This window comes from Giraffa tippelskirchi, chromosome 8 (assembly GCF_054371585.1).
Source record: "Giraffa tippelskirchi isolate mGirTip1 chromosome 8, T2T-mGirTip1v1.2.pri, whole genome shotgun sequence".
Classification (NCBI taxonomy): domain Eukaryota; kingdom Metazoa; phylum Chordata; class Mammalia; order Artiodactyla; family Giraffidae; genus Giraffa; species Giraffa tippelskirchi.
The window spans coordinates 137,983,146-138,094,642 of record NC_137282.1 but is presented as its reverse complement, the minus strand read 5'-3'; the positions used below and the strand labels follow the sequence as shown (position 1 = coordinate 138,094,642).

The 111,497-nt window shown below is 37.9% G+C and overlaps 3 protein-coding genes across 12 annotated transcripts; 1 reads left to right on the top strand and 2 right to left on the bottom strand.

Annotated features, from left to right (window-relative positions):
• Window positions 1-13,331: 13,331 nt before the first annotated feature.
• On the bottom strand, window positions 13,332-32,594 carry GLYATL3 (glycine-N-acyltransferase like 3). Of its 4 annotated transcripts, XR_014062275.1 has the most exons (7): window positions 32,524-32,594; window positions 27,237-27,349; window positions 24,022-24,129; window positions 23,436-23,562; window positions 19,428-19,551; window positions 14,515-15,221; window positions 13,332-14,370 (listed from the first exon to the last, which is right to left on the bottom strand). XR_014062275.1 is itself a non-coding variant. In XM_081520811.1 (6 exons), the coding sequence occupies exons 2-6, from the start codon at window positions 27,312-27,314 to the stop codon at window positions 14,795-14,797; spliced, it is 864 nt and encodes a 287-aa protein (XP_081376937.1). In that variant the 5' UTR covers window positions 27,315-27,349; window positions 32,524-32,594; the 3' UTR covers window positions 13,332-14,794. The 4 variants fall into 4 exon arrangements, 2 of the variants coding, with proteins under 2 accessions (XP_081376937.1, XP_081376938.1); XR_014062276.1 differs by lacking the exon at window positions 27,237-27,349; XM_081520811.1 differs by having other exon boundaries at window positions 13,332-15,221.
• A 2,593-nt stretch (window positions 32,595-35,187) lies between these two features.
• CENPQ (centromere protein Q) lies at window positions 35,188-56,012 on the bottom strand. 6 transcript variants are annotated; one of them, XM_081520806.1, is made up of 10 exons: window positions 55,924-56,012; window positions 55,531-55,647; window positions 51,131-51,270; window positions 49,732-49,786; window positions 48,560-48,686; window positions 47,884-47,952; window positions 43,619-43,748; window positions 40,801-40,920; window positions 40,488-40,562; window positions 35,188-39,422 (listed from the first exon to the last, which is right to left on the bottom strand). In XM_081520806.1, exons 3-10 carry the CDS (start codon window positions 51,230-51,232, stop codon window positions 39,291-39,293), a joined length of 810 nt encoding a protein of 269 aa, XP_081376932.1. In that variant the 5' UTR covers window positions 51,233-51,270; window positions 55,531-55,647; window positions 55,924-56,012; the 3' UTR covers window positions 35,188-39,290. The 6 variants fall into 6 exon arrangements, with proteins under 6 accessions (XP_081376932.1, XP_081376936.1, XP_081376933.1 ...); XM_081520810.1 differs by having other exon boundaries at window positions 48,560-48,651; XM_081520807.1 differs by lacking the exon at window positions 55,531-55,647 and having other exon boundaries at window positions 48,560-48,713.
• Window positions 56,013-56,163: 151 nt separating this feature from the next.
• Window positions 56,164-96,325, top strand: MMUT (methylmalonyl-CoA mutase). 2 transcript variants are annotated; one of them, XM_081520802.1, is made up of 13 exons: window positions 56,164-56,257; window positions 62,934-63,358; window positions 64,196-64,563; window positions 69,218-69,375; window positions 69,872-70,043; window positions 71,279-71,527; window positions 81,425-81,536; window positions 82,207-82,322; window positions 84,133-84,248; window positions 86,815-86,946; window positions 88,326-88,473; window positions 90,706-90,873; window positions 95,850-96,325. In XM_081520802.1, exons 2-13 carry the CDS (start codon window positions 62,974-62,976, stop codon window positions 95,976-95,978), a joined length of 2,253 nt encoding a protein of 750 aa, XP_081376928.1. In that variant the 5' UTR covers window positions 56,164-56,257; window positions 62,934-62,973; the 3' UTR covers window positions 95,979-96,325. The 2 variants fall into 2 exon arrangements, with proteins under 2 accessions (XP_081376928.1, XP_081376929.1); XM_081520803.1 differs by having other exon boundaries at window positions 56,164-56,261.
• Window positions 96,326-111,497: the final 15,172 nt, after the last annotated feature.

Genomic DNA, 111,497 nt, shown 5'->3' with positions numbered 1-111,497 from the left:
TCAAAGTTTTCGTGACTCCGAACACACCCCACCAAGCGTATCGAATGTAGCTAGCAATGTGGAACCCTTTGAGAAATGGCTTTTGGCCATATTTGTTGTTCTTCCATTGGAATGCGGGAATCAGTAGGACAGTGGTCACACTGGTCTTCATTTTGGTTATGATCTTGCTTGTTCCAGGAAGGGGCGTTAGTGTCTTTGATCAAATGGAAATAAATAAAACCAAACCGCTAAAAGAACTTCAGGATTTAAAATTTTGTGTTCCTTTTTAAAGTTTCACATTTCACTACTCCCCTACTTCCCCCCGCCCACAACCCCACAACCCCCAACACCACCCCAAACCCCCCGGTCCGCAACACACACACACTTCTCTTTAACCCCCAAAATTAAAATACATGTATATGAATCTCTGGGTAGACTTTCAGGATCTACTTATTACCAGGCCCTCTGTATTGTGATGCTGGAGAAGACTCTTGACAGTCTCTTGGACGGCAAGGAGATCAAACCAGACAATCCTAAAGGAAATCAAGCCTGAATATTCATTAGAAGGACTGATGCTGAAGCTCCAACACTTGCCACCTAATGTGAAGAGTGGACTCATTGGAAAAGACCCTGATGCTGGGAAAGATTGAAGGCAGGAGGAGGGGGCAGCAGAGAATGAGATGGTTAGATAGCATCACTGATTCAATGGACATGAATCTGAGCAAACTGAGGGATAGTCAGGGACAGGGGAGCCTGGCTTGGTGCAATCCATGGGGACGCAAAGAGTCTGACATGACTTAGCCACTGAACAACCACAGCAAGGTCCTCTGACATGCTTAGCTTTGCTAGAGGCTAATGGGGAGAGCTAGCTAACAGAAGAAAAAAACTTAGTTTCTGATTTCCAGTTCAAACTTTGTTTCCAGGTCCTTGCTGTATGAGAAAGTGTCAACTGTTTTCCTGTCTGCTTTAGAAAAATGACTGCAATGGTGGAAATTCCTACCTGTATTTGAAGGACCAAATAGTATGATCAAAGAGATATTTTGGAAAGAGAGGACCTTCTGAGATCTGCCAAATCAATTAAAAAAAAAATGTACAAGGAGTAAGAAAACCTGGGCCATACATGGCTGATTTGATGCCTTACCTGGGACCAGTTACTGCTAAATTACAATTAACTAAAGTTTTTGAGTATTTTAGACACTCTATATATTTAAACTCATTTGTTCTTCACAACAAACTAAGGAAGTCACACTATCCCCAAAGTTTCCTTGAGAACTTTGAAGAACAAAGAGATTAAAAATCAAGCACCAATAAACAGTAGAGTCAGGATCCTCACAAGTTTAAAGGCTTGATCCCATTTTATTAATAAATTACTTTACAGTTTTAAACCTGTGACATCATGTTCTTTTTTGTTCATTTCCTTAATCAGCAATCACTGAGCTTATACTAAATGTCAGCCACTGTTCTAGGTGATGGGGACATGGAGGAAACAATTGCTTGCCCTTTTGGAGTTTTTATTCTTTACATGAGTTACATACATTGAATCCTCTGTCCAAAAATAGGAGATATTTATTAAGTTAACTTTAAGGTGTATGAAAATCAACTGTAGGTTAATGCTGTCTCTACTCTCAAGGATTCTATTTGGGGAAGGACTTAGAATGTGGATTCTTACCAAGACCCTCAGCAAGCCTCATGCTAGTGGTCCATGAACATTATGAGAAACATTACCAAAGATAATACTCTAGACCAGAGATAAACTCTAGGACTTTTTTTAATTTTCTGCTTTCAAGTGGCAATAAGAACACTGTGTTTTCCTTCCTTGAAGAAGTACTGGGAGAATTCGAAGAAGGTGTCTGTATTCTGAGGGAAGTATAATGTAAACCACAAGATTTAAAGATTTCAAAGTTTCTTGACGATGAGGATTGATGAGGGATTACAGTGGGGATGGGGAACAGAGAAAATCTATTTGCTGAGGACTGAAGCTGACTCACCCACCACATAATACCTGAATTTCTAGATGTCAAGAAGTTGTGTATTAATGCATAAAAGAATATTAAGAGGAAATGTCAAGTAAATTAAGCCTCAGTGAGAGAATGTCTAAAAAGAATATAGAACAAAGAAATAGCCTGCTTGCCTTCAGGAGAGTGGTGTCTGCTGTGCTTTAATATCTCAAAGTGCATAAAAGCCTAATAAGAGGTGCTGACAAACTGAACCCATTTACTTCCCTTCTGAATGGCCACCAGACGCAAAGAGCCAACTCATTTGAAAAGTCCCTGGTGCTGGGAAAGATTGAGGGCCGGGAGAGAAGGGGTGACAGAGGATGAGATGGTCAGATGGCATCATTGACACTATGAACATGAGTTTGGAGATAGTGAAGGACTGGGAAGCCTGGCGTGCCACAGTCCAAGGGGTTGCAAAGAGTCAGACATGACTTAGCAACTAAACAACAACAAACTCTAATTTAAGGAAAATAGACTTTGTCCTAAAGATATTAGGAGCTGACAAATTTGTTGGGAAAGTGAGAATACCAGACTTTAAAATGGGTAGAGATCAAAATTGTTGCCGAGGGAATAGGGAGTTGGTACAATAGGGACAGATTTCTTTGCTGGACTGTATGAACTTCAACTCTCACACTTGCCCCTATGGCACTTACTGAGGAGTCAACTTCCCACTCAGAAATATCCACCTGGCTGAGTTTATGCAGCCTGCCTATCCCATGACAATATGGAACCGTAAAAGAAAAGATGCAAAGAAGTCCTTGGCTTCTGTAATGGAAAAGCAAGCAACTGGATTTACCATGTAACAAAACTGTACCATGGAGATAGTCAGCATTCCAGAAAAGAAGACAGGGTGTTGTTAAGAAGTTTATAAAAATTTCACTAATTATAACTATAGTTAGCTATTGTAACTATATATTTTTACATAATTATAACTATATAACATATAAATTATAACTATAATTTATAACTAACTGCTATAAACAGAATTTGGATATGGGAATGACAGATAGGGAGGGTATTCTGAATAAAACAACATTATGAGCAATGGTGCTATGGTAAATATGGAGGCAAATGTAGAGAATAGTTTTGTCTTTGACATTTCTCTTCTCTCAAGTCTAAAATACTTTCCATGATTTCATCCATTCTCATGGCTTCAGTTGCAACCTGTACACTGAAGATTTGCCAATTTATATCTCTATTATAGACCATGATGCTTACTTATTTCCAGACTTGAAGTAATAGATTGTATTATTGTCTCAAATTATTTACTTCCTCATCTTGAAAGAGAGTCATACCCGCCGGCTTGTGTACCATGTGACTTGCAATACTCCTTATGAGAATAGACTCCTCTACCCCACCCAATGTTGATGTTACTTTGGCCATGTGACTTGTTTAGCTTGAACAGGTGTGACATTGGAGGCATCTGAGCAGAAAGGAAGAGTCACTGCAAGATTGACCCAGGGCATTTCCACATCATAGCTGCCATCTTGGCTGTGATCTGGGAATGAACAAAGTACATGGCACATATCTGAGTAGTCTCAAACAGAACTGCAGCAGCTGATACATATTCTAAGCAAGAAACAAACTTTTGTTATAGTAAACCAATAAAATTTGGGGGTTGTTTCTTATCACAGCCTAACCTAGTGAAAAATTATTCTCATCTATTTTTTTTGTTTGACACTTTTCATTGTCACTTGACAACTAAAATATTGCTTGCCATATCAGTTAACAAAGGATATTGCAGCCATCAAACCATCACATTAGAGCCACGTGGATGGTAAGCCCTAGGGGACTTCAGAATAGATACAAAGGAGCTGCCCATTGCCAAGGTCATCTAGCAGTCAGCTGCTACAGCCACACCAGATTGTGCACCTGAGAAAACTCAGGATGAGAAAATACAGGATACTGGCCCTGGATAGCTGAGGAGCATATCAAAGGAATGACTGAATTGAGCCCTGACTCTTACATCTTCCCAAACATAGAAAAACACTAAATTCCTTAACTTGAGATCTTCAGTTTTCTTTTATTAACAGTAATCTTTTGATTTTTGACTACCTGGTTATGTTGCAAAAAACTCCTATATGTCCTGGCTTCCCCCTTCCTCTTCAGGGCAGTCTTTCAATGTATTTGAGATGCTATCTCCCAGACTTGAAGTTCTAAGAATGTCCACTGAATAAAACATGACTGTCATCTTTTAGGTTCTGCTTTTTTTTTTCAACCAACTCACTCTAAACCCCAAATGTCTAAACTCGAACTCATCATTTATTCTCTTAAATCAGTCCCCTCTTTCAAGTGTTCCTTATCTCAAGGGTTATCTTGACTGACAATTCTAATATCTTCCCTTTCCTTAAGAGGTTACACCCACTGCACATGTCTAATATTTAACAAAGTGTTTTTATATGTGTATGTGTCTGTCCCTCCATCTCCAATCCTCACAGCCTTAAAAACAGTCAGACTCTTAGGCATGACATAAAATATCTTCATAATCTTACTCCAGCCTGTCACTGTTTACAGTTGAATGAATAAATAAAAGAAGAAACAAGCCACCTAAATGAACACAGAGTGAGATTTGAGACCAAGGTGAGGTTATTGTGTATAAATAAAACCCAGTCTGATTATGGATGGACCTTGAAAACTACGAGCCTTTTAGAAGAGATTCTAACCATATTTCCTTTGACAACTAATATTTTCGTGACTTGGACAACTCAGACTGTGCAAAGAAAATCTATCCTGGACTGTCAGGAGACTTCAATGGGACATGTTATCTTTAGCAAGTCTCCCAATGTTGCCAAGCCTATGTTCTCATCTGCAAGATGTTAATTATACCTGTCCTGTGTGCTTCCCAGGGTTGTGGTGGAGAACAGATGAGACCATTCTTCTAGGAGCACTTGGAAAACTATGACACTTGCAAAATATTTTAAATTTATTTTTAAAAAGTAATTATTGACTTTTTTAGAACTGGGAACCCAACACATGCTTTTGTTTTCATTTGTTTGTTTATTTGTCTATTTTGCTATTTTTGATCATTCTGTGTGACTTACAGGATCTCATTTCCCTGACCAGGGGTTGAACCCAGGCCCTTGGCAGTGAAAGTGTTGAATACTAATCACTCAGCCACCAGGGAACTCTTCAAACTGTTTTTTTATTGAAGTCTTAAAGGAAAGATGCAGAAGTCTAGACCCAGAGAATAAGTACCAGACTTAAAATTTTAGAATAAAGGAGCTAATGTTACAACTGTAAACTGAAGGGAAAAAGAGGAAGAGAGGGAACATGGCAATTTTGGGGATATCAAGCAGCTTTGCCCAGAGGTCTGAAATAAAATAGAAACTGAAGGCAATTAAAAAAAAAAAAAAAGCAATCTTGGTTTTTTTTATATTTTGTATTACCAAAAATTGTGTTCCTAGGAGAAAAGAGACTTAGTTTATACCTAACATGTGGCCCTGAGACTAACTTGCTATATATGCATGATGTGTTTTGAACGAAACATTTAAGCACATTGTCTTTTTACTCCATAGAGAGGAGAAAGAAAGTGAAAGTCGCTCAGTCATGTCCAACTCTTTGCGACCCCGTAGACTATACAGTCCATGGAATTCTCTAGGCCAGGATACTGGAAGTGGGTAGCTGTTCCCTTCTCCAAGGGATCTTCTCAACCCAGGGATCGAACCAGGTCTCCCACATTGCAGGCGGATTCTTTACCAGCTGAGTTATCAGGGAAGCCCAATAGAGAGGTGGTGACCCTGAAAAGATGTCTGCCTGGCACTTTGAAAAGACAAAGAATGCTAGGTGTGCCAGTTAGCTGCAGGAGATGATGCATGTAGCACTCTGAGTAGTAGTTGCTTAAAGGGAATTTTTAAACTGTAATTCACAGTCAGCTGCCTACATTATCCAAAGTTTCAAAGCATATTCATCATCGTCCTCTCCTGTCAGAGATTAGGATTTAAGACCAAGCTCTATCACTGAGTGTGAATAAGCTACTTATTAAACAGGAAATTATGTCATTAGTAATTGAATTCGCATTTTATGATGATATTAAAGAACCAGTGTTCTATACCCTATTTCATCTTGAGCGTAAACAAAATTTGACCTGTTCAACAGTGCATGCATGCTCAGTTGCTAATTGTGTCTGCCTCTTTGCAATCCCATGGACTGTAACCCACCAGAGTCCTCTGTCCATGGGATTCTCCAGGCAAGAATACTGGAGTGGGTTGCCATTTCCTCCTCCAGGTGATTTTCCTGGCCCCAAGGATCTCTTGTGTCTCCTGAACTGGTAGGTGGATTCTTTACTACCAAGCCACCTATGGTAGCCTGTAGTATTTTTCCAGAGATAATTCAATTCTGACTCAATGTGAGTGAATTAATATTTATGAAATATTTCAAATAAAATAATTACTTAGATTAGTAAAATAAAGATCATGATTTAATGTATCCCGTCATGACTCATTTATAATTGAACATTTTTAATGGGGCAAGGCAGTTGTTATTTTATTAACCAATGCGCATGTAATCAGGTAAGGGAAATAACAGTTGTAGAAATCCTCAGTGATATTTTACACCTGAAGAGATTTCATTCCCCAAATATCTATCTGTTATAATGTGCTACGTTATATCAAGAATGGGTAGAAAACACTGAGTCTCTCATTACCAAGTCTGAAACAAATTGACCTGGAATGTCCAGGAACTCAAAGAAACTGTTAGTAATAATCCCTCATTATCTCTTATTCATACTTTGTAATTCACCCTTCCAGGGCAAGGCTTGGGTAGAATGGTATAGCAAGTTGAACTGATCAACTCAACTCAAATTCAATTTTTGACTCAATATGGGTGAATTAATGAATTTCTTTTCTCTACTACCCTTCTTTCTCAACTCTTTTATTAAGGACAATCATGTCATTTTCAATGCCAGAAATTCATTAAGAAAGGCATAGGATTCAGCCCTCCTTCAGTTTAAAACTTCTGATAGGTATCCTTTCCTGCTTTCCTCTGACCATGCTTTGTGTCTCTTTTACCTCTCCTCTGCCCTTTCTCCTCCTATTTTTTTTTTTTTTGTTTTTGTTTTTGTCTTTTAAGCAGTTCCTTCCTTCCTTTCTATTGTGATACAGTGCAGAATTTGAGAGAGACTGATGGAGCTAAACTCCCTGGATATAATTCCTATCCCTGCCATCTATTAGCTGCATAAATTAGTCTTGAGAATTTGATTTTTTCTTGCTCAAGGTATTCTTTCTTTTCCTAATTTCCTTTTTCCTGTTTTTCAGTTTTTTCTCTAAGAGTTCTAGTCTCCCTGAAAGATATTTACAAAGATCCGACAATCAGGGATGATCATTGAGTATGGTTACTTGTTGGCCTTTCAGTCAACAGAATCAAAAAAAAATTGTATATTTAATCTCAGTTTTATGGGGGCTTTCCTGGTGACTCAGATGGTAAAAAATCTGCCTGCAATACAGGAGGCCCGGCGTTCAATCCCTGCTTTGGGAAGATCTCCCGGAGAAGGGAATGACAACTCACTCCAGTATTCTTGCCTGGAGAATTCCATGGACAGAGGAACCTGGTGAGCTGCAGTGTATGGGATTGAAAAGAGTTGGACACAACTGTGCAACTAACACACACATATCCAGTTTCATACATTGTTCAAAAGTCAAAACAACATGAAAGGGATATATTCGGGAAGTCTTATTCCCATCCTTAACTCCACTACTTGTGTTCAGTCAGGCAGTACTGTTTGAGTCTGCAATGCCTTACTCCACTGTTTACAAGTCATTTAAAAATTAGTTTCTGATTTAATTTTCATGTATTTTTGTTAGCAAAAGTAAGAAGAATTAGCAGAGATCTATTAGATATACACTAATTTTCTTATTCTTTCTTATAGACTTTTGTACACGTAGTTTTCTTTTTCCATTTAAAAACATATCATGGAAATTACCTCAGGTTATATCACAGAGAACTTCCTTATGATTACAAACACTTCATTGTGTAGATGTCTCATAATTCATTCAAATTGACTTTGAAGGATGGAAATTTAGGTTGTCTCTAAAAGCTTGATATTACAAAGAATAATATGGGAGTGACTAACCCAGTGCAAACATTGGCTTTAGATTTGTGGAGGAATCCTCAGTCTAAATTCCTGGAAGTTGAATTGTGGAAATACACATGTGTTTTATTAGATGTTACTGAATTCCCCTCAGTGGAGTTATAGCTTCCTTACTCCTACTATCAGTTTATGAATATGCCTCTTTTTTATAACTTCAAATTTGTGTTCTCAATATTTTTTATTTTTGCCAATCTGATAGGTAGGAAAAGATATCACAGGATAGTTTAATTGCATTTTTCATTTATGTGAAGTTAAGCATCTTTTTCGTATAGTCAAGGCTATGGTTTTTCCAGTAGTTGTGTATGGATGTGAGAACTGGACCATAAAGAAAGCTGAGCACTGAAGAATTGATGCTTTTGAACTGTGGTGCTGGAGAAGACTCTTGAGAGTCCCCTGGACAGCAAGGAGATCAAACCAGTTAATCCTAAAAGAAATCAAGCCTGAATATTCATTGGAAGGACTGGTGCTAAAGCTGAAGCTCCAATTCTTTGGCTGCCTGATGCGAAGAGCCAACTCATTGGAAAAGACCCTGTTGCTGTGGGCATGAGGAGAAGGGAGCGACAGAGGATGAGATGGTTGGATGGCATCATCGACTCAATGGCCATGAGTTTAAGCAAATTCTGGGAGATGGTGAAGGACAGGGAAGCCTGGTGTGCTGCAGTTCATGGAGTCACAAAGAGTCGGACATGACTGAGCAACTGAAAAACAAAGCATTAGGACTGTTTTGTTTCTCTGTGAATTAATCATGCGTTTTGCTCATTTTTCTATTGGGTTTGAGTACTTTTTCCTCTCACTGTTAAGGGCTATTTATATTTTACTGAAAATAATTTTCTATTTGTAATATAAGTTGCAAATAGTTTCTTCTAGTTTGTAATTTGTATTTTGACACTAGATTTGGTCTTTTGCCATTGAGGAATCACACACATGCACACATACATATGCATTTTATTTATCCAACTTAATAGTTTTGTCACTTCTGAATTTGGAAAGATTTTTCTTTTATGTGGATGATAAAGGAACCAACCAATGTTTTCTTCTAGTATTTGTATGACTTCTTTATTTATTTAATTGTATCTTGGATCAATTTGGAATTTATTCTTGTATAGATATGAAGAATGAGTACAACTTTATTTTACTTTTTTTCAGATTGCTATCCATTTGTTTCACTGCCACTTATTTAAAATTCTATCTTTATTCGAGTGACTTGAGATGTCACTTTGATCTTATTTTAAGCCTTTCTATGTACTTGTTATTTCTGGGCATTCCCCTTCCCACCCTAACTCATTGTTGTGCATAATCATGTACCATTACTACACTTTACATGAGTTTTATAGTATGTTTCAATATTAGTGGGGTAATCTCCCCTTTTAACCTATTTTTTTCAAAATTTGTATTGTTATTTTTGCATATTTATTTTCTATGTTCCTAGTCTCAGGAATCTGCTGAAAGGAAATAGTCCAAAATGTAAAAAAATTCTAATGAAACAAATAGAAACAAGTGCTAGCTCTTGAGAAATAATCTAGAGCTAAAATCTGACATCTAGTGTTCAGTGCAGTAACTGCATGGTACCAACGTCTGACAGTCCTATTGCATTGTAAATTAATGCTTTATAACAGTTTTCAATTGAGTACTGTATACTCAAGCAGCCTTGGAAATGCATAGATCCGTTAGAGGGAGAGAGAACTCCACATCAATTAGTAAGAAGGGTAACTCAATGTTAGCTATTCTTGTTTGTAACTTTTAAAATCACAAGAGCCTGAATAAGGGGGAGTGAGCAAAAGTCCACTCAAGAAGTGAACAAGCTTGGAACAAGACTGGGAACATACATGCCGCCAGCACTGCTGAGGTTGGAGGGGCTAAAGAAGAAAAGGAGAGGCTGGGAGTGGCTTCCATCCCCTTTTCCTCTCATTGCCAGGTAGAGTAAGACCAGAAAAAGCAAAGTGCTGTCAGCAATTGGGTTTTATAGTTGGAGCCAATATTTCTACCAGAGATTGAAAAACATGGGTGATTAGAAAACTGGGGAAAGGTAACTAGGCTGTTAATGCTGCTGCTGCTGCTAAGTCGCTTCAGTCGTGTCCGACTCTGTGCGACCCCAGAGACGGCAGCCCACCAGCCTCCGCCGTCCCTGGGATTCTCCAGGCAAGAATACTGGAGTGCTAGCTAGACTGTATTTTTTTTTTTTTTTTTTAGGGCTTCCCTGGTGGTTCTGTTGGAAAAGAATCCTGCACTGCAGGGGACCTGGGCTTGATCCCTGGGTTGGGAAGATGCCCTAGGGAAGGGAATGGCTACCCACTCCAGTATTCTTGCCTGGAGAATCCCCATGGACAGAGGAGCCTGGCAGGCTGCAGTCCATGGGGTCGTGAAGAGTCGGACAAGACTAAGCACAGCAAAGCACAAAATAATTCTAATGCTAACATCCCAGCTAGAAGGGAGAAATCATCTTTGAAGGTAGTGGGTGTGATTCCATCAGTTGTGTTTCACTTTCAGTTTTAATTTTTCCCTGCTCCTAGTGAGACCAAACAAACTGACATGTGGGAATCTGTAGGAGAGAAATGCTTACTGCAGGGCCATGCAAGGTGGTTCTTACCTTAAAAAGGTCCCAGCTCCCTGAAGTGTTTCAGTAAAGCGCTTTGAAAAGCCAGGTGAAGTGGGGTGGGTTGCAGGGTCAGCTCGTGCACAATTCTCTGATTGGCTGATGGTGAGGGAACAAGATTGCCGGGAGAAATATCAATAACCTCAGATATGCAGATGACACCACCCTTATGGCAGAAAGTGAAGAAGAACTAAAGAGCCTCTTGAGGAAAGTGAAAGAGGAGAGTGAAAAAGTTGGCTTAAAGCTCAACATTCAGAAAACTAAGATCATGGCATCCGGTCCCATCACTTCATGGCAGATAGATGGGGAAACAGTGGAAACAGTGGCTGACTTTATTTTTCTGGGCTCCAAAATCACTGCAGATGGTGAATGCAGCCATGAAATTAAAAGACACTTGCTCCTTGGAAGGAAAGTTATGACCAACCTAGAGAGCATATTAAAAAGCAAAGAGATTACTTTGCCAACAAAGGTCTGTCTAGTCAAGGCTATAGTTTTTCCAGTGGTCATGTATGGATGTGAGAGTTGGACTATAAAGAAAGCTGAGCACCTAAGAATTGATGCTTTTGAACTGTGGTGTTGGAGAAGACTCTTGAGAATCCCTTGGACTACAAGGAGATCCAACCAGTCCATCCTAAAGGAGATCAGTCCTGGGTGTTCATTGGAAGGACTGATGTTGAAGCTGAAACTCCAATACTTTGGCCACCTCATGTGAAGAGTTGACTCATTTGAAGATCCTGATGCTGGGAAAGATTGAGGCAGGAGGAGAAGGGGACGACAGAGGATGAGATGGTTGGATGGCATCACCGACACAATGGACATAGGTTTGGGTGGATTCCAGGACTTGGTGATAGACAGGGAAGCCTGGCGTGCTGCAGTTCATGGGGTCGCAAAGAGTCAGACACGACTGAGCGACTGAATTGAACTGAACTGAACTGAACTGAGGGAACAGGGTAGTGTCACATGGGTTAACATCAGTCCTTAGGCTCCAGAAGGCCTGGAGCTGTGTGCTCACGGTTGTCTAGTAGTTAACATCTTCCATTTGTTGAAGGAGGGGAGTGGTTTCATACCTGCAAAACAACTCAAGAAATGTACAGCAAATACTATTATCTAGGTTCTTTAGAAAGGAGCTAAAGTAGAGGATGTGGGGAAAGGCCTGTTCTCCTCCCACCAAAGGCCCCATGGGGTCCTGCTCGGTTACACTAGAGTTTACTGCAATAAGGGAAAAGTAGGTATTATCACAGACAATTGAAAGACAGGTAATTTATAGTTCTTTCATGTTCTTGTCAAAATTTAAATCACCAAACAAAAATTCGTGACAGAATTGCAGTGAGTAGAAACAAAGCTTGTGTTGTAGGATGAGATTCTGTTCTAGAGGATGTGTAAATGTCCTCCGAACTGCCCTGTCTTATCCTGCTCCCAAAGTCTGAGCAGACTGAATTCTCCGTTCCTCCTCTGTATTTCTTCTCAGTGGGTCTGATGCAGAGAGAACACATATCCTCACTCAATGCAAAGACAATTGCAAAACCCAGTCAGCACCCGCCCTGAGCAGACAAGCACACATCTCACGGTAGCTGAGCATGCTGTCTCTACTGAGTCCTCAAAGAATTCCAAGCTGCTCGAGAGGCCAATAATAATTGAAAGTACAGGCTTCATGGGACTTCCCTGGTGGTCCAATGGTTAAGACTCCGTGCTTCCAAAGCAGGGGGCATGGGTTCAATCCCTGGTCAGGAAACTAGATCTAACATGCTGCCACTAAAACCTGTTATGGCCACAAAAAAAGGAAGTACAGGCTTCAGAATCTGACAAACCAGGCTCTGATCATGACTTAAAATTTGCATAACTCTTGATGAGTCATTAAACCCCTGAGCCAGACTCCCCATAATAAAATAAACACACACATATATTTATTACACATAAGTATATACAAAATTTGGCACAATTATCAGCATGCAGTTGAGTGTTAAGTAAATAATAGGCACGTTATCATTAAGAAGAAATAAGGCACAAGGCTATAATAATGAGACTGTGTACAGGTGGGAGTAACCCTCTGTTCATCAGTGCTTTGGATACTGCATGTCCCTGGGGCAGATTCTCCTGAGAGATTTATGGACTCCAGTTCCTTAGAGCTTTTCCCTCTGGCCCCACGGATAAGTCTCTAGGTAACCACTGGCTCAGGAAGACCTAAGCATATATTTACTCCCAAGGAATCATTTTCATTGTAACTGAAGCTCTCCTTCAGCCAGTTTACTTTTCTCAGAAAAGTGAAAGTGAAGTCGCTCAGTCGTGTCTGACTCTTTGCGACCCCATGGACAGTAGCCTACCAGGCTCCTCCGTCCATGGGATTTTCCAGGCAAGAGTACTGGAGTGGGCTGCCATTTCCTTCTCCATTACTTTTCTCAGAATAAACATCTAAAATTTAGATTTCCTCTTATCTTTGTAGTTGAGATTTTTTGTGACGTCCACACAATAAGAAACCCTATAAGCCATGTATTTTCTATATGGCTAAGTCAACTTTATCCAGACTAGACAAAGCCAACCATTGTTTGTGTCGGCTTTTGTTGCAGATAGAAGAGCACAGCTTGTGATGTTTATCTCTTCCTTTACTGTCCTTGAAAGATACGCAGACACAAGCAATTGGAACCCAAATTAAAAAAAAAATACTGACAAGAATAAAAGATGAAGGAGATGTGGATTTTATTACTTAATCATTTAAATTTCTTTTACATTTCCTAAAAAGATACATGGTCTAGTGAAAAGAAAACAGTTTGAAATCAACATAACACCATTCTGGCTCAACCTCTAGCACTGGTTATCTATATAATCTTGAAGAAGTCATTTATTTTCTTTGGCCCACAAATATTCATATGTAATGAGAATAAACTGAAGTTTGTTATCTTACCACAATTCTCTGAGTATGTACGTATGCATACAGAAGTAAGAAAGAAGTGAAAATACATGTATATGTATGTTTATATTTGCATACCAAATACACACCTACATAAATAGGCCTCTTAGGTCTCCATGAGAAATGATTGTGAGCAAAGGAGCTGAAATAGGTGATAGGCAGTGTCCAGTCTTATGCTGATAGCATCTGCTTCTAGCTTTTAAAATGCTCATGTGTTCATTCCTCCATCCAAGGCAACTGAGATATGGAAACTTTTAGAAGTACAAATTTTCAGGCACGACCTTAGACCCATCCGCAAACTTACTGAATCAGGGGCTGTGGGGAGAGACTCAGCTATCTTTGTTGCAACCTGCCCTCCAGGTGATTCTGAAGTGCACTAAAATGTGAGAACCACTACATTCAAACATTCCCAGGGAAGAACTATAGGCTAGAGGAGAGACAGGAATTAAAGGGGGGAGGGAGGAAGGCAGGATAGTCTACAGAGAACCTGAGTCACGGGTGGTAGGAAGAGATTTGGGGAGACAGAGCAGTGGCAGGCACATGAGAGTGTTATTTACGGTTGTAGGACGCCAGTGTGGTTGTAGAAAAGCAGGCATAAGCCCAAGGGCAATAATAATGCAGATCCAGGTACTCCCACGTTAGTCATTTGTTCTCACACAGTCATTTCTGCTCCTGTGTTAAGATTGATGGCTTTAGAACCTTCTTCCTGCTGCTGCTGCTAAGTCACTTCAGTTGTGTCTGACTCTGTGTGACCCCATAGACAGCAGCCCACCAGGCTCCCCTCGTCCCTGGGATTCTCCAGGCAAGAACACTGGAGTGGGTTGCCATTTCCTTCTCCAATGCAGGAAAGTGAAAAGTGACAGTGAAGTCACTCAGTCATGTCCAACCCCTAGCGACCCCACGGACTGCAGCCCACCAGGCTCCTCTGTCCATGGGATTCTCCAGGCAAGAGTACTGGAGTGGGTTGCCATTGCCTTCTCCCTTCTTCCTGCAGTGGATCCTAAAGGAAGATAGTTATCCTGTTTCTAGTCACAGCTCTTTCTGACCCCTATCGTCACACCGTAGAAATTTGAGACAGGGAGAGTTAGGGCTTCCGAGCCTAAGCCTGTTTGTCTTCTGGTCTTTTTCAACAATTAAAAGTCTCCCTGATTCTAGTTTTAATTTTTCCCTCATTGGCAGCTAAGGAGCGTGTGTATATTCAGAAAAAGGAAGAGAACTCCTGGAGTTCCAATGGGCTAGGGGTGAACTTGCCCAGAGAAAGCTGGAGGAGTGAGAATAAGCCTATGGAACCGACAAGGCAAGAAGTCAGAGTGGATGCTCTTCGCGAGGTTAATGGATTTCGTGTTGTCATCCACGATGTTGCCTTGACAGGGGAATCCCTGGCTTTGCAACTTGCTGGCCAACATGAGGATCACCAGCCGATTATAACCTTTCCTGCGATGCTCAGGCATGGTGTAGCCATGGCACATGGTGGCAAACTGGTCCATCATAGACCAAGACATGGGGTTCCCCTTGTCATCACGGACACACACACTGGGGAAGCAGGAGATGAGGTTGGTGATGTACCGCCGACACTGTTCATTGCCGCCCCGAGACCAAGTCTGGTTGAGTAAGTCAACATCAGCAACACTCAGGTAGGTTAGTCGTAGGGAAGAATTCATTCTTGAAGAAAATGACATGGGAAGAAATATGAACTTGGGATCACATGACCACAAACAAGTATTTCTCTCTTTTTTATTCACTTCAAACTTTGGGGGATCCTAGTTCTCCCACCAGGGATCAAACCTGGCCCCAGCAGTGAAAGCATCCTGTCCCAACCACCAGACCTCCGCGGAATTCCCCAACTACTTCTCCTTTTACATTGATTCAAACTGAGAAAGCATCCTGGAGATAGTGCTTAGCAAATACTAGAATATTTTCAATAAATAAGAATCCATCACTTACCACTTACAAACATCTTTTAGGATTTCATTTCTAATAGGATGAAACACTCATTATATTGAGTCTAAGTCTTTCCTTCAAATTTTACGCCCACCTGTTATTGTCCTCAGAGTAGATGAAGGCAAGGATTTCATTTTTCTGGAAAACAAACCTCAAACTTGTTCTTATTAAGTCCTGAGTCTGCTGATACCCTCTCTGAGGCCTTGAACAAGTCCAGATACTTGGGCCTCTAATATTTTTCTTGATGATAATAAATGTTTTAGGATAGGACTCCTACCTTTAGGCAACCATGTCCACGAAAGAAATATAAACTGCTTAATGTTCTAGGCATTTGTAGGTGCTTGAGAAATGCTAGCTCTTTCAGATCTTTCCCTAAACATTATGGAAAAAAATTTCAAAATCCATGGGCATTAAGATAAAAACAAAAACAAAAAAGACAGAAATTGTTGCAGTTGCTAAGAACTGAGACAGGTTACTTAGTTGCAAGTCTCTGGGGGCTGGTTGTGTTTGGAATTATCTTTCATGCTTGAAGTTATCAATATCCTAAGACCATTCCCAGTTAAGAGGCCACTGATGTCATTCTCACTATGTCCTTTTTTAAAATATCTGTTTGACTGTTCCAGGTCTTAGTTTCAGCATTTTGGATCTTTTAGTTGCAGCAGGTGAGATCTAGTTCCCAAGCAGGAATTGAACCCGGGCACCCTGAACTGGGAGCATGAAGTCTTAGCCACTGGACCACCAGGGAGGTCCTGTACTATGTCCTTCTTTATGAAGTACAAGTTTGTGTTTTCTTTTATTAGTGGTTATACAGTGTTAGCTCACATTCCAGGTATTCTCTGAGACCTGGAACTGGGCCATTCGCCTAATCACTAAGCAGGGGGAAAGAATATAAATAAATGCAAGCAATAACTGGCTTAATAGGATTTTTTCATTTAATTCTCGAAAATAAACTTTCGAACAAAGTCAAAGAAGCTTCAGGTAGCGATGTCACTACAAATAAAAACACTAAACCACGTGTTTCAGGAGGGACATTCGAGACAATGACCTTGCATGTGAAGGGCAGGTATCCAAAATAAAGTGTACAAATTTGTATAATGATTCAGATTTTAAAGACAAATTGTCTAACTTCCTATGCAGAAAGGAGCAATTCAAGTAAAAATTTGATTTAAAAAAGATCAATTTTAAGATTTGATTTTAAAAGATTTAAAATCTCACGGGGGATTGAGGAAAATTTTAAATAACATCTCAGGGATATGACAGCAAACAGACTTGTTGTTCAGTAGCTCAGTTGTAAGTGGCTCTTTGCAACCCCATGGGCTGCAGCATATCAGGCCTCCTTGTCCTTCACTATTTCCTGGAATTTGCTTAAACTCATGTCTATTGAATTGGACAGACCGTGGGAAACTCTAAAGGACAAATAGCCTGATTTTTTTTTCAACCAAAAGTAACATAAGAAATAAAAAATGATGAAAAGGATACCTGTCTGTCAAAAGAAACTTAAGAGAGACATTAACCAGTTCCATATAATAAACAAGTGCTTATTAAAAACAAATAAAGTGCTAAAAGTTTTATGATAATTGGGAAAATGTGACTACTAACAGGTCATTTTATATTTAGGAAATAGCGTTCACAAAATTTTAAGGAAAGAGCTAACAAAGCAGGCTGGAGGCCACTGTTTTTAGAGAATCTGCTTGCCAGGTTGGCCTTTGGCTAGGTGTCTGGTAATTTGGATTTCTGGAGGAGTCCTGCCATTCCCAGAACTGGTAAGAGTGGTTAGTTTGGCCTGTTTATACAACCGATATAATTTATGCTGAACACTTGTTTTCCTCCTGGGAGTCTAGGAAATTGGTGCATGCTTAGCAGAAGGTACCTCCAGTAAAAAAATCTTAGCTGTGTTGTCACAACTCATTGCTGGGAAGCGAACGCATACTGCGTGACTCTGCTCAGGGAGGCCTCTGGGAAGCTTGTGTCTGGTTTCCTCTGGACTTTGCCAAAGCATCTTTTTCCCCTGTGCTGATTTTGGTTTGTATCTTTTCAGTATAATAAGTTATAGCCACAACTAAATATGTTGAGTCCTGTGAGTCCTCTTAGCCAATCACTGAACTTGTGGGTGGTCTGGGGGGACCCCTGACACAGAGGTGATGTTACTATAGCACTTTAATAAAAAAAATTCTTGGGAATTCCCTGAGTGAATTCAGTGTGTTCACTTTTGGGGCTAGGGTTCGCTGCCTGAAGGGGAGCTATTAGTAAGATCCCACAAGCCATGCTGTGCTGCGCTGAGTCACTCAGTCGTGTCCTATTCTTTGCGACCCCATGGACTGTAGCCCGCCAGGCTCCTCTGTCCATGGGGATTCTCCAGGCAAAAATACTGGAGTGGGTTGCCATGCACCCCTCCAGGGGATCTTCCCAACTCAGGGATCAAACCCAGATCTCCCACATTGCAGGCAGATCCTTTACTGTCTGAACCACCAGGGATTAATAAGATCCCACAAGCTGTGAGGCCTGGCCAAAATAATAATAATAATAATTCTTTTGGAGATATAATATTTAAGTATAATGGAATAATATCTAAGATATTTCCTTTAGAATAAATCAGGGTATGGGAAAGATAGAGGTCTGTATAAAAGATTCCTAACATAATAAATCTTGTACTTTTTGTATATTTTTAAAATATACATGTATATTTAATGAGCACAGGCTTGGTTATATTTTTTTAATTCAATTAATAGGAAAATGTATTGTTGAAAAGGTTACAGCTGGAATTTAACAAAGAACAAACAAAATTGCAAACTGCCATTATTTTGTGATTGAAAGAGGCAGGTGTTTAAGATTTTTTTTAAAGTATATTGGTTTTGGAGGTTAATTACACTAGTTTCTCAACTCTTGTGTTTGAAAATTTTCATAACTGAAAAAGGAACAATAAAATCCTGTTGCTTTATGTGACTTGAAGTGTCCCTTCTTTTCTAGGTTTAATCTTGTTGTGCTCAATAATTACTTCAACATACACCACAGAAGTGAAGAAAAGTAACATTCACCGAAGTGGTTACTTTTCAGGTATCAAGTTTCATTTGCTTACATGAAACATGCAAAGAAGGTAGTATACATTAGTTTTTACAAAGAATTGATTGAGTCTCAGAAAGGTAACCTGGAGAAGAAACTGGCAGCTCTCTCCACTACTCTTGCCTGGAGAATCCCATGGACAGAGGAGGCTAGAGTCCATACGGTAGCAAAGAGTCAGACACACTGAGCAACTAACACACAGACACTCACAGAAACGTAAGGCAAAACTCAAAGCAACTAGTAAATGACAGATCAGGGACCACAAAGTAAAAGAATGCAGATATAAACTAACACATGTTCTGAAGGGCTGGATTCTGGAATTAGACTTCTTTTGATTGTTTCTGGCTCTACAGTTTGCTACTGTGTGTTATTTCAATTCTGTTCAAAAAGGGAATAATAATGGTACTGCTTTATAGGGTTGCAGAAAGGATTCAAGAGGCGATGTATTTAAAACTTTAAAATATTTAGTGCCTTGCATAAAAGACACGTAAGTCAGTTAAATACCTTCGTCCCTGAAACAACAAAAAACAATTTTAACCACCTTGGGTGCAGACAGCAGAAGTTATTTAGAATTATTTGGAGGAGGAGGATGCCCAAGAAATGATTTTCCTGTATATTCTGTGAAAAAAACTGTCCATAGTTAATTACTATGGACAGAGACACAGATTTGATTTTGCAGGAAATTATGAGCAGTCAAGCGCAGCAAAAAGGGAAAGAGTAAACACATACACACACACACGTTTAGATTCAGTCGCCTAAATCCAACAGCCCAGAATATTCCTTAATGGTATTAAGTACTCCTGGTACTGTAGTTTGTACTTCCATAGCATAAGTTCTCCCCCAGAAGGAGAAGCTTGCTTTACATACAAGAAACTGATGTCTGCAGTTGAAATTGGAGACAAGCAAGCGGCCTTGAAGGAAGCTTGCTTTACATCCACCTGCTTTGAGTCGGCAACAGCTTTGGAAACATCATATAATTCACTCTGCAGCCCTGTATGTGGAAACACACAATGAAAAAAAAATGTGGACGCTTTATCTGAAAATGCCGAAAGGAAATTTGTTATAGTATTTCTATACTTGCTATCATCAATACCACCAGTCTCCCATCTTGTATTATCCTAACCACTTTGTATTCATATATGTATTATCAGAGCTACTCCTTTGTCTGATTTTCAAATCTGGTATGAGATTTTCAAATATCCATGTTGATCATGATCTTCCATGGGAATTTCTGACGGGACTATCCCTTAAGAATTTGTAATGTCTTATGGGAACTTTTATTTTTCTGACTTCTCAGATTGATCTTATGCCCCTGAGGGTAAGGGATATTTTCTAGCTCTAGAAGTATGAAAGAGCTTCAATTTATTTGGCAGAGCAATCTCACTTTAAAGACCGTCTTTCAGTCTCCTGCCTAAATGCCCATCACAGCAATGTCAATATATAAACTTAGACTGGTGAGGTTTATTCCGAACTTAACTCACCCAGCACTCACTCATTGTCATAGCTGTACTGTATTCTCTATAAGCCCTTATTCAGCCCTTGTTGCATGTAAAGCACTGCGTTGGGCACAGCTTCAGAGTGGGACACAAGAATGGCATGGTCTCTGTTCTGATAGTAATTACAGTATGGCAAGGGGCTTGTTTACTTAGAACTGACTGTCTGCTTCTCCAAATCCTGATCTGCTCTGTCCTTTCCATTCTGGCTGCTGACTGCTTGAATCCTCTGAAAATTGACTTTCCCACTTGCTTTCATATCTAATTGCTTGTTTCCTTCTCCTAGGAAATCACTTCCTCTTGGAGAAAACATGAGTGGCAGGTCACGGTAAACACAGACTGTGCCCTGAGCCTTGGCTTCTCCATCAAGGAGGTAAGTCTAAGAAAAGACAAGCAAGTCTTCAAGTTAATGCTATTAAAATCATAGATGCTGGGGCTAGCACTCCATATTATAACACCGAATTACACCTAAGTGGTAGTGAGCCGTCCTGACTCAAGGTGTTGATGGTAGTTTCAACAGAATTTTTTTCTCCTAAGTTAGACTGAGTCAATTCTTTCTAAAAATCATTCTAACATTAAAACAAAACCTTTTAGACGTATAAGATGTAACAGGTAACAAAAACTGCATAAAAGGGATAGCTTAATTAGTAATAATTACATACATTTTGACTACTTCTAAAGCCACAGAATAGAATTTGATGGGCTCCCTTCTATGTATCACACTCCCAATCTTTTATCACAATTCCTTTTCTCACCTCCAAAAATAATCATGATAATAATTTTTAAGATAACCATTTTCTTGTTTTCTTTACAGTTTTATTATCCAAGCATGCATCCTTAAACACTGTAGTTTGATTTTGCCCACTTTTTGTCCTGTGAGTCTTTTCATCAACAGATCTTTCGATGCCCACTAAACTCCTCTCTCCCCACTTTAAAAATTTCTTTTGTCGGAGAATCCTGGTGGTTAGGGCCCTCTAATCACCAAACAACAGGATTTGTTGTTTAGATTTTGCCAATCATCTTTCCAGGGTGCTGTGGATCATGTCCTTCTATCTGGTGACAGGGTATCATTTTTTTTTTTTTTTTTTGCTGTGGCATGTGGGATCTTTTTTTTATATATAAATTTATTTATTTTAGTTGGGGGCTAATTACTTTACAATATTGTAATAGTTTTTGCCATACATTGACATGAATCAGCCATGGGTTTACATGTGTTCCCCTTCCTGGACCCCCCACCCACCTCCCTCCCCATCCCATCCCTCTGAGTCATCCCATTGCCCTGGCCCTGAGCCTTTGTCTCATGCATCAAACATGGAATGGTGTTCTGTTTCACATATGATAATATACATGTTTCAATGCTATTCTCCAGCAGGGTATCATTTTTAACAAATGATTTTCTCCTTTCTCAAGGAGAAAGGAACCTCCACTTCTCTTTCTGCTATTGCCCACTCCACCTCCTTAGAAGGGGAAGGGTTGCTAACTGAGTAAGCCAGGACTCGGGATATTTTTTTGGTTCATAGTTACCAGTGAGCAGGTCTTTGAAACTTTCAGGCTGGTGCTCGTGGAGACAAGCTCTCTCATCCATGAAACTACCAGGGAGCAGTGAGCAGGGAGAAGGGCCTGTCTGGGCAACTGTGCATGTTTTTGTTTGCTGCCCTTGGGTACGGCAAACACAAGGAGTTTGGCTCCTCTGAGTCCATTAGAGGATTAACCCTGATTTAACATTGTTTATGGATGGTTCTTAGATTAAAAATGAAAAAGGCATTCCCATGCCGGGTGTGTTCTTGCTCTAAACACCCAGTACTGAAGCAGCTGCACTACCTAAATCCTGATCTACCCACCAGCCCAACTAGTAGTTCTGACCTAGCCTGCCCTTCGGCAGAAAGTAAAAGGCTGTTTATGTCTAGCTGATAGGCTTTTAGGGAGGCTCATGATTTAGAGATGTTATAGAAATGGCACCTTTTTAGGTTCTCTGAATAAGGATAGTAAAGATCCTAATGACTTCTTAGAAGTTATTCAGTGTCCTAAAGAGATTACAGTTTTTACCACAGAAACCTAAAGTTGAGACCACATCAGAAGTCAAGAGCCTCTACGCTCTACATGGTAAATAAGGGGTTTTATCATTCCAGCTATACTAGGTGCTATAATTCACATCTCTCCCTACCAAACCCTCAGGAAAGACGACTATCAATTAAAATGAGTATAACTCACAACTAATAGCTCAGCCTTCTGAAAAAAATTATTGGCAATTAGAGGGATGGTCTCTCATTCATAATGATGAATTCAGGGGATTTGAGGATATTAACCAATAATACCAAAATCCATCCAGTTACTGCCATGACTTTTCACATCAAGGAGGAGATATACTCATTTCCACATTAAAGTAACCCTGGTGAGATTTTTCTGAATTGTTAATTAGGTAAGCAAGTGGTGGAATTATGCCTCACTTCTAACCAGCATAACAGGAGTAAATCTGTAAATGTGTGAGAGAGTTTAGAACTGCCTCTATAAAGTCTTTTTGAGCATTTGCAAGGGGATTTTTTTTTTAATATACAACATCCCAAGTTTTTAGGTTATGAATTTACATAAATTGTTATAGGTGGACAGAAACTTTTCTTGTAGAGGGCTTCAGCTATTTCTGGCTGATAAAAATTACCAGAATTTACATATCTAACATGGGGGTTCCTACCTTCTTGTCAAATGATCAAGGAACTCATTTCACTGGAAGAGCTACACACAGTAACTTCGTTGCCTATATCGACTCCCAATCATTAGAAAAAGTTGAGAGAGCAAGTGATACACTAAAGCCAAAGCTATCCATCCAAATAATCAAAACTCTTAATCTGTTTTGGCCTTGGCCTAAAGTTCTTCCAGAAGCATTGATGGCTATGCAGTTATCTCCTTGGAGCCCACATATACTCTTTCCTTATAAAATCATTTCAGTTTATCCTATGCAGACCAGTTGATTATCTTTTTCAAGAATCATTTACTTTAGAAAGAAGAAAGGCTTACATATTGGCTTAGACTTAAATTAGATTTACTTTAAAAGATTATGATAGGAAAGGGTTAGAAGTAATAAGGAGAAATATCCTGTGATATTCACTAATACCATTTTTGGAAAAAAAAAAAAATCGCTTAAAAACAGCCTCATTTAAATGGCCTCTGCCAACCCCAAAGGCCGTACCTCATTAGCAATAAAAAAAAAAAAAAAAGTATTGCTACAAGACTGTAATACATAAGCTGTTAATATATAAAATGTATGTAAGTGTATTTGTACATATGTGTGCTTATATGTGTGAAAAGTGTGTCATATTTATATATCTAATAGATATGACAAAAAGGAGAAAAAAAATGCCTGTCTAGTGTCTTGTACTTGACCCACCCTGTATTTGAAAAATTTGGTCCCAGTTGATAACACCATGTTCTTCCAACAGCTGTCTGTATGCATTGACATCTTTGTAGAACACAGCATAGGCATTAGTATAATGGTCCAGGTTGTCTGTCTCAGCCTAGGACAGAAGACATAATCACAAACACATAAAACACATCCTCTAGATATAGAACTCCAATACTTTCCTAATGTGGTCAGGACACCACCTTTGATCACGTGAGCCTCTCCTTTGTCTCAGAGGCAGAATGGGGAGGATGCTGTCTTTTTCAATCTTCTTTCATATTTATCCATATGACCAAAGTCAATGATCATAAGGAATCATCAACCCAGTGGGAAAACTAGTGTGTACAAGCACATCTGCTTCATGCTTCTAGGAATTATCAAACACTAGAGAAAGCATCTTAGTGAACACATTTAGACTGGAGGTTTCCATACGTCTGATACTCCAAAGCCAGTCAAATTAAAAGCTAATGGTGAGGTGTATAGCTTGTTAAGCTATGATGGTTACAATTTCCCCTTTACTTTATCTTTTCATTCCTGTTGGTACCAATCCTTTTTTGGCCTTTTAAAAGTGTACCTCTTTCTGCCGCCGTGTGATGATGGCTTTGAAGTCAGGCCATGAATCCAACACCACTTCCTTTTGAAAGGGATTCCCACGATTTATGTTCATCACTGCTCCGTAAACCTGAGGCAAAGAACCCAGAGGAATGGCTAGTCATATTATTAACCATTTTAGATGCTTATTACTCTTCATTTCTTGTACTACTGCAAAGCCATGGCCATGAGGGAAAATTATAAATATATACACATATATTCACAACCCACACACATATAGACTTCTCCCTTGTTATTTCATCAGTGCACATGAAAACTGTTAAAGTGTCTATGACAGTCTATGAAAATGCTCCCAAAACTTAGTGCTTTTTTTAGCACAATGGTGAGAGGTACCACCAAATCAATGGGCTTACCAGACAGGGACTTGGAACATAGGTCAGTAACACTTAATGAATCAGTGTCTGATATCTAGATTTAGAGTTCATGTATCTTTTAAAATTTCTACGGATAATTTTGATGTACAACTGCTTTTGAAGTTTACTACACTATTTGAAAATCATATGTGAAGTACAACTACTCTTTCAACCCTGAATTACAATTAAATATCACTTGAGACTGAGATACTATCTCCCAGAATAAAAGGCAAAAACATACTCTGTATTTCAGATGTTATAGAGCAGGTCTGTATAAGCATTCCCTGCGGGTTGTAACTATGTTTAATTCACTCTCCTATCTATGGAGTCTGACAGAGCTGACCAAATGCTTATTGACTAAACAATACTGAAGTATCATTAGAATTCTGTTCTGTGACTTTTCACATTTTTTTTCTCCACTAAGAATCAAAGATATCTGTCCCACAAAGCAACTTTCATATGTTATCTCTGTGCTTCTAGAGAAGACAGAGTTGTGGTGGTAAGGAAGAGAGCTAAGCTATAGGCCAGTGTTCACAGCAGCATTTTTATAATACTGTAGACAAAAACTGGAAACAATATCCAGCAACAGTGGAACAAATAAATAAATTGTGGCATATTCCTACTCTGGATTACAAAAGAGCAACATGGTATCGAACCTGTCCAGCCAAAGAAGCTAAGTTCAAAAAGGTACTTACTGTGTGATCCAATTTATATTACATTCAAAGACAGGCAGAATTAAATGATGACTTTAGAAGTCGATAGTGGTTACTATGGGGAAGCAGGGAAAGATATTGACAGAAAAAGAGTATGGAGTGGGGGAAGAATGGTGTTTGATATACTGTTCTTTCTTGAATGGAGTAGAAGTTACATAGATACTCACTTTGAGAAAATTCACCAAGCTGTATCATTATGTTTTGTGCACTTTCTAGTGTTATGTGGGTGTGTGCCAAGTTGCTTCAGTCCTATCTGACTCTCGGTGACTGTCGGGAGCCGCGTTAGGCATTACTGACAAAATGGAGGCACGGCCCCAACCCCCTCTCCTCATCCCACAGGCACGGTCCCGGGATGGAGGAGTTAGGTCTTGTGATTCTGACTTGTCCTTTCCTTCCTTCAGTTGAGTTGGCTGGAAAGTATGTTAAGGTGCTTATTGTTCTTGCATGAGAAAGCACAAACTAAAGTAACCTGGAAGGGTCATGCTTATTCTCTTCATGATTAAATTCTGGAACTGATGATCTTACCTATACAGAATAATACATTTATTAGAATGGTTTCACATGAGGAAAGCATAATCCTTGTTCAAGAATGGAACTTAAACATGATTGAAATGTTCACAAGGTTAGAAGAAAAAGAAAACTCTTTACAATATTCAGATTCTGAAAAAATAACTAGTTTGTAAAAGATCAGAACCAACTGAAAGCTTTGGCATTGGTTGAAACCACAGGGGGAAGGAGAGGGTAGGATAAATCGAGAAAGTAGCATTGACATATATATGTTATCATGTGTAAAGCAGACAACTAGTGGGAAGCTGCAGTGTAACACAGGGAGCCCAGACTGGTGCTCTGTGACAACCTAGAGGGGTGGGATGGGATGGGGGAGGAAGGCTTTACAGGGAGGGCCTCTAAAGAATCAGTCTATATAATATAGAATCAGTCTATATTATGACTGGTTCATGTTGTTGTATGGCAGACACCAACACAACATTGTAAAGCAATTGCCCTCCAATAAGAAAACAAACAAATCCTTTCAATAATTTATTTATCCAAAAAGTAAGTGTTGAGAAGAGATGCAAAGTGGCTAGCAGGGAGTCAAGATGCTAGAGAAATGAGCAGGTAGAGCTTGTGAAGGAAATCTGGAAGGATATTTAAACATTTAAGCCTAAAGTGAGATTATAAAATACGCAGCTATAAATTCCAGTGGATGGAGGAAGAGGAAACAACTCAGGCTATCTTTTATCTTTTTTATTCACTAAAGGACTTAGTATTTACTGAAAGGGTATTTTGAAACAATGGTCAAAGAACAAAGCCAGGCATTATATAACAATGAAATCATTAAAGGAGGATAAAGAGATTTAGAGATAAAAAGACTCAGGGTAGGAGAAATGAGAAATTAGGAGCAAAAAGCTAAGCAGCTATGAAAGAGGAGATTTCTCAGAAAGACATCTATCTGCCTATTTCCTGTGTTCATTTCCTTAATTCTTACTTCAGATGGGGCTGAGAGAGGCAAGCGTTTCCAAAGAACACTTAATTTGAAACATGATAATCTGTATTTAAATCTAAATTCTAGCACCTGAAAAGGGGGAAGTTATTTATTTAGTAATATCTGCAAAATTATAATATAAATATCTGCCTATTCAGAAGTTTTAATATTACAGAGGAATTAATTTTAGAGAGGGATTGATCAGGTGTTTTTGAAGCTCCAATGAGATAATGTGAAAAATATTTTTTAAAAAATTATACATACCATTCAGATCAAGTCAACTAATCTGAATTTAGAAGTCTTTAAAAATTAAAAACTTAACAAGTAAGAAATTACCCTTCTGCCATTTAATAAAATGTAGAACTCAAATTTACTTCATAAATAGTCCAGTCCAGCACAGCCTGAATTTTCCTAGAAGGTATCTAGCAAGACTGTCAAAAATATAAACAACTGCATTGTATCCCCAATCCATTGAATCAGTCTCTAGCAGGAGGGGACTGGGAAACTGTATGTTTACCAAGTACTCCCAGAGTCTCACCATCAGGAAAATCTGGGAAACAGCTGTAAGTCTGATGTTGTTTCACAGATTAATAAAATGGAGAAGATAGAACTATTCAGTGTATCATACCTTGAGTGATTCAGGAAAGTGACTCTTCAGCATTTTTTCCAGGATCAGTAATTTGGTAGAACAGTTAAGAACTGGCATCTTCTCTGGAGAGTGGAGAGCTAGTAATTCCACCTCTAATTAAAAATGTGAAAGGGTATATTTAATTTTTGTCTGTTAATATTTAAATCTACCCAGAAAGATCCTTGAAACTTTTTGTTTGTCTTGTGATTCTTTTTTTTTGTTTGTTTTTAACTGGGCTTCATTCACTTTTTCTCATATAAAATGATATGGTGGCTACAACTGGAGCTGGAGTCTTCTGCAGAGAAACTCTGGTGTGGGTCTTAAGATGGTCGGTGAATTCCTAATATGAAGACTTGGTGAATACCATCTCTTTCAGGAGTGAGCTAGCTGTAGGTCTTGGAAATGGCATCAAAAGTTATTTAGTGGTTAGAACTCCCTGCTTTCACTGCCAAGGACATGGGTTTAATCTTCGGTCAGGTCAATATGACTCAGCAAGTGCATCCAAAAAAAAAAAAAAATGGCCTTGGGAAAGTTGCCCACGGAGGCAGTACAGCCCCTGGCAGAGGTACAGAAAGTCACCAGTTGAAGCTATTGTCAGTATCTTCTTAGACACAGGGGCTGGAATGATACTAGTGCCCCTGGGGACAAGGATGTGGTACTCCGGGACAAAGCCACAGCAGCCAGCCACCTTGCAAGGGTTGGTATGGGGCTTGTCAGTCTCCCCAGTAGCCTCACTGCATAGGGATGAGGGTGTCATTCTTTTTCTTTTAAATTGGAGTGTAGTTGCTTTACAATGTTGTGTTAGTTTCTGCCATATAATGATGTGAATCAGCTATGAAAGTGAAGTCGCTCAGTCGCGTCCAACTCTTTGTGACCCCATGGACTGTAGCCCACCAGGCTCCTCCATCCATAGAATTTTCTAGGCAAGAGTAGTGGAGTGGGTTGCCATTTCCTTCTGCAGGGGATCTTCCTGACCTGGGGATCGAACCCAGGTCTCCCGGACTGTAGGCAGACACTTTACCGTCTAAGCCACCAGGGAATCCCTAAATCAGCTATATGTATATATTATCCCCCCACTCTTGGACCTCCCTCCCACATGTATACCTTATCCCCTCCCTCTTGGACCTCCCTCCCACACCCTCAATCTCACCCATTTAGGTGGTCACACAGCACCGAGCTGAGCTCCCTGTACTACACCGCAGGTCTTAAGTAGCCTCGAGCTGCATGAAGAAAGATCCATGTCTGCTCTGTGCTCCACTGTATCCCCAGCACTTACCACAGGGCCTGGCACACAGGAAGGGTGGCTGAAAGTAGTTGTTGAATGCATGATATGAAGCTCAGAGGAAGAGTCTTAGGTTAAGTAGGGAAACTTCTTTTCACAATGTGGGGCAAAGACCAGAGAAAAACTTGAGTGGGCCAGGTGGTTAAGGGGAGAGAAATACCTAGCTTAACGACGAATCAGACGTGAGCAAAGGCTGAGGCACATTTTAGTCCGATAAAATGAAGGGAGGTAAAGGGCCTAAATGTAATGTACACAACTCCAAGTATTCTTATATAATTGCATTTTGTAGATTTTGGGGGCCCTGTCCCATGGCTTTTTGTTTCCAAGAAAACTGTTTTTCCCCCATATTTCCAATCAGGTCTTGACTGAATTAGAGAAAAAAAAATTTTTTTTTTCTCTATTTAATGTGATAGAGCTGATCCAACTTACTCTTGTTCCCCACCCCGAGCAGCCAGGCACTTGGATGCAAAGATAACTAAACGCTGAGAACCTGGGCTTCTGCTGGATTGTTTCTTTACAATACATTTTCCAGACAGAGAAAGCTACTCAACTTCTCTATGTGGCATCTCTGTGTGGCTATGAGATACTCAGAATATATGCCTGTAGATTTATTTGAAATCCATCGTCATAAAACTCTGTCATATAGTTTATGTGAGTCTGAACTTCTAAGAAGCATGTTTCTTATGATCAAGTCCCCTGGGCTCCAGTCCGCTGAGTGGTATGTCTGAGGTGTTTGCATTCCCAGCCTGAGTCGGAAGAGATATGAAGGACTGAGGCAGTCAGCAAATCAGGCTTCTGGGCCTTAATACTTGAAGTCTGAGCCAATATTAGAAACTGAAGAGAGGAAGTTTTCAGAGTTGAGGTTGAACAGAGAAAGAAGTATAGCCACTGTCTCCTCATCCTTGTATCTGCTTGACTTTTTACTCACTCACCTCATCTCTAAATGCAATCTTAACTTCTTAGTAAATCCTTAGGTTAAACACATTCACTAATTCTAATTCAACGTCTTTTGAGCGAAAATGAAATGAAATGATTTTAAAGGAAGTTGATCATGTTTCTCTTACTAGGTTTGATGTTCAGAGATTTTTTTGTATACAAATATGTAGTAAGGTCGCTAGTGCAAAAAAAGAGGAATTCTAAATACTTGTAGCTGATTTGCTTATTAATTGCTTGGTTTGTTCCCCAAAGGATTCAAAACCACTTATACACACAGGAAAAATACATAAAAAATTAAATTAAAATAAAAATTCAGGCTACCGGAAACACAAAGATACACAAGAAATACGGAGTTACGAGCGAAGTAGGCAGGCAAGGCACACAGAGTACAATCTTGCATGTAGGGTTGATCCTCTTTATTCATGGATTTCATATTTGTGAATTCACCTACTTGTTAAAATTTATTTGTAACTTCAAATCAGTACTGACAGTGATCCTGAAGTCATTTGTGGACATGGACAGGGCAGTGAAAAATGGGAGCCTCCCAATGCCCACATTTTCAGTTAGTTGAAGTTGAAGAAGCTGACTTCTTGTTCAAGCTCTCCTACTGCAGACAAGTCCTTTACATGTCTAGTTAGTGCCGTGGTTTGTTTTTTTTTTTTTGGTTCGTCTTAGTTGGGATTTAGTTCCCACACCAGTGATGGAACCTGCAACCTCCTGCATTGGAAGCATGGAATCTTAACCACTGGACGACCAGCGAAGTCCCAGTGCCGTGTTCTTTTGCATTTTTTGCTTTTTGTTGGCTATTTCACTGTTTAAAACGGCCATAGTGCTTAAGTGCAGTTTAGTGTTCCTAAGTGCAAAAAGGCTGTCATGTGTATGCCAAAATACACATATTGGATAAGTTTCTTTTAGGCTTGGGTTATAATGCTCTTGACTATAAGTTCAGTGATAATCAACAAGATACATTAAGTAATGTGTCTTTAAATGAAAATACACATATAACAAGGTTATGTATTGATCTGCCGATAAAAACCTTGTGACCAGAGGCTTGCAGAAACCTAATCTCGAATTTTCTTTAGGAGCAATGGTTCAAAAATAATTAAGACAGTGTTCACAGGTGACTTTTTGAAGCTTGCCACGAACAATGAAAATCAACTATACTTACAGGTAAGGGTCTGTATTTCACTCTAAGCTTTCTAGCAGCTAACATAAAGACAAATAAACATGATTCAGACTGCCCATAAAATTATCTTTATACTTTTTACCAAAGCATTTGCTCAAATTTCACTTATTCATTTCTAAATTAAGTCCAGTTCTCTAACTTCTATATAATCAAAACCTACCTTGCTCTGGCTTCAGTTTATCTTTCTAGGCTAAGCAGCTGTTTTGACTCACAAATTTTGCAGGGTCACAGATTGGCGACATTAAAATCAGAGGGACAGTTCTCCCATGGGTTCACACAAAGAGGACACTGTAATTAATATACAACACTAGACAATATCCTTTAGTGAAAACAGTGATAAATTTCATAAGGATCTTTCTTTTATTAAAGACGAAGATAAATTTTAAAGCTCACAAAGAAGAAAACAGAAATTCTCAGAGAATAAGAATGAAAAATAGTCTCATAAAATATTTTTTAACATTTGGAATCCCACTAGAAAGTCATAATGACAACTATTAACTCTGAAAAGTGAAAGATCAGAATGTTATATCCTCATGACTCAATTATAAATTCCCTATAATAAGCCAATGTTCTTTAAAAAACTATTTTATTGAAGTATAGTTGATTTATAACATGCTAAATTCTGCTGTACAGCAAAGTGATTCGTTATACATATATGTACATTATTTTTCACTATGGTTTATCACAGGATATTGAAGATAGTTCCCTGTGCTATACAGCAGGACCTTTGTTTATCGTTCTATATACGATAGCTTGCATACACTAATCCCCAACTCCCAATCTATCCCTCCCCACCGCCACCTCTCGGAAATCATAAGTCTGTTATCTATGTTTGTGAGTTTGTTTCTGAATAAACACCTGTTCTTGAATAGGAACGTAAAGGTTTGTACCTCCTTTAGCCAAAATTTTATCACTAGCAGAGTCACTGTCTGAAGGAAAATAATTATACTCACATAAATTTTAGGAACTGAGGTTTCTTGAGGCACTTGGATGCCCATCAGGACACAGCAAACAGCTACAGTATGTTACTAATATTAATCAGTCAAGGAAGGCATGACATGCTCCTAGAATTCATTCTTATAAATAAATAAAACATAAGGTCTCTGTTTTTATGATGTAATATGCCATTTATGGGCTTCCCTGGTGGCTCAGACGGTAAAGAATCCGCCTGCAATGCGGGAGACTGGGTTCGATCCCTGGGTTGGGAAGATCTCCTGGAGAAGGGAATAGCAACCCATTCCAGTATTCTTGCCTGGAGAATCCTATGGACAGAGACTCCTGGGATGCTACAGTCCATGGGGTCACAAAGAGTCGGACATGACTGAGCGGCTACTGCAGCACACACCATTTATAATACAATAGTGAATGTTTGTTAAGGAGGAAATAAAGAACTTTTTGGAGAAGGCAATGGCAACCCACTCCAGTACTCTTGCCTGGAAAAATCCCATGGACGGGGGAGCCTGGTGGGCTGCCGTCTATGGGGTCGCACAGAGTCGAACACGACTGAAGCGACTTAGCAGCAGCAGCAGCAGCAAAGAACTTTTTACAGTACTTGTAATCCAATAATACTGATCATTTTTCAGATGATAGGTTTTCTGTTTAGAGAGATTCTTGTCTGTTTCTATAGTGTGCCCGTGTCACAATGCAAATAATTTTCTTTTGTAAGGCTTATTTTCTCCATATCAAAACTTTAGAGAGCAAAGAAACAAAAGCACCCCCAAACCCCAAAACAACAGCAAGAAATTATCTTTTCCTCTAAACCTAAATATAGTTTGTTCTTCCTATACAATGTTGTATTTCATCTCTCTTTCTATGTTTCCCATTTCTGCTTGTAATTATAACCAATGACTTGATACTTGTAATTTTAATGAATAAATGCTTACCTAATGTTGAGAGTTCAGTCTGGAACTGAGGTCTTAAACTGTGTCGCAGTGCAGTGTCTCTTTTTTTGTCCAAGGCTGGTTAATTTTTCAACCCTATCTTCCCTAATTACTTCTACGTAGAAAGAGGAGGGCCAAAGAAAGACAGGGTATCCACAACAGCAGGAAGGGAGGAGTTTATGACGTCAGGTGAAAAAAATCACCATGAATATTTTCATTCCTCCTCTCTCTACCACATTTAGTTTTATGGTGTAAAAGGCACTGAATACGTATCTTGATTTAGAGATGGACGTTTTCTAGACACAAAACCTATCTTTCTGACAGGATACAATGGAAAAGAATAAAAAGGAATGGGACCCAGGCAAATAGGATACAATAGGAAGACAGTACTGACTGCTTATATATTTTTATCTATTCTGAAGAAAATGATTTTGCTGTTCTGAAGTTCCAAGTCTGAAAGAGAGTGATCTCTAAGGAGGCCCCTCAAGGAACAGAGTATTTTTTGAGAATTTTAATTCCTTTACCTTGGTCTTTCAAATGAAAATTCATTCAGAATTTACTTGGCTCCGCTGGCTGCAATTGCAAGCACCATGGGCATCTCAGCACACAATACCTGAGCCTTAGAGTAATAAACAGTACGAATGTCTCAGCGGCATAGAGAGAGAACTTCAATTTGAATGTGGTCACTTGGGAGGATACTGTTTACCATGTTTAAGTCTGACTAAGTCAAGATCAAACCTAGAGATGTTAGGGCATTCTTTATTTGAAGATATTGGTTTAAGTAATACAATGGGTAGTTGGTAGTTGAAAGTGACTGGAGGAAGTTGTTTTAGAGAACAATTACTGGATAAGTAAGTGCATTTTTGATCCTGTAAGAGCATTTTTGATCCTGGTATACTGATAACTTTTTAAAAATGATGTTACCCAGGGCACCCTATACCCATGCATGATCCGAAGGGGCCTATATAAATCTAATCTTTCCTGTACATTATTTAAGGAAAATGGATTTTGAAAAATGAACAGAAGCTGCTATTTATAGAACAGAAACTATTTTAGGTATGAAGTATAGTATCAGAGAAAACCTTAAAAAGTCAGGGGCCAAGTTATTTATGGACTTGGAGGAACATATACACATCTTCCCAGGTTTAGAGTACATGTTACAGAACAGAAACTTCTATTCTTTTTACAAAGTTCTTTGCTCTCTATTAAACATCTGAACTAACTAGAATAGTAGCTTTTTGCCATAGGAGAAATAGCTAAAAAGGAAAAATATATGTTTTCCAGGAAAACTGCATTGGATGAAGACAATTAAACTTGAAATAGATTCATCAAGTTAACCTAAACTTTTTTTTTTTACTTTATTTCTGTACAGTCATTAGCAAGTAGAACATTAAAGACAAATTTTAATGCAGGTTATGTGAAGCAGAAACTAAGTGATGAAATCAGAAAGAAGAATGGGTAGAACAAGACGAAAAAAAATCAAAATGAAACATTGATCATAAAATCCCACAAAATGTGAGAATTTGGGTAAATATATATGTTTATATATATATATATATATATTTGGGTGTAAAGAAAATTTTTTTCAAATTCTACAGTGGAATGATAGGTTACCAAATATCCATTGCCAAATGAAAATTTTTTTAATTACTTTAATTGGAGGATAATTACTTTACAATATTGTAATGGTTTTTGCCAAACATTGACATTAATCAGTCATGGGTGCACATGTGTCCCCCCATCCTGAAACCCCGACCCGCCCCTTTCCCCACCCTAACCTAAACTTTTGACTCTTGAAATTAAAAGGAAAAAAGGAAAAAAAGGGAGAAAGAAGGTTTCTAATGTTAGATAAATTTAAGATTTTCTTCTAGAAATCCAACTGAACAAATTCATAATACATATTATCAAATAGTTGTGCATTGTTCTATTAGGATTCACTCATTAGCTTCAGAACTACCTTCTATTTGTAGCTTATCAGCAAATTCCTAACAAGTCAAAATTATAATTTTTTTTCATGTTCTAGCTCTATCACTTACTATTTGAGTGATCTGATACTTAGCTTCCTCTGCCTCAGATTATGTAGGATGTGAATAATACTGATTACTATGGGGTTTGATCCCCATAATTAGGATTAAATATTGGTATAAATGCATGTATACATGTAATGGGCTTACAACAGTGCCTGGCATGTAGCACAGATCAATAAATATTAGCCACTTTATCACTGTTATTTTCGTTATTATATAGCTTTCATTCTATTTGAAAATCTACCTTAATTTTAAGGAACTCCTTAGGGGTAGAAATGATTAAAACTGATTTTAAGGCACATTTGTTTCTATTAATTAAGAAAAAATTCATTTAAAAAAAAGTATAATAGTTTTTGTTTTTTTTTTGGCCTCGCCATGCAGCTTGTGGTAGCTTAAACCCCTGAGACCTGGGATGGAATCTGGGCCCCTGGCTGTGAAAGCACTAAGTCATAACAACTGGACTACCAAAGGAATTCCCACTTTGTTGCATTTGGAAAATGTCCCTCCTTTATCTTCCTCTTTGTCCAGTTTTAACAAATATGACCAGTGTTTGGATATGGTTTCTACAAGCAGCGGCCACTTTAATGAAAGTGGTGGTGTGGCAGTGAATGGCAAGAAATACATTCAAGGACAGCTAATCTTTTTGATGTTTTTAATTAACTTTTATTGGGGTATAGTTGCTTTGCAATGTTGTGTTAGTTTTTCCTGTAGGATAAACTGAATCAATCAGCTATATGTATACATATATTCCCTCTCTTTTGCATTTCCTTCCCATTTCGGTCACCACAGAGTACACCCCGAAGTTCGCTGCATTACTATTTACAATAGCCAGAACATGCAAGCAACCTAAACATTCATCAACAGAAGAATGGGTAAAGATGTCATACATATATACAAGGAATATCACTCAGCCACGAAAAAGAACGAAATTGGGTCATTTGTAAAGACGTGGATGGACCCAGAGACTGTCCTATAGAGTGAAGTTAGTCAGAAAGAAAAGGCAGCAACTCTTAACAAGAAAACTAATTAGGACAGAAAAATACATCAGTCACTTTAGAAAGAATAAAGTGCACATGGGAAACATGAATTTCTGTTTTTGCTTTCCTTCTTTCTTCCTTAAAGCTGAATATTTCTTGACAGTGAATGAAATCTGAGAGGATTTAGGAGACTTCTGTTTGGAAACTACACCAATCTAAATGACTCAAATATTAATTTTGACGGGTGCACCTGCATTTATTTTCAGAAAACAATGCCAAGATATTCTATCCAACGAAATAAAAGAAACTAAATCCTTTAATTTTGGGTCACTGAGCAGGTGTCTCATATTTAGGCAAAACCTGTTTGTTAAACATATGCCCAACTGAGAGTTGTGAGAATGGAAGAATTAAAGTAATGACTTTAAATGACTGCCAGTAAACTGTGTTTCTGTTAACGTATCTGTACAGGTTGCACTCCCCCTGCCCCCCGCCAAATGACACCATTTGCCCTCCTTCCTTCAGCAGCATTACTGGGTACCCATTTTCCTGTATGTTCAACAACTTTCCCTTTCCATCTTTTTCAATCTTTTCCAATCCAATAGTTGAAAAAGTTTTGTCTTCATTTGCATTTACACGATTTTTAAGGTTGAAAATCTTTCAAGTATTGATACTTATTGACTACTTATTTCCTTTGAGAATTGCCCATTTTCCTATTGGTATTTAACCTGTTACTGGATTTTAGAGCTTTATGAATAAAAATATTATGTTTTATATATGTTGCAGATATTTTTCAGTCGTGCTGTGCCTTTGGCTTGTTTTTTTAAAAATTTTATCTTAAAAAGTTCAAAGTTTTATGTAGTGATCTACTGATTTTTTTTCCTTTATGGTTTTATCTTTGTTTATATGCATAATACAGGCATACTTCATAGATTCTGCAGGCTCAGTTCCAGATCACAATAAAGCAAATCTCACCACAAAGTCACATCGATTTTTTTACTTTATGGTGAATATAAAAATTCCATTTATATTATACTATAAGTCTATTAACTGTACAACAGTATTATATCTTAAAAAACAATGTAGACACCTTAATTAAAAAATAACAGTGTTCAGAAAATGGCATCAATATTGCATATTGCTCGATACAGGATGGCCATAAATGTTTGTAAAAAATGCAGTATCTGCGAAATGCAACAAAGTACTACAAGAGGAGTATGTATGTAGGGGTTTAGACACTAACATCAGTAATTCATTCATAAATCCTTTTTAGTTTCTATCTTTTATTTAATTTTATTTATTTTGCATCTATTCTGTCATAAAGTAGGAATATTTACCACCACCACCCCTCCACCCCCTGGGCTTTCCAGGTGGTGCTAGTGGTAAAGAATCCCTGGCCCCCCCGTCAATGCAGAAGATGTAAACACACATGGGTTCGATCCCTGGGTTGAGAAGATCCCCTGAAGGAGGGCATGACAACCACTCTGGTATTCTTGCCTGAAGAATCCTTCGACAGGGGAGTCTGATGGGCTATAGTCCGTATGTTGCTCAGTCAGGCACAACTGAAGTGACTTAGTACGTATGCACCCATGCTCCAGCTCTCTCCCCAGTGGAGTTAGCTAGTTTCTTCAAGATCATTTACTGAATAATATATTTTCTCTACATTTTATTTGATATGCTATCTTTATCACAGGCTACATTTTTATACCATATATCCTTTGTTCCAAAATATTTTATCTTTTAGAATTTAAAGATTCTGCCATTGGTACTTATCAGTCACTGAAGAGAACGTGTATCATAGTTGGCATGGCCTTTGTATATAAGAATTTAGACAAGAATATTTCAAGAGGATGACCATCTGCATTACTGCGACCTTGTGTAGTTGAATTTCAATTTTATTTGGGTTTGTTATTACCTCTTAAATTCTTCACAAAGAGTACACCAAAATTCAGCCTTTGAAGAAAATGTTGTATATTTTGCCTACCTGCCAGAAGATACTGTAGATATCTAAAAATTAGATCATGCACTTTTTTAAGCTATGCATGCATGCATGCATGCTAAGTCACTTCAGTCATGTCTGACCCTGTGTAACCCCACAGACAGCAGCCCACCAGGCTCCTCTGTCCCTGAGATTCTCCAGGCAAGAATACTGGAGTGGATTGCCATTTCCTCCTCCAATGCATGCTAAGTCGCTTCAGTCGTGTCCGACTCTGTGCGACCCTATGGACAGCACCCCACCAGGCTCGTCTGTCCACAGGATTCTCTAGGCAAGAATACTGGAGTGAGTTGCCATTTCCTTCTCCATTTCTAAGCTATAAGAGGGTAGTATGACCAGTTTATGTGTGATAAAGAACTACCCCTTAGCAATAATGGTGAACTGAAATTCCTGTTGACTTTCAATCACCTGTTAAACAGATGTTCTGACAGAACAGTAGACTTAGTTCCTTCATCCCACCAAAAACTATTATAAACATCATAACTAATGACAAAAATCAGTGAGTTTGGGGCTCTCCTAGCATTCTAAGAAACATAAGACTATAAATTTCCAAGTGACGGCTTTTTAAGTTTTAAGACATTTTATAAAATCTTTTTTTTAGTTGCTTTTCCTAGCACATAGTAGACAGTCCAAAGCATATACAATCGTGTTTTCTTTAAATGCTGCACTACAGGTTTCCTTTCTCGAAGATCTTCCTCCCCTTAAAATCTGCTAATGTCCTTCTTGACCATTATTTCCTAAGAGGATATTGCTTCTGACCCTTTTGCTGAGCTGCCCAAGGTTCCGAATGACTACAGTGAGCACTCAACCTGACTTGTTTAACCCAAGCTGTCTTCCTGGTGGTCTCAGCCTGGAGGGCATTACCAGAATTATTGTATCTTCTAAATAAACTGACTAAACATCCTAGGTTAGACAGAAAAGTAATTAAATTAGTTATTTTATTTTACAAATACTTAAAAGCAACCCAGACGATATCCTGGGATTGGTCAAAAATGATTTTTAATATATTTAAGTGATAATTTCTTCACTTGTATATGCTTATTATCATTATAAGGAAAGGTTTAGAAAAAAGGGATTTTTTTTTTTTTTTCTTTTTTGGTTTGGCATTTGTTTTAAGGGAGTAAATGAGCTTGGGTTTCTTTTTAACAATTTTATGAAATAAAGGTATGCTCTGATGAGGGTAGAAAATAAACAACATCTATTCACCAACCTAAACAAAGAAACAAAACGTTCATGCTGCCTTTAAAGTTAAAGACACCTGGCAGATCTTAATGATGCCACAAAAAGTCTAGGGTGTTGTGTGAAAGAGCAAAGGCATTTGGGGATGTTGCGAGTTCCACGTGACCAGACAGACAATGCAAGTCATCAGCTAAAGAACAATAAGGAGAGCAAATGCTTATGTTCTTACATGCTAGGCACTGTAAACAATTTACATATATTAAATCATAGTATCACACTTGCTTTGCATTAAACAATAAACAAGCTCTATCCAGCCATTATAAACCATCAGACTGTGGCTATTCTCACTTTATGGTTATGGGCACATAACTGGAGATACAGTAACATAAATGTGAGTTCCTAGACTTGTGAACTGATAAACACAGTCTTTAAGGCCTACATTAGATGCTAACGGTAGATCTATAGAGGTTAATTTTAAAGTGCATATCTGAAGAAGCCTCAGCCTCTGCAATATCACATAGATTAACATTTTTACAAATTCAAAAACATTAAATTAATATGGGACAATATACAAAAAAAAACCACCCCAATTCTTTAAGAGGCATCCAGTCTTTTATAGACTTCTTCAATGAAGGTGAACATGTGTTTCATCTGGGATGAATTACGGAGAACTTCCAAGTCCTTCAGAAGACTGTTCTGATTTGGAATTAGCGTCAGAATTTCTTTCTGTGGGCATGATAGAATAATTCATTTTTAAAAATTTATTTTTCATTGATATATAATTGACATGGACATTATATTAGATTCAGGCATACAACATAATGATTTGATATTTGTATACACTGCAAAATGATCACCACAGTAAGTCTAGTTAACATCTATCACCAAACATGTTACAAATGTTTTTTTTCCTTGTGATGAGAACTTTCAGATCTACTTTCTTAGCAACTTCCAAATATACAATACAGTATTAACGCTAGTCACCAGCTTATACATTACATCCCCATGACTTATTTATAAGTAACTGGAAGTGTGTACCTTTTGACTTTACCCATGTAATTAGTTTTTAACCTTTCACTATGAAAAATGTTATATGTATTGATATGTTATTTAGAGAATGATATAATAATAATCTTATACAATCACTCAACTGCAATTATCTATCAACTAATTGCCATTCTTCTTTTAAATCTATATTATTCTGTTTCTTCTCTGCCCATTCCCATTCCTCACACCCTACGTAGATTTTAGATATGAAAATTGTTACTTTTTGAGAAAACATACAGACTTTCTACCAGGGTAAACAGTGACACTACAGTATCTATTGGGGACCTTTGAAAAAAGATAAGTAACCAGTGTGCAGCCTACTACAAATAGGACATAGTATATTATTTTAGGAAGAGTTACATGCCATTATTAGAAGCATAAACAAAGCAACTGTCAGAATTTACTTTCAGAAATCTATCCTACAGCCACGACTATACAAATGTGTAATAATGCGTATACAAAGGTGAACATAGCATTACCTGTACTAGAAAAATTATTTATTTCCAAAATCTCCACAAATTATATTATGGCACATCCATATAATGGAATGTTATACAGCGACTTGACAAGCATGACATGTTCAAACTATACCATCACATGAGAAAAATAATTTTCCCTTACAGTTTATATCATAGATTTCATTTGTTTAAAAGAAGAAGAAGTAGCATATAAGCATACAATGTTTTTACATATATGAAATTTAAACTGGTGATTCAGTTAATACGGTAAATTGTAAGTACTAACCTGAAGCATGGGTGCTCTGAGACTCTTTTGAGAAAGTTCAGGAAGAGAGAGTACCCCATTATCTACTTGAAACATCTGAAGTAGAAAAAGAAAGCTACAGATTATTTTGTAAAGCTAGATTGTTTCAAAAAGTTGATTTCTCTTATTATTATTATTTTATTTTTAATAAATTTATTTATTTTCGTTGGGGGCCAATTACTTTACAATATTGTAGTGGTTTTTGCCATACATTAAAAGCTGTCTGGGTAAAATCTAATAATGAAAAATTATATCCAGGTTCTAGTAATAACTTTTTTGTTTTTGGAACAATTACCTGTTTTATCTTCTTTTCTTCTTCTTCCACCTCACTTGTCAGAACATAAACTTTGTTCTTTAGGCTGTGAATATCCCCAGTCATTGTCTCTATAGTTGCTACCATTTTATCTGTTTCTTCCTGCATCAGAAAGAGAAAGCTAATGTTTTAAATTAAATATACTATTAAGTGAAAACCAAACATTTTTAAAAACATCTTATATATTGAAACACTTCTGGAAGAAACTGATAATTTTCATTTTTCTTTCAAAAAAGTCTCCCTAGAGATTGATTTACTAATGGAACAAAGATGTACATGAACGTTTCCTCAAAAACTTACCAAAGCTCCTGGTATCAGAGATCCTGGAAGACCTATGTGAATTTAGCAGAACCCAAGGATTCACAGCAGCAGGTACAGCAGCATTCCTTAAGCAGTATGTAATAGCAGAGAAACTCTAATTTAGGAACATCTGAGTGCTATTTTCATTTGCCAAAAGAAAAAGTGCTGAACATTAGGGCAAAGATAATAACAGGAAATGAGTGGCAGTTTCTCACATAAAAAGAACATAAAACATATGGAGGAAAACAAAGAGAAAATAGATGAATGAAATAAATACGGGAATACCAGGGGTGTACTGACTGCAGGCCACACATAGAGTTAGCCAGCTTCTGGGTTTCTAAATGGTATTAAGTATTACATTGCTTTCAAATCTAGTCCTAGCAACAGCAAAGAACAGCACGGCCTCTGGGGATCAGGGAACAAGTAAATAAGCCACACAGAACCCACATGAAAGTAATGAAGTAATAACTCCAAAATCCTGATGAGCAATATGGTTGATATTTACATTTAACATCATTTTCCAAATATTGAAAGCAGAATTGTTACTGTCAATTATAGCAATCTTCCTTAACAAATATATTATGGCTTCTAGAAACCATTAGAAAGGGTACCTGCAGAGGTCTGCAACTGCTCATGGGCTCTTTTTGATTGGTTCAAGAGCTATGAATGATTTTTACCTTTCTAAAGGATGTTAAAAAAACAAAAAGCATCGTGCAATTTAAACCAATGCAAATCATAAAGAGCAAGATGTTTATCATGTAGCCCTTACAGAAAGAATGTGCTGATTCCTGAGTACCCCAAACTCTAGGTCTGTGAGCTCCATTTACTAGGCCAAACAAGGTCACAGGATCTGATACAAAACATGGAGAACAATGTATTATATAACTGAAATTTGTATTATATAAGTGAAAGTAGGACTTAAATGTCCTTACCAAAAAAAAAGTGAGGTGACAGATGCATTAATTAACAAGATGGGGGGAAATCCTTTCACAATGTACAGATACATTAAATCACCAAGATGTACACTTTAAATACCTTACCATTTTGCTACTTATATCTCAAAGAAAGCTGAAATTAAAAAAAAAAAGCCATATTATGCCACCCAACTGTTCATTAAGGGGAGGAGCTAATGTCAGTATTGAAAATATACTCTTGCAAAGTAACACTGGAATGAAAGTTAAATATAATCTCACACATTAAAGAAAGTGAGAAAACCACTATAAATTTACAGTAGTCATGTATGGATGTGAGAGCTGGACAATAAAGAAGGCAGAGCTTTCAAACTGTCGTGTTGGAGAAGACTCTTGAGAGTCCCTTGGAAAGCAAGGAGACCAAACCAGTCAATCTTGAAGGCAGAAGGAGAGGAGGGTAACAGCGGATGAGATAGTTGGATGGTAGCACCAGGCAAATTCCGGGAGATGGTGAGGGACGGGGAAACCTGGCATGCTACAGTCCATGGGGTCTCCAAGAGTCGGACATGACTTGGTGACTGAACAACAACAACGTAAATTTACAATATATGTAGATCTGCTACTCACAAATAAACCTTTCCATTTTTATTCTCAATCACATGGAAAAGCTGGAATGACCTATTTGTGAATGCTGACTTATTAGAACTCACTGGGGATGCATCCCTTGTTTAAACTACCACCACCTTGTAATAAATTAACAGACTTGTTACTTTACAAAGCTGACCTGCTGACAAAGACCAGATCTATAAACTACTTCAAAACAGCAAAGGGATATACGGTCCAATCTGTTTTAGTTTTAATAATTATTTAATAAGCCCCTTAAGATTGCTTTTCTTAATTGCTAAAGTATCCACTAATTAAAAGCCTGTTGTTTATCCTAATAGCAAATATTATCTCCCACTACCTTTCACAGGATAAAGATCAAAAATCACATGCCCTAAGGTTGGACTAATAGGACTGCATCACAACTGTGAGCAGTTTGTCTAAGGTTCAACTAAAAGTGCCAATATTTCTCTTTTTCACATTTGTAAAACATGAAATATAGCGCAGGCCTCTTTAAGTCATTAAGGGCTATAACTGTAAAGTGCTTAGAACAGTGACTAGAACATAGAAGTCTCTTGTTACATGTTATCTATAATGATTATAGAAATAATATGATGATTGTGCTCTTCTTGTCAAGTAGCACTGAAGGACAGAAAAACTAATACAATGTTTTGAAATTCTACAGCATTTAGTGATGAATTCCTATAACTTGCTAATCAAAAATAAGAAGACAGTTCATCATATTTAAAGTCTGATAAAAAAAAAAAAGGCTGCTGCTTAATTACAAATATATTAGATACAGTCTTAACTTTAGAGGACCAAAATTGAAAGGTTTTGCTTTGATTAAAAAAAAAAAAGTTTATAAAACACCTGGTCCAAGATGTAGTACTAGTTATTAGAAGAATAACATAATTTAAAAAACTTTTAATTAAATTAAATCTCTTCCCCTTTCCCTTAATGATGAATTCCTTTTTCAAACTTCATACCTGCAATGATGCCAGACCTTCCTCATTAGCTCTGTGCTGTGCCTTTTCCATTTTCAGTAGACTTGACACATGAGATAAATCTTGCAGCTTTTTGGGAGGGACTTTCAGGGTTTCACACACTTGCAGCAATCTTTGGGATAGAATAAAAACAGAACTGCTTATTTTTGAGTACCATTAGTATTGTTTTTGTTTTGAAATACTGTAGTCCCCTTTTTCTTTCTCTCATATTTCTAAAGGCTGTAATATTCTTTTATTAACAGTGGCTAATCTTAGCGGTAAGCCTCCCCCCCACCAAAAGCCCTGACAAGTCCTCATTAAGTCTTTCAATTGATTAAGATTTACCACAAATCATGGTGTACCTTAGCTGCTTTATAAAAGGCAAAGTTTCTATTTTACACATTTAACAATTGATTATTTATACACAGTTTAAAATAAACTAAAAATTTCCTTGTATCTTCTGAATGTGTTTCCTGGACTGTTATAGTTCACAAGTCTATCATTTAATGTGAATTTCTGGTAAGAGATGGAACATTATTCTGTTAGTCTTAACTACGACTCTGAACTTTAAATCTCAGTTGTTTCACAGAATGTGACCAATAAAAGAGAACGCCTGTGTCAGTTAATGATTTTTTCCTAACTTAATGATTTTAAAGAACACTTAGAGTTTAACATGGAGGTTAACACAAACAAAACATGGAATTTAACACAAACCAAACAGAGATTAGAGCGCTTTGTTAAAAAGAAAACAAAAATCCCCTTCAAACCTGGTTAAGTCACCAACAGAAACTGACCTACATCTAACCTCACTTCCAGCAGGCAGCAATACAGCTTTCCCAGGTTTGATTCTTGAGTTCCATGAGGAAGAAATCAAGAAGCAAAATCTAAATTTGGTTCCTCCTGTCTAATAACAGTGTATCTATATCCTAAAAAAGTCCTACGACTTGAGATTTGCAGGCAATTAGAAGAACAGTGGAACCCAAGATTTGTCTTCCCAGGATCTTACTCAAAATATTAATTTTTATAAAGAAAAAAGTAGGTTGTTTAAACTCTATCAATCATACTTTTCATTAAACTGTCAGGACAAACTTCAGCTATTCCCCAAATCATCATTGGCCCATAAGCACAAAACCTGTCTGAATTTTTGGTTTAAGTAAAATAAAGATTCCCTTTATAAACAGTTTTTTTTCTAAATCTTTATCAAACCTGTTCTGCAGAAAGGTCATTCACTGTTTCAAATGTTCTAAATTTGTAGGTTATTCTACAAAATCTTATTAAACTAAAAATATAACCAGTGTTTATCATGTTACAATATACCTATCATAATACTATGTCAACAACATCTAAGCACCATTTACAACATTGTATATCTATAAGTCAGAATTCCCCAAAATATGTTCCTCTAGAAAGCGTAGTGGCTAATTTTTATTGACTAGCAACTCTATTGTTTCATGACAAGAAAAAGCATATATGATTCAATCTATATCAATCATAACAGCTCTTGCCACAAAATCAGTACAATGAGAGGCAAATCACCCAAGCCAATCAGAATCCATCACCCAGAATATTCTAACTGAAGCTAAGAAGCTAAGAGCTTTCTTCTGCCTTTCTTCACAAGGCTTAAAAGATAAACAGGAAGCTATCTATATATACAGTTCTAATCTACTGAGGACAACTTATCTAAAAGAATGAAGACAACATGCAGACAGAAGCAGAGACGAGACTAATTATAAAATAAAGAATTCCTGTGGTAAATACTTGGAGAAGGCAATGGCACCCCACTCCAGTACTCTTGCCTGGGAAACCCCATGGATGGAGGAGCCTGGTAGGCTGCAGCCCATGAGGTCGTGAAGAGTTGGACACGACTGAGCGACTTCACTTTCACTTTTCACTTTCATGCACTGGAGGAGGAAATGGCAACCCACTCCAGTATTCTTGCCTGGAGAATCCCAAGGACGGAGGAGCCTGGTGGGCTGCCGTCTATGGGGTCGCACAGAGTCGGACACGACTGACGCGACTTAGCAACAGCAGCAGTGGTAAATACTAACTTGGAAGATGCTGGGTTGGGAAGATCTTCTGGAGAAGGAAATGGCAACCCACTCCAGTATTCTCGTCTGGGAAGTCCCATGGACAGAGAAGCCTGGTGGGCTACAGTGTATAGGGTCTCAAGAGCTGGACATGACTTAGCAACTAAACCTCTACCACCAGGTTAAACAAACTGAAACAGATTTATTTACTGTAGGATTTTAATATGTTAATACACCAGGAAACATACTTCTCTATCACTTTTATTCACAAAGTATCTTAGAGACACACAAGTGTTCCAACTATACTTGGAGACATGCTGTGCTGTGCTTAGTTGCTCAGTCGTGTCTGACTCTGTGACCTCGTGGACTGTAGCCCCCGCCAGACTCCTCTGTCCATGGGGATTCTCCAGGCAAGAATACTGGAGTGGGTTGTCATGCCCTCCTCCAGGGGATCTTCCCAACCCAGGGCTCAAACTGGTGTCTCCTGCATTGAAGGTGGATTCTTTATCAGCTGAGCTACCAGGGAAGCCCACAGAAATGTTGCTAGAGGAAAATTTGTTCAGATTCTAATTAGAATCAATTTGCTAAGGCTACACTCCGTCACATCAGTAGAAGGGAAAGTATCTCGAGTATTGCTACTTTGGGAGCTAAAGAAAGTGAGCTGTGAAAGCAAAAATGAGGAGACAATAAATAAGCAGTCTTTGAAATATGTATCTCCACGGCTGCTGTGTTGTGAAAAAACAGGCTATCTGTTGAACAGAATTTCATCTTTTCTGATGATCCAGTGTGATCGCTGTGAAGAATAGCTATTACATACTAAAATATTCTCGTTCATACACACCAAACATGGCTACCTGCCCCATATTAAAAAGATCATAAATAGCTACACTTTATTTTTGCTATACTTTTATTATGTATTAGTTTATCTATTAAATTTTTAGCCACTTCTTCTTCTTTACTAACAGGTTGTCATTCCTGTAAACAGTTTACAAGTTCACTACTAGTTGTCTTTCTTTAATCTCTTCAACCTGTCTCCACAAACTCTCATACCCATCCACTCTATCCCATCTTACCCTTTCTATTTTCTTACTATTAATACCATTGAGAATTATATTTAGAAAAGCAGTATTTGTGCTCACACTTCCCAAGAGTAAAGTACTAGGTCACAAACATTTCCAGGCAAACCTGAGGAAACTAAGATGCAGAACATTCTTCCATAAAAAGAAAGCTGAAAGTAGGTGCTTTTGATTTTCAGATTCTTTATACATTCTCCTAAGTTTAACTTACTTCAGAATTCCATGCAGCAGCAGCTTAGGGCAGATAGTAGGAAAAAAGAAGTCACTGAAAATTATTGGCAGTGGTGACGTTAAAGAACAGTTGGAGGGCTTCCCTGGTTGGCTTAGTGGTAAAGAATCTGCCTGACAACGTTGGAGACGCAGGTTTGACCCTGTTGAGGAAGATCCCACATGCCTCGGGGCAACTCAGTTCCTGTGCCACAACTATTGAGAATGTGCTCTACAGCCTGGGAGCTGCAACTACTAAAGCCTGTACACCCTAGAGCTTGGGCTCTGCAACAAGAGAAGCCACCACAATGAGAAGCCACCACAATGAGAAGCCCATGTACTGCAGCTAGAGAGTAGCCCCCACTTGCCACGGCTAGAGAAAAGCCCACACAGCAATGAAGACCCAGCATAGCACAGCCATAAATAAATAAATAAAGTTATTTAAAAACAGTACAAAAAACACTTGAAAAGAAACCTCCATCTGTGACCTGCCAGAAATAAACAGCAATAGTATCCTGGAAAATTATACTTGTTACAAATAATGTTATCTCCTATGCAGTGAAGAGAAAACACTGCAATAGGCTAAGTATCAAATGAGAGCGGTGAACTGTTAACTTGCAGTTGTTCAAAATGAAGTTGAATGGAGTTAATAGTTGGCATTTTTTTTTCCCAAACCTCAACACAGAGAAGTGAACTTTGGAAGTAGGTGCCTTTGATTTTCAGATTCTTCATAAACTCCCTTAAATTTAACTTACTTCAGAATTCCACGCAGCAGCAGCTTAGGGTAGATTACATATTCCCAAACCGTTCATCTTAAAATGACAACAACAACAAAAGAATGAAAACCCCAAATAAAAAACTTTTATATTCCATAAATATCTGTTCTGGTAACACAAGAACAGACTGGAGTTTTACCAATTACGTTTCAACTGTTTTTTTAATTGTGTAACTATATTACCTTTTCTTTAGGAAATTCAGATGATACTGAATTTGCTTACTTTCTCTAATACTGTCACTCAGAATTGCTCTAGAAAAGAAAAAATAGGGATTGAATAAATATTGGGATTGAATAATTATTAGTTTGAAACATTACTAATATAATCTGTTCACTTTTTGTAATTTCTTTCAAGTGTCCCTTCTTACTAACCAGGCAGAATCAATCACTTTATTTTATGTCAAGGACATTTAAAGTAGAGGAATAATCTAAGTTCTTTTTATCACATTATATCATTGTAACTAATTTATATGCCTCTTCTCATGTATTTCAGTGCTTTGATGGCAGAGTCCTATCTCTGTATTCCTTTTAGTACTGCTTCCATATGAAGTATCAACTTGAGCAAACTTTTTCCTAAAGTATCCCTCTTGACAGAAAAAAGTTATAAGTTTACAGAGAGCAGATTAGGCCATGTAGATTTCACTTTTATTTCACTGATAAAATTCCAAGTTTCTGACATTAATAAAAGCTTTTTTTTACTGAAGGCTAAGGCTATCAAAAGACATTAAAAAAACCTTCTTGCGAAAGAGAAAAATGCTGTATCACCATAAAATAGATAACAATATTTAAAAGGATACTGTGTTTGTAGGAAACGTAAGTAGAAATGAAAACAGTAAAACGGAAAAAAATTCATACTCACATTGCTACTGATTCCATCATAGTTTGCAAATGCTCTCTGCTACTCTTTGAAAGAAGTTGCCAGGTTTTTCTCTTGTTGGATGCTATCTGTACCTGTTTTAGAGTAGTATGTTTTGTTTGTCTTGTCACTGGTCAAAGAAGAGACTGTGGTTAATCTAGAAATGCGTATATTTTTATTTATAAAGTGATTCAAGGACAAATTTATCTAAAAAGAGCTAATGGAATTATGAGAACCACAATACTATAAAGCTGTATTAGCTGTTTAAGTTTTTTATTGCACAGTCATAAAATGCCAGGTGTTGAATATGAGTATGCTGTTATTGTGTTAACTTAAATACTATTAACTGATACTGCAGACACAAATGCAAGACAATTTTAAATGAAGAACCAAGCTGCAATTATTAGGATTCAGCATAAAAGTCTGGTTCTCAGAAACGACCCAAATTAAAGGACTTATTGAGAAGACTAGGAAAATGGTTTCTGCCATATGTTGGATGGCAACTGGAACAAAGGCAATTAACCAAACCAAGAATAGATACTGAGTGTCTGGTAGGTTATTGACATTGTTCTACTTATAATAAATAAACAAAGGAGATACACTATTGGCTTACATGAAAATTCATTTTGGAGAGACGGGAGATTAAATAATTATAGTTAAAGGTATGCAAAGCATTACAAAAGAAAAAGCACTGTGCATTATGTAAGTATAAAACCAAAGGACCTAACTTGTTCCTGGGTGAGTAGGTAGAACACTCTTCCACGATGAAGTGATATTTAAGTAAATATGATCACTCCAAGCTAATTCACTCTAGACAAACTTAGCTCCAACCTAATCTAAACAGTGGTAGCAGAAGAGGGTATTTGTCTCAAAGAGAAATCAGTAGGTGTGTCTCTATATCACAAATCAGAAAAAGTCTGACTGTTGTATATTCTGAATTTCTCTAGTTCCTTTCAATTTAGAAATGCACACAGTATTTTGCTAGTGGTGGTAAAACTTCAGCTGACCTAGGTATCTGACTAACCAGCATTACGTATTCTTGCAAAAATGAGAATGCTACCATTTATTACTATGTTTTGCTTATGCAGAATTCATAAACAAGATGCTGAGAACTTTTTCATAAATAGATAAAGCTTGAGAAAGATATGGTGAAACAAAACATAGAAAACAAATACCTTCAGAAGACAAATGTTTTGGATGATTTTTATTTTTTTTCACTGTGCTTCTAACCTAGAGAGAAAAACACACAAACATGCACACACAATTAAGCACTAGATAAAAAGATACTGCTTTTGCAATAGATTTGTCATGTATGTTGGCGTGAATCCGTATACCTTCTGGAAAGATGAAAAAAAGTATATTGCTACTTCTACAGTAAAAGGTGTGTATTTATCACAAGTGGAGGATACACTAAAGCAACTCCCAAACAATGGTGATAATGTATAACAGAATTTCATATGGTGCTAAAGAATGTTTTAAAGAAATCATTACTCATTTTGTCTGTGAAATAGTGTTAAATACTTTTTCTGAAAAACAAAAAATATAGGCATTGCCTAATACAGAGAAAAAAATGCTGATTATTTCTTTTATAAGAGAGGCACAAAATTATGGCAGGAAGAAGCTAATTCCTCTCCCACTAATTTTCTTCTATGTTAATAAAAATCTCCTCCAACAACTGACAGATTCTCTTGTCTTTTAATATATGAAAGCAATAGAATCTGTACACTTTATTACCAGTATTCCCATTTGAACACCTTACCAATGTCCCATAGCATCTTCCCCAAAGAATTCTCTGATTAATATGTTCGAAAAGAAGTAAAAAATCTTTATCTGCAAGTTTTTATAAATCATGTTGCAGCAGCTCCGACATAACTATATATGGAATATAAATTACATAATTTGTAGTAAAGCTGACCTTTAGTCTTCACATACTCCTTTATACAGAACAGATGATATTTTTACCAGAGTCCTGAATGATTGCAGCCATAAAATTAAGAGATGTTTACTCCTTGGAAGGAAAGTTATGACCAACTTAGACAGCATATTAAAAAGCAGACATTACTTGGCCAACAAAGGTCAGTCTAGTCAAGGCTATGGTTTTTCCAGTAGTCATGTATGGATGTGAGAATTGGACTATAAAGAAAGCTGAGCACCGAAGAATTGATGCTTTTGAATTGTGGTGTTGGAGAAGACTCTTGAGAGTCCCTTGGACTGCAAGGAGATCCAACCAGTCCATCCTAAAGGAAATCAATCCTGAATATTCATTGGAAGAAGGATGTTGAAGCTGAAACTCCAATACTTTGGCCACCTGATGCGAAGAGCTGACTCATTTGAAAAGACCCTGATGCTGGGAAAGATTGAGGGCAGGAGGAGAAGGGGATGACAGAGGATGAGATGGTTGGATGGCATCACCGACTCAATGGACATGGGTTTGGGTGAACTCTGGGAGTTGATGATGGACAGGGAGGCCTGGGATGCTGCTGTTCACGGGGTTGCAAAGAGTCGGACACGACTGAGTGACTGAACTGAACTGAATTGAATGATAAACTCTTTGAATGAGTCCTGAATGATTACCTTTTTCTCTGATAATTCTGCTTCTTCATCATCAATTTTTCTTTTTGGATTTCTTTTTAACTGTTGAGACTTTTTCTTGGAAGCATTTGCTTTGCTAGACATCTTGATTTAAACAGAACAATTGTAACAGCGTTTCAAATCTGTAAAGATGAAAAGCACGCAGAAAAATGCTTAAGACTTGTTTTATTACAAATATTTTGTTAAAAAGGTTACCTATAAATTTTCCAAGTTTGTCTTTAAAAAATCAGAATGAAAGTTTTAGGATAGTATTGTGTGTTTTAAAAGCATTTAAACATATTTTAAAATAAATAATGGTGGTTCTCATTAAAGATGTCTAATTCAATTTCATTAAAAAATTTCTGCCATTTGTATGGCCTTAAAAAGTCATACAAAACCACTTTCACATTTCTTACTTTATACTCCCCCATACAGTAATGTTATCTCCATGCTTAAATCCAAGAAAAGGGAAATATAAAAGTGCTGAATTGTTTTTTTCTGGTCACAGATAATGTCAACTCAGAGTAACATTTAGGTCTTCTTATTTTAGGCTTAATGGATTCATCATTCAAAGTGACTCAGCACACACACACAGACAGATTTATGCCAAAGATGGGAGGAGATAACTTTTAGGATTATACCATGAGTCTACACTATAGAAATTCATGTGGTAAATTCCCTCTTAAGGATTTAAGCTATAACTCTTGCTACGTTGCAAGAATTATAACAAAGGTTCTTCACACCAAACGCATCTCTGCTAAAAGAAACAGAGGAACAAAATATTCATTTCCGCATAGACCATAAGGAGTAGACAGTTTGGAGTTAGGTACCCGTTAGGTACAGTATGTGGACATGCACACACACACCCCCTAAATATGTGTAGTGTGTACATTACACACACACACACACACACAATTAGATATATAGATAAATCAGTCACCATTTCTTTTCTAAAAATTCAAAGTTAATTACATTAATACAGTTATATATGCAGATTTAGAGACAGACAAAGTAGGTACTCTGGATAAATCTATTTCCTCAAATTTTAAAAGGAAGTTTAAGCTTTTCCCCTACCCCCAAAATGGTGGGAAAGAATCAACTGAAAGATCATGAACTATACTTAGGGGCTACATGTCAAATCAGTTACAAAACACAGTTGTTGTTCAGTTGCTCAGTCGTGTCCGACTCTTTGCGACCCCATGGACTGCAGAACGCCAGGCTTCCCTGTCCTTCACCATCTCCCGGAGCTTGCTCAAACTCACATTCATTGAGTCGGTGATGCTATCCAAGCATCTCATCCTCCTCTCCTCCTGCCTTCAATCTTTCCCAGTATCAGGGTTTCATACAATGAGTCAGCTCTTTGCATCAGGTGACCAAAGTATTGGAGCTTCAGACTCAACATCAGTCCCTCCAATGAATATTCAGGATTGATTTCCTTTAGGATTGAATGGTTGGATCTCCCTGCAGTCCAAGGGACTCTCAAGGGTCTTCTACAACACCACAGTTCAAAAGCATCAACACTTTGGTGCTCAGCCTTCTTTATGGTTCAACTATCACATTCATAAAACACAGTGGAAGCTAAAATACACTTTACTCTGCTCTTGAACAATGTGGTACCTTATACTACACCAGTCTCCTCTGTTTCATTCTTGAAATGTCTAATTCTTTTAACTAAACACTCATGCCCTCTACTTCCCCTACTTAGAAACCAATGAATATGACAGATTTGCTTGTAGACCTCTCCTGGAAGGGCTGCCATGTACAGGAGTTCAGGTTGTTCACTGGAGAAAAGCATCCAGGTGAGGGAACCATTGAGGGCTAAGATTTACTCCTCATTCCATTCAGGAGACTAAAAATGGTACAAATTCCTTCTCACTTCTGTTATTGAGAGGTGAAGTCTATGTCCCCTTGTCTTAAATCTCGTAGACTCTGCAGCAGTTTAAGTGGTAGAATATGGTGGAAATGATTCTGTACCAGTTTCCTGGCCAAATATGAGCAGACTAGTAGCTGCCACTACCCCTTGCTTGGAATATTTGCTCCTGAAACCCAGCTAACACTCGATGAGGAAAGTCAACATGAAGAGGAACTGAGGACCTAGCCAAAAGCCCCAGCTGAATTTCCAACCTAGCTAGCATCAACTTGCCAGCCTTGTGCACGTACCTGAGCCAACAGGCTGCAGCTGATATTTCATGGAAAAGTCATCAATCAACCCTACTAGCTGTTTCCAATTCCAAATTCAGGAAGAAAATAGTGATTTTTTTAAATTAAAAAATAAAAACCCTTAAATAATACCCACCTCATAATACCTAAACTCTTTACTGTGACATTTGCAGTCCTCAGCAATCTAGCCTTGCCAAGCTTTCCATACATCTCTCCCACGACTCCTCAAATGAATCTCCCTTTCCAGCTAGACTTGATTTTCTGAACACACTGTGAATAATGCACTAGTTCTATCTGAGCTTCACTCTCCTGTCTGCCCACCCTCCTCCTGTGAGCCATCTGCTTCTGAAAACCTTCCTAACCACTTTCCCTCATTGCTCTCTAAAAGCCCGTGCGCTCTTATGGTCTCTCTCATTTGGCACTTATTTATAGTTTGGTTTTGTTCATCATTTTTCTTGATATTCTTTATTCAATAACATGTAATTCAGTGCTACTCCAAATTTGATTCACATACTGTTACAGTCTTTTTAAGTACAGAAATTAAAAATATTCATTTAGAAACTTTTATAGCAATTTGACAACAATTTTAAGTATGTTAGGTCTGGTCAAAAAATAACTGGCTTTATTTTTTTAAAGTTTAATTTCTCTGGTAATTCATTTAAAAAGAGACTTTTTAAGATAACTTTTAGAGAAATTAAGCAGAATTTGATTATATCCACACCACCTTCCCTACTATCAATATCCCTTACCAGAGCAGTGCATTTACTACAATCCATGAACCTACAATGACACATCACATCACCCAAAATTTATGGCTTACACTGGGGTTCTTCCTTGTATATTTCATGGATTTGACTAGTAATTTTTTTTTATTGTATTTTACAAAAGTAGCAGTTGTGGTGACTGATTAAAAATTAAAGCAACAATAACAAAAAAACTGGTCCTTTACCACAGACCATCTGAAAAGCTCTGTTTTCATTGATACATACTTGAAGCAATATGTCATACAGCAAAGAAACTAAAGAGCTTCCTGATGAGGATAAAAGAGGAGAGTGAAAGAGCTGGTTTGAAACTCAACATACAAAAACCTAAGATCATGGCATCCAGTCCCATCACTTTATGGCAAACAGAGGGGAAAAAATGGAAGCAGTGACAGATTTTATTTTCTTGGGCTTCAAAATCACTGAGGACGATGTCTCCAGCCACGACATTAAAAGATGCTTGCTCCTCGGAAGAAAAGCTACGATAAACCTACACAGCCTATTAAAAAGCAGAGGCATCACTTTGCTGACAAAGGTCCGTAGAGTCAAGCTATAGTTTTTCCCGTAGTCACATACGGATGTGAGAGTTGGACCATAAAAAAGGTTGAGCACTGAAGAATTGATGCTTTTGAACTGTGGTGTTGGAGAAGACTTTTGAGAGCCCCTTGAACTGCAAGGAGATCAAACCAGTCAATGCTAAAGAAAATCAACCCTAATATTCATTGGAAGGACTGATGCTGAAGCTAAAGCTCCAGTACTTTGGCCACCTGATGTGAAGAGTTGATTCATTGGAAAAGACCCTGATGCTGGGCAAGACTAAAGGCAAAAGAAGAAGGGGGAGGCAGAGGATGAGATGGTTGGATGGCATCACTGACTCATCAGACACGAATTTGAGCAAACTCCAGGAGATAGTGAAGGGCAGGGGAGCTTGGTGTGCTGCAGTCCATGGGGTATCAAAGAATCGGATGGACACGACTTAGTGACTGAATAACAACCACAAGTGGTAGTAGGCAGAGACAGATATGAGAACGGTTCCCGGGTATAGTCAATTATACACAGTGCAACAACTGTTAGACGAGCGCATATCTCAAACTGGCGTGTGCATGTGGGGATACACGGTACTCAGAGAAAAAAGTAGTTTATGAATTACATTTTGAAATATTTAGCCAGAAGAAAGGGAAGTAGAGTATCTGAGAGGAAAAAAGGCCCATTGGCAGGACAGCTCAAAAGAAGTCAGTCTGTTCAGGGAAAATTCAGAGACTTTCACACGTGCAGAAGCAACGGGCAGAAGCAAGACTCGAACTGTAGTTTGAGTTCAGACTACATACTGCAGTAAAGAATGTATTCTTTACCCTGTAGGAAACAGGGAGGCATTCTAGGTTGTCTTGTTTTTCTTTGTCAGCTTGCTGAAACTCGTGGAAACCACCAATTTAAATTTCTATGTGGGTACAATAGGTTAACACGACGTCTGCCAAAACTTACAAATACGCAATGTTTCCTTTTTGCAACGGATGCCTCGGGGTAGCGACGCTGCCAACCGCAGTTTCCTTAAGGCTCAAAGGCACTCATCACTAATACTGCACTTCGCTCCACGACTGACTGCGGGAAAGAGTAAGGAAGCAGGACGAAGATGAGGATGATTCGGGGAAGGGAGGGAGGAAACATGCGTGGCTTCACTCCCTCTTTGCGAATCAAACAGTACTTTGTTTATCCCTGGCTGCGAAAGGCAAACCTGTTCGGATCTCCCACCCTCCTTTTGGAAAACCACCTGCAACTCCTCAAACACAAGCCGTCAAGTTTGCCACAACCAAGTTGGCCGCAAAACTCATCCTCCAAACTGGAGCCACCGGCGAGCGAAGCGCTTTCACTACTCACCAAAAACTGATCCTTGAATCCTTTCATGAGCTGTGCTCGGAGTATTTCGCGCCCAAACCATCCAAAGCTGCGGAGACCCGGAAGTGAGCACATAGAAACCGGAAACGCCTATGGGGAGTGGCGGGCATCTATCTACGCCCCCTAACGTCATCAGGAGCGCGCCCACGAGAGCGTGACGGGATTGGTTGGAACGAGGGCGGTCGGCCGACGCCCCCATCCCATCCCATCCCGTGGGCCTTTGCGTTTGCTTGGTCGCGGGTACTGCTTTGGGGATTTCTGACTTGCAGAGCTCGGGGTGCTGAGGTCCAGCCGTCTTCTTCCAAGGCCTCGAACCGTGAGTAAGACCGTGCACCTTGGGGAACATCTGCCTTTCGGATCCCTCTATTCTTCAGACTCCTCCCCACCCTTAGTTGTCCCCGGAGAAAGTTGTCCTTTCTCTCTTCGCAACTCCCAACTCCCTCCTTCTTTACTGCTGAGAAGGGATCCCACTCTCCTCTACCCTCTTCTTAGGTTTGGATGCTCCACTGGCCTCTCTCTTGCAGTGAGGTCCGTGGAAGTTCGGAGGTACTGCAGAAAAGAAGGTGCTGTTAATGTCCCAGAGGCCATATTGCCATCTTCCCTGGCTACCCAGGAACCCCGAAGTTCCTCTGGGCAGAGAGCGATTGTAGGATTCCAGAAGAATATGCTCTCTCCAGAGCTGCCTCCTTCGAGGCCACGGTGATTGTGAGGGTTTTTTGTGAGAGGTGGCGTAATTGGAAGTTTCTTTATGTGTACAGATGAAGGTGATGGTGAGAGGTGGAAAGACAGGTCTAAACTTACATGAAAGTGTAAATTGCTAACTTGTTCTCGTTTTTATCTGGAAAGAGAGCAATCTTTTATACGCACCAAACTCTGAGAAATATATTTGTGTATGTGTGTAAAATTTTAAATCACTTGATGATTTTTCTCCTAGTATTTTATGTTTAAAGACTTATTTAGGCTGATACTAAATTTAATTTGCATGGTCTGTGTTGTCCTCTCTCACCTAAATTGGCCGAACATTGGAGGCGGATAGCTTTTAAAGTGGAATCACGTATAAACAAATTTGAAAGTGATTTGATTCAGAACTTTATGTAGGTGTCTTACCCATATTTTTTTTGAGGGTGTGGCAGATGTTGCTTCATCATTAGGGCAAATGTTGCTTCACCGTTGCTCTTTGACACATTTTAATCACCTATAACTTATTATATTTGCTTTGCATGTTATTTCTTTGGTTGCTGAAAGTGTCTGTTGATGGATCTTTTGAGAAAAGTTCAGAAAGCCTGTTTCCATCAGCCGAAGTTGTGTTCTTATCTAAAAATGATGTCTATTTCCAGTGTTTACCAATTTGCTATGTGATTTTCAGGAAGTCACCTACATAGGGCTCTTTCCTATCATTTATCCAGGTTTAGGAAAGCCCTGCCTGCATTTTGTAAAGCCCTACCTGCAATATTATAAAGAGCAATATTGCATAGGAACCTGGAATGTTAGGTCCATGAATCAAGGTAAATTGGAAGTGGTCAAACAGGAGATGGCAATAGTGAACATTGACATTTTAGGAATCAGTGAACTAAAATGGATTGGAATGGGTGAATTTAACTCAGATGACTGTTATATCTGCTACTGTGGGCAAGAATTCCTTAGAAGAAATGGAGTGGCCATCAACGTCAAGAAAAGAATCTGAAATGCAGTACTTGGATGCAATCTCAAAAACGACAGAATAATCTCTGTTCGTTTCCAAGGCAAACCATTCAGTATCACAGTGATCCAAGTCTATGCGCCAACCAGTAGTACTGAAGAAGCTGAAGCTGAATGGTTCTATGAAGACCTACAAGACCTTCTAGAACTAACACCCCCAAAAGATGTCCTTTTTATTATAGGGGACTGGAATGCAAAAGTAGGAAGTCAAGAAATACCTGGAGTAACGGGCAAATTTGGCCTTGGAGTACAGAATAAAGCAGGGCAAAGGCTAATAGAGTTTTGCCAAGAGAATGCACTGGTCATAGCAAACACCCTCTTCCAACAACACAAGGAAAGACTCTACACATGGACATCACCAGATGGCCAACACCAAAATCAGATTGATTATATTCCTTGCAGCCAAAGATGGAGAAGCTCTATACAGTCAGCAAAAACAAGACCAGGAGCTGACTGTGGCTCAAATCATGAACTCCTTATTGCCAAATTCAGACTTAAATTGAAGAAAGTAGGGAAAACCACTAGAGCATTCAGATATGACCTAAATCAAATCCCTTTCAGTGGAAGTGACAAATAGATTCAAGGGATTAGATCTGATAGACAAAGAGTGCCTGAAGGACTATGGATGGAGGTTCAGAGGTTCGTGACATTGTACAAGAGGCAGTGATGAAGACCATCCCCAAGAAAAAGAAATGTGAAAAGGCAAAATGGTTGTCTGAAGAGGCCTTACAAACAGCTATGAAAAGGAGAAGTTAAAGGAAAAAGAGAAAAGGAAAGATATATCCATTTGAATGCAGAGTTCCAAAGAATAGCAAGGAGAGATAAGAAAGCCTTCCTCAGTGATCAATGCAAAGAAATAGAGGAAAACAATAGAATGGGAAAGACTAGAGGTCTCTTCAAGAAAATTAGAGATACCAAGGGAACTTTTCATGCAAAGATGGGCACAATAAAGGACAGAAATGATATGGACCCAACAGAAGCAGAAGATATTAAGAAGAGGTGGCAAGAATACACAGAAGAACTATACAGAAAAGATCTTCATCACCCAGATAACCACAATGGTGTGATCACTCACCTAGAGCCAGACATGCTGGAATGTGAAATCAAGTGGGCCTTAAGAAGCATCACTACGAACAAAGCTAGTGGAGGTGATGGAATTCCAGTTGAGGTATTTCAAATCCTGAAAGATGATGCTGTAAAAGTGCTGCACTCAATATACCAGCAAATTTGGAAAACACAGTAGTGGCCACAGGACTGGAAAAGGTCAGTTTTTATTCCAAACCCAAAGAAAGGCAATGCCAAAGAATGCTCAAACTACTGTGCAATTGCACTCATCTCACACGCATGCAAAGTAATGCTCAAAATTCTCCAAGCCAGGCTTCAACAGTATGTGAACTGTGAACGTCCAGATGTTCAAGCTGGATTGAGAAAAGGCAGAGTAGCCACATATCAAATTGCCAACATCCATTGGATCATCGAAAAAGCAAGAGAGTTCCAGAAAAACATCTACCTCTGCTTTATCGACTATGCCAAAGCCTTTGACTGTGTGGATCACAACAGACAGTGAAAATTCTTCAAGAGATGGGAATACCAGACCACCTGACCTGCCTCCTGAGTAATCTGTATGCAGGTCAGGAAGCAACAATTAGAAATGGATATGGAACAACAGACTGGTTCCAAATCAGGAAAGGAGTACATCAAGGCTGTATATTGTCACCCTGCTTATTTAACCTATATGCAGAGTACATCATGAGAAACGCTGGGCTGGAAGAAGCACAAGCTGGAATCAAGATTGCTGGGAGAAATATCAATAACCTCAGATATGCAGATGACACCACCCTTATGGCAGAAAGTGAAGAAGAACTAAAGAGCCTCTTGAGGAAAGTTGAAGAGGAGAGTGAAAAAGTTGGCTTAAAGCTCAGCATTCAGAAAACTAAGATCATGGCATCTGGTCCCATCACTTCATGGGAAATAGATGGGGAAACAGTGGAAACAGTGTCAGACTTTATTTCTTTGGGCTCCAAAATCACTACAGATGGTGACTGCAGCCATGAAATTAAGAGACGCTTGCTCCTTGGAAGAAAAGTTATGACCCACCTAGAAGCTTTTAAAAAGCAGAGACATTACTTTGCCAACAAAGGTCCATCTAGTCAAAGCTATGGTTTTTCCAGTAGTCATGTATGGATGTGAGAGTTGGACTATAAAGAAAGCTGAGCATGGAAGAATTGATGCTTTTGAACTGTGGTGTTGGAGAAGACTCTTGAGAGTCCCTTGGACTGCAAGGAGATCCAACCAGTCCATCCTAAAGGAAATCAGTCCTGAATATTCATTGGAAGGACTGATGCTGAAGCTGAAATTTCAATACTTTGGCCACCTGATGCTAAGAGCTGACTCATTTGAAAAGACCCTGATGCTGGGAAGGATTGAAGGTGGGAGGGGAAGGAGCTGACAGAGGATGAGATGGTTGGATGGCATCACCGACTCAATGGACATGAGTTTGTGTAAACTCCGGGAGTTGGTGATGGACAGGGAGGCCTGCCGTGCTACAGTCCATGGGGTCAGAAAGAGTTGGGCACGACTAAGCGACTGAACTGAACCTGCATTTTGCATGAAATGAGTGTGATGTTATCTGTCTGCAACCTAGTTTCAGGCAGTTTTCAGATTACTGTTTTAAAAATGTATTTTTTATTGAAGTATAGTTGAATTACAATGTTATGTTAATTACTGTGTACTGTGCATGCATGCTCAGTCCCATCCTACTATTTGGGATACCATGGACTGTAGCACACCAGGCTCCTCTGTCCATGGAATTTCCCAAGGAAGAATACTGGAGTGGGTTCCATTTCCTTCTCCAGGGATCAAACCCATGTTCCTTGTGTCTCCTGCATTGGCAGGCAGATTCTTTACCACTAGAGTTACCCTGAGTGTTAATTACTGCTGTACAATGAAGCCTCTCAGTTATACATGCATATACATTTTTTTCATATTCTTTTCATTATGGTTTATCACAGAATATTGAATATACTTCCACATGCTATACATTAGGACCTTGTTTTTTATCCTTTTTATTAGATTACTTTTTACAACATTACTACCCTAGTGGTTCAGTTATCAATTATTTCTTCTGATCCACCTTTTATGCTAGTACCTGTAGTTTATGGCTCAGAAGAAGATGGATGTCTAGGACCCCATGAGTTTAATAGAACCAAAGTCATACTAGTTTGAAAAAATAGGAATTGTTTTTGTTGTGTTTCTGTTTAGACTTTGTTCCATGCAATTTTTACCTAGGACACATTGCACTTAGTTTTTTATCTTCTAATGCTTCTTGAGCCTATCTCCTTTTTAAAGACACTGTGCATAACATATTTTAAATTTTAATTTATGTATAGTATATTACGTATAATATACTTATAGGTAAGAGCACGTATCATAATTGTAAAATTTGATGAATTTCCACACACTGAACATATCTATGTAATATGAATTCAGATTAAGACCATCACCCTAGAGCTCCTTTCTTTCTTCCTTTCTCAACTAGTCTCCACACATAACCACTCTTCTGACTGCTAACATCAAAGATTAGTTTTGCCTAATTCCTGAACATATTTTTACAGCTACATAAAATTCTATAATTTTTAAATACTGAACTTATTTATTTCTGCATTGATTATGTTCCTAAGTTTTCCTAACTATAAGCAAAACTACTAGGGAATGTGTATTTTATCTAATAATTTTTCCAGGAGTAATGATCCTCAGTGGAATGGCATGATCAGTTCAGAGATTGTTTGTGCATGTTGCCAATTTGCTTTTTTAAATAGTTAAACTCACTTAATACTCCCACCAATTGGATTCTCTTTTGTTTTATACTTCCCTAACAAATGTTGAGTCTTCTTATTTTTGTTTAAAATTCACTAAATTGATAGATGAGAAATGGTATGGAAAATAGAATTTTGAACGCACTTTACTTGTCTTATGTATTGTAGGGAATAATGAATATATTAATAAAATTTTCCACTCAAAATCCTTTTTAATACTAGGCTCTACATGGTGAGACTGTATGACTGATAAACGTTAAATAACTCAGAACTTTCAGTAATGCTTTTCTGTGTGGAATTTTGATAAGCTACTTTATTTCTGTATCTCTTTGGACCTTAATTTCTACATCTATAAAATGATGAAATTGGACTTAGTTACGTAGTATAAGACTCTGGGTAATTATCAGGAATATATAGCTCTAATATTAGATCGGTTTATAGAATAGAAGAGAATATATATATATATATTAAATTTTATATACATATATTTTGCATAAACAAAACATAAAGAAATATATTTTATATGAACATAAAAAGCAGTGCTCTAATCTATTGAAGTGTGGGAGATGATGGATTTATAAAGAGGGAAACAGAGCTCTCTGGTGTGGAAAACTGAAGAGGCCATTTAATCCAGCTTGTAGTTTCAGGGACAGGCTGTGAATGTATTAGTTAAATGCTTTGCTTTCTGGGATTAAATACTGGCTCTTCTGTGCCTCAGTTTCCTCATCTATAAAATGGGGATAATATTAGTATGTAATTCCTATTTCTTGGTGGTGTTTTGAGGATTAAAATTGCTGTTCTACATAAAGCCCTTAAACAGTACCTGTCACATAGAAAGCCCTGCATACCGGAGGTTATGCCTTAGCCAAAGAAGTGCATTCTAGGTCAATGGAAGAGCAAGGGCAAGTCACGGAACTTTGACACATGCAGGGCACTGTAGGTAATCCAGAATTTCTAGAATACAAAATGTGTAGAGATCAAAGGCAGAGGTAATTCTGAGAGATAAGCAGGGATCAGGGCATAAGGGCTTAAATGCCTGTTTTATTCACCACTTTTTTTCTCCAGTGTCCAATACAAAGCCTGTCATAATATAGATGTTAAATAAAAACCTTCTGAGTGAAAAATTAATTAGGAGGCTATGCTGCATCCTCTACATGATGCATAGCCTTTGAAAAATCTTCAAAGAAGCGTGACATGATCATCTCTGCGTTGGTGTCAGTGTGCAGAATGGATGAGAGGGGACTAAGACTGATCTGCACAACCAACTTAAGAGGCTCTTGAGGAAGAGGACTGGACTAGAACAATGATAGTAGTTGTGGACACGAGGGACCAAAGTTATAAAATATTATGTGTAGGGAACAGAAAAGGAGAAGAGATGAAACCATACTCATATACTCTTTTTTCTCTTTTCCTTTCTCACCAGTAAGCTCCTGTTTTGCCAGTCTCTTGAATACATATGCACTGTGCTTCTTTTTCTAGGTCAGTTCTTGTTCTTGTTCGGCGTTTTCCATGTTCCATCATGTTGAGGGCTAAGACTTGGCTTTTTTTGCTTTCACCTCATCACCTGAGGCAGCTGAAAGGGTCATCAGGCTCCAGGCTTATCTGGCAACGACTTCTGCATCAGCAACAGCCCCTTCATCCAGAATGGGCTGCCCTGGCTAAAAAGCAGCTGAAAGGCAAAAACCCAGAAGAACTAATATGGCACACCCCAGAGGGGATCTCCATAAAGCCCTTATATTCCAGCCGGGATACCAAGGACTTCCCTGAAGAACTTCCAGGAATGAAGCCATTCACACGCGGACCGTATCCCACCATGTACACTTTCAGGCCCTGGACCATCCGCCAGTATGCTGGTTTCAGTACTGTGGAAGAGAGCAATAAGTTCTATAAGGACAATATTAAGGGTGAGATTTTAATGTGAGACATAGTATTTATGATCAAATATAACACTTCCTCATCTTGGCTTTTTGATGGGAGGCTAGTTAATGTCTATAGAGCTAATAGTCACTTTATAATCTAGTAGTCAAGGCTATACTCTCAAAAAAAAAGAATGTTTTTCAATTTACATGGTCAAAAAAAATAGATAACCCAGAATAAAGTGCTCAATTCTTAAAAGAAAACAATACCTAAATGCACATTGTATAAAAGGAATTAGGTGAAGTTATATGAAGAAAATTCTGAGACATTGGCTTTGCCTTTGAAAAGCTTTTAATTAAAACTGTCAGGATAGGAATGGGAGGGGAAAATGGTTTATGAGATGATCAAAGAAAGGAATAAACAAATAATGTGGTACAGATATTAGTTTTTTGCGTGGTTTTTATAATTCTATTTCCCATTAAATTTGAATGGCCAAGACAAGAGCAAAAATAAATGAGCATACAAGTACTAAATTATGTTAACTGTATATAAACAGCCATATCTTCCCATGAATCTTAAAAATATTTCTATCAAAAATTGTTAAGATAAAAAAATCCTCAGATGGACATGAGATCAATATGTTTTATTCCTTCTATTCTTTATTGTAGTGAAATCTGGAATTTACTTTGTGTGTTTTTTAGTACATGGGAAACAGCAGACTCTTAGGAACTAAAGTATCTTTATGTAAGTTTGTTTGAGCATAAAGATTGTTTATTATCAAAGTAGACTGTGATGAGATGAATCAGTACTTTTAGTAGTGTTAAAATCAGTTTACTTTGATGCCAGACTGTTTAATCCTACCTTATTTTTCTTTATATATTTAGCTGGTCAACAAGGATTATCAGTTGCCTTTGATCTGGCAACACATCGTGGCTATGATTCAGATAACCCTCGAGTTCGTGGTGATGTTGGAATGGCTGGAGTTGCTATTGACACTGTGGAAGATACCAAAATTCTTTTTGATGGAATTCCTTTAGAAAAAATGTCAGTTTCCATGACCATGAATGGAGCAGTTATTCCAGTTCTTGCAACTTTTATAGTAACTGGAGAAGAGCAAGGCGTACCTAAAGAGAAACTTACTGGTACAATCCAAAATGATATACTAAAGGAGTTTATGGTCAGAAATACTTATATTTTTCCTCCAGAACCATCCATGAAAATTATTGCTGACATCTTCCAATATACAGCAAAGGTATCCTTTCTTATAGGTTTTACTATAGTTCTTAGAATGTAGGAATTTTTATAAAATGCCATAACCTAATTTGAATTTGGTAATTGAGTCTGAGTAGTAGTTATAGTATAGTCAGAATGTGGGGTTTGTATGTATAATGTTAGTTTTTATTTTTTGGTCTTTACTAGTTTTATGGTCTGTCATTACCTATAGGAGTCTGAAGAGTAGGCCTTTATTGTATTTTCTTTATTGTTAAAATTTTTATTCTCTGATAATTGTCAGAATCAGGGAGGGCTCATTATTTATACGTCTTTATTTCTCTCCAGATTTCAGAATCAATTGTGAATAGACACTGGTGTGAGATAGATGGGAGTCAAAATAGCAACTGTGTTTCTGCAAGAAAACTGGACTAGAAGATATCACTTGTATTTACAACCACAATAAGATCCCTAATATTTCACCCCTGAAGTAGGTTCATTTTCCCCAGAGTGGTAGGAAAAGAAGGTTCTTACAGTATTTCTGTATTAACAGCAGTCCTTTCACAGGGAAACATAAAGCTTCTTCATTTCCTGTAAGTAGTTCATTTATACTTTGCCTCATCATTCACACTTTATTTTTTGCTGACAATGCTCTTTTCTTATCTACCTTAAAATTAGACCATCATTCCATCATCAAATCTTTGTTTTTTAAATCTCTTTACCTCTTATAATTGCTATTCTCTCAGGACCCTTGCTAGCATTGCCTACTCTCCTCACTTGATATTTAGCCTTTACACTTTTCCATTTTATTTTTTTTCATCGATTCCATCTGCCCATGTGAATTGTATAGAATTATACATGCCTGTCACCTTTTTCAGTTTTACAAACATGCATAGGAGGATTTAGTTGAGCAGTATATGACAAACACACACAAATAGCAGTATCTTTAAATAAAGATACTAAGAGAAGTTCTCTTTCATATAAGAGAAGTTGGAAGGTAGGCTGTCAAGGTCTTGGTTATATGGAAGCTCCACAGCCATAAGGATTCCAGTCTCCTTTCATTTGGCTTTCTCCTCTATTTTTAGTATGCCAACTCATGATTAAGGAAGTAGGGAGGAGGACTTTGTTTGGAGAGAGGGACATCACCCCTCTGGTTAAAGGTGAACTTCCTGAAGGAAGAAACCAAACTTCCACTTACATCTCGGTGGACATACAGAGAGAAGATTGGAAATGCAGAACACATTGGCACTCTGAATGCATGGTTCATAGACAAGAGGAGAGTGGAGAATGGTTCTTGGGGTAGATAGTAGCAATCTGCTATTATGGACTTGGACTTTTAACCTTGTGCAAGACTCATGTCACCTACAAGTTCAAAATTGCTTTATATAATTCTTCATATAAGTGATAAATGTGCTAGTTTCAGATACTGATGAAATACGTTATATTGAAGTACTTTCTAAACTTTTATGTTATTCCTTTAAAAAAATTTACTTATGGCAAAACACATATAACATAAAATTTACCATCTGAGTCATTTCCAAATAAACCATTCAGTGGCTTTAAGTCCATTCACTTTGTTGTGTAACCATCACCATCATCCATCTCCAGAATTGTTTTCATCTTGCAAAAGTGAATCTCTGTGTCTGTTAAATAATAACTTTCCATTCTCCCCTCCCTTCGGCCTCTGGCAAACACCATTCTACTTTCTGTTTGTACTTATAAGTGGAATCATAGAGTATTTATCTTTTTGTGTCTGGCTTATTTCACTTAGCATAATGTCCTCCAGGTTCATCTACATTGTAGCTTGTGTCAGAATTTGCTTCCTTTTTAAGACTGAATAATATTCCAGTATTCTAGTATTTATGTTATTCTTAAAGAAATTCTATTAAACTGGTCTCAGTAGGGAGGCACCTGTTCGTTTCCTTGCTGCTTTCATAACTCTAAATAAACTCAAGTAGTCTGTCAATGCCATGTAATTCAGTCCCCTTATTACTTTTGTGATGAACATTTTTCAAGAACTGTTCAGTCAGTTCAGTTCAGTCACTCAGTCGTGTCCCACTCTTTGTGATCCCATGAATCGCAGCATGCCAGGCCTCCCTGTCCATCACCAACTCCCAGAGTTTACCCAAACTCATGTCCATCGAGTTGGTGATGCCATCCAGCCATCTCATCCTCTGTCGTCTCCTTCTCCTCCCTCCCCCAATCCCTCCCAGCATCAGGGTCTTTTCCAGTGAGTCAACTGTTCGCATCAGGTGGCCAAAGTATTGGAGTTTCAGCTCCAACATCAGTCCTTCCAGTGAATATTCAGGATTGATTTCCTTTAGGATGGACTGGTTGGATCTCCTTGCAGTCCAAGGGACTCTCAAGAGTCTTCTCCAACACCACAGTTCAAAAGCATCAATTCTTTGGCGCTCAGCTTTCTTTACAGTCCAACTCTCACATCCATACATGACTACTGGAAAAACCATAGCCTTGACTAGATGGACCTTTGTTGGTAAAGTAATGTCTCTGCTTCTTAATATGCTGTCTAGGTTGGTCATAACCTTCCTTCCAAGGAGTAAGCATCTTTTAATTTCATGGCTGCAATCACCATCTGCAGTGATTTTGGAGCCCCCCCCCAAGTAAAGTCTGACACTGTTTCCCCATCTATTTCCCATGAAGTGATGGGACCAGATGTCATGATCTTAGTTTTCTGACTATTGAGCTTTAAGCCAACTTTTTCACTCTCCTCTTTCACTTTCATGAAGAGGCTTTTTAGTTCCTCTTCACTTTCTGCCATGAGGGTGGTGTCGTCTGCATATCTGAGGTTATTGATATTTCTCCCAGCAATCTTGATTCCAGCTTGTGCTTCTTCCAGCCCAGCTTTTCTCATGGTGTACTCTGCACATAAGTTAAATAAGCAGGGTGACAATATACAGCCTTGATGTACTCCTTTTCCTATTTGGAACCAGTCTGTTGTTCCATGTCCAGTTCTAACTGTTGCTTCCTGACCTGTACACAGGTTTCTCAAGGTACAGGTCAGGTGGTCTGGTATTCCCATCTCTTTCAGAATTTTCCAGTTTATTGGGATCCACACAGTCAAAGGCTTTGGCATAGTCAAAAAAGCAGAAATAGATTGGTTAGTTAAAAAAGTATTTGCAAGAGTAAAATACGTATAATCCATACCATACCAACAACTAACTTTTTTGAATACTTTATATATGGGCATAATACTAAGTGGTTGTGGTGACTCATTTCTCTTAATCCTACAACTCCATGAGGAAGATAGAATTATGATATCTATTTTATTCTTTAGGAAGCCAAGGGATAACAAGGTTGAGAAACTTGCCTACAGTCCTCTGGCTAGTTAAGTGATATGACTAGAATTTGAGCACTCTGACTTGAGTTCACATTCTGAATCCACTGTAATAAGTGTGATTTAGTATTTATTATTTATTTTTGATTAATTCTTGGAAGGATAATAGTTTTTTTTTTTTTTTTTTTGGGTTCTGCAGGTTCTGTGTGATATGTATCCTACCTAACACGACATTTTAGGGGAATAGTGGATTAGTGACTGTGGTAGAAGGAACCTGTCTGAGATATCCTAAGCATTAAATGTCATAGTGAATCAAACTGAAATCTTTGAATTTTAAGTCATGCGTTTTTCCTGTTTAGTTTTCATATACAGTACTAGCACTGAATCATTTTCTTTTTTTCCCCCACTGTGTACTTATTCATGTTAAAATAAGATAATTAATAACTAGTTAACAATAATTAAATTTATACATCTTCAGCAGATGTGCCCAAAGACTTAGGGTCTTAGGACCTCTTATGAGGTCAGAGGCATCAATTTCTAATTACAGATGTCATCATTCAGTTCTTGGGCCAAAGGTTACATTCCCACTCTCAGCCAACTAATTTCAATGTTTAACTTTTGGTGCTGATTAATGGTTGATGATTCCTTTTCACTAGAAAATAAAACAGGTACATGTAATCCTTATTGTGTTTCATTGGATGAGCCATTTAAATTGAAAAATAAATGTAACTAAACATTAAATATTTTAAGTTAATGTTATATCTGAATTGAACATCATTTTAAAGTTCAGTTCAGTTCAGTCACTCAGTTGTGTCCGACTCTTTGCGACCCCATGAACCGCAGCACGCCAGACTTCCCTGTCCATCACCAACTCCTGGAGTTTACCCAAACTCATGTCCATTGAGTTGGTGATGCCATCCAACCATCTTGTCCTCTGTCTTCCCCTTCTCCTCCTGCCTTCAATCTTTCCCAGCATAAGGGTCTTTTCAAATGAGTCAGCTCTCCACATCAGGTGGCCAAAATATTGGAGTTTCAGCTTCAGCATCAGTCCTTCCAATGAATTTTCAGGATTGATTTCCTTTAGGATGAACTGGTTGGATCTCCTTGCAGTCCAAGGGACTCTCAAGAGTCTTCTCCAACACCACAGTTCAAAAGCATCAATTCTTCGGCGCTCAGCTTTCTTTACAGTCCAACTCTCACATCCATACATGACTACTGGAAAAACCATAGCCTTGACTAGACGCTGTCTAGGTTGGTCATAACTTTCCTTCCAAGGAGTAAGCGTCTTTTAATTTCATGGCTACAGTCACCATCTGCAGTAGTATTGTCTTATAAAAAATAAATTTAATAGAACCTGTTTTATATTTTTATTTAAAGTTGTGTTTTTTATTATTTTATATAGCACATGCCAAAATTTAATTCAATTTCAATTAGTGGATACCATATGCAGGAAGCAGGGGCTGATGCTATTCTGGAACTGGCCTATACTATAGCAGATGGGTTGGAGTACTGTAGAACTGGCCTCCAAGCTGGCCTGACCATTGATGAATTTGCACCAAGGTGAGTAAATTAAACTCAAATATTACCTCAACATTAAAAAAGTTTATAGGACTATTTTATGAGTGTATAGCAAAATATATTGATAAAATGAATTTGTGTATATAAATGTACCAGATTCTTTTAGGGAATAAGCCAGTACTCCTTATAATTATTAATAAAATTCAGAGTTAAGTTTGACCATGCTTCTTTGTAAATTAGAGGAATTTTGTTTTCTGCTATTCTGAAAATAATTAACTGACACATTTTGAAAAGTAATTTAAAAATGTAAATATAATTTTCAAGACAGATTTGTTTTTGTTCTTTTAAAAAATAAGTCCTCTATTATAGGTTTAAGGTTATTGAAGTACATATGCTTTGATTTTAATTCAAATGAAGTCATTTGAAATTAAAATCTGAGCTTTTGCACGCGCGTGTGTGTGTGTGTGTGTGTATGTGATGCAATTAGTTTTATTTTCCATTTTATAATCAGATTTTGGACTTAACATTACTATTTTAGGTTGTCTTTCTTCTGGGGAATTGGAATGAACTTTTATATGGAAATAGCAAAAATGAGAGCTGGGAGAAGACTCTGGGCTCACTTAATAGAGAAAATGTTTCAGCCTAAAAACTCTAAATCTCTTCTACTAAGAGCACATTGTCAGACATCAGGATGGTCACTTACTGAGCAAGTATGTATGAATTTTAAGAAGTCATTTATTTTCTTCTAAGCAACGTGGCCTAGGCAAGAAATGTATTTAAGAACTTTTCTGCTAATATTTGAAAATCACAATTGTTCTGAAGCATAATGCATATTTAATGTTTGTTTTTACACAAATTATAATAAAATTTGCTCCCTCTAGTGGTTAACAATATAAAATCATTTAAATCTTAGCTTTCTTGTATGGAGCTTACTTGTATGGCTGTGTGTTTTACTTTTTTGAGAGTAAAAAATAAGTGATGATGAGGAAGAAGTACAGTTATAATTTAATATCATCTTAAGTAATTTTAATGATTAAAATTCTTAACACCGAATGTCCTTATTAAAGTTGGTGTTATACATACTTTTTATGTACATGTTATATGTTTAAGCATCCATGCAAATAAACCACTTAAAAACTATTGTCAGTTGGATAATCTATTTTAATTTCATTTAATTAAAAAATTATATAGTGGTGATCTTTTTAACATGCATTTTCTTAATGTATTGAATTATTTTGATAGATTAAAAATAAGTTATAACTTTAAAGTTACATTGCTTTTATACATTTAAAGGCAAATAAAAACTAGAAATATCCATATTAAATATGACTTCAGGTATGTATAAATGGAAAAATACAGAGTTCAGTGTTGGAAGGAACTTCAGTAATCATTTTTGTCTTAATCCCCTCATTTTTACAGCTAGGTAAACTAAAGTTCAGAAAGGTCTAGTGACTTGCCCAGATCATAGTTAGGAACAGAATAAACTAGAAGTCATATCTCCTGTCTCATAGTCCATTCTTTATCTGTTTTATTAATAAATCATCGCCAGTTTTGGCCACCTCATTAGAGTAGATACTTAGAGGTATACAGTAATTAGGAAATAGTGAATTATGAAATGAAGGATATTAATAATCTAAGTAGACAATGTATTACATTCATGATGCTCATACAGAAGATTATTTAGATAAAAAATAAGCATAACAAATATTTAATATTTCAAATAATCATAAGAGGCAATGTTTTATTGCTTAAGCACAGACTAGGCACTTGGGCTCGTAATTCTAAGTCTAGTTTGTTTCCTAATTTGTTTAAATTTATTTGATATTCTGAAGACTAAGGTAGATTTTAGCAAAGAAAGTATGCATCAAGCACTCCTAATTGTATCATCATTTACAGCTGCAGTATATATCAGTTGGCTTGTTTTGCTTTTTACTAAATGTTTTAGGATCCTTACAATAACATCATTCGTACCACAGTAGAAGCAATGGCAGCGGTGTTTGGAGGTACTCAGTCTTTGCACACAAATTCTTTTGATGAAGCCCTGGGTTTGCCAACTGTGAAAAGTGCTCGAATTGCCAGGAACACACAAATCATTATTCAAGAAGAATCTGGGATTCCCAAAGTGGCTGATCCTTGGGGAGGTTCATATATGATGGAATCTCTCACAAATGATATTTATGATGCTGCCTTGAAGGTGAGTTTCTCCTCTTTGAAACTTTGCTTTCAAGATTTACAGATTTATGAAGATTTATAGATTTGTGATTTATAAATGAAATCATTTATAGATTTGTATCAGGATTTATAAAGTGAGAGAAAAGGGGAATTTTAGATTTGACTTTATTTAAAACAAATTTAGTTAAAAAAATTTTTTTTATTTATATTATTTTATGGAAAGAGTTAAAAAGACAACTAATGTTACAAGACTATAATAAAATAAGCAATCCTTTGTTCTCCACTTGCTTGTTTTCATGTTTCCTTGAGTCAGCTACATTTTTTGTTTGTTTTTGTCTCCATATTTTAAAATTACATGTGTATACTGTTTGTCCTAACTCAGTTAGTTTAGACCTTTTTCTATTGCTTTGCTAGTATGGTGGTGTGATATTTTAGCTGGATCTTGCCCCTTCTCTCCCATCATACCATAATACTCATGTATTATAATTATATCTCAGTGTAACACCTTCCTGAAGCCCTCTAAATTCTTGTTTGATTTAGACTGGTTTCTCTCTGGACCATTACTATCCTTGGACTTCCCTTTGTCATTACTCTGGGAATTCTTTTCACCTCTGCTGTGTTGAATCTGTATCCTGAATCCTGTCTCTTTGTTGATTATCCCTTGTTGTTCTCAAGCACATCTTATGAGAACCTCCTAAAAATGGTGCATGGGAAGTGAATTATTTGAAACTTTGGACACTTGAAAATGTCTTTATTCTACTTTCATGTTTTATAGTCTGGGTTTGGAATTTTTCACTTGGGAGTTTGTAAGCAAATCTTTAAGCATTCACCTACTTTTTATTCCAGCTTCCAATATTTCCGTTCAGAAGTCTGATGCCATTCTCACCCAGGCTCTTTTTTCTGAAAACTTTAGGATCTCTTCTCTATTTTTGTATTGATTTATCTTTGGCATATGTATCTTTCCCTACATTGTCCTTGACCTTTGATGGACATTTTTTCACCTGGCCGTTTTTTCATGTTTTCATGGCTTTGGGAAATTGTCATATATTATTTCTTTGGTTATTTCTTTCCTGTCATTTTTCTGTCGTTTCTCTTTTTTAGAACTTTAGAAATCATGTTCTGACATTCTTATAATGCATCTTCGAGGGTTTTTTTTTTCTTCTGTTTTTTTGAAGAGTCCTCAGCTTTATCTTTCTACTTAAATACTTTAAAATTCATGTATCATGTTTTTAATTTCTAAGAGGTCACTTTTATATTCTACTTTTTCTGCTTGCATGTCATACTCTTTGTCTCATTAATATAGAATCTCTTCTTCCTTTTCTGAAGATAATTATATCTTTTGAAGTTTTCTTATATATCCGATGTTGTCACTGTTTCCTCTGTGCTCCTTTTTGTTTGCAGTTTTATTTAGAATGCAGGGTTTTGTTTCATACACATCTTATCCTTGCCTCTTCTGGTACTTGATGTTTCATAGTCCATTGCTTCTCCAGCCTAGTAAGTTTTGGTTTTCCTGACAGAAAGGGAAAAGGTAGTTACAAACTCTCAAGTAGTTTCCATCTTTTTAGCTTCCTAAAAGATTCTCACCTTCTGTTGAATCTAGTATAGGTTTCTCTTTCTTAAATTTGTAAGGGGAAAGCCAGTTTGACCTTTCTCTTTTCTGAGAAGTCATATCCCATTCCACCATCCATCTTCCACTATCTCATGTATATATGAGGCTGTGATTGAAGGTTTAGATGTTTCTTGATGTCAGTAAAGATAGAGTTATATCATTACTCTATTCCTCAAATCAAAAATAAAATGGCATTTTGAAATTTTTTTTTGGAGTTTTTATTTATGTAACCATGAAAGCTTTATATAACTAAAATTAAAGACTACACAATTAGTGTTATCTTTAGTTGGCTTCTAAAACGAGTGAGAGGTGTTGTGTTTTCCAAAATGCACCTGTTAGTTCTTCTGTTGTCTTTTTTGTTTTGTTTTTTTTCTTGATTTTGTTTTTGTTTTGGTTTTTTAAATTAATTAGTTTATTTTAATTGGAGGCTAATTACAATATTGTGGTGGTTTTTGCCATATATTGACATGAATCAGCCACGGATGTACATGTGTCCCCCATCGCGAACCCCACTCCCACCTCCCTCCCCATCCCATCCCTCAGGGTGGTCCCAGTGCACCAACTTTGAGTGCCCTGTTTCATGATCGAACTTGGACTGGTCATCTGTTTCACATATGGTAATATACATGTTTCAATGCTATTCTCTCAAATCATCCCACCTTCGCCTTCTCCCAAAAGGTCCAAAAGTCTGTTCTTTATATCTGTGTTCTTTTGCTGTCTCACATATAGGGTCATTGTTACCATCTTTCTAAATACCATATATATGCATTAATATACTGTATTGGTGTTTTTCTTTCTGACTTACTTCACTCTATATAATAGACTCCAGTTTCATCCACCTCATTAGAACTGATTCAAATGCATTCTTTTTAATAGCTGAGTAATATTCCATTGTGTATATGTAGCACAAATTTCTTATCCATTCGTCTGCCAATGGATATCTAGGTTGCTTCCATGTCCTAGCCATTGTAAACATTGCTGTGATGAACATTGGGGTACACGTGTCTCTTTCAATTCTGGTTTCCTCGGTATGTATGCCCAGCAGTGGGATTGCTGGGTCATATGACAGTTCTATTTCCAATTCTTTAAGGAATCTCCACACTGTCCTACATTGTGGCTGTACTAGTTTGTATTCTCACCAACAGTGTGAGAGAGTTCCCCTTTTCTTCACACCCTCGCCAGTGTTTATTGTTTGTAGACTTTGATAGCAGCTGTTGCTGATTGGCATGAGATGGTACCTCATTGTGGTTTTGATTTGCATTTCTCTGATAATGAGTGATGTTGAGCATCTTTTCATGTGTTTGTTAGCCATCTGTATGTCTTCTTTGGAGAAATGTCTGTTTAGTTCTTTGGCCCATTTTTTGATTGGGTCATTTATTTTTCTGGTATTGAGCTGCATGAGCTGCTTGTATATTTTTGCGATTAGTTCTTTTTCGGTTGCTTCATCTGCTATTATTTTCTCCCATTCTGTAGGCTGTCTTTTCACCTTGCTTATAGTTTCCTTCGTTGTGCAAAAGCTTTTAAGTTTAATTAGGTCTCATTTGTTTATTTTTGCTTTTATTTCCATTGCTCTGGGAGGTGGGTCATAGAGGATGCTGCTGGGATTTATGTCAGAGAGTGTTTTGCCTATGCTTTCCTCTAGGAGTTTTATAGTTTCTAGTCTTACATTTAGATCTTTAATCCATTTTGAGTTTATTTTTGTGTACAGTGTTAGAAAGTGTTCTAGTTTCATTCTTTTACAGGTGGTTGACCAGTTTTCCCAGCACCACTTGTTAAAGAGATTGTCTTTTCTCCATTGTATATTTTTGCCTCCTTTTTCAACGATAAGGTGTCCATAGGTGCATGGATTTATCTCTGGGCTTTCTGTTTTGTTCCATTCGTCTATATTTCTGTCTTTGTGCCAGTACCATACTGCCTTGATGACTGTAGGTTTGTAGTATAGTCTGAAGTCAGGCAGGTTGATTCTTCCAGTTCCATTCTTCTTTCTCAAGATTGCTTTGGCTATTCGAGATTTTTTTGTATTTCCATACAAATTGTGAAATTGTTTGTTCTAGTTCTGTGAAAAATACCATTGGTAGCTTGATATAGGGATTGCACTGAATTTATAGATTGCTTTGGGTAGTATACTCATTTTCATTATGTTGACTCTTCCAATCCATGAACGTGGTATATTTCTCCATCTATTTGTGTCATCTTTGATTTCTTTCATCAGTGTATAGTTTTCTATATATAGGTCTTTTGTTTCTTTAGGTAGATTATTGCTAAGTATTTCATTCTTTTTATTGCAATGGTGAATGGGATTGTTTCCTTAATTTCTGTTTTCTCATTGTTAGTGTATAGGAGTATAAGGTCTTTCTGTGTATTAATTTTAGATCCTGCAACTTTACTATATTCATTGATTATCTCTAGTAATTTTCTGGTGGTGTCTTTAGGGTTTTCTATGTAGAGGATCATGTCATCTGCAAACTGTGAGAGTTTTACTTCTTTTTTTCCATCTGGATTCCTTTTATTTCTTTTTCTTCTCTGATTGCTGTAGCTAGGACTTCCAAAACTATGTTGAATAGTAGTGAGAGTGGGCACCCTTGTCTGGTTCCTGACTTTAGGGGAAATGCCTTCAATTTTTTGCCATTGAGGATAATATTTGCTGCGGGTTTATCATATATGGCTTTTATTATGTTGAGGTATGTTCCTTCTATGCCTGCTTTCTGGAGAGTTTTTATCATAAATGGGTGTTGAATTTTGTCAAAGGCTTTCTCTGCATCTATTGAGATAGTCATATGGTTTTTATCTTTCCGTTTGTTAATGTGTTGTATCACATTGATTGATTTGTGAGTATTGAAGAAACCTTGCATCCTTGGGATAAAGTCCACTTAGTCATAATATATGATCTTTTTAATATGTTGTTGGATTCTGTTTGCTAGAATTTTGTTGAGGATTTTTGCATCTATGTTCATAAGTGATATTGGCCTGTAGTTTTCTTTTTTTTTTGTGGCATCTTTTCTGGTTTTGGTATTAGGGTGATGTTGGCCTCATAGAATGAGTTTGGGAGTTTATCTTCCTCTGCAGTTTTCTGGAAGAGTTTGAGTAGGGTGGGCATTAGCTCTTCTCTAAATTTTGGTAGAATTCACCTGTGAAGCCATCTGGTCCTGGGCTTTTGTTTGTTGGAAGATTTTTGATTAGTTTCAATTTCCATATTTGTGATGAGTCTGTTAAGATTTTCTGTTTCTTCCTGGTTCGGTTTGGAAGGTTATACTTTTCTAAGAATTCATCCATTTCTTCCAAGTTGTCCATTTTATTGGCATATAGTTGCTGATAGTAGTCTCTTATGATCCTTTGTATTTCTGTGTTGTCTGTTGTGATTTCCCCATTTTCATTTCTGATTTTGTTGATTTGATTCATCTCCCTTTTTTTCTTGATGAGTCTGGCTAACAGTTTGTCTATTTTATTTATCTTCTCAAAGAAGCAGCTTTTAGTTTTGTTGATTTTTGCTAAAGCCATCCTGTTTTCATTGGTTTCTATGCATATTTTGATTTCCTTTTTTATTTCTTCCGTGATTTGTTGGTTATTCAGATGCATGTTGTTTAGCCTCTCATATGTTTGTGTGTTTAATAGTTTGTTTTTTTTTCTCTTGTATTTGACATCTAATCTTACCACACTGTGACCAGAAAAGATGCTTGAAATGATTTCAATTTTTTTGAATTTACCAAGGCTAGATTTATAGGCCAGGATGTGATCTATACTGGAGAATGTTTTGTGTGTGCTTGAGAAAAAGGTGAAATTCATTGTTTTTGGGTAAAATGTCCTATAGATATCAATTAGGTCTAACTGGTCCATTGTATTATTTAAAGTTTATGTTTCTTTGCTAATTTTCTGTTTGGTTGATCTATCCATAGGTGTGAGTGGGATATAGTCTCCCATTATTATTGTGTTACTGTTAATTTCCCCTTTCATACTTGTTAGCATTTGCCTTACATATTGAGGTGCTCCTATGTTGGGTGCATACATATTTATAATTGTTATATCTTCTTGGATTGATCCTTTCATCATTATGTAGTGTCCTTTTCACGGCCTTTATTTCAAAGTCTATTTTATCTGATATGAGTATTGCTACTCCTGCTTTCTTTTGGTCTCCATTTGCATGAAATATCTTTTTCCAGCCCTTCACTTTCAGTCTGTATGTGTCCCTTGGTTTCAGGTGGGTCTCTTGTAGACAGCATATATAGGGGTCTTGTTTTTGTATCCATTTAGCCAGTCTTTGTCTTTTGGTTGGGGCATTCAACCCATTTACATTTAAGGTAATTATTGATAAGTAGATCCCGTTGCCATTTACTTTGTTGTTTTGGGCTCAAGTTTATAAACCTTTTCTGTGTTTTCTGTCTAGGGAAGGTCCTTTAGCATTTGTTGAAGAGCTGGTTTGGTGGTGGTGAATTCTCTCAGCTTTTGCTTGTCTGTAAAGCTTTTGATTTCTCCTTCATATTTGAATGAGATCGTTGCTGGGTATAGTAATCTGGGTTGTAGGTTTTTCTCTTTTATCACTTTAAATGTGTCCTGCCATTCCCTCATAGCCTGAAGAGTTTCTCTTGAGAGATCAGCTGTTATCCTTATGGGGATCCCCTTGTGCGTTATTTGTGCTTTTCCTTTGCTGCTTTTAATATTTGTTCTTTGTGTTTGATCTTCATTAGTTTGTTTAATGTGTGTCTTGGGGTGTTTTGCCTTGGGTTTATCCTGTTTGGGACTGTCTGGGTTTCTTGGACTTAGGTTGCTATTTCCTTTCCCATTTTAGGGGAGTTTTCAACTATTATCTTCTCAAGTATTTTCTCATGGCTTTTCTTTTTGTCTTCTTCTGGGACTCCTAGGATTCAAATGTTGGGGCATTTAACATTGTCCCAGAGGTCTCTGAGGTTGTCCTCACTACTTTAAATTATTTTTTCTGCTCTACTTCATTTATTTCCACCATTGTATCTTCCACCTCACTTATCCTGTCTTCTGCCTCAGTTATTCTACTGTTGGTTCCCTCCAGACTGCTTTTGATCTCAGTTATTGCATTATTCCTTACCTATCGACTCTTCTTTATTTCTTCTAGTTCCCTGTTAAACATTTCTTGCATCTTCTCAATCCTTGTCTCCAGGCTATTTATCTGTAACTCCATTTTGTTTTCAAGATTTTGGATTGTCTTTACTATCATTATTCTGAATTATCTTTCAGGTAGACTCCCTATCTCCTCTTCTTTGGTTTGGTTTGGTGGGCATTTATCATGTTCCTTTACCTGCTGAATATTTCTCTGCCTTTTCATTTTGTTTAGATTGCTGTGTTTGGGGTGCCCTTTCTGTAGGCTGGAAGTTTTTGGTTCCTTTTTATTGTGGAGCCTGCTCCCTGTGGGTAGGGTTGGACTAGTGGCTTGTCAGGTTTCCTGGTTAGAGGAGCTTTTGTCTGTGTTCTGGTGAGTGGAGCTTGATCTCTTCTCTCTGAACTGCAATGAAGTGTCGTTGAGTTTTGCGGTGCCTATGGGATTGATGTGACTTTGGGCAGCCTGTATATTAATGCTCAGGGCTGTGTTCCTGCATTGCTGGAGAATTAGCGTGGTATGTCTTGCTCTGGAATTGTTGGCTTCTTGGGTGGAATTTGGTTTCAGTGTAGGTATGGAGGCTTTTGGGTGAGTTCTTGTCTATTAGTGTTCCCTGGAGTCAGGAGTTCTCTGATGTTCTCAAGTTTTGAATTTAAGCCTCCTGCCTCTGGCTTTCAGTCTTATTCTTACAGTAGCCTCAAGACTTCTCCATCCATACATCACATGATAAAACATCCTAGATGATAAAACATCTACGTTAATGGTAAAACAGTTCTCTACAGCAAGGGACACCCAGAGAGATTCACAGAGTTACACAGAGAAGAGAAGAGGGAGGAGGGAGATAGAGGTGACCAGGAGGAGAAAGGAGGAGTCAAAACGGAAGAGACCAATCTAGCCAGTAATCAGTTCCCTAAGTGTTCTCCACAGCCCAAAACACCCAGAGAGATTCACAGAGTTAAGTAGAGAAGAGAAGGGGGAGGGAGGAGATAGAGGTGACCTGGGGGAAAAAAGGTAGAGTTAAAAGGGGAGAGAGCAATCAAGCCAGTAATCACACCCCTAAGTGAAAATGGGTACTGAAGATTAGATTTTTAAAGGTACAAAATTGATAACAAATACCAAAAAGCAAACATTAAAAATCTAGAGTAGAGGTTAGATTCTCAAAAATACATATTAAAAATACAAAACAAAACCAATCATAAAAATTATAAAAAATATATATATGAAATTTACTTTAAAAATAGGATCTTTTTATTTTTTTGCAAGGTAATCGTAGGTTATAAAAATGAAAATTAAAGGAGTAATAATTTAAAAAAATTAAAAAGTGATCATAGTAAAAATATATCTAGGAATTTCTTTGGAGCTGTTGTGAGCAGTGTGGGGTCATTTCAGTTTCAGATAGTTCCTTGTTCCAGTTTGTACTTCTTCTCAAGTTCTATATGCCCCCTCCAATGCTTAGTCAGTGTTAACTACAGGGTCTTAATATGTTGCACCTGTCACTTCCAAAGCGGTTCCCTCTTTTTTGTTTTGGCTTCCTCTGTTTGCAAGTCTGTTCAGTGTCTAAATTCCATCCTGACACAAGAGTGCAAAGGTGGTCACTTATTTAGGCTCACTTGTTCAGTTGTGTTGTGGGGAGGGAGGGATACTGCAAACAAATATCACTGGTGTGTGTGGAGAGTGCTTGCCCTGTATGGACCACACTGGGTTTGCTCCAGCTCAAGGCAGCGTGTGCTTCCCAGGTCTAAGCTGCTCAGGTTCTCGGGTACTCTGCAAGTGCACAGACTCTGTTGGGCATGCGTTTTGTGCCCTTCCCAGGTCTGAGCAGCTCAGGCGACTAGGTGCTTGGCAAGCACACTGTCCCAGGTGGCCTGTGCGTCTTAGTCACCTCCCCGGTCTTGGCCGCTTGGTTTCCTGGGTGCGCCACGAGAGCATTGTCTCAGGTGTGCTGTGTCTCCTCTGGGGAGCTGATCTCAGGCTGCAACCCTCCTGGCAGATATCAACCGTCCAGGATCCCAGGAAGACGTGATTAGCAGCTGGGAGCCTGCTCACAGTTTGGTGGAGAATGGCGGTCTCTGGGGCTGAGATTGCAGCAGCCCCTTGCCTTCTGGTTCAGGCTGTTGCATGCCTGCCTCTCTGCCTCTGGCAGTGGGTAAAGGCCTGTATGCAGCCGACTAGCTCTCCTTTGGTATTTGCTCAATGCTTTATTGTGTGAGAAGGCCAGTCTGCACGTTAGAGCCTTTTGCAGTAAAGTTCTCACTTTTTTCTCTCTGGAGATCCCACAGTTTGGGTTACTATCTCATGTTAGCTCCCTCAGATTGTCCTCAGGGCATTCATGCCCGATCCTTAACCTAAGCACTGATTGTGCAACCCATGCCTCCCTGTCCAGCCCCCACTTGCTGGTGGCAGATGCAAGCGTCTGGGCTACTTCTCCACTGGCAGTTGCGGTTAGGCACGTATTCTGTGGGTTTTTTTTTTTTTTTTCCTCCGGGTTATGTTGCCCTCTGAGATTCCAAAACTGCCCACAGACCCGCCAGTGAGAGAGTTTCTTACTGTTTGGAAACTTCTCCTTCAGTTACCTCCCCAGGACGGGTCTCCGCCCCTAACTCTTGTCTCACTTTTTGTCCTTTATATTTTGTCCTACCTCCTTTTGAAAAGAATGGGCTGCCTTTCTGGGTGCCTGGTGTCCTCTGCCAGCATTCAGAAGTTGTTTTGTGGAAGTTGCTCAGCATTCAAATGATCTTTTGATGAATTTGTGAGGGAGACAGTGGCCTCCCTGTCCTATTCTTCCTCCATCTTGGGTCCTCTCTGCCCTTCTGTTGTCTTTTTAAATGATTTTAAACACAGAATGTCCATTTTAATTGATGTAATTTGCATATTTACATTGTGTTAGTTTAAAGTGTACAATGTAAGGATTTAATATTTGTATATATTGCTAAAGAATTGTCTGAATAAGTTTGGTTAACATCCATTACTACACATAGTTACAGATAGTTTTTCTTGTGATGAGAACTTTTAAGATCTATGCTCTTAGCAACTTTCAAATCTATCACACAGTATTGTTAGCTCTGCAGAATTTCTAATCAGTGCTCTTGTTAGCTTACTTCTTTTCTCAAGAAACATTAAATTTACCACTAAAATAATTTATAATTTTATTAACTTTAGTATTTACATAGCACAACATGTTTGTACTATTTATTAACATATTTTCATACTCTATTCTAGTTTTATTCATGTATTTTTCTTATTAGGTCATTAATGAAATTGAGGAGATGGGTGGAATGGCCAAAGCTGTAGCAGAGGGAATACCTAAGCTTCGAATTGAAGAGTGTGCTGCCCGAAGACAAGCTAGAATAGATTCTGGTAAGACAAAGTAGAAAAGATTTTATGTGAAATGCAGTATTTAAAAAGAAATTTTGATTTCTATTTGAAGATAGCATATATAGTTAATAGAACAAAATTTATGGATAAGTGAAACTGGATAAAATGTTTCTCGTGAATCTATATGTATCCATCTCTGTGTTTGTATTTTTGCATGCCTGGATACACATGGGAAAACATGTATAAAGTATATCTGGAGGCATTATAAAGCCGAGTTTGTAATTCTAATGTATCGTTTATAAATTTTAAAGATGTTTTTTGTTTGTTTGTTTAAAAGTGGTTGGCTGTAAGGGAATTAAACTACTAGCAAAGCCCTTGTACATTTATCTTCTACCTTATAAATCTTAGATGGTAGCTGCTACTACTGTCTTAATTTTGTAGTGTTAGAAGAAAGTTTATCAGAACCTCTGGGAAAGTTTGGGAGAATAATAAAAGCCCTCCCTTACAGGTATTCTGATATATATTTGTCTTTTCCCCTTCTACCCCTATTCCATATTGGTATTTGCTGATCTTTATTGATTCTATTAAGAGTTGAGAATACTACTTAAAAAGATCAAACTTATAAGAAAAGTATGTGGTGATCAGAGCATTACTGTTAGACAATTATTTATGAATAGAATCTACATATTATTTTCCTCTGGGAAATTGACAGGTTCTGAGGTAATTGTTGGAGTAAATAAGTACCAGTTGGAAAAAGAAGAATCTGTGGATGTTTTGGCAATTGATAATACTTCAGTGCGTAATAAGCAGATTGAAAAACTTAAGAAGGTAATAACAGGTATCATATTTTGAGTGTTTTTTTTGGTATGCTGGGCACAGTCCAAGCCCTCACACGTCCTGCTCTATTGTTACAACAACCCTGTGAGGTGTGTATTACTTCCCAACATTTTAGAGATAAAGAAACTAAAGATAAGGGAGACTGAGAAACTTTCCCAGAATAAATAATTAAGCAAGGCGCAAATCTAAGTCTGTTGATGTTAAACATTCGCCTTTTTAATCATAATATCTGCCTCTGTGAAACTTGTATGTTCTTATTAAAAACCGCTCCATAATAATAATAAATCAATAATTTATTGATTTGAAGTAAGGCTTAGATGGTTATACAGCTCAAAGTTAAAAACAAGATTAAGTTCAAAGTCCATATTTGAACCCAGGTCTTCTCACTGTAATTTATTTTTGTGTTCCTGATACTACTATGAAAGAATTATTTGCTTTCAATTTTTTAAAAAATTCAAATATATTTGAATAGTGTTTCAGTAAGATATAATTTAGAATGAAAGGTGTTTATTTTGATTGGAACTAGAGTACTGGTATAATTTTTTATTTCCAGTTTCTTACTGAGATGAACCAAAGTATATCAAGTAGTGAAATAGATAAAACATAATAATTCTTATTGTTGTAACCTATATATTTCTATTGTATGGAGCTACTTGTCTCATAATCTCTGGCTTTAGTAATTACTGCTATTTCTAAGGCAGGAAAGTTTAAGTTCCTTAATGACTTTCTCTGTTTACTATCCTTGTGATTAAGATAGGACTTTACCCCCCTCAGTTCAAGTATTCTTTTAAGAACCTAATAGACTTTGTCCAGTTAGACTATATGCACAACATTCATCTTCCATTTGTTTTTTCTATTAGAGTTAATGGCAGATGTTTAATGATATTATTTCTTTTTACACCCTCATTCAGGAGTTAATTGTTCCTCTCCCACATTTTTGCCTTTTTTTTAGAGTCTTATTTAGGATGTAGCATTATATTTCCAGTGACCACAAAAGTCTCAATATTTATTATATTTGGAAAATTCCTTGTTTCCTCTCTTGTACTTAAACTTTCTTAAACTCACTTTCTTAAACTCACAACTTTCTTAAACTCACTCATGGCATGCAGTTACCATAAATGATAATATAACTTATTTTTAGATAAGAGTGAGAAATTCAGTAATGATAATGGATTTGGTTTGTTCTTTGCCTTTAATGTAAATTTTCTAATCCACCTCTGCTAATAAATATGATAAAATTTTAGTGGCATCTTAAGCAGTATCATATTTTAGACTCATATAGATGTGAAAACTTGTAAAAAGTTGAATTTTAGGTAACTTTGTTTAGGCATGTGGTTGGGTCCAGAGCTAATAAAGTATTATATAACTAAGATATTTCTAAGTTTGATCTCTTAAGTACTTGGGAGGGTCAGCACTATTATTTATTATTGCCCAGCTTGTTTCTGAATTATCCGTGTTATATAGAATTTGGCATTACTTTAGGAAGTTCTTAAATGTTGAGGGAGTGAATAAATGAAATGAAAACCAAATATAGGATAACATGTTATCTCTCTCTCTCTCTTTTTTTTTTCTTTTGCTTTTAAAGTTAGGATTTTGGAACAATTTCCATATGCTACATGTGTGTGTATATGTGTGTGTGTGTGTGTGTGTGTATAGGTGTAATCTGATCTCTGTTTTATTTTCTAATCACACGAACTGTGTGTGTGTGTGTATGTGTGTGTGTGTATGTATAGGTGTAATCTGATCTCTGTTTTATTTTCTAATCACACGAACTGTCTGCTTCCTTACCTGTTTCTGTAAGGTCAAGTCCACTAGGGATCAGGCTTTGGCTGAACGGTGTCTCAATGCTCTGACTGCATGTGCTGCCAGTGGAGATGGGAATATTCTCGCTCTTGCTGTAGATGCAACTCGAGCAAGGTAAAGGATATGTAAGTTTAAACACATGAAAAGATGCTCAACATCACTCATTATTAGAGAAATGCAAATCAAAACCACAATGAGGTATCATTTCACACCAGTCAGAATGGCTGCTATCCAAAAGTCTACAAGCAATAAATGCTGGAGAGGGTGTGGAGAAAAGGGAACCCTCTTACACTGTTGGTGGGAATGCAAACTAGTACAGCCACTATGGAGAACAGTGTGGAGATTCCTTAAAAAACTGGGAATAGAACTGCCATATGACCCAGCAATCCCACTGCTGGGCATATACACCGAGGAAACCAGAATTGAAAGAGACGCGTGTACCCCAGTGTTCATCGCAGCACTGTCTACAATAGCCAGGACATGGAAGCAACCTAGATGTCCATCAGCAGATGAATGGATAAGGAAGCTGTGGTACATATACACAATGGAATATTACTCAGCCATTAAAAAAAATACATTTGAATCGGTTCTACTGAGATGGATGAAACTGGAGCCCATTATACAGAGTGAAGTAAGCCAGAAAGAAAAACAACAATACAGTATACTAATGCATATATATGGAATTTGAAAGATGGTAACGATAACCCTATATGCGAGACAGAATAAGAGACACAGATGCATAGAACAATTTTATGGACTCTGAGGGAGAAGGTGAGGGTGGGACGTTCTGGGAGAATAGCATTGAAACATGTATATTATCATATGTGAAACAGAACACCATTCCATGTTCGATGCATGAGACAAGGGCTCAGGGCCGGGGCAATGGGATGACCCAGAGGGATGGGATGGGGAGGGAGGTGGGTGGGGGGTCCAGGAAGGGGAACACATGTAAACCCATGGCTGATTCATGTCAATGTATGGCAAAAACTATTACAATATTGTGAAGTAATTAGCCCCCAACTAAAATAAATAAATTTATAAAAAAAAGAAAAAAAAGTGAAAGTGAGCAAAAAAAAAAAAAGGATATGTAAGTTTAAAGTTTTCCAAATACTAAAAGTTGACTGGTTTAGCTTTTCAGAATCAGTCTTAAATAAGAGATTGATTCTATAAACCATGTGAACCTAAAAGAAAATAATTGGAAACCAAAATAAAATTAATTCTTGTTTGTTTTTTTTTTTTAATATCTGTGCTTTAAAAACATTCATCCATTTTGCATGGAGTATATTAATAGCTGTATTTCCCTGTGGCTCAGGACATTTGAAGCTCTTGTAATAAACCTGTCACTGATTTACAGGTTCAAATTTGATGTTCTTTCAAATATAGGAAGACATTATTATGCTCACAGTAAGCAAACCTGCCCTTTGTCAAAGGTGGACAGTATCTCTCTCTTCCTGAGCTGTGTACTATGTAGACATCTTTGAAAAGATAGTCTAGAATAAAGGCAGTTAGTCCTTTGCCTTACAGAACATGCAGAAAAGCAAGTGACCCACAAAATCTTTTCTCCCAATATATGATAATGTCACTAAAGAAATTGGTTTTGCTTTTATTGTTTAATATAATTAATATAATGAACTTTTAAGTTGTTTCAGCTGCTTAAGGGATAGAATGAATAGTATGTTACTTTTTTGTTTGTTTTTCAGTTTTAATTTCTTAAAAGAAATAAGATGACGTCTCTGCTTAAAATCCTTTAATGGTCTCCCATTCCTTTTAAATTAAAACCTAATCTTACTATGGCTTGTAAGATGGCTGGATGTAACTCTTGCCTACTTCTCTGACCTTGTCTCATCCTGCTTCCTTTATTAGTGTCTCCAATTTCCTTCCTTCTATTTTTAGCACATAAAATATATTTTCCTACTTTTCAGAGTCATTGCATTTATCATTTCCTTTGTCAATCACTTTTCCCTCTTAAGTTCCCTTGAGTTTCTCTTTCTCATCATTTAGATCTTAGTTCAAAAGCTGTATCTTCATGTCTTCAACTGCTTTGAAACAGCTTTCCCAAGCACCTCATTCTATTTTGCCTATTTTAATGTCTTCATAGTACTTATTACCATATGAAGTTATCTTTTTTATTTGTTTGTTAGTGTACTGTGTGTATACTCTGACTGGATGATATGCTCTGCAAGAGTAGGGTTTTTTTTTTTTTTTTGGTTGTATTTATCGCTATATCTCTAGCACTTAGCAGCGCTTGCCCCATATTAGGTACTCAGTACATGTTGAATGAATTAATAAACAAAAATGGAATATGCTATTAATAAAAGATTTACTTTTTATCAAAAAAATCTCACTGGGAATATTGCTCTTTGCCCATTTATATTGCTAAGCAGTGAATTGCTCAGTAACCTTTAGATACTTGTCTATTAGTAGTTTTTAGGTCATTCGGTCATTTTTCAGTTGACAAGTGTTGAAGAGAGATCACATTGTATAAAGGCATCCAGAGTATTTTTTTTCATAAGTATTCTGAGGAAAGATGCAGTCATGAATGCAGTAAAGAGCATTCAGATTTAGGTTTTTGACAGCCAATTTTTGACAGAGGTAATAAAATATGTCTAAGTATATTGAATAATAAGATAAATTATATCCTAAATAGTGATGTTATCAGAACCTCCATTTAATATTTTAGATGTACAGTTGGAGAAATCACAGATGCCATGAAAAAGGTATTTGGTGAACATAAAGCTAATGATCGTATGGTGAGTGGAGCCTATCGCCAGGAATTTGGAGAAAGTAAAGAGATATCATTTGCTATCAAAAGGTAATGTGTGAGATTTCTTAAACCAGAATGTCATCTTTTCTGTCAACACAGTCCTCATGTATCTACTGTGGGCTTAATTTTCTCACATACCACTGGAAAATATTGACATTTGACTTATACTGTCCTCCTTGATCTATAGCTTTACTAAAATAATATTTTGAACTTTGACCATAGTCCCCTTTAGGAGTTTCTCATTTAAAGCAAATGTTTGTTTATCTAATGTTGATATTGCTTCACATCCTCCAGGGACTTAGGATTTCAGTCGCCTTAAGATGGTACACTTTTATGTTTGCTTAAATTTTATTTACATTGTTTAATCACTCAAATAATTATAAAATCTTTATTTTCCTATTTGAAAGTAAATATTTGGTTGCCATCTATGAATAAGTTAAAATCAGTCGTTACTGAACTGACAGTAAGTAACACAGTCCAACATGAGTTGGAATTATGAATTAATATAAATTGATCATGTTTCTGTAGTGTGAGTAGTACCTTCCTGATGGTTGGTTTTCTCAACCTCTGTAATACATTTTCCACAATTTTGTCACTACTCATAGGTGAGATAAATATCAAAACAACCAAGGTGAAAGTCATCAAAATGGCACATGTTTTTTTCTTTTAACAAAAGTAAATTTGTTTCTTAGTGCTTTTTCATCTGGGGCATACATTTATTGACTTAAGCGAGAAACTATTTTGATTATACATTGTCATAAGATACCACATTGAGGCCACTTGGAGGAGTTCACAGTTGTGAATGGTAAGTGAGATATGGACAGTCCAAAACAGCTAGTGAGTCAAGTATATGTACAAATAATTCTGAAGGCATTTTTTAGTTAATATTTTACTATTTCTGCATATTGTACTCTGGAGACTGTCTTAAGAAGTTATAAAGTTGTTGTTTTCTCATCTTGCTTCACTGTGATGTTCTCAGTGTTACCAGCTTACAAGTGTTTCAAATTTTCTTCTAGGGTGGGAGATGGTAAACATATTCAGGCTTCAGTTGAGTTCTTGATGTAAAACAAAGATATTAATAAAATATGAATAAACAGATTAGGTGTTTTTATATAAACTTGAAAGATTTGCTGCAAGTAAATTATAGTTTTATATCTTACCTTTGGGCAGTTATTGTATAACTGTTATATTTTATTTAATTTTTGGTATCTAATGCCTTTATTCTCATTTTTATTTGCTAGCCCCTTAAATATAACTCTTCTACAACATCATAATCTTGAAGGTCTGTGATGCTATTTCTTTACTGACTTCCTGTCATGAAGGTTTCTTTCTAGAAGTGATACTCACACCTGCTAACACTAAACTGTCTTTTCTTTTTTTTTTTTAGGACTCTTAAGCCTTAAAATATATTTTAAAATGTTCCTTAGGGTTGAGAAGTTCATGGAACGTGAAGGTCGCAGACCTCGTCTTCTTGTGGCAAAAATGGGACAAGATGGACATGACAGAGGAGCAAAAGTTATTGCTACAGGATTTGCTGATCTTGGTTTTGATGTGGATATTGGTCCTCTTTTTCAGGTATTGAAAACTGTTGGGAGGAATTACAAGTCCTGTTGTTACATGCTGCAGATAGAAATGAAGACTAAAGAGTATTCACTGAATTTTTACTGGCAAAGAAGTACACCTTACTCAAGAGGCCCAGCCTTTATAGCGTCTCCCATTAGAGTTTTCCCATTTGGGATTTTAAGATATTACTGAGAAAAACTAGGAAAAATTCTTACGATAAAGAGTTAGCCCAGACTTCTGGGTATGTGTCCTTAAACTGTATTGGTAGATAAATATGTAAATGTGTTTAGAGTCTCACACATTTAAGCTGAGTTTTGTTAAGAATCTCAAATGTATTTCAGATTAAATAAATCGTATACAGTGTATTTAGTTGGCTTTCAGTCTTCTGAGTTGAATACTTTTCCATTCTACTTTCTTACTCACACTTTGCTATCCCTTTGCTTTAGTTTATTTGTTTGCTTATTTTAGATAGTGATCAAATATAATGCAAATATTTAGTGGTTAGCTTTTGGGAAATGTTTTTTTCATAAAATAAAAGAATTTTAAAAAATTGTTGTCAGCCGTTGGAACCTAAAGGAATTTTACAAATAACTGAAAGTTCATTTCCTCATTAAATACTATCTCTAAAAATATAGTTTGTCTTTTAGTACCATCAGCTTTGTTACCATAATTCTGCATCATTTTAAAAAATAGTTATAGTTATCTGTGGCTGAAGGTACAATCATGCAATACTCTGATGACTGATTTAATAAAAATATTAGATTTGATGTTTTTAAAATTGCAACATTTGATAATTTCCAGTTTGACTTATATAAACATAAGGCATAGAACTGAATTATTCAAATGGAGTTTTAATCTAATAAATTTTGGTAGCATGGAAGATATGAATAACAAATCATGCTTAAATTAAATGCCTTATCTTTAAGAAATCAATAGCAAGAATATGCATATTTTTAAAAGGTTTTAATTTCATGTTAATATTTTTCGCAGACTCAAGGTTTTACCAATACCTTATATGACTTTCCTCGGGATCTTCTTAAATGTAGTTTCATTAATGAGTATAGAATCCTATGTTTTTGCACTAAAATTATGAGTCTTAAAATCTTGCCAAACTCCAAGAAAATTCACAAATTTTTATAGTATTTTTCTGCTCATAATTATGCAGTGGTTTCTCAGATGGCCTTATCCTTCCCAGTTGTCTTGATTTACATTATATGAGAGAGGTGTAGGTACTTTTTAAAATATGAAATGATTTAAATTCATGTACATTATCAAAGCAATGTCATGAACTCTTAACAAAGGAGATATGATCTTTGTTAATTCATAATTGAATGTTTGAAAACATCCTTTATAATTTGATATCCCGGTAGTAAAATAAGATAATAAATGAGAGACATGGCCTCACCTGAACCACCCCTTCTCTTGTTTATATACTTCCCTGGATGCTACAGCCCCTTCACTAGTTTCTACAGTTCTCCTGTTATTTTGCTTCATGAAGTGAAAGTGAGATTGTCAGTTGCTCAGATGTGTCTGACTGTTCTTGACCCCATGGACTGTAGCTTGCCAGGCTCCTCTGTCCATGGAATTCTCCAGGCAAGAATACTAGAGTGAGTAGCCGTTCCCTTCTCCAGGAGATCTTCCTGACCCAGGGATTGAATGCATGTCGCCTGCTTTGCAGGCAGATTCTTTACTATCTGAGCCACCAGGGAAGCCCTGTTTTGCTCCATATACTACTGTTACTTTCATATTTCCATGGGAGAACAAGGTCCTGGTGCTTCCTAGTCCACCATCTTGTGTCTTTTTATTCAATTTTTAATCTTAAAGTTCACTTTTTAATGTTGCATTTTAAGTTCAGTCTTTAATTCTTTATAGATCCTATCACACGTTACCTCTCAGTTAATATTGGTGACGAAGACAACAGGTGTATTTTTTTTAAAAATTATAATGAGGAAATAATATATTTTGCCTATATTCCCACTTTATCTTAAAGATTTTGTGGGGAACTTCATCATGATATAACTTAAATTTAATTGATAGATGGTAGAGCTAGAAGCAGACATAGCACTGGTGTTTATTAAAACAACTGGATGAAGTGGTATTTGAGAATGATGAAATATGAAGTAATATTCACATCAAGATTTTTAACGAGGAAAGTTTTGGAATGTCGATTGAAGTAGTTATAACACTTTAGAAACACTTTTTGGGGTTAATAATGATTTGCGTTTTTACTTTGTAACTGTTCAGACTCCCCGGGAGGTGGCGCAGCAGGCTGTGGATGCAGATGTGCACACTGTGGGTGTCAGCACACTCGCTGCTGGGCACAAGACCCTAGTTCCTGAGCTCATCAAGGAGCTCAACGCCCTTGGACGGCCAGATATTCTCGTCATGTGTGGGGGAGTGATACCACCACAGGTATTTTCATCTCCTACATTTTCTAGTACTGTATTGGGACTGCCGAGTAACAGTAGTTTGTATGTAATTATTTAATTTACTGTATATTTTCTCTAAAACTTTGTTGCAGAGTTAGAGCCAAATTAGAGCCAAATTATTTCCTAGTGCTTCTACTAAGGAAATCCTACAAAAGTGGTCAATGTTGTTTTCTGTTTAGACTATATTATAATTCAGTATGCATGCATGCGTGCTAAGTTGCTTCAGTCGTGTCCAACTCTTTGCGACCCCATGGACTGTAGTCCGTCCTCTGTCCATGGGATTCTCTAGGCAAGAACACTGGAGCGGTTGCTATTACTTCCTTCAGGGAATCTTCCTGACCCAGGGATGGAACCTGTGTCTCTTACGTCTCACCACTGGTGCCACCTGGGAAGCCCTCAGTATGCATAATTTAATAACATATAATGCTTCTATGAGAGAGTTGCCTCCCTACAAATTAGTCACCTAGATACAGACCTGTTTTCTTCATATTCAGTAAGCGCTGATGGAAAAGGAACAGGCTAAAAGTAATAAAATCTCACAAGTGGAATAGAGAAGAATGGTGAACACACAATGAGGATATCAGCCCCTCCCCAGGGAAAGAGAGAACACCCCTCGTCCTGGCAGTGGAGTCTGTCCTTTAATTGGTCAGTCGGTAGCACTTGCTTCTGTTGTTTCAGAGTTGCTACCTTGTTCATTTCCTCCTTATCCCCATCCCTGAATGCTGCCCTAACTTAGCACTGTATCAATTACATGGTCCTATAAAACCCCCTTTTTCATGAAGCTAATTCAGTTGGGATATAGTTTTCTGAGAGCCAAAAACACCTAATTCAGACATAAATGGAATCAGCCTGTCCTGAAAATTATGGCTGAATGGAGAAGATGTGGATTCTAGAACAAGAATGTGGATCCTCTTAGGAAAAGCTAAATGGATGCTAGGTAACAGTAATGTTAATTAATTTATTAAGGAGGCAGGGACACAGTCCACATATGACCTTGTGCTGTGTGTGCTTAGTTGCTCAGTCATGTCCAACTCTTTGTGTCCCATGGACTGTAGCCTGGCAGACTCCTTTGTCCATGGGGATTCTCCAGGCAAGAATACTGGAGTGGGTTGCCATGCCCTCCTTCCGGGGATCTTCCCAACCCAGGGATCGAACCCAGGTCTCCCGCATTGCAGGTAGATTCTTCACCATCTGAGTCACCAGGGAAGCCTGTGAATACTGGAGTGGGTAGCCTATCTCTTTTCCAGGGGATCTTCCCGACCCAGATATATGACCTTGCCAATCAGTTAAAATAGTTAAGATACAACCTGGGTCTATTTCCAATCCAGTTTTTAATAATATCAAATTGTGTTTTTACTGAGAATGGAAAAAATATTGAGTTACAAGAACTGTATATGAGGTTGCTCCTAAGTAAATGACCATACGTACTACAAAGGCCCCACCACTATATAGCAGGAATCTGTCAGTAAAATGTGACCTTGTGTCCATGTCTACAGTTTTTCTCCTTCTGTTACAATTCAGAATATAAAATAATGAATGTATACACTACTTACGAAATGAGAAAATACATATGTATGAGCTTGTGAGGTTGGTTATAATGTGGGACTGGCAACCAAGCTGTATATTACTTCTTTCTAACAATGCAATACTTAATGTAGTATAGTCAACACAAAAGTGGTTTTGTTCCCTGATGGCTCAATGGTAAAGAATCCGCCTGCAGTGCAGGAAAGCCAGATTTAGTCCCTGGATGGGGAAGATCCCCTGGAGAAGAAAATGCCTGCCCACTCTAGTATTCTTGCCTGGAGAATTCCATGGACAGACGAGCCTGGTGGGCACAGTCCATGGGGTCACAGAGTTGGATATGACTGAGCGATTATTTCATTTTTATTTGTTAGTTAACACAAAATTGTTTTTGTTAGCATATTTGCCTCTTATTTTGATAAGTATAGTTTATTATTTGAGACTATAAAAGGCTTTAATTCTTCATTACTGTCTGACTATGGAACACTTCTATCTGTATTGCAGTTTTAGAGCCCATAATATTAATTCCTAAGCTCTTAGGCATGATATTAAAATGTAAGACCCAGAATAATTAGGCAGTACATAATAGTGGCATTGAAATACAAATTGATGCCAGCCTGGATGGTAGGGGTTTGGGGGAGAATGGATATATGTATATGCATGGCTGAGTCCCTTTGCTATTCATCTGAAACTACCACAACACTCTTAATTGGTTATATCCCAATACAAAATGTTTTCAGTGTTAAATTGAGAAGAAATGCAGGCCTGTAATACAAGGGGCTGACATTTTCCAGATGTATATATCATTAAAGTCTCTGGATATTTAAATTACCTAGAACATCTGTAGGTGTTTGCTGTGCTTTTTCCTCATGAGTTTAAAGACGAAGGATCATTTTTTATAATGACACACTTGTATGTTAATATGGGCATCTTTTTAAATATATCAGTTAACACCCATGCATTTTTCTCATTACTTGTTTTCAGTAAATATATAAAATGTTGCTATTCTTCAGCTGAAATTCTCCTAGCTTTTAAATTAGAGAGCACTAACGTATGGCTGTTAATCAAAATGATTTAACCATTGCCATTGTGGAGCTTATAGCAATAAGACATGTAAAGTGCCACTGCAGAATTATGGTATTACAAAAATATTACAAGGAAATAATAGAGACAGAAAAGAAGTAGTTGGGGGATAATTAGCATGACCATGTAATTTATCATCTCATGTGCTCAATTTTGAGAATGAAAAATGGATACTACTAAAAAGCGTGCTGCAAAAACAAACAATTCAATTAAAAACTGGGCAGAGGATGTGAATAGACATTTTTTTCAAAGATGACAAATGGTCAACAGGTACATGAAAAGATGCTCAACATTACTAATTATCAAGGATGTGCAGATCAAAACCACAATGAGATATCACCTCGTATCTGTTAGAATAGCTGTCATCAAAAAGACAAGAAATAACAGGTGTTGTCGAGGATAGGTAGAAAAGGGAACTCTAATGCACTGTTGGTGGGAATGTAAATTGGTGCAGCCACTATGGTGAACGTACAGAGATTTTTCAAAAAAGTTAAAAATAGAGCTACATATGATCCAGCAATCCTAATGCTGTATATTTATCTGAAGAAAACAAAAACACTAGCTTGAAAAGATACATTCACCCCCTCCCATGTTCATAGCAGCATTATTTACAATAGTCAAGACATGGAAATAACCTAAATGTCCATCAGTGGATGAATGAATAAAGAAAATGTGACACACACCCATACGCAGAAGAATATTATTCGGCCATAAAAAAATTCTTGCCATTTATGACAACATGGGTGGACCTTGAGGGCTTTATACTAAGTGAAGTAAGTCAGACAGAGAAATACAAATACAGCATGATCTTACTTATATGTGAAAGAACAGATTGGTGGTTGCTAGAGGCAGCGGGTAGAGGGTAGGTGAAATGAGCAAAGGGGGCCAAAAGGTACAGACTTTCAGTTATAAAATACGTAAGTTCTGGGAATATATGTACAGTGTGGTGACCATGGTTAATAGTACTATACTGCATATTTGAAAGTTACTGAGAGTAGTATGTAACTAAGTAACTAAGTAGTAACTTAGAGACCAAGGACTAAGGACATTGTTGCTGTTGTTTGGTTGCTAGGTGGTGTCCAATTCTTTGGCTACCCCTTGGCTATAGACTTTCAGGCTCCTCTGTCCATCAGATTTCTCAGGCAGGAATACTGGAGTGGGTTGCCATTTCCTTCTCCAGGAGATCTTCCCAACCCAAGGCTTGAACCCACGTCTCCTGCATTGGCAGAGGGGTTCTTTACCACTGAGCCACCAGGGAAACCCTCAAGGACATAGTGCTAAGTAACTAAGAGAGTTACCATGAGCTCAAAGTGTTACACAGTTTTCAGTAAATCTTAAAAGTTCTGAACTCATATGTGCACACACAAAATCTTTTTACTTATTTATGGTAATAGATGTTAACTAGATCTACCGTGGAGATCATCTTACAGTGTATACACATATTGAATCATTAGCTTGTACACCTGAAACTAATGACAATTATATCTTAAAAAAAAAAAAAAAGACTCATGGGAAAAAAAGGTATTGCAATAGTAAGCACAAGCCAGGACGTCCTGGAAATATGATCATCCTAGTGAATGAGGATTAGGGCTTTAAAGCATGTCCTAAACTTGATATTATAGCTACAAATACTCTGATGTTAAAAACAATCTAAAGCCTGGAACAATATATGTGCCCTGGGAATCTTTTCACTCAAACTTTGTGTTTAAAACAAACTAACAAACAGCAGCAACAACAGAGAATTTTTTTCAAGTGAGTTAACATGAGTTTGAACAAACTCCAGGAGATAGTGAAGGATAGGGAAGCCTCACGTGCTGCAGTCCATGGGGTCACCCAGAGTCGGACACAGCTGAGGGAATGAACAACAACAATTTTCATTTATAGAAAATCTAATTCCAGCATGAAGCCAAATTCAAAGTACTGCCATTCACTAGCTGCAGACAAAGCACCTTGGAGGAAATAAATAGCCTTTTAAATCTGAACCCATAATGTGATACTAAATTTAACACAAATAATGGCAAATAGTAAACATTTAGGTGAGGTAATATGGTTTAGGGTCCAGAAGTTCTCAGCTGGTGGACCATACAGCTTCCCACCACAAACAATACACTGAGGTATTTGGAAAATGGGCAGAATGTCTTTTATTCTTTTAATGTCTTAGAGTATAAGGGTTAGGGTTAAGGCAGGCCCAGTCATGGAGGATTTTTTCAGCCCCAAATGCCAGTAGTATACCAGATGAGAAAGTTTGCAGCGCCGAGAATAAAGAAGAAAGGACAGCATTCATTGTCCTTTTATTTCACTTTCTTGAAATAGAAATATTGTCTCTTCTATTAATGAAATAAATTCTTTCAACAGGATTATGAATTTCTGTTTGAAGTTGGTGTTTCCAATGTATTTGGTCCTGGGACTCGAATTCCAAAGGCTGCCATTCAAGTGCTTGATGATATTGAGAAGTGTTTGGAAAAGAAGCAACAGTCTATATAACATCCTGTTTTGGGGTTAGCTTTTTTCTAATCTCTTCTTTCAATAATGATCAAAGAGGCCATGTCTTCAAATTATTCAACATCTAATAATGTGCTTTCCTGAAAGCTTTACATTAAAATACCTGACTTATAAGAATGCTGTCATGCTATGTGTGTGTGTATAGTTTCACTTTAATTTTAATTTTAAAAATTAAAATTATCCTTAAAAACTCTCTATAATCCATGCTGAGTACTTTGTCAGAAACTCGAGAGAAAGGTATTATTTTTAACAATTGTGATATTTCTTTGAAATATTTCTTATAAATCTGTTTACTTTCTGTTGTAAGAATTAAACAATGCCTAAAGCAATCTGACTAGTCCTATTCTTTCAGTTCAGTTCAGTCGCTCAGTTGTGTCCGACTCTTTGTGACCCCATGAACCGCAGCACGCCAGGCCTCCCTGTCCATCACCAACTCCCAGAATTCACCCAAACTCATATCCGTTGAGTCGGTGATGCCATCCAACCATCTCATCCTCTGTCGTCCCCTTCTCCTCCTGCCCTCAATCTCTCCCAGCATCAGGGTCTTTTCAAATGAGTCATCTCTTCGCATCAGGTGGCCAAAGTATTGGAGTTTCAGCTTCAACATCAGTCCTTCCAATGAACACCCAAGACTGATCTCCTTTAGGATGGACTGGTTGGATCTCCTTGCAGTCCAAGGGACTCTCAAGAGTCTTCATTATCACAGTTCAAAAGCATCAATTCTTTGGCGCTCAACTTTCTTTATAGTCCAACTCTCACACCCATACATGACTACTGGAAAAACCATAGCCTTGACTAGTCCTATTCTTTAATTTAGTTGTAATTGACTTAAATGCCAGAAGATATACTCCATATGTAAATAAAGTAATTATACCTATCTTGGAAAAAATAGTAGGAGTGTTTATGAAGGGAATGTATTGTGATTGTGGTCCTCAGCCAAATTCTACTAGAATTACTTTGATATAGGTATTAAGTCAGACCCGAAGTTGGAATGGGGAGGCAGGAAAAGAAATGGCAGAAATTCTTCAGGTGACTTTGCTTTCATCTCAGACATGAACATGTGACCCTGTTATTTGTGGGCTCTGCTTAAGACCCAGGAGAATGGATCTTCATGAGTAATCCCTAAAATGAAAGTTCTTAGGCTCTTAGGATGGCTTCCTTCAGAGTGATGATATGAGCTAGGAGTGTAGAAGGGCTGTTGTGTATGTATCTAAAAAGGCAGTGATATGATTCAGTCTGAGTCTGAAGGCTTGAGAACCAAGGGAGCCCATGGTGTAAATCCCAGTCCAAGGGCCAGAGAAGATGCAATGTCTCAGCTCAAATTAGTGAGATGGGAAAAAAGTGGTGAATTCCTTCTTTCTCTACCTTTTTTTTTGTTCAGGCCCTCAGCAGATTTCATGGTGCTCACTCACATTGAGGAGGGCAGTCTTCTTTGCCAAGTCCACTGATTCAAATGCTAATCTTATCTAGAAACACACTCACAGACACACCTAGAAATAATGTTTAATCTGGGTACCCTATTAAGTTAACACGTAAAGTTAACTATCACAGAGCCCTTTGACACTGCTGGTGGAGATGCACAATTATGCAGCTAATATGGAGGAGGAAATGGCAAATCACTCCAGTATTTTTGCCTGGAGAATCCCATGGACAGGGGAGCCTGTTGGGCTACAGTCCATGGGGTTGCTAAGAGTTGGACACAACTTAGCAAATAACCACCACCATCGAAGATGACAGTGCTCAAAAAAATTAAACAGAATTACCATATTGCCCAGAAATTCTACTTCTGGGTATATATCCAAAAGAATTCAAAGCAGGGACTCAAATAGATACTTGTACATGAATATGTGTGTATTAATGTTCATGGCAGCATTATGTACAGTAGCCAAAAGGTGGAAGCACCCCAAGTGACCACTGACAGATGAATGAATAAGCAAAATGTAATAAATACATACAATAGAATACTATTCAGCCTTAAAAAGGAAATTCTGACACATAACAGATGAATCTTGAAAACATGCTAAGTGAAATACTTCAGTCACAAAAGGACAAATATCGAATGATTTCACTTATGTATGCATGCATGCTAAATCACTTCAGTTGTGTCCAAATCTTTGCGACTCTATGGACTGTAGCCTGCCAGGCTCCCCTGTCCGTGGGATTCTCCAGGTAGGAATACTGGAGTGGGTTGCCATGCCCCCTTCCAAGGGATCTTCCTGACCCAGGGATTGAACCTGTGTCTCTTATATCTCCTGCATTGGCACTTTACCACTAGTGCCACCTGGGAAGCCCAATTTCACTTATATGAGGTATTATGCCTAGAACAGTCAAGTACGTAGAGCCAAAAAGTAGAATGGTGCTTGCTAGGGCCTGGAGAGAGCAGGGAATGGGGAATTAATGTTTAATGGGTATAGAGGTTCAGTTAGGGAAGATAAAAAAGGTCCAGAGATGAATTATGGTGATAATTGCACAATATGCTGCTGCTGCTGCTGCTGCTAAGTCGCTTCAGTCGTGTCCGACTCTGTGCGACCCCATAGACGGCAGCCACTGGGCTCCGACGTCCCTGGGATTCTCCAGGCAAGAATACTGGAGTGGGTTGCCATTTCCTTCTCCAATGCATGAAAGGGAAAAGTGAAAGTGAAGTCGCTCAGTCGTGTCCGACTCTTAGCGACCCCATGGACTGTGGCCTACCAGGCTCCTCCATCCATGGGATTTTCCAGGCAAGAGTACTGGAGTGGGGTGCCATTGCCTATTTAAAGCCACAGAAATACATGCTTAAAAATGGTTAACATGGTAAACTTTATATTGTGTATGTGTGCTGTGTGCTAAGTCACTTTAGTCATGTCCAACTCTTTGTGACCCTATGGACTGTAGCCCACCAGGCTCCTCTGTCCATGGGATTCTCCAGGTAGGAATACTAGAGGGGATTGCCATGCCCTCCTCCAGGGGATCTTCCCAGCCCAGGGATCAAACCCAAATTGACAGGTGGGATCTTTACCACTAGTGCCACCTGGGAAGTGCTTATGTGCTAAGTTTTTACCACCATTAAAAATATTTAGGACAGCCCCGGCATATGGCATCTGTTTTATAAATGTTAGGGTTATTATTTTAAAAGGAATGAATGCTAAGGCATGAAACCAGGAACGTAGGCAGGGGCTGATCTCATACAGAGGCTTGTACAGTTAAGGGATTCAGACTTTATCTGAAGATAAAGATAGTCGTATAAGGATTTTTACCAGGGAAATAATCTGATGAGATTTGAGTTTTAGCATAGCAGCGTGTGAAAGATGCCTTTAATGGAGGCAAGACTGGAGATAAGAATTAAGAGACTGTTACAATAATATACTAGAGAAATTCTAAGCATCTAAGCTTATCTGCTTAGGTGCTATTCAGAGATGGAAAAGATGTAGAGGCTATGATCTTATATTGGAAGATTGAATTGACAGAGTCTAATTTTATCTAAAAAAAAAAGAGTAGGCTCTTGATCCTTAGGTATTTGCTGTGTGGAATTGGCTGTCCCATCACTCATTTTAGTTGTTCTTTTGTGGACCCTTTTTTGATGTGCAGTGATTTCACGACTGGATACACAGCCCTAATGTCAACATTAGGAAAAGGTTGAATTATAGAATTTGTTTTCTAATGATTTTTTTGGTTAATGTCGGAGCTTTAGAAGCTTTTCTTTCTTTGGAAGTGTGTTGGGCTTTAGAATGATGTCTAAATCCTTTCCCTGCAATTTAATGGAAATTTGTGTTATATAAATATTATAGTAGTAATATCAGAAGTGGAGGAGAGGTTTGAAGAGGCATACTTTATGAGCAAAACCTGCATGGAAGCAGGAGAGATAAAGTAACATGGAAAAAGGATGAATTCCCCTTCTGATTTCTGTTTCAGGGAGTGGGGATTTTTGTAATGGAGGTAGGGGGAAGGGTTGTTAACAGTTCTAGATCTATATTCACAGACAAGACTATGTCAGATGTAACCACCACCCTCCCCTAGTATCTGTACATTCCTATCCACTTTATACTATTAAACAATCCTATTTTAAAATCAGGTCCTGGTGGTTGGTGGTTTAGTTGGTAAGTCATATCCGACTCTTTGCGATCCCATGAGCTGTTGCCCACCAGACTCCTCCCTACGGGATTTCCCAGGCAAGAATACTGGAGTGGGTTGCCTTTTCCTTCTCCAGAGAATTCCTTCTCCAGGGATTGAACCCATGTCTCCTGCATTGCAGGTGGATTCTTTACTGACTGAGCCACCAGGGAAGCCTATGTTAAGGCATAAACGTGCTAGCATAGACCATGTTTCTTCTACCAGAAGTATTTTTATTTTAAATAAGGGGAAAAAACTTACCAAAGTGATGAATATCTAAATAAACTTGTTGCTATTTGATAGACACTCAGTAAAAATGATGAAAATGATGGCAGCAACTAACATTATTTCTACCAATCGATAAATCCTGACCCATTTCCAAAAATTATGGACCATGCTTTAGACCATTTGACAAAGTTTGATTTTTATAACTAGCCTGAAGTTGAGAGATAATATATATATATACATAGTTGTTACTAAGATATTCTTTTCTAATTTGTGCTTATTATAAAAAATGTTCTCAGCATTCAAAAGTATTTTCAAAGAAGATTATTTTGGTTTTCCTGATTAAATATTGTTTTCTGACTCTCAGATACTCGTTTTATTTTTTCAACTGTACCTGTAGGTGTCTCCCTAAGTTCAGGATTATTCTATTTCTCTGAAACAATATTTGAAATGATGCCCATTCTGGCAACCCATAGGTGCTATAAGCACTCTCAGAAAATCCCTTTGATAATCTATTTAGAAACACCTAATGTCTTCCTTGGTGATTGAGATCTGTGATAAAACTAAATGTTGGTGATCATTCATGAACTGTGCTGCATTTGTGCTAACATGATTAGTTCATTAGTAGAAGCTAGAATGTGACCTTGAATATGAGATTATTATTGAATTCTATTCAGTAAATCCATGCCTAATTCACACTGACTCATTTTAAGTTACTAATTCTTCATGACCTGTTTCCACCCTCTGCATTCAAACCTCTTATTATTATATTGACCGTCTTTTACTATTTACCATGAGATCGGAGAGTGATAAGAAGAGCATTCACACACAACACAGTATACAAATTCTTTAAAGTTCTTTAAAAAAGAGAAATGCAGACTTTAGTAACTTCTCTCAGGATTATTCAAATATCCTTTTGATTCTGAGATCATGGACAAAATATCAATTTGGATAAATGCTGTGAATTTATGTAACGTATGCTTCTATTGGTTGACTCTCAATTGTTAAGTTCTAATATGATATTACTTTTAGACAATAAAAATGTGCAAGATTTTCTGTGAAATAATGAAGCATTAAAATAGCCTCGAGCTTGTAGTAGAGTAATAGTGATGATATTTTCGGATTTTCTGGTCTATCTTTACTTCAAACAGCCTGTTCTATTAGTCTCCTTTAGTTTTCTCATTCTCATTAGACCATATGGTCATCAGAGCAATGTTAGTGACAGTTTTCTGTCAGATTCAGTGGTTACCTGGACAATAAGTTTTGAAGGACACTAAGCAGATGGCTGTCTTTGCCTATAACATGTTCTTTGGTTCGAGGCATCAAGACCTCTAAAAATATTCTTCAAAATTGCCAATGCATCTGATAAAAGCCTACTATTCATTTTATCGTGACCGCACCCCTCCTATTTTCTTTTTTTTTTTTACTGTTTGTTTATTTTATTTTATTTTTTTTTAACTTTACAATATTGTATTTGTTTTGCCATACATTGACATGAATATACCATGGGTGTACATGTGTTCCCCTTCCAGAACCCCCCTCCCACCTCTCTCCCCCTCCCATCCCTCCAGGTCATCCCGGTGCACCAGCCCCAAGCGCCCTGTATCATGCGTCAAACCTGGACTGGTGATTCGTTTCACATATGATAATTTACATGCTTCAATGCCATTCTCCCATATCATCCTGCCCTCGCCCTCTCCCATAGAGTCCATAATACTGTTCTATTTATCTGTGTCTCTTTTGATGTCTTGCATACAGGGTTATCTTTACCAATTAACTTCTTCTTCATCTTTGGATGTAGGGTATTTTTTTGGTAGGTTCCAGCAGGTTTTTGTTGTTGTTGATGGTTGTTCAGCAATTAGTTGTGATTTTGGTGTTTTTGTAAGGAGTCAGCTCATGTCTTTCTACTCTGCCATCTTGTGGTCAATCCTCAAAAGCCTAATATTCAGTTGAACATTATATTTGTTTCTGAAAGCTTTGACTGAGAAGACCACCACTAATTCTGCATGGGTTGTGGCACTGCCCAACTCCAGGGAGAGGCTTTTACTTTTTAGTCTTGAGTTTTCATAGCCCTGCATACTTGGTATTGCTGTTTTCTACCTTGAAGGGGCGATAATAGCAGAGCCCATGTCAAATGTTTGTCTTAAGGATTAACTGAGATAACACATGTAACCTGCTTTGAACTGTGCAGCTTATAGTGAAAGACCAATGAATGTTTTCTATAGTAATTGTTTTACTTTATGCTAGCCTCACTTCTAGCTCTTGGAAATAAAAATAATGTGTGCATATGACATGGCTCTTCTCAAGGAGCTGGTAGCCAGTTTGCAGGAGATGAACTCATAGAAGATTGTAACTGCATGGTGTCAAGGAGGTCTCACATCATTTGTATGAGAACACAAAATTTCTGACTCTCATCAAAGTCACTATTCAGTTGGACAATTAATTTGTAGACCAAGAGAAGAAATAATCAACTAATATGATTTCAAAGATGCCACCCCCAAATATACTTTCTGGCATGCATAGTAGTGCTATGCCTATAAAAGTAGGCCACATCTTTAATTCTAGTTAGAACTGAGAATAACTGTAAATAACTCTGGGAGACGTGTTGACAGTTCATATTAGATGTTTTTACACACATGCATTTTGATCTGGGAGAGATTATAAAGAAACTAAGACAGTAAAATGGGTATTTGTGTGAATAGTAGAATGGGGGGTGGACAGAGTAGAGGGGGAAATTGAGGCACATGCTTTTTTTTTTTTCCAAATTCAATCTCAGTCTCCACTAGAGAACAAACTCAGGCTTGGAGCAGTGAAAGCGAAGAGTCTTAATCACTGGACCACCAGGGAATTCCCAAGCCACGTTCTTGCAATTGGTTCCCCTAAACAGTGGGAAATTGGGAAAAGTTTTTTGTTTTGTTTTTTCAGTTACCTCTGTATAACTTATGCTCTCATCCACTCTACTATCCCACTATTCCCAATGGGTTTGCTGAGGCCAAATTTGATTCAAGAACCAGGAGACCCCAACATATGTCCAAAAGGACACTTTCCTAAAGAGAATGTCAATAAGAACTGTGTGTTCCATAGAGAACCAAGGATGGAAAGAAAATATGTATGCTATAGAATGTTGTATGTACATCTCCTCTACATAGACACATTTCCTCTGTCAAATTCTTTATTTGCATAAAATAATTTGAGTATTTTTAACATGTATGTGTGCATGCATATGTGTGTGTGTGTGTGTGTGTGTGCCCACACAAGGGTAAAAAAACCTCTTTTACTTCTTATCTTTGCTGAGGGTCCACTAAATGGTACTGAAGACGTGCAGGTGATGTGGAAGCAAACTAATTGTGGGTACTGATGAGTATAAAGCTTTCTATTTTAAATTTTATTTTTTAAATTCAATAGTACACATTTATTGAGCAGCTTGGGATGCCTGCGGCCTCTTCAGGGTCCCTGGGAAATGGATGATGATAAGAGAACAGAATCTAAGTACCCTTGGCCTGTGTGCCCCGGGACGTTAGGTCAGGGCTGTTTGGGTCCCCGCTGGGCCTCTAACAAGGCACAGGGCACACAGTAGGGCTCTCCAAGTGGTCCCAGAAAAACACGGGAATCGAAGTGCCGCGCCCCACCAGACAGAAACAGACCCGGCGTGGCCAAGGCGTCTCAGGGCTTCCGGGATCCCCGCCTGCGGCCCGGGAGGCCTGGAGGAGGCTCTAAGACAGGCTGTACCCACGTCCTGGCGTTATCCAGGGCCGTCGCAGCTCAAAAGACTGATTGAGGTGAGTTAGCCAGGTTGGGGTCCCTGCCACTAGCCCCGAAGCTTTCTCACCCCGCCCCTGCGCCTTCCACGGTTTTGGCTCCGACTTCTGGCACCTTCCAGGTTCTACCTGCCGGTCTCCGCTCTTCTCCATCTTCGATTCCCTCTGCCTTTTGGAACCTTAAGCGCCGTGCCTTGGACTCGCCTTCCCATGTCTGGGCGCTCCGTCCCAGGCGGGCCAGCGAGGGTTTCTGAATCTTTGTAGCCTATCCCCTGAACCTGGAGCATCCCTCCCTCTGTTGCCCAAACCTTTCCAGATTCCTGGGCAGCAATACGGTAGAAATGAGTATCTTCCACAAGACTCTTATACAAGCATTTTGTTAGAAGAGATAGCCTGTGCACAAGGGAGAAGAAAGCTGGGGAAGGAAAAGTGCCAGCTCCTTGGGGCAAGTTGCTTTTATAACACATGGAAGGGTTTGTCGCATAGTCACTGGTAATTTCCAGAAATCGTCATACTTCTTCGATCAGCCTCAAGGGGCTCCAGGGTGGCTATCAGGAATGGGGAGTGCTTCTGTGAGGGGAAAGAAATGGGGGAGAATTTTCTGCAAGAAAGCACAGGAAGAGATAAGGTGAAAATCTATAGTTGAGCTTTTTGTCTTGGGGCAACTAGGTATACTCATTAGTGTAACAGAGATAAGGTTCATCTTTTAAGCCTGTTTTTCCCTCCTCTGCGACTCAGGCCCCCCAGGGTCTTTATTCTTTAGCTTGCAAGGCCTGTTTTGCCCACGGTCTTTCCTGGTGCTTTCCCAAAATATCTGTGCTCTTGTCTTCCTGTCTCAGATGCAGTCAGCACTCCACCAGAGCCTGGGAAAGCACTCCCCAACCCCACTCTGGGGACTTGGGCTGGGGAGGGGTGGCATCAGGGCAGAGGTCACCCTCTGGGGTCCTCTGTTTCTAAGATTCAGATTCCAATATGAAAATACATTTCTTTTTTTCTTTTCCTTCTGTTGACCAAAAGGCTTCTCTAGGTGTGGCATTTTTAAAAAAATTATTTACTTTTTTTTGAACTGTAGTTGATAGACAATATTGTGGTGTTGTAGTTTCTGGTGTACAGTAAACTGTCTGGTGTACAGTAAACTATATATATATATATATGTGTGTGTGTGTGTGCATATATTCTTTTTCAGATTTTTTTCCATTATAGGTTACTGAAAGAAAGTGAAAGTGAAAGTTGCTCAGTTGTGTCCGACTTTTTGCAACCCCATGGACTGTACAGTCCGTGGAATTCTCTAGGCCAGAATACTGGAGTGGGTAGCCTTTTCCTTCTCTGGGGGATCTTCCCAACCCAGCGATGGAACCCAGGTCTCCCGCATTGCAGGTGGATTCTTTACCAGCTGAGCCACAAGGGAAGCCCAAGAATACTGGATTGGGTAGCCTATCCCTTTTCCAGCAGATCTACCTGACCCAGAAATCAAACCAGGGTCTCCTGTATTGCAGGCAGATTCTTTACCAACTGAGTTATCAGGGAAGCCCTTATAGGTTACTGTAAGATATTGAATATAGTCCCTGTGTTACACTGCTGCTGCTGCTGCTAAGGCGCTTCAGTCGTGTCCGACTCTGTGCGACCCCATAGATGGCAGCCCACCAGGCTCCCCGGTCCCTGGGATTCTCCAGGCAAGAATACTCGAGTGGGTTGCCATTTCCTTCTCCAATGCATGAAAGTGAAAAGTGAAAGTGAAGTCCCTCAGTCATGTCCGACTCAGTAGGTCCTTAATTGTTTATTTACTTTATATATAGTAGTGCTTGTGCTTAGTCACTCAGTTGTGTCCGATTTTTTGTGACTTCATGAACAGTAGCCCACTAGGCTCCTCTGTCCATGGGATTCTTCAGGCAAGAATACTGGAATGGGTTGCCATTTCCTTCTTCAATATATAGTAGTATATAATATGTTAATCCCAAATTCCTGATTTATCCCTCCCCTCATCCCCTTTGGTAATCACGTTTGTTTTCTATGTCTGTTAGTCTATTTCTGTTTTGTAAATAAGTTCATTTGTGTGATTTTTTTAGATTCCACATATAAGTGGTATCATATGATATTTGTATTTCTCTATCTGACTTACTGCACTTCATATGGTCATCTTTAGGTCTGTCCATGTTGCTGCAAATGGCATTATTTCATTCCTTTATTAATGACGGAGTAATATTCCATTACACACACATACACACACACACCCTCTTGAGACTTTTATGATTGTGTACGCAGGAGGTAGAGTCTCAGTTCAGCCTCAGTTAATCATGTCCAGCTGTGGAAAGAACATGGACTTGGGCATTAGACTGACCCAGGTTCTAGTTTATTGTCTTTCCAGATGTTGGGTGGTAGGTAACTTCATCTACTTGTCCTGCTGAGCCTCAGTTTTCTGTATACTTTAATGCCCTCTTTGAATGTTTTGTATATGAATACAGGTCTCAAAGTAAACACTGAAGAATGTTAGTTTTACTTTCTTCAGGGAGAGGGAGAAAACACAGTGTGGGTTGTCCAAGAAGACAATGGACACAATTTTTCATTCATTAAGACTGGAAGGAAAAAAAATCAGATTTTCTACTTCACCTTGACTACTAAAGATGTCAAAGGACACTGGTACATAAGATATGATATTTATTTAGTCTGTTTCCAAGGTGTGGATTTGTGATATATAGAAATCTACAGCAGCTAAACTGAAGTAGTTTCTAAAATTGGATTTGATTTGTCGCCTTGTCAGTTTAGAAACAATATTATGAATATAAGTGACAAAGTTTGAAGGAAAGGCAACAACATGCCACTATGCTAGCTTTCACAAAACCTAATTTTCCATGCAATCTCTAGTGCATTAAAAAATGAAATGTAACATCAGTGTTGAAGGGTGTCTCCAGATGGCCTTTTATTAGCTTCTGAGAATCCTGCTTTTATTCTCCATGAACTGTACTCATTGCTCAACAATTCTTACCTTTATATACAATAAGCTATCACTGTTGCACAAAATACTAAATGCCAGTTCGGAGGGCTGGTCCCTGAAATATTTTTTGAAAGGTCGTGTGTAAGGCAGAGTTTGCATGATCCCAAATCTGGATTTGCTCTATTTATTTGAAGGTCAGACAATGTTGGTTTGCAAGCTTGAGAACTTGGTGGGTGAAATCTGAAACTGGCTCTTATACACAGAGGGCGAAGAGAGAATGCAGAAAGAGGTAGATCACTTCAGATTGGCAGGTGGCAGTTTTAAGTAAAGGAACTTACATATGAGACTTGTCTTGGACGAATGCAAGATAAGTAGATCTTCACACGCATCCATCAGAGTCTTCCAAATTTATAGAGGCCTTGATTGGGTTCAGTCATGTATTCAGTCCAGATGGTCTCAACAACACAGTGCTCTCTCGAGAAATGTCCTTGAAATATCTCCTGAGCACATTGCAACAGCTTAAGAGTAGAAGTTACTTTGTGAGGGCAAGTCAATTTTTAAAGAATACTGAAGGTATAGAAAATGTTTAACTTCACTTTATATTAGTTTTTAGAAAATCTTTGTCCAGTTTTCATGAGCTTCCCAGCACTTTTTCTCAGCAGTTTGCAGCTCCTCTGCATGTTTCTAATTGTATCACTTTCATAAGGATCTGCCTAGAGCAAATATATTCAGAGTTTCCTAGTGGTACAGATTTAAGGAAAACACAAAATAAAACTAGAAAGATGTTGAAAAGTTAGGGCTAAATAATTATATTTTAGGTCAAATTTTGGCTGGAACCTAGATCTTGACAATGTGTTGATTTACATGGTTGTTAAGGATTTGACAGCCAGGTCCATAAGCACTTGGTCTCAGTAGGAGAAATTGAGAGTCACAAAGAACAAAATATGTAGCGAAATGGAGGCCAAGGACCCTTCTGACCAGCTCATTACAGTCCTCCAAAGGGGTCTACATGAACCCTGGGCTATGTCTCTCTCCACTCATACTCGTATCAAACGTGCACGGGTCTTTAAGAATATGGCACCCTGGCCAATATGCATCCTGGCTGGTTGGTATTCATGTCAAATGATCTGGGAACAAAAATTCATTCTGTAGGAAGAAAATAAATTCTCATTAACAATGAACATCACATGTGGAGGGAGAAGAGAGCTAAATAAAACACTGTGGTATCTTACTCTGTAAAATCTGCCTACTTTCTTTTATCTTCCCTCAAATGTTCATGAGATATTGAGCTTCATGTTTCTATCAGAGCATTTACTAATTGGTGCTACATTAGACTCTGCTCTTAGATCGCAGAGACTAAGTCTAATTCACATTGATTTTCTCCACAGTCTAACTTTACACGAGCAGTAAGTGCCCAACTTAAACTTCTCAGTTGGTCTTGCATTCATGATCGCTGTCTGAAAATTTGCCCTTTCATTGGCTACTCATTTTTTCGTGTCTACTCATAGCCTCTTCTCCTAGACTATTTGCTAATTATTGGTGGTGATATGCCTACATGGTCCTGATTTCCCTGACTCAGTCTCTGGCTTTCATATCTTCATTCCAATTCTGTATGATCCCCATGATTTATAACTTTGTATACTAATAGACTTACAAGGTTGAAGGAGGCTTAATTTGTACTATATTACTAACCTTTTTCCATATGGAGATTCAGTTTCCTCCTTAAAAATATGGAAAGGATAATTTAATCTATTTTGAAGGGTCATGTGATGATTAAATGAGGTAATTTATTCGAAAGGGTTTTGTGAACTGTCAGTCACCATACAAAACGGTATTATTGTTAACAGTCAGTAGTAAGCTCTTTGAGAGTGAATTGCTCCTGGTCCCGTGTGGCAGATTGTGTTGACTGCTCATGTGTATTGTGAGCTTCTTTCTGTTTCCTTGCTGGCAGAATTCTTCTCCTGCTGTCGAGGCTGAAAATGCCTAAATACTCCCTTTGGCGCGTCTCTGGCAGCTAGGACTTGGTCAGGGGACCTAAATTCTAGTCTGTAAGACCTGAATGGAGATCAGCTCTGTGGTTCCTGGGCAATATTTAACTCGCTGATTGCAAGAAATGCATGGAAATAAGATTTCCGGTTTTCTGCCTGGAGCTCTGATGGTTATCCTGCCACTCCAAGGAGAAATGCCAAAAATGAGAGCCAGTAATTTAAGGGTGGCAGAGTGGAAAGCTGTAGGGAACACGGGTCTCTTATTATATCGACAAGTGACCACACCGACCCTGGAACTGCCTGGCCTCCAGGATTTTTGTTATGGGGAAAAAATAACTGTTCTGACCTATTAAACCAGTTTTAGCTGCATATTCTGTTTCTTGCACCCAACACATTCCACCCAAGATATATTTCTCTTGTATCGTTGATAGTGCCAAGACCAAGTTTAGGTTCTTTTTCAAAAACATTTTTATTGAAATATAATTGGCATATAATGTTATATAAATTTCAAGTGTATAACATTGTGATTCACAATTTTTGAAGGTTATATTCCATTTATAGTTATTATAAAATGTGGGTGATAATCCTTCTACTGTACAATATATCCTTGGTGGCTTATTTTATTTTTAAAGAAGTATTTATTTATTTGGCTGCAACGGGTCTTACTTAGTGCAGCACTTGGGATCTAGTTTCTGCCCCAGGGATTAAATCCACACCCCTGTCTTAGCCACTGGACCACCAGGGAAGTCTCCTCGGTGGCTTATTTTATACATAATAATTTGTACTTCTGAATTCTCTATCCTATATTGCCCCTCCTCCTCCCCACTGGTAACCACTAGTTTGTTCTCTTTATCTGTGAAAGTTTAGGTTCTTAAATACTTCCTGTTTGATTATAATTATATTTCTCTTTATCGCATGTTTTTGCATAATGGGTACTTGTGTTCCCAGGCTCCTTGCAAAGGCAAAGAAATTGCACCCCAGGAAAACAAAGATTGTTCAGATTATACAACCCTGTCATTAGCAGGACTCCACAGGCCCGAGGCCTGAAATAAACTAGACTTAAAATGAAAGCAGACATGCTGTAGGCAAGATACAAAGATTCAGTGGAAATGGAAACCATGATTGAGGACAGTGCTTCCAACTGTGACTCTGCAGACTGGAAACAAAGCTTCACAGCTTCTTGCTTTAACAGCCCCACAGTTGCTTCGTTATGGTGATGGCTGTTTCTTCTCCATGTCTCCCTTCTCCTCTTTCTCATTCCTGGGGTGACATGTTTGTCATTTAATGGGCTCTATCACAATTTAAATTCAGAAAGACTGGCCATAAATATGCTCAGGAATGCTCAAAAATCGTGTACACGTTTTCTAAGGGAGCGACCCTTAGAAAATCCCAAGGCAATCATGGAATATCTGTGCTACTTAAAATAATCCATCCAAAATTGTTTGTCAGGCTATGACCGTAATATAAATGGCATCAGATGCATTTTACCAGTTGGATAGTTTTCACTGTTAAAGCTTTGCTTTCTAATTCTATCCTAGCCAGCTATTAACTCTCAGCATGAAGAGAAAATATTGCTGGTATGACTGACAAATGCCCTTATCAAATGATTGTATTGGGCTGGTTGTGTTGCTGGCTAGAAAGCTGGCTGCTCATTAGTGGCTACAATAGTGTTATGACCCATGAAATTGCTTGGTAGTGGAGTGATGTCCATAAGGACTATCAAAGCGAGGTTCTGTTTTCCACCTTTGGAGCCTCCTTTTAGATGCTAGGATACAGCCCCTTACATTGAGAGCTCCCTGGAGTGACAGATGGAATTTCAGTCATCCAAGGGCCCAGCCTTCCTTCTCTCATAACTGATATTGCTGCCAAATGCGTCTGGTGTGGAGACTCATAATGATCAAAGCCAGTCGTGCTGTTCAATTAGGCAGAAAGGGGGCACAGATGAGAACAGAAAGGCACAAAACCAGGGAACACAGATGAGAGTGAGAAAATTCAAATCAGTGATGGAAACCCTGTCTGGAAAAAAACTCCCTGAGTCTAAAAATGTCCACAGCGGAGAAGTCTCCAGTGCCCACAGCTAGGTGATGAGCGAGCTCTTGAGAATGCCCGCGCATGGTGAACTTGGATTTGGATAATGGCAAGACCGACACTAAGGACATTGAGGATTATTGGTAGTGGGTCTCCAGCAGCGTTAGCCTTTCAGGCACCTCTGGTCGTCTCAGTTCATCTGCATCATGTGAAGAGAGGACGGGTTGATCGCTGCCTCGATTGTCTCCATTGGAAGACATGCAATATCAGAAATGGCCAGAAGAGGTCAGCATTCAGGAAGCTATAGGAGGATCTGGCTGTTTGGAGAAGCCAGAAGCTATTTGGAGAAGCCAGAGGCAATTCAAAAGTGATGGGACTCTCCGACCCAGAAAGGAAAAGTTTGGCTTTCTCAGGGACTTGAGCACACAATAGGTTTTTGGTGGGTATCGCACGGTAGCACTACATTGCTCCAGTAGTTTCA

What these genes read in the sequence shown, in the direction of transcription:
- GLYATL3 (XM_081520811.1), bottom strand. Translation starts at nt 27,314, where the DNA reads ATGCCAGTTCTTAACTGTTCTACCAAATTACTGATCCTGGAAAAAATG. An exon ending in CCAAATTTTTCAAATACAGG is followed by an intron (nt 19,552 to 23,435) that starts GTGGGTCAAGTA and finishes TTCCACATACAG; the next exon opens with GGCTGCAGAGTGAATTATAT. An exon ending in ACTGCAGACATCAGTTTCTT is followed by an intron (nt 15,222 to 19,427) that starts GTATGTAAAGCA and finishes ATTTTCTTCAAG; the next exon opens with AATGAATTCTTCCCTACGAC.
- CENPQ (XM_081520806.1), bottom strand. Translation starts at nt 51,232, where the DNA reads ATGTCTAGCAAAGCAAATGCTTCCAAGAAAAAGTCTCAACAGTTAAAA. An exon ending in CTGAATTTCCTAAAGAAAAG is followed by an intron (nt 43,749 to 47,883) that starts GTAATATAGTTA and finishes TCTATCCCAAAG; the next exon opens with ATTGCTGCAAGTGTGTGAAA. An exon ending in TCAGAGCACCCATGCTTCAG is followed by an intron (nt 39,423 to 40,487) that starts GTTAGTACTTAC and finishes TCATGCCCACAG; the next exon opens with AAAGAAATTCTGACGCTAAT.
- MMUT (XM_081520802.1), top strand. Translation starts at nt 62,974, where the DNA reads ATGTTGAGGGCTAAGACTTGGCTTTTTTTGCTTTCACCTCATCACCTG. An exon ending in ACAAGCTAGAATAGATTCTG is followed by an intron (nt 81,537 to 82,206) that starts GTAAGACAAAGT and finishes GGAAATTGACAG; the next exon opens with GTTCTGAGGTAATTGTTGGA. An exon ending in ATATCATTTGCTATCAAAAG is followed by an intron (nt 86,947 to 88,325) that starts GTAATGTGTGAG and finishes AATGTTCCTTAG; the next exon opens with GGTTGAGAAGTTCATGGAAC.